Here is a 144,179-nt window from a genome sequence, read left to right as displayed (position 1 = left end):
CAAAACAGTAGTTTTAATGCTATGAGAGCCCAGGGTGCAAACTTTCATTGCTGTTTGACTTTGATCAAACATACTTAAGATAATTAAAGCACAGATGAATGATGAATGGTCACTTGTGCGTCATTAGGTCAACCATAGCAAAATAAGATCCCCGTCCTTTACGTGATTTCCTAGCTTTGTTAAGCTTCATTACATATTCTCAGAATAAGCCTGTAATCTCATGTGAGCAACAATGCATTTCCAGCTCTATCAGATCTATTTTTTGTTTTGTTTATCTTTCCCCATTTGCATCGTTATGAGGAGCAAAAATCTATAGTAGAGTTTGAATAGCTTAGTAATGAGGAGGAGGAATCAATCATCCCTTCAAAGTAGGCCCGCCGCAGCAATGAGAATATAAATTCACTGTCATAAATTCAACAGTTTTAGGTGCCCACATCTCTCTTAATGTCCCTAGCGTTTACAGCGGCCTTGTGTGCGATACTCCACTGTAGATGGCCCGGTTGATTTACGGACGGTTTTTCCCTTCCTGTTGGGAGGTAATGGTAGAGATGTCAAAGTTAGCCTTCCCTTTGTGTGCTATAAAAATGCAATAATTGCTGTGTTAATTTTGGGCCAAGCACAAAAGGATGTTCCGCCGATCTATCCAACTATCAATCTACCTATCATCTCAACATTTGGCGTATGTGGACTATTATTACATATGCCACATAATTGGGCATAATTAAAAGGAAGAGTAAGCACCACAATTAATGTCAGTTGTCAAGCACTAAAAGGCCATGCAGAGGATAATGGTTCCCTGTGGCTTGGGCAAGAAGACCTTTGGAATCAGGAGACTTTTGATTGTAATCACCTGACCTTTTTGTACACATAAATGATGCAGATAGTCACCAAATCATTCACAGTCAAAATCAGTTTCCCAACCAGTGGCAGATGAACACCCAAACTCCCAAGTCAAACATGCTTTATTCTTTAATTGTCTTGCACAGAAAGTAGGTAAAAGTGAAAAGATAATTGATAGGTTCAGAATGTGTCCTTTTATCCAATTATGACAAACAAAGCTGGCTGATTTGATATGTCCTCTCTGATTACAGTTTACCCAATGCTTCAATAAAACTGCACTGGCCACAACACACAAAACATGTTAAAGACAATGGCAGTGGAGTTTAGAAGTTACCCATGTCTATTCTGGGACAGTTTGTCAGGAAAGGTAATGGACTGTAGAGAGCAACATGAAAAGTAGCCAAAAGTCTGCCTACATACTTTCTATCGACCAATGATGGCTTGTTCAGAATACTTTATCGGTGCAAATACAAAGCTACAGAAACAAATCTGAAGCGGTGTGATGCCCGTTGTTCTTATTCCTGGCCATGAAATCCAGGAGGCCAAAGCAAATAGGAAAACTCAAAATGTCGACTCGCAATGCCGGGAACAAGTAGGGAACTAGCAGCAGGAAGTCTGGTTCATGAGGAACATATTTTCTTCGCTCTTTTAAAGGTACGAGACTCTAAAAGGTGGGAATGCTTATTATTTTTAGTCATTCAGCCAGCCGGTTGGTGAGTGACAACCGCATGTTTATTTAACTCCTCTTGACCCTGGCCATGTGAAATGCAAAATGGCACCAATGGTGTGCGGTTGATCAAAAGATTCAATATTTTCTTCAGTTGCAGCCATGATTGAGATAATATTATTGATGTACAATTTCCAACCAAAATCTGGTGCCATTAATGCAATATAGGGAATAATATTTAGATATTTCAGGCCAGTCAAGACGAAACCACATAAAGGGAATCCATGTACAATAGCCTGACTCTTGATTTTTGCCAGAATAAACTCAAGGTTCATTTGACTCTTGATAGGTGGCATTTCAATATATCCAGGTGCACAGAACTGGAAAAAGAACCACAAAGAATCGCTCCTTTTAAGTGTCCAGTTTCATGGCATAATATACAGTATGTAATGTATTGCTATTCCACTCTCTGAGGAACAAGAGACATACAAAGGAATTTTTGGAGCACACATCAAAATGAGACTTCCAGTGACCGCACCAGGTTTATTTCCCTAAGCCACCTGCTATGTCCAGTGTGGGACTACATTGCTGGATAATGCTTTTTTTTACTGTACATGAATCAGGCACAGTAGTAAATCAGTTGATGACCTAATACAGGATGAGAAGAGGCAACATCCTCGTTTTTTTTTTTTTTCCTCCACCGTACCACATGGGATCTATTTCCTCTCAGCATTAATAATACTCGGGAGCATTAAGGCATGTAGCAAAAGCAGATGTATTCCTCCCCAAGCTGATTCCACTTGTAAGCATTTCCTCTACCACCCCCCCCCCCACCCCACCCCCCAGTCCTGAGGCGAAGCATGATTACCCGATTTTAATGAGATTTTTAATGTGATTTTTTTTTTTCAATCCCTGCAAGACAATCCAGCTCTCTTATGTACACGCCATGGTTAATGTTTGCAGTCCGATGGTATGTAAAGAGAACACATGTTGAACTGCTCGCTTCCCACGCTCCTTTTTTTTTTTTTCTAAGTGTGTAGGGCAGACTCCTGCTCCTTACCTTTTGTGTTTGCTTCCAGTCAGGTGCTCACATCCTCTGGGAAGTGAAGTAGGAGTGGGGGCCGGTCTGTAGCACTTCATTGTTACTTCTGAAAGCCTCTTTTTTTTTTTTTTCGGCAGGGGTCTGATGCATGCAGACACGTGCACACTCAGGCTCGCATACTTTTGCATCATTAATATCTCTGTCAGCCCCCCTAAAATCATTCATAAAACGGTGCTGGCACTAGCAACTTTAAAGTTTAATAACTCAGCTTATTTTGATGCCAGAATCAAACAGTTTGTATCAGAACAACTAACTAAGAGTTAACTAAGAGCTTATTTATCTAGATTTACCATTAATGCATTTATGTATGATGAGGCTTGTGAAAAGGAAGGCTCTTTGCTTGGCCATGTTGATTAGAGTTCACAGCCAGTATCACAGCCATGCCATATTTCTATACACTAAACATGATAAATAATTGAGAATGGTATAACTTGAATTTGATCATTTCATTATTTATGCCTACTTAGAAATGCAGAGAAATTGTTGTCTTCACTAATTCAGCAAAAAAATAAAGTGCAAAACGACTACCATCCAGCACACGGGTGAACAAGCACAAGTTTTCCTAGAAACTGATGCCAACTTATAGTATGTCGATAAGCATTCCTCAGCCTTCATACAGTTATCCTAGAAATCGCTGTGGTTACCGTTGTGGATAACAATCCACATACTTTTCATTTCGTACCTTCCCCCCAACAATGTACCTCCATGTCACGATGTGCATTTTGGTGTTAATGTTTTCTTCTCAGGAATCTGTTCTGCAATCCTCAAGGGAAAGAGCGCAGCTAACGGAGAGACGCCTGCAGGTATTAACCATAATAAAAGGTACACACTCGGGGATAAACATCGCTCAGGTTTATCGATCAGATGAAATCCCTTGGACATCTGGCACCTAATGAAGTTGAAAATTGTGGGATTATGCTGGAAACTGTTTTTGCGGGGCTTCACGAAATCCTCTTTATTCTGGATGCTCTTTAAAAACTACTGAATGCTTTATTTCTGTCCAATCTATGAGGTGCAGCGATGCAGTTTGGCAAACAACAACATTCAAATTATAGCATTTTGCTCACAGTGAAATTTTATGTGTCTTTGTGTGCATGCATGTCCAAAATGTGTCTTGCAAAAATGAGGATCTGAAGGACCAATCTTCCAAACCAATTTTCTTCGGGTTCAAAGCAAGTGATTGAATGACAGTGTGAGTTCACACTCAGACTGAGTAACTGTTGTTAATGCGCTGGTCTTAAAACCGGAATACCATGTTTATGTGTAATAAGAAGCTCAGTACAGTAGTCTCACTGTTGGCCTGCCAAGGATTTGTTTGCTGGGAACTTAGCCTTTCAGCACTGTGCCTGCCCCCTCTCTCGCCCCGCTCCTTCTCCCAGTCTCCATTCCTCGACGGTGGGGTCATGCTGCGCTCCAAAGCACGCGTCGTCCCAAATAACGGTGAGAGATGACAGACCCTCGGCATCCTATCCACGCGTTAGCCTTACATTTGGACGAGACCATGACATCATAGGGCAAAATGCCTGGTTTCCGCAATGAAATTGGCCTCCCTTTTAGTTCACCTATACCGTTTCCCATTGCATAGACAGCAGCTGCTCCCAGGCTATTTTTGAATGAAACCCAGAATTTCCTGTATTTTTTTTAGATGATGGTGACCATATGGTTTGGCAACAACCGGAGCAATAAAAGTCTCAGGATTTTGAATTTATTTCCGTGAGATACCTCATCAATCAACTCAAGTGGTGAGATACAGAGAGTGCTAAAAATACGGCTAAATACAATACATCATGCAAACTGGAGGAGTCTACAGCAGGCCTGAATAAACAAGAGCCAAGTCCTGAAGTGGGGATTCAGTATCAACTCATTAGTGGGTCATTTAATATCAATCAAGAAAAAGGAGGCTGAGGGTGTAATATTGATATTATAGACTTACATTAGCTTTTCCATTTGGTATTTCACTGGAACCTCTCTGTCAACACAACATTTACACCATTTTGTCTGGTCCTTCTTTCAGCTATGCACTCATATGAATAATCCTTTGAGTCAGTGGCAGGTATGGGGATCAATAAAGATATAATAGATGTGCAACAAAATACAATTTCTGTATTTATGCACCACCAAATGACTGTGAAGAAAGTTCCTCTTAAATAGGGTAAACGTCCCTATTAAGCCCACCAAATCCGCTTTTCAGACATTTCTAATATATACTGCCCCAATTTAAGTGAGAACATTTTAGTTAAAATGAAAGTCTAATCTCTCATTTGAAGTGTCAATAATTCATTTATACCAATTTCTAATGTTTTTATTGTTTAATTTGTCAAAATATGTCAAAAGTCTGGCATGGGCTTAATGGGTACCTAACGTACCCTTTAAGCCCATGGGTGTCCCAAATAAGCCCACTTCATGATTTGTTGATAAATAAATAAATATCTAAAAAATCTTAACAATACAAACTTGTTCTATTCAAATCTGTAATCTCTTAGCTCTCAATAGCTATTTTCATTTTGTCTCCACTCTTATCCTATGGCCTGTAAATGGCATTTGAAATAGGCGTGACCAGCCTTTTTGCTGTGTTGTCAACACAGAAAAAGCTAAACTTACAACATGTCTTCTTTGGAATGTAGCCAAAAAACTATTTACGAACAAATTCAAAACTATAGTGGAAATTACTCTTCAATACTTCATCTTTCAATATGTGTTGTCATTTTGTCTGTATCTCTATCCTATGGAGTGCTGTTGGCATTTGAAATTGGCCAAAATTTCTGGTCCAGCCAGCTGGTTAAAAGTGCAGATATTTTTATGAAGATTTCTGAAGACCGACTGACTGAAAGAAAAACAGTTTGAAAAAATAAAAATATTGTTAATGTTAGGATAGAATATAGGCCTATCCAGAATGAATTAACCTATGCAATATCACTGATATTTAAATATGGGTATTAACTATGTGGATTATGGAGCTGATTCATCAGGTGAGGTCAAAATTAGGGAGGAAAATGGTTCAAAGGTCAAAAGGGAGAAAATCCCTATTGAAACACAGTCAAGTGGGCTTAATGGGAGCAGGTGGGCTTAAAGGGAACATCAGTGAATTTATGGTTAAAAGACAGAATATTTTATTATACGCACATGACATTAAAAAAACAACTATATGAAATAAATCTATATATGGTGCACTAACATAACATGAAAAGTATAAATTGATCATGCAGAGAAGTAATTTGCTATACTCATTTACATCCACCCCAGACAGTGTGATTTTTTTGCTAGTGTCCCCTTTAAGCCCACCAGATAAAAATGTTAATTAAAAAATAAATAAAGATAAACAAACATATTTATTGTCTATTTAACAGTATAATAATATAAACTGCATACAAAAATGTAAACTATACATGCTTATCATGCTTTATGTCAATGCAGTGAACCATACTATGCAGCTACTGTACTGATGCAGCATGTGGTCTGTTTGCTAGCATGCTAAAACTCATATTTTGATTTCAAAAGAAACAATATTTCTAATTCAAGTAATATTCTAACATATGTCTTATTCAAAACACTAATCACTTAAATTTTGATAACAAATGAGTATTTACCAAAAACAGGAGTAGAAATATGCAAAAAATGTAATGTTCTGAGGGTACCAAAATCACCAAAGTTTTTTTGCAACTTCTTCTGGGATCAGCAGGCGCATGTCACACATGTGCGTCGATAACTCAATATCGACAAATCTGATCGGCTTACAATAAAAAGTGTAATTTATATAACAAGCATCTTCATTGGAAGAAACATCACACAGCAAAAAATGATGATGTCGTTTTTTTTTATTTGACTCAGAAGTTGCAAGTGGGCTTATATGGTACGTGGGCTTAATAGGGACGTTTACCCTAAGTCTAAAATCAGAGTCCTAAAGATAAGTAATTGACAGATTATTGATGGGATACTGTTGCTGTTGTATGACAGTAACCTTTCCTGTAAATTAACATTATCCTCCTTCACTCAGGTCAGAATTTTCCACTATATAACCTCGTAATTGACAAGTTTCTTTTTTGTAATGATGTTTTGGTTCATGGTTCAGTCCATGGCACTCACACTTACATACGGTGCAATATGTTGACATGGCTGGTAAAACTGCATCCATCAATAGCTGGCTGCCCAACTGAATGTAGTCATTAGGGAACTGTGGTTATGTCTTCCACTGCTCTTTTTTTTCAGTATGGGGACTTGGGGAAAACAAATTGCTGCCAAGACAGCTGAGCAGCAGAGAAGAATACAGTGGGGAGGGGGAGGAGATGCAGGGAGGGATTGCAGAACGGTTTGAGTAGCTGAGGGAGTGACAAGGCTGCCCATTATGGACACTGGTGCATAGTAGAAGGTTGTGTGTGTGTGTGTGTGTGTGTGTGTGTGTGTGTGTGTGTGTGTGTGTATCCGTGTCGTCGTGTGTGTGTGTGTGTGTGTGATTATGACACAAAGTAAGCAACCCCTCCTTATACTGATCTGTTACTACACTCCTCGCATTGCAGGAGCTGATGCCAAAGACTCAACATAGATAGACAGATGTAGATTTCGAAAATAAACATCTCTCATAGAGATAGAATCGAAAAGAAAAGATAATAGATGTAAATAGAATAGAAAAACCCTCAGCGAAAAAATAAGACCAGGTAAGTTCTTGAGATATTTGGAAAGTTTCTGAAAGTCAGAAGGGAGGCAGCAATGTGACAAGGATCGTGATGGCTCCTGAGCACAGATTTGACATATTACATAGAGGATGATTTTCCCTCTCTGGAGCTGGGAGACACTGCAGCAAATGAAGTGAGAAGCCTCCATTTATTTTCTCTCCTCTAAGTCCCTCTCACTGTTTCTACTCCACTAACCTCCATTCCCCATTCATACAAAGGACATAGGCAGTCACATGCGAGTAACTGCAAGAATAATATCTATACGCTAAAGCCTTTTTTTTGTGACATTTAATTGTTGTGATTACATGAAATTACACTGGTACATCATTCTTAAATCTAGCTGAGGAATCTGCATGCAAAAGGCAGGTTTGGGTGCTTAGGGGTTTCTCAGCCCTATCCCACAGCTTGTGAGGAAAAAAAAAGACAAGTTTCTTTGCCACAGAGGATTTCCGGGAGCTGTCATTGTGGCTCTGAGACAGCTCTGAATTTATCTGCAGGCTGTCAGTGGAATTAATACAGATAAGGGAAAAATATGACAAAAGTTTGAAAGTCTGGAGTCGAAAGGAAGCTCTCTTACTGCCTCGTTATATTAAAGAGGAAGGCCAAAAGGGAGAAAATATATCTCTAGTGGTTTGAATTTGGAGGCTTACAGTTTGGACGACGCCCAAAGCCAATTGTATCTCCGCTCTGTCCAACTTAATCGGCACCCGGAGCACTTTTGGTTTTTACATTTAATAGTATAAAGCACTGGGAAAAAAGTGTTTGTCGTGATACATTGCCCTTTTCCCTTCTTCTCTTGTGATGGGCAACTAAATGTTGGGCTTCCCTGTCTTTGTCTCTGTCATGTTAACAACTTGAGGCTCTTCAGGGTTTAATGGCTGCAATAAAATGACTGTCAAGTTAAGGGGCGACAACCTTCCCCTTCAAATAGTGAAGCAATCTTTCATTCCCCAAAAATGATTACCTACGTATAATTTGCTGGCTAAAATTACACTACAATTCATATCCGTCGCAACAATCTGAGCCCTCTATATATTTTTTTTACTTCTGAGAAAAATGCCTTGAAATATTTATGTTCAGCTTTCGGCGGGAATCCTCCAAGTACCGCCTGATCACCCACTTAAATAATTAGTAGAATATTTGAACACGTAGCTCACAGCAAAGAGAGCAGACTGTCAACATTTTCTCCTGAGGGGAGTGTCGGGTGTGTTTTTCTAAGCAGATAATCCAAACATCCCCACTATGTTGCCTGGTAGTTCTAGATAAATGTGATTGCTGTGTCTGTCACCTACAGTTGCTCCTGTGCAGAAAGGCTGTTAAAAGTGACATTCCACTTGGCACTGAAGCTTTTGAAACTTTTGACATAATATTGCCTTGGTATTTATATGAAAATGCAATATAATTTCCTCTGTAGTCTTGAGGTTATCCCCAATAACTGCTGCTTTCTTTTTGGCAATATGGTTGTCTCATTAATTATTTTTTGCTGGATTTTTTTGTAATTTTTTCCTGCTGTACTATTAAAACAGATTACACGTTGTAAAACTTCTGTGCAAGTCTGTGCATGTGCATCAATATTAAACTGTGAATTTTTATGACATGCTGTACCCATGGGAGCCTTCTACGGGTATAGCCAACTATTTAGCACAAGTGTTATCTAATAGATGGCAAGACTTATGATCCGGTTTGTATGCTCCAAGAGTCCCATGGCGACTTAGTCAGCACATAGGTAATTGAATTAACTTTGATGTCACTACGACCTCCATCTTTACAGCTATCCTCCCATAAATATGCAGACAGACATGTTTTTGGCAGTACTTTAAAACGGCAGTGATGGGACCCTAGTCTATAGAAGGGCAGTTTTTTTTTTTTTTTAAATATAAAATAGTCACCCTAACTCTAAATCTGACAGGTGCCATTGGGTATTTGTACTGTTTGAACACCGCTCTACAAAGTGTGACTCTTGACACGGCTGCTATGCTGCTTCTCAGGATAGGCCTAGTTCTGGAAACCCTGAACTGGCTCATCTGTTCTGGGAGTAACATAATCCAATATCTGGGTGGAATTGCTACTGTAATCTTCACAGTGTTGAGCTAAAATGACATGACATCACTTTCAAGTTCTCATTGTCGGCAATAATTACTCCACTTCCTACAAGCCCATCTGATAGTCCTTTGTATTATACATCTGGGTCACGCAACATGCTAACATGAAGGCTGTTCTTTTTTTGGCCGAAAAAGGATTTTTATTTTTTATTTATTTTTATTTTTTTTACTTTAATATAACATCCACTTCTGAATACTTTAAAGGCAGGGTAATATCTTCCTGAAGCAAAGCAACAACCACATTTTTCTCAAAGAAGGCATTGCTTAATCCATATTATATATCTCACAGCTCTCAGATGGCATGTTCAGAGGAGGAGGAATTGCCAAAAAAATCTATAAAATCAAATCCTATTAAAGCGCAATAAACAAGAAGACACTAATCCATCCCACGCGTGGCTCTGCCAACTCCGAGATGGGCTCTCTCTTCCTAAGACACTGGCTACAGTTGTACTGAGTATTTACCAGTTGCTCGCCCACTCTGTCTCTCATCAGTGTAAATTAACTGTAATTTAGGTGTTTACCGACTGCAAAGTGGGCTTGATGCTTTCAGATAGAGCTGCAAGATTTTTAGCACATCACTCTGAGAGATTTTTTTGTTATCTGTCTTACGTACTAACCATATGAACTTTCGTATGCTCATGTAAGATTTTATACGACAATCTGTTCTGACCACAGATTGGGTATTTTTGTATTTATATTTGGTAAGACAGTGAAATTAGTCCTGTCCTGGTTTCAAATTATGCAAATAAAATCATAGCAGTGATGATGGATAAAAGAATCTCTGACTTGGAGTACAAACAGCTCATCCACAAGATTTTATCTAACCATTTTCTCTGCACACTGAGTGCCTTTGTGCTTGCGTCAATAATGTACTGTAACTTAGGGTTATATTCATGAGTCTCAATGGGGATTGTTGTCTATTCTTAGCAACTGGGTTGAGCTGGCATGAGGTGCAGAAGGACCCACAGAGGTCTTTACCTTGACAGCTGCACCTCTCAGTGAAATCACCAGGTGCCATAGTACTACGGCAGCATTTAACGCTGACCTCATCCTCAGGATCCAATGACTCAGCGATATTCTAAATGGCAAGGTGGTCCTCCAATAGAGTAATGCCGTAGTGGACATAAGCAAAGCTACCAAACCCATCTCCTATCGCATTAAGTTAATTGGCTTTATCGGGGAGAAACCCATTCTATGTTGAATGAGATCATACGTGATTTATGGCTAATAAGCACTAAGACGGTTTCTTTCAATTGGCCATTATGTGCGAGGTAGTGTCAAAAACACTTGCTGCAAAATGTGAATGACAATTAACAGTGAAAACTCCTCGAGGCTGAAATATGTCTTTTAATTGCTCAGTATGGTTATTTATGCAAAATATTAGCTCCTACATTGGTGAACTGGACTGGATAATCACAGAATGGTAATACAAACCATTGGTATTTACTGTAGGTAATTGATTCAGACAGTGTGCTGACTTGTTTCAGCTTTCCACATTTTCCTTACCACATGTGATCTGTACAAGCACAGATTATAAAGAATAATGCTGGTCAGGAGACGTAATGTCACATAATTACATCTGTCACTGTGTAACACATGGCTTCACACAATACCTCACTTTGGCACTTAAATTGCCCTTGCTGGGTGATGGCATTCACCCGCCTCATTCAATGTAAAGAGTCTGCCAAATGGAGTCCATTAAGAAGGCCCACAGAAATGTTACAGATGACAACTGTTCAAAACACTTGCTTAAACATCACTGTTGTGAGAGATTTCCCCCAGCGTGTCACTTTCTTTTGTGTCGCCAGGTTGGTATGTATGTTGTGCAGGAATTGGTTCTTATGATTTCCATAATGGTATGGAATGTAGCGCTTTTTCACAGCAAGGTAAATATTCCTGTAAATAAAATTACACAAGTGCAAGGGTGGAGTGGGAGGAATGCATGATTGTAGTTATTGAAACTTTGTTGACTTTATAATCTCTACCTAACACAAAAAGTGCTCTGCTAGCACAGTGTTGTAACTAAGATAATCGCTGAACAACATATTGTATTCGTGCGTTGACTACAGTCAGAAAATAACTGAGCTGCTTCATGTCTGCAGACTGCAGTAAAGACCCTGTCAAAGCCATAATGTCTAGTGTACAAGCGCACACTCCAGGCCTCTCTACCGTAATTCCCCTAAGCACTGTGCATGCATTACACACAAACTGCTGGTTTGCAGAGAAACTAACTTCCTTATTGTAATACCACTAAGTGATGCACCTTGGAAAGTGTCAGACACGATAGAACAAACAAACCCAAGCAATAAACGAACAAACAAACAAACACGGCTCTTATTAAGTGCTCGGCCCAAGCACTAATAATGCAAGCACTAATAATGCAAATTTTATACCTGTTATGGCCCTGTTCATTCAGTTCCCTTTGAAAGTGTTTAACAAAGTCAACCCAAATTGAGGGAAAGTGGGACGGAGTTCAAAGAAACATCTCTGGCCCTTAAGTTTGTTTTTCCACTAATTCAAATAAGGCAATTAATTCTTTGCTTTATGCTACTTTAAACAGAGCTACCAGCATCTCTGAGGGAGGCACTGCTGTGATGTTCACAGCTACCTGGGCCCTCCAACAGGAAAGCCACATTTTTTACTGCAAGGTTTACCTTTTGACTAGGTAGCAGCATAGGGGTTTACGATCATAATGAGAAGTAATTGGTGGCACTAACAGACTTTCCAACAAAAAAGTGTGCAAAGACTCTCGTTTTGGACCGGATTTAGTTGTTAAAATGGGAAATTGAAGGCTATATGTCCTGTGAAATTGGGTGTTGGTGCATGTTTGAAAAAGAGGAGAACCTCCGTTATGCTGTTCAGGGTGCAACTAACTCAATTTTTCCCCTGTAAAAGTCTTGTGAAAGCACTAATGCCTTCAGTACCAGCTCTACTGGAGATGGTGGGAGCATGGTGAGTGAGACCTGTTTAAGGTAGTCATTTTGGCTCCATGCCTTGACAGAGCAATAATAGCTCTTTGATAACAAAGTGTATACTTAGCAGGGGGAAATTGTACCGCTCCGTCAAGGCAGTGCGGCTTCAAGGCTGGTGGTTTGTATCGTTTTATTTCTCTCTCTTAGGTTCAGCGTTAATTCCCAGTTACCACCGTCACACTGTGACACATTTCAGTTACAATGACAAATATAGCCTCAAGTGGCGATTGCGGGGTCCAAGCACAATTTGATAAGACAGACAGATAGACAAAACGTTACAGAAGGTAGAAAGACGCACACAAAAACTGACATGTTGTGAAGATCGAACATATAGTCTAACACCGGCTTTTCTGTTGCCCCGTGACTTCTGTCAAGTTAATCTTTTTATTGCAACCACATTGCTGGCGTTGTTCACAACGGCCAAACTTTTTATTATTTGTCCTTGATGACTAATGACTTGGAAAGAACAAGTCTGGATTTGAACCCACGACCTTCCACATGAAAGACAGATGCTTTACCTACTGAGCTACTGGGAGGAGTTGCGGAAAAAGTGTTTCTTAAATAATTCAAAATGGCAGACAATGCAATATGGTGGACATTGAAAGTGATATATGGGTTGGGCATTCCAAAGAATCTAGGAACACAAGAATTTTCAGTCTACGACACACGGTTCAGAAGTTATTGGGCAAAACGTAAAGTTGCTTGTTATAGCGCCACCATCTGGCCAGTGTGCATGGGCTGCCTTGCCTGAGTAGCGGTGCGCCGTAGGAGCCCACCTGCCAAATATGGTTGCTGTAGGACTTACAGTTTCTGAGCTGCAGATACTTTTAGCGGAGAAAAAGAAAGAAAGAAAGAAAGAAAGAAGCAGAATAATTCCAGCAAATACAATAGGGTTCCAGCACTACGTGCTTGGACCCCTAATTACATTGGCAGAGAGTGAGAGAGGATTCTTATACTGTATTAATGCACAGTGCAAGATACTACATATAAAGGCTAAAGTATGTGTGTTCTTCAGTTTGTTCTTTAGTTTGCTCATAAATTCAATTAATCAAGACTACTGCTGTTTTTAATTGTGAATTGTTAATGTAATGGCCCAATGGTGGAAAGTAATTATATAGCCAGCAGCTTCCACCTTGCTGTCTAAGCATTATAAATATACTAGATGGTAGGTTTTACAATTAGCATCTCCACAGGGTAGGGTCCACACACACACACACACACACACACACCAACAAATGAGGCCTGCAATGATAGCCAAATTCCTCATCATCACCGAGATGAGTGAAGCTTCTGCTATACCCAGACATTAACCCGCATGCATCCACAATTTTCTCAGGCTGACACTTCAATTAGGCTAATCCCGCCTGCATACAAAATGCCCCTCTCCTCCTCTCTGAACCAACGTGTGGGAGACGTACCATATTCCTGCGCTCTGCTCCTGCTCTGCATCACAAGTGGAGGAGCAGCTTTTTCAGTGGTGAAAGAGAGCAACCAGAACGAACGGTTCCACTTCCGAGCAGAAACACAGAGGGGAGATGGAGGGAAGCGGGGGGAGAATGACAGAGGGAAAATGGTAGGTGGTAGAGGGAGGGCAAAAAAAAAAAAAAAAGACACAGTAGCCCTGCTGTGCATTTCCTCGTGGTGCTCAGCCTCATACAATATATTCCCCAGGCGGATATGAGACACAGGGGAAGCCGGGAAGCGATGCAAGCTGTTGGTATAATAAACAACTGTGGTGTTCCTAAGGAGGCGGCCGCTGTCCTGGTCGGGGGTCCCAATTGGTTCAGTTGTTGTAATGCACTCAAAAAAAGGACTGAGAGAACGATAAGGTGTCGAGGCAAACTTGAAAATCTGATCAGGCGGCCTCTCAGTATATGATGATGTGAGAGGCCATTGATTTACCTCTGTTCTTACTCCCACAGTTGCAATTGATTAGACTGAACCGCAATAATATTGATTGCTCTTGAAAATTTGCAGACAGCTTGTGAAATGGGTTGTTTTGAAAGGGACAAGATGGTTATGCAAGCGGTAATCTGTTAGCATTATACTGAGATGAGTGTCTGCAATTATGTTGCTGCTAAGCATGGCAAGATTGCCACTGAAAAATAACTCACCTTTTTTTATGTGTTTTTAAACGGCTTTTTGAACAACTTGATGCTGGGACAAAGCAATTGACTGTATTTCATTACCAAAATGTTGCTCATGAGGCACATGATAAATTTGATTCCCGGATGACTAAGGAGCAACCACAGTAATATTATTGTATCCAGTCACTCAGATGCATTATTCTTATTCATAACGTATTTAACTGTTTCAAGGGATAATCAGACCACACAGTGGAATGCGTTTAGAGTTTAATAGCTCAATAGGTATAAAACATATATAAATATAAATCTTCAGAATTGACTTGGAATCAACTGGTGTGAAGTTGGGGAGGGGGGATTTTTGTCATTTGATTGAATGAATGCTACATGCAGATAAGCACAACCCAGAAGCAGTAGACCCAACTCGGCAACTGGGTTGTCCTTGGCTGATTTATTTGAGTGATACATAAAGTATTTATAACATAAATGCCAGTGGATGTGGCTATGATGTTATGAATGCTAACAAGCAGTGGCCTGGGAAAATGTCAAAGACGGATCAGGAGCAATGGGAAGAAGTTACACAAGCGTGTCCATTTGAGTTTCAGTGACTGCTGCCATGTCTAGGTGAGGTACATTTCAAGACAGTGAGAAAATGAGAGACAGTTTTCAGGAGGGAATAAATTGACTGGCTCACACAGCTGCTGTGCCATCGTTTTGAATGCTGTAGTGTTTGCCAGGGAGGGGACAAAAATAAAAGTTCACTCAAGTTTGAGAGTTCAGTCACGGTATTCCATCATGTTTATTTTTTTTTATTGAGGGGGTGTTCAACACTATCAAAAATAAAATACAAACAAAATCATTTAATTCCATATCTGCAGTCATATTTCACTTTGGTTGGAGATTTTAATTGTTCAAAAGCCTCTTGAATTATTGCTTATTGAAAATTGAAAAGATGCAGAATCACTCCTTAAAAAATATGATACAGAATACAGTTATGGAAGTTGATTGGATTTGGTTGTCATTACAGCTGATACTCAGTGTAGCCAAAGTTGGTTTGCTGTTCACAACCTCATATAGTGCTGGTCACACTATAAAGAGAAGATGTTCTCCTCAAGTGAAACATTGCTTTCAGATCAGACCAAAATTAGATTTTTGATCTTGGCAAAATTCTTATTCTTGGCAGGAAATGTATCACATGCAATAACTCACTGATTTTTTTTATTTTTTATTAGTACAGGTGTGGAATATATTCAGTAATTGAACTATCACATGAGAGACAGGGCGCACACTGCCATTCTGAATGGCGATAATGTATATATGAAGTACTTTTAATTGTGTGAATATTCATTACAACATAACAGCCTATTGTCCGTAATACAGTAACATTTTCTTCTTTGATTCCAGTCTGACCTGAAATTCTGAGGGAAAAAGTGACACTTGCATGCTGATATATTGTAGACATGCTGTATTTTTTTTGTTTCCTATCACCTGTCACTCCATTCTCTCAAGTGACCACAGCTGCCAGCGCTACATGGACACTCCACCTCTCCCCCCCTCCCTCCCTCCTCCGCTCCCTCCCTCCCCTGGTATCTCTCCTCCCCTAGGCGGTACACTAGGACATCAAGGCCACCAGTGGGAATACAGTAGTTAATCTCTGCTAGTTAAATGCTCTTGTATGGCCCTGAGCAATAGCAGTCAACCATCCCCTCTTTTCTGCTTTACTTTCTCTCCTGGGAATCTGTTCAGCCCTATTTTAATGTGCTACACGGGATAAAAGAAAGCCTTACTTCAAAGGGAGCGTCTTTAAGCCTGTTTAGTATTACTAAACTGCACTAATTGTTGGATTGGAATTGTTTGTTGTCGGCCCGTGGCTTGTGCGGTTGTAGCTTTAATAGACTCAGTTCCCATTCTTTATATTACATATTCCATATTAAATAGTCACTTCACTGGCGTTAAAATATATCCAACTCCACACTGTACCATACATCTGGGAAAATAACTGAAACTAAACATGACACAGAAGAAGAAACAAAATGCTTAAAAATGCAGCTTTTAAAAAAAAATGCTGCTTTATTCTCAGACCACTTTATTTCTTTGTGTAACGCTTTTGTCCATCCCCCGCCATGTTTCATTCTAGCGCGCTGGATACCAAATTTCACGGCTCTCCTTGTCCCAAGCAGGATTCTACACACTCATTAGCATGCACTTAACGAGTTACCACTTTTTTATGTCACCATAAATTCATCACCCCGTAGATAAACCGTAGGCATGCAGGGGAAGGTGCCGCTAAATGTCTTTTAAATGACACAACAATTTCTGCGCTTCCCTTCCTTCAGGTGGGAACCCCCTGCCTGGCGGGGAAAATGGAATCTGCCACCAGCCGCGCTGAAGGCCGGCGACTCTTAGCCTCGGTCTTCAATAGCGGATAGCGCTTTAACAACCTCCCCGGTGCAGCGCAGGAGAAGTATCACAACTGTGATGGCAATTGCGAGAGATGAAAGGGTGGATTCACGGTCTCGCTGAAGCTGTAATTTCAAATAGAGTACATTCTGTCCGCTCAGAATTGATAATAAATTGTTTAGAAATAGACATAAGTGAGTAAATTAGTAAATCGATATTTGCTGTAGGTGATGGGATAGCAAAATCAGAGCTTTCTGAATGGAAGCTCATGAATGACTGACACTGTACACAGTATGATAACTTCATAGTAGTCCTGTTGTTGTTTTATGTCAAAAACAAAGCTGTATTGTGACAACACAGTAGGAAGATGGACAAAATGAAAGCCTGGCTAGTGTATGAGAAGCCTCCAAAAAGCACTCTCGCTGTGAGAAAAAAAAAAAAAAAATAGTGCCTTAGAGCAGAACTGTCTCCACTATCAGCTGAAATTATACACACCCTGACAGAGAAATGACTGTACCAGCCGGTGAAAAAAAAAAAACATTTAATTTCATGACAGCTCATTTTAATTATATCCCCCAACCCCCAACCCCTCCATGGATTGGTTAAGACCACATTAGGCTACAGCGTTGCATTAAAGTTTGAACTTACACTTCCTCCACGTTTTTCCCATTATATGGGGGAAGCTGAATTTTCCCATTACAGTGCGTTAGTCACAGCCACTTTCAGTTAGCGCAGCTGCCATACGAGGAAGAGTTTTATCATCACAATGTATTATGTAAGATTGACTGCAGGGCGGTGGGAAAAAGAAAAAAAAAACACACACACACACACACACACACACACTTTGGCTATCAGCTCCCGCGTCTAAAATGGAGGAATCCTGTGCAGGGGTGGTCACGGGGCTAGAGCCATTCAAATAGGCCAAAAGTGCTGATGCGTCCTATTTACCTTGTGGTAATGGATTTGTTTGCCGCCCAAACCCCCCTCCTGTCTCGACGGAATATTGGGGGCTTAGCTCCATTCACTTTCTGCTGCCCTGGCCATTTATTTTGATTAGGGGAATGAAGTCCTCCACAGAGCCATACCCAGAATAATTGACACTGTGTCCTCGGAGGTCACAAAAAATATACCCTGAGTACTTATCCCCCCGGTGAAGTGGCAGTGTATGAAAAGATTGGAGCTGAGCACTGAACTGAAGGTGCATTATTGCTTTAGGTTGCAACAAAAACCTGTCGGGGAACTCGTAAATTATATTTCCTGTTCCTTTTTTTTTTCCCAGGCTTGACAGGATAATTGATGTGTGCCGTGAACTTCAAATTGACTTCAGCTATATATCTTAGATTTTTCCTTTTGTTGTCAGTCAGTTCTAAAAGGGCACTGGTGACTCCAGCGGTGTAATTTTAGGTCATATTAGGAAATGACCGAACTCCCAGCTCACCACTTAAGGAACTTTGAAATCGCTTACTCTTTTCGCTGGAGCAAAACGTTGCATGCATAAAACACATTTCTGTAGAATCATAAGATATCAATTCAGAGACGACAAATTCATAATTTGTCTGTTTCTAACCACTTTCTTGTGGATCACTGTGAGTCATGTGAAATAAATCTGAGTAAAACACAGTAGGCTCAATCTGAGTAAATATTTTATCATACTCTCACTGGGACATGCAGAGTAATCTGCCTGTAGGGGAGCTGCTATTAATACGTTCAATAGTTTCCCTGTATTTATTTTCATTTTTGCACACACTGTTCAGCAGCAAACCTAAAAATATTCTCGCTGCCTCATCATTCTCATCTCAATAAAGTCTGTTGAAAAGTAGAACATAAGATTTGAAACTTGATAAGAGTTTCTTTTTGGAACAAGACTGACGCCAGTTTACATCAAAAAACTTAAACATTGCATTTTCTTTGTAACCCCCCCCACATACGCATTCAGGGATTAGTTTCTGAAAGTGCCCTGATGCGTGTCCACTCTCAGATGAAGGCGCCTAAGAATGAGGTAAGCAGAGGCAGAGAGAGAGGGGGAAGCAGATGGCTGGCCTACAGAGGTTGAGATCGGAGGGATATTGGCAAGATGCTGAGCTGGAGAAATTAACCTTCAGAGGTTTTCACACTGCGGCAACTGTTGGCTCATTCTGGATTCCTCTCTTCCCCATCTCTCTCTCTCTCTCTCTCTCTGTCTCTCGTTTCCCCACTCAACCCTTGCACTGAATTCGTCTGTACTCCATCCCTCTCCATGTTTATCAGTCATTAGCTGCGGTTACATGAGCCATATTTTTTCATTCTGAGTGAAATCATTCCGATTGAGGATTCACCCGCAAGTGTTTACATGAGCGCCACATAAAAGGATCGCATGGTGTACGCTTACATGCTCCACCATATGTAATCAGAATAAAAGTTTTTGACATGCGCAAAATACAGAATCCAGCACTCTAAGATGGGTTTACGTTTTTAATAGACAACGGGAATAACGGCACTTGGCACCGTTATGCTGTTCTTTCTAATGAGGTTTTACCAGAACATACAACTCCAAAAGTGTCAGAAAAAGATGATTTGTTTTGCTCTCAATGAGTGGGTTCACATGTAATTGCACCTGCGTACGCTGAATCTGGCCTGGGTAGGTGGAGTCAGCACATTAAAAAAAAAGGGCTATGCCACCCATGTCAAGCCAGAGCACCCCACCCCACCGGTAATAACAAGCCATTCAAATTCTCCCAGAAAAAAGCCATAATTTGACATCAAATGGGCGAGCGTGTGCAGAATAGAGTAGAGATATTCCAACCAAAGAAAGTGATCGGAATGTGCGTTTACATGAAAATTTTGTATCCCTCGAACGGATTATTTATACCACCCCTCTCAAACAGAATTAAATGTCATTCGGAATGAGCCGGTTTATCCTGATTGAGGTGGTTACATGAGGCATTTTTACTCTGATTGGGCTACTATTCTGATTACGGGTGGAATAAAAGCAGCTATTGTCTCACTATTTCTCTCCCTCCCTCTTGCCTAACTCTGGTCACTCATTTATACAGTATAGAAGCCCACTTTCGTAACCCAATCTCAGCTAAACAAATTAAGTTAAGGGGAATACAGTATATGATCATTAATGTAAAAGTGAGCGGGGTAATTGAGTATTCCTAGGTTTTTTGGGCAATTGAAAGACAGACAAAACTGAATCAGCAAATGAGTTCGCACACTCTTAAAAAGAGGCTTTTGTTACTTCCACTCTCTTCGCACTTGCAGTAGCTGAAGGTCAGAGCCGCCCTTGGCTTCTGAAGGAGCTGTAATGTGATGTGCAGGCAAACTCAATGTAGCGTCGGCAACGGTGTCAGCTCCTATCTGGGTTCATCATCTCCGCTGAACTGGGAGTCCACTCGATCGAGGATCCCCATATGGATCATCATCATCGGCCTCCTGCAGGGCATGGTGCCTGTCTCTCCGCTGCACCGCAGCCTTCACCATTCTGCCGGCTAAAGGCCCCTGGGTTCTGCTGCTCGCAGAGCCGTAGCTGTCCATTTAATTTGCCGCACACAGTCGCTCCACTTGTTCTGCATTGTGCCTTTAGTCCAGTCAAGCCCAGAATCCAGGAAGTGCAATGTCTGTTTACTCAGCTGTTTAGCTCTCAAGTTTAATATTAGCTTTGCCGGCGGCCAGCTGTGACAGTGAATTGGTGACAAGGGTGTGAGCTCAATGCTTAACAAGTAGAAGAAATGAGTACTGAGGTTTTGCGCTTGACGTTGTAAATTCTAACTGCCACGTCGACATTTAAGATGAAGCTAAACTGGCCTTAGTTTACTCAATAATTAGATTGAATGAACTTTACTGCACCGCACTTGAAAAATGTCCTTGTGGGGCAAATGTTTGAAATTCAATCCAAGTTGTAGCTCAGGGTGGCAGGCTGTGTTGCTTTTATGTGTAATGAGATCATGTTGTTAGTTATTCAGGGTTTTGGGAGAAGATATTTAAAAATACTGCACATAGCGCTAAGAAGATGGAATTAGGCCCTCTCCATGTTCTCCATAATAAGTTAGAAGGATGTTACATGAAAGACTTCATTCTTGGATGTGTAGGTATGTTTGAGGCTAAATTCTGTCTACAAAGAAGTTTTGGATGAAAGCGAACAATGCGACAAACTGAAACGCATTTCGAATATGAATACAGATGAGCTCTTCGTCTGAGTTTAAAGAGAAGGCGTCATGATTTAGAGATGGCTGAAGCAGGTATCTAAAGACATTTTAAAAACGACCCTTCTCTGATGAAAAGACCATTGTCTTTTGGCATAAAACTGTATGCATATCCAGTAATCCAGTAAATACATATTTGTCTCTTCATTCAAATTCCCTATATTGGATTTTTCTGAGATACAGATCTGGTGTGTTTTCCAGCCAGGATGGACAAACAACATGATCACAAAATTCATTTTGATTCTATGACAGTTGGTTCAATCATCATGAATCTTGGACCAAATAATCACTAGCCACCGACAACTATACATGTAAGACCATTTTCATTTAGAGTAATAGGAGTTGCGTAAAATGTACAGTTTGCCAATTGATGCATGTATGTGTTGTTTAGCACATAACGGCCTGGTAAAATCCAACCTAAGAGGGTTTTTTACCCATTCACATCAATATTAATATGGAGATAGATGCATATAGTACATAACTGTATATCTAGTTCTTTGGATGGATGAGCTTATCCCAGTGAAAATGTCAAAACCAAATCTTTGAACATACGGATCTTGACATAGAGTTTTTAACTGGACTGTGTGCTTGGGGCAATAACTTTTCATTGTGCTATTTCTCACCACCTGTATTTATAGATTTAGAAGTTGTATGTCAAAATCATTCAGTTAATAAATTAAATAGAATGGAAGGGGCTGATACATAAGTTAGTAACGTGGTAACGGATAATTGTGTGTCAACACAGGAAGGAGCTGACTATGGGCTGTGGAGGCTAAGAGCAAAGAGTAATATAATTTGTGTCAATAGAATTACATGCTTTGAATGTATACTTATATAATTATCCATTGCTTATTGCTTGATTTGAGTATTAATAGGTACATACGTGTTTTATATATATGTATATATATTTTTTATTTATTTATTTACTTTTTTTTTTTAGATATTTTAAATCAGAAGCTGCTACCCATAGAATATGCCTCCATTTTTATCCTACCCACAGCCCTTGACAACAAAGCGGCACTGCGCCCTAGCCTTTGTTTGGAAATGTTTCATCAAATTTAGAATGTGGAAAATAAAGCACCAGGGGAGTGAGGCAAGCTGTCGTCGTTTAAAAAAAAAAAAAGGATAAATGAGAAATGACTTGCGTGTGGTGTTGTGACTGGCTGGTTGGTTTCATCATTCTGCAGAAACTGCTGAGAGACGAGGATGGAACATCTGCTTAACACATCTGAAGTGCAGTCTTTGGTGAAAAATAAAAGATGATGACAGTAGGAGTTAGTTATTTTGTTGTATTCTCATCTATTCTGAAGCAGACATCTGCATTGGCATGATTGCTCAAGAAATTTAGAAATCCAATTTAGCCAATTTCCGTCTAATTGTGGGAAACAAGATGAAGCAATAATTGCTCTTGCCATACAGCGCCACATGAACGTTTTCCCTACATGTCATATGCAATTCTTTATGAGTGGTAATATGTCACTGCAGCTTTCACATGGGTCTGTCTGTTCCAGCATCGGTTTTGGTATGAGAGATCTTATTGGTCTCTCAGTATACTCTTTATAGGGAGTCAGGTCATAAACATTTAGGGGAAAAACATATTTATGTATCTTCACTCAATTTTGATACCTTTATGATGTGGCAAGGCCCTCTATCAAAGCATCAGTAAACAGCACATTGTTAGAGGTCCTGTATAAACATGCCCCCTTCTGATGTAAACAACAGTTTGACTTTGAGCTTGTTCTGGGAGATGCAATATTGGAGTTACATGTTCAATTTTAAGGGTGGATTTAGTACAACATCGGCCGCACCTCATTCACACACCGGTCCTACACAGATCTGCAATCTGTGCTGCACATCATCTCTGCAGTTCTTGTAGTATGTCATTGTTTTTGACACATAATCTATACAACTCTATTTTCTGTGTAAGACACAGAGGTACCTTGATATTTATTACATTTCAGCAGTGCTATGATCTGTTATTGTAGACTAACATTTTGTGAAGCCTGTGATGTACATCAGAGCTTTTCATTGTAAATTCCAGGATGATGCATCTCAGGCCCAATGTCATGTCTGACAGCCTCTATTATTTATAGTGTTGAATGACATTTTCTTATCAGGTGCATGGACAATTTTCTGAATCGCAACTTCTGCAGGCAAACGGTTATTGCCTTCCAAACAGTTGCTCTTTCAGAAAGTGCCAAGAAAACTTTAGGTGGTCAGAGTGTTTTTATGAGAGTGCAGATACACAAGGAAGAGGAGAGTGGGGAAAAAACACAAAACACACAGGAAGAAACAAGGTGGCAGCACAGACTGTTTTAACCAAATCAGATCATTTGTTAAACCAAAACAGTTTTGTATTTTATAGCCTTTTATAATTGCCAATAGTTGCCAATCTTTGCATATTTAGCTGTTAACCCAGCAAACATGAGGAGATGTTGATGTAACCACCAATGTTGAAAACACATGTAAATAAAGCACCAAAATGATGTGATGACATCTCTAGTCGTCCATAGCTGCTACTTGCATCGTTTTGTGAATCGGGACCTAAATATCTTGGTGATATCAGTTCAGAAAAAGCTGTTTTAATATTGATTATGAATTATTACTGTGCTATAATATCAAAGTGACAATTTTGTGCTTGAGTTGATGTTGAACATGGCCACCTCCTGCACATCTCTGTCCTTTACTGTAAAATTTAAAGAACAGATAACATGTAATATCACAATGAAAATAGAGAGATTGGTACCATTCATGAGTTAGGTGTATCTAGGGCTGAGTATCGTTTTTAAAATTTTTGGTACTGATAATGGTGCCTTGAATTCCATACTGGTACCACTATCGAATGTAATAATAGCTCAAATTGCAGTAGCATACATGTTTTGACTGCTATATAATTTTGACGTTAGTTTTTCAATCTAAAAGAAATAGCATTCGAACGAAGTGTGACATTTTTATGTATCTATTCTTCTTCTTAGCTTTAACAGTATGAAACAAAGGGCATATTTGTTCAAAATGCAATTTAACAAAATAAAATAAAATCACACTTTGGTTTAATCAAAACTATCAGATTCAAGACTTAAAACTATTTAATTGGTGAACAATACTTAAAATTTAGAACTATTTCCAGAATATCAAGTGTGAGTACATTTTCTGTGCATTTATGTTAAATGCGGTTCAGCATGGTCTGGAAAAAAAATCAGTTTTTCGTTGCTGTTGCCTCAGGTTAACGTTGTGAACTAGATTGTGCTTCATTAGGTTTGAGGTGTTGCCAGACATGTCAGTTATTTTCTTGTCACAAATATTGCACCCTGCACTGTCGCTGTCAATTTTTGTAAAAAGCCAGACCTTTTGCGACATTGTGTACTTACTTCAAGCAAACTGAGGCCTGGACAATTTTTTTTTTTTTCCCTGCCTGTGGTGAGTAGTTACCTAGCGAGCCAATCAGCAGTCACTTTAGCAGAAGAAGTGAACTTTGGCACCAAATGTAGCCAGTAATGTTTTGGTAGTCACTAGTGCCTGTGTGATTCACTGCCCAGTCCTAGGTGTACAACAATACAGGATCATTATAGTAACCAGCAGGAAATTTGCAGGTATTTTTGTGAAATGTGTAAAGATTACATTCTAGATATTTCCAGGTACGCTCACAGTTATACAGTTGCTACAGCTACATGCCTGTGAGGGAAGCATTCTGATAATGAATTGCCCTGTAACAGTGTGTCCAATGTGTCCTGCAAAGAGATGCAACTGTTGCTCGAAGTACAAAGATTGCGTTTCAGATGTTTATGAATTTAAAGCTAGTTTGTCAGCTTCCAGGAAATATCCGCCTCCAGAAGACATTTGCGTGGACATTTTGCGTCTTGTATTGCTGCCAGCCAGTGCATCATATTTTGCCCAAATGGCGTCTGATAATGAATATCCGCATTACATGAAAAACATAGTTTTATAATAGCATGATGATACATGCAAACTTAACAACCAAGCTACACATAAATTTCACAATTTACCTAATTAGCTCCGGCCCTCTGGGAGAGACAGTTAAGAGCGTCAAGTTGCATTTGGGTACAGTCTAGACACCAGAAACGCTGTAACAGGGAACAGCGGTGTTCTATAATAGTGAGCTGCTGGGACGTTCATTCAAGTACAGCTTTAAAGTTGTTACTTGTACCTAAGTATTTCAACATCAATATCATTATTCATCATACTGCATATGTATTTTGGAATTCTAAGTAACCAACTATCATTATCATTTCGAACAAAATCAATTATTGTGAAGATGACAGAAAAAAAACATTGATACAAAATCATACAAAAACAAACTTTGGCCTCTATGTGCTGCATTCAGCTAATGCTTACCATGTGGCATTTACCGTGAAATCTTTTTAACTCCTGAAGCACGTTTGGGAAGCGCCGCATAAACCAGGCAGAACAACACACCGCTCCCCTACAGCTACAGTCTAGTCTGACTGAGGATGGATCTGCTACTAGTTTGTATGCAAAGCAATGCACCAAGTCTATACTTTGCAACTCAAATTGCTATACACACCATTACTTTCATCTTTCAGATATAATGTTGGCCATTTCATGTAGTCTCATTTTAATGCTGATCTTTGGTTTAAGTGGTCTCATTTCTTTGTTGTTGAGTCAACAATTGAATAGACGAAGAAGGGGGAAAAAAACAAAGCGGTGACATTTTACAGTGGAAAAGTAGTTCAATGGGATTTAGTATAATGGGAGTTGTGGTCTTAATTCTAAGACACCACACCATTGCCAACACAATCTATAAAAGCATGAGCAATGTTTTAAAACATTGCACTTCATCTGTCAAAGGTCCTCCTGGTGATTCATTCAAACCTCTATGTTTTTCTTTTTGCAGCTGACGTCATTGACAGCGGTAACAGAGCAATGGAAATCTATTCAAATGTGGTGAGACTCAATTTTCCTTTTCACAAGAGAACTATGGATTATATTTTGGCCCAGGACCAGCAGGGGGTAAAATGGCTTCATCAGTCTTTTCAAGTCAGAGTGAGATGGAGGGAAACAAGTGAGACGGCGATGCATAACACTGACATTTTTTAATAGAATTCATTTATAACAAATGGAACTTGTGTCAGCAAAGAACTGATTTTCATACAGACTTCTTTCGCCACCAATGTAACCTAAGTAAGAAAATAAAAAGCACTCCTTTCATTCAGAAAAAAAAAACAGTTTACGCTTACAACTAATCAGAGGTAATTGTATGATTTCTTTTTAACAAGCCATTTTTTTTACAATTTCATTATTTAATTTTCAGTCTATGCATCCAGACGAGAGATAGATAGAGAGAGCAGAGAACACAACGTTTATTTCTGTTAATGACACTCCAAGCTTGAATGGCGAAGCCACGAGAACAGATGGTTGGGGGACAGATTTCTCTGAAGTTGTCTGCTGGAGTAACCATGGCATCAGAATGGATGCTCTTTTTCGCCACAAACTTTTTTTTTTGTCTTTTTCGAGAGTTGATACCTTTTTTGTGTTATTTACATACACACAAAGTGAACGTTTAAGGAGATTTTTATAGATGGGTTCAAGTAATATATTATTGGGTTTAGAATCAATAGGGCAGTGCATAGTACAAAGATATAGAAAGTGCAAATCTTCCTACTAGGCCAGCGTCGGCCATTCTGCAATGTTTCACCATGCATATGAAAAACTAAAAAAAAAAAAGGAAAGATTGAGATGAGAAAATAACGTTGATGTACGGAGACTTGAACTAAGTACATAATGTAGCGTTAGCCACCATGAGGTTAAATAATAGCACTTTTATATCTCAATGTTATGACAAAAGACTAAAAAAGTAATCGATTAAGCTGTTGACAAAAATAAAAGACATAGCTGCTTGAGTTAACAAGGGAAAGAAAGCACCTGGAATGCACATCCACAAAGCCATCAAAGAGGGTAAGGAGAAGTTAAAGATGCGGTTCAAAGTAAAGCCTGATGCATAATTGAACTAAACCCTCAATCACTAACTGTAATGTCAAAAAAAGGACATGACACACTATTTAGGATTGTCAGGATAACGGAACCAATATCCTCTTGTTGTTTGTATTTGTCTATATGTGCACTCTATGTCGTGACACATATTGAGTCAGCACTTTCAAACCTAAGGCATGAAGAAGAAACCCTTCAGCGATAACGACCTGTGCTCGGAGCATTCTGTTTGCCCAAATCCATGTTTATTTTTTAATATGATGACCCATTCTAAACATAGAATATGCTCTACTTTTTGTTGAAAAACTTGACCATAGTAACAGTCAGCAAAAAGTTTGTTGACTTCATATTGGGCCGTGATACATGCATTGATGGCCTGAGTGCTGCTTCGACCTCTTTTCTTCAAAATTTCAATATTCTGCAAACGCGTCTTGTCACCCATGGCTCTGTGTATGGAAATTTGAAATTGGCAGGAAAAGACAAAGGGGCGTACATGTATCGTGTCTAATTGACACCATTGTGTCTTATTGACTGTTTGTTTTCTATAGAGGTCAGTGAATTATGAGTTGTTTGATTCTAATTCACTCAGCCACAATAAGGCCACAGAAAATGAAAATTATGAGCTTTGAAATGTTCTTATTTGCATATATAATCTCATTATGTGACAAATGAATACTAAAAGGTAAATAAACTATACAGTTACATGTACACTAAATGCCTAGGTTACTTAAAGGATACATTAATATGTTAAATGAAACATTATAAAAACAGGCATAAATATAAGGCACTCTAAATGCAAAATGAAAACATGTTATTACCATTGAATGCTTTGAAGAACCACAAGAAAGTGACGTCTTTGTACCTTGCCCTATTGTATGGAGCGGTGAGCGCGGCTGTGTGACCCTCTGCTTCTAATTACAGACCGTACGAGTGCTTGCAAATGCACCGGTGATGCTTTGACTGACACCTGACATTCCCACTTCCACACCTCACTTGCGGGGGAACAACAATGTCATGACTGAATAACGTATCCACATAAAACCCTATCTATAATACACATATTTATTGCACAAGAAAAGATGCACTGAATCAGAATACGATTTTGTCCTACTGATGTGCATTCCAGTGAAAAATCTCTTCCGTTTCCCCCATAGCACAGAAATCTCATTTTGGAAGGTTTCGTAGACAATCCATATCTCATATATACCCATAAATTATTTACTTTATCCATATATTTATAATGTTATATGTATACTTTGTTTAATAGATAATTCACATATATTTGACAATCTATACCATAGATGTATATATAAATATATCTTATCCAATTCATCAGATTCTTTCTTATCGTCATTCTAACATGGAAGAACTAAGATAATCGGTAGCAGCAACTTCATACTTTGCTCATCCCTGTTGATTCCACAAAGCCCCAGTTTATCTCATGGGAGTAATTAAGTATCCGTGTATGTGATCATGGACAAAAACAAAACAAAAAAACACCAAAAGGAAAAAAAAAACAAAAACCCTGTAACAAAGTTAAATTTTGGTAGTGTGAATTCCAGACTGTGCACTAAGTGCAACAAAAATGAGCAACAAAAAAACTCATAGCAAAGACTTTCTCTGCAAGATAGCGCATACATCAGAACAGTTCTACAGCTTAAAAAAAAGAGAAAAAAAGTGAACAATTACGTAAATACTTGTTTATCACTTTTGTCAAGCGATAAATTTGTGTAAAAAATGAAATTCACACAGTTCAAAAAAAGCACATCAGCTGTATAATAAAGTACTAAAAAACTAAATCAATAATTTTTATTTGTTTCATAGGTCATTTTAACATTACCCTCTCCCAAAATTTAGATGATGAACATTGTGACAAGAAAAGGGGTATTTATTCATTATTACTTCAGGTCTGTCCTGCTTTCGTTGTGGACCAAGCATTGTTGTCTTCTTTTTCGATGGGTTGTCTGTGTGTACTTGATTGTGAAACAGAATTTTTTTTTTCTTTACAATGTGCATCGAGTTTTTTTTTAGCCATTCTGTGTGCCTCCAATGCCTCTCGTTATGGTTCGTAATCGTTGATGCATTATTTGTCGATGTCATTATTGTTCATCATTTACTTTTTTGTATTGGTTTCATTCAGTTTTATGAGCCCCAAAATGAATCCTTGAAGCAACAGAAAAAGTAATCCCATACGATGCTTCAACAGTCAGGATTCCCTCACCTTTGTGTCAAGGTGAGGTTTTATTGGGATTGGGAAATACTTGGTCCTCCTGGAATCATCTTTTTCATTTTTTGACATGTCATGTCGCACATCCAACACTTAAATGAGTTGTTAGCTAGGAGTTAAGAAGTACTTTCTCAAGCAGGAATTTATGGCTCAGAAGAGAGGCTCACTGGGTTTTCTTTCCAAAGGGCCCTCCGCTTTTCTCCTCCGATACTGGGTCTTTTACGTTGCATAGTGATCAAAGCTTCCCAGGTACTCCAAGCCAGCTCTGTAACAGAACTGGTATTGATCCTGAAAAGAAAGAAGACAAGACTTTAGCTCACACTGCCTCATAAGTTTCCTTATTACCCACTGTTCTGTATCACTTTTTGTCCATTTTGCTTTCACTATCCATGAGTATTGCCATCAGTTTCCCTTTTCCAGCCTCTCTCCTTTTGGCTATGCTATGCAATTGCCTCTGCTCACAAATTAGATAAATAGCTTAGAAAACTTACATGTGCACTGCGCCTAGCAGAAGATTGCTGCCTTCAGCATTTTCAAAGAGCCACTTGAAAGCTGTTACTTACCTTTTGTATTGATCCTAAAACAATTTTCAGCAACTTTTCCAAACATATTTTCAAAGGTGCCAAGTAGAATATCTTGTACACATTGATTTGAAGAAAACAAAAAAGTGTTTTAAAAGCTTAAAGATAATATGAGTAGGTGAGGTGGGAAAACAGTGTCCAGTAGTTGTGAAATTGAGACGGAACTGCAGTGGAGAACAGAGACCACTGCTCCAGATTAGTTCAGCTACTGAATTAATCAACAGTAGCTGAACTTCAACAGAGGCTTGCTTCAGTTAATCTGTTTGGCTCAAGAGGATACTTGGATTCACACCAGCCCTTTCATTGGATGACTATGCTATCAAATTGGCAGCACTGTGACTGAAACCATGTGTAGGCTACAGTGTCCCAAAACTTACAGTAGCTGCATGAGTATCTCAGTACAGTGTGCTAGAAATGAGGCTTTCTTTTGTAAGTGTGGTTGGAAAGTGCAAAGGGAAGGATGAAAACGCCTCACCTCTGTCTGCACCATAGCTGGTCTCTGTGTCCGTAGCATTTTCACCGTCTGAAAGATGTCTACTACGCCCTCGTATCTCATTCGTTCCAAGACAATGCTGAGAGTGATGAAAACTCCGGTTCTACCAACACCCGCACTGTGGGGAAGAGACCAAAGAGGCAAAAAGGTCAACTCTGAGTCCAGAGAAACTAAATATAAGATACAAAAAAGATACAATTTTCTTCTTAATCAAGATAATGTACCACTATGGCAGCGTAGGTTGCTATGGTATGTTAGTTCAGTGTTTCTCTTGGTAGCATCCATGTTTCTTTTGCATGTGAAACTGGATGTGTTAAACATTCAGAAATCAAAGGAGAGGTTAGATATCTTGTATACTGTTGAATCTGATACAAAACTCCACGTGATGGTTGGTGGACTCTTGTGGGTCAGATGAAGGGGGTTACTCTGCTTTCAAACCAAGGTCTTACCTACAGTGGACCGAGATAGGCCCATCTTGGCCAAACTGCTCTTTCGTTTTATGAACTTGGCCGATGAAATCAATGAAGCCCTCTCCCGATTTTGGCACTCCTTGCTCAGGCCAGTCTGTGAACTGAAACTGCCTTACTGTCCGTGACTGTCCGTCCTGGAAAAAGGGGAAAAGAGAGAAAGAATGTACAGAGCCTGCTCTCTCAAACTGAACATCGCACGGAAATATGGAAAAATGGCAATGAGAAGCTGATGAAGTGAAACAAGGAAGCCAATCTGAAGTGTTTCACAGACAGCCAGCCCATGACAGTTCATTCCATGACCATCTCCACCATAATGGCACAGGCGTTTGTGGGTTTTCCAGTTGAAGATAGGAGTGTTTAAAGAATCAGGGAGCATGGAGTCCCAGTTTAAAGCATCAAAAAAGGGGTCTGTTACTAAAGATACCTGTCATTTCACCTGTATGTATTAAACATGAACACTAAAGATGCTAATTCCTTTGATGTGCTACACTTGGCGGGGCGCTTGGAGAGTCGTCTTTGAGGGTGCGCATTACTTAAGTGATATTGTATCCCCTTGATAAGGAAAGCAATCCCATTGAGGAGCCAGTGTAACATACACTACAAAGGAGGAAGCCTGCACCATTTATCTGTGTAAGCCTTTGATGGAATTAAAAACTCTGGCAGCTCAGTGCTGCCGGCGCCGCATTTGTTTTTGCACACTGACACGTGTCGTCATTCCAATAAATATATATTTATACCTATAATAAACCCAAGACCGTAGTTTGGTAATAACAAACATTTGATGCCAACATTTTGGGTTGACAACACAAACTCTGGTCAGAGGGCGCTCGCCAACCAGCGCTTTCAACGCCGTCACTCAAAGCTGCTCTCTTAGCCATTAAAATCAAACGGTTGAGAAAGTACACTGCGGGATGCCAAAGATTCAAATAATCAGCTGGATGAACAGTAACTCAATCGCAACTTAAAAGGAAGACATATTTATCCACTTGACCAATGTCCAAACTGTAAACAATGGAACAGAAGTTTTTTGCAGTGTCAAATTTCAATGTGTCAACTTTGTGCAATAGAAGCGTGTTGTGTGCTTACTGCTTACCCTGGCATCAGTCACTTTGAACTCTCTCAAGATATACTGGGGCATGTTATACTCGGCCATGGGGTCCACCACAAAGTACTGGTATCTGGCCGACCTCTCTGCTGGCCAGTACTGGTGGCATTTTTCCTGCAGGGAGTGAAAAAAGAGTGCAAAGCAAAAATACCACAATGAGCCACAACATTCTCTTCATACACTAGCTTCATTGTGTTCATTCCCAGAAAGATTTCATCTATTCATACCGTTAGCGTTTACCGCTTGAAAACTTGAAGGATCATTGCTGATCGGCACTCTGTATTTCATGTACGGCTGTTTATTAACGTGCCTTTCCACTTCAGAACCCAGATAAAGGAGGTTAATGCGGCAAAACAAATGTGAAGAAGATAAGCCTAAGCGTACCCTGCCCATTTCTCTGAGCTTGGTGAGCATGACTACGATAGTAGAGTTGTGCTCCCAGAGCATCCTCCAGAAGTCCTCTGTGGTCTCTGCCAGTGGTCCCTGTGTGGCGATGTAGGCTTTCTGTTGCCTGTGGGGACGAAACAATCATAACATGAAAGGTTGTGATACCATCAGTATGGAAATGCATTTCAACTTTCACTCTGAGTGGTTTGAAGAGGAAATGAAGGTGATGTTGAAACAGCCACATTTGCGATGACTGACCAAAATATAGCAATAGCTGTTATCTAGTATAAATTTGCTGACTCTGCTCAGTTGGTATTGAATTCATCTTTAGAATATGGGTCTGTACAATATGGTGAGCTATTTGAAAGTCTGATGAGGTTGTGTAAGTCTGTTTTGTACCCATGTGCACCCAAGCAATGGGTGTCAGACTACTTGAGCACTTACCTGTATCCATCAATGAAACTAGCATTGATGTAGTCAGAGCCCTCTACTCCTCGAATAGGCTGAAGACACACTCGTGTGGACTCATATGGCATTATGTTCACAAGGCGGTTCTTGAACTTGTTGCAGGGGAGATTGGCACTGATGAATCGTGATGTATGGGCTTTAGTGTTGGCTAAACGCTGCAGGAGAGAGAGAGAGAGAGAGAGAGAGAGAGAGACCATTGAGCATATCGCTGTGAGGCAAGGATCACTGACATTCTGGTGTTGCTTTATTTCCCTTGTTCCTGGGTATGTGTGACACTACAGGTGGATTGTGCAAGATAAAGATGTGAGTACTATTAATAACCACATGCTATGAAAGTGGGGGAAGTCCTCCAGAGGATTATGAGCGTTTGCCTGCAAAACAATCTGTACATCGTAGGCGACAGAATCTATACTGTTTATGGCTCATACTGTACTATAGTTAGGTGGAAAAAAAATAGCATGTTGTGATGAAAAGAGGGCGAAATGGATGCCCAAACGAGCCTAGAGTGGACAGGAGTGCAGTGTAATCTAACCTGTTTATCATCTCTTAGTGGAATCAGCATCCATCACAGAGCAAGGGAGTAGGTGCGTGACAAGCAAGGCAATATCGTGCATGCAGCAGCAGTGCAGACTGCAAAGGGCTGGACGGGGCTGGTGCGCCTCTTATTGTAAATGCAGAGTATATTGCTTAAGCCCCTCTGGCAAATGTCCGGGTCGTGGGGAAAACCTGTTTGGCGTTTTGTTGTAAACTAAGACTCGTTTTTCCCAAGGAAGGGAGCTAGGGGAAGGGGGAACGGGGGCATTTATCCCATGTTGGGTTACAAAGGGAAGTCAACTAACTGCAATAGGGAGGAAACCACAGGCCCCATGCAGTCTCGCAGGCCTAATGGGAACTGGAAATGTGTCCAGAAGTGGTACTGAGATTGGCCAATCAATGACACTGGGGCCTGGACGTGACTCTCCCTGTAAATTTTGATACATATGATAAATTGCTGCTGTAAAGCTTCACATGCCAGTAGATGTAACTTGACATAAGACCGTTTTTTTTTTTTTTTTTCTGATTTGCTGTATTTTTTGTTTTTAATCACCATGCATCCCTTGACAGCTCTGAGTTTCATTTCATTTGGAACGGAGTGCTTCTTGAGAAGCAGTGAATGTCTTTTAATATTTCTTTATCTTTTCTACTGTGCCCACTCAGAAAGAATATTTGCAAAATTAAGAGTGCAGAATTTTAACTGTAAGTTGTTTGTTGTCTCTTTGGCTGCCCATTATTGCGCTATCATTGATGCAGGACTATTGGTCAGCTGCAAAATATTCACATCATATTCAGATTATGATGTGGGAGTGTGGTATTGCTTGTGGTCAATTACATTTCCCTCAAGAAACTAGAGCTAAACACTATTTCAAATTCAATTGAGTAACCCTTGACCACAACTACAGTATTTTCCCTAATATAGTTTTGCTTCATTGAGCAGTTTGTACCTTGAACTCCAGTTCCATGCCGGTGACGTTCTCCCCACCCTCTATCTGCGTCAGTTTCTGGATGTAGGCGTATAGGTTCCTGGCGGGCACTTCGGTGGTGCCGCAGTTGACCGCCTCCTGGAGCGCGTCGTGGATGAAGACGTACTGGTCCTCTGTCTGCACCATGTAGTTGCGCTGGGCGCGCATTAGCGTCACGTGGCCGTAGATGTCTACGGTCTTCTCGTGCTTGATACGTTCCAGCATGGCATCAATCACGATGAAGCAACCTGTGCGTCCCACCCCAGCACTGTGGTCAAAACAAAGATGGAGAAGGAAAAATATTATTAGATGGTATTCTGAGTTGTAGCTGCAGATGCAAGACCTATATTATGTCCGATATCCAACTCACAAATATTGTGGATAGACTATTTTGCTCTCAGTACCCCTTGCATATCTGCAAAAACGCAAATCTAATAGTCTGACACTAACATGAGGATCTCCACCCATGTTTTAGCTTTCATCCTGTATCCTAACCTTTGCTAACCTGGCCCTTTATGTCTGTGTCAACCATAGATCTCTAACAGGACTCAATCTCCATTGATAGGAGTGAGTGGCAGTCCAGTGGCAGGAGAGCTGTCCTCTTTCAGTATGTGCAGGGCCTGAGAAGCTCCCTCACTCCCGGGGAGGAGGCCAAGAGGTAAACCCTCTTTGCCAAGTTAGCCACTGTGGGGCTGACCATTTGGCTTTGAGTGTAATCAAATCTGAAGTGGCACTGTGCGGAGGAGAGGGCTTGGCGGTCGCGGTCCGCAGTGAGCTCACTGCTGGCTCTGCAATCCAATCTCCTCTCCTCTCTGCACCCCACCTGCGCTCTCCGACCCATCGGAGCTAATCACTTGCGCAACAGCAACATTTAGCCCTTATCTCCTAGCTTCAAAACGTGCCACTACAAGAAATGCACACACAAACGCGGATACACATACACAATTTTAAGAGTGTGATTTTTGAGGTCATCGATGAATGTGCCGGGCAACTTCTGAGAACAGCAGCTGACTTCAATTAACGCCATTAGATTAGCACCCAAATGGCATAAGGGCTTTAGAGGAGGCACTGAAAAGCAGGTCTCTTCATTAATATTCCCTTTGGCCCGTTTTTACATTAGTGCGTAAAAAATGTACAAGTGGAAAAAAAAGCACTCTGACAAAGAGAGAAAATGTTTCACTGTTTCTCTTTGACCTATCCTTGCAGGTCAGATTGAGACACATGCTACATAAATGTACCGCCCATGTGCAGACTGCTGACAATTTAAAAACGCTCGCCCCGGCACAATGCGTGTTTTAATATCGCACGCCTCGGCACGGAGGAGCCTTTCTGACGACAGTTTATTTACTGTCGGGCGACATGGTAGTGTTAAATCCCGTTCGTTAACTCTCCTCCCACCTCTCTCAAAGTAGAGCATTGACAAGACAAGTCCTTGCACTCGGCACTCTAAAGTAAATAGGTTATTCAATCCATTAAGCTGACATGCCTACGAGGTGTGAGCCACGCTCTTGTGCCTCCTCCTTCTGATGGAGCATTTGTTTTTCATTTGTTCTGAAGAAGGGGAAAAAAAAAAAAAAGGGTTGAGCAGGAAAACTCAAGAGGGAGTAAAGTTAGTCCCCGGGGGCCGAGTCTGGTTAATGTGCCATGTTGCAGTGGAAGTGTGCTGCGAATGGAATAAAGACACGTGCGGGAGTCATTGGCTTTAACAAATGATCTGATGATCACTTTCAAAATGGTTGACGTCTGCTGAATTATTCTCTCTTTTTTACAAAACTGTTTTTCACAGCTCTAGGGCAGTTACAAAATGTATGTGTGTGTGTGTGTGTGTGTGTGAGCGCATGTGAGTGAGAGAGAGAGAGAGAGAGAGAGAGAGAGAATCAGACTGCAAAATATGTGTGAAATCGTCTCAGGGATATTTGGAGAATGAATCACTTCCAGGTCTGAGAACACCTCAGCCCTTCGGGAGTGGGGTGTGGGTGGGTGGGGGGGGGGAATGCAGAAACTGGAAGAGATTTCTCCCTCAACCCCAGCTGTTTCCAATCCGAAACCGTTTTACAGTCCAGACCTGAATGCGGGAGAGTGATGACCTGCGAGAGAGTAAGTGACAGAGTGACAGCGCTGAGCTAGAGAGATGGAGGCGGAGGAAGACGTGGATGAGGGGGAGGAGGGGGAGAAAGAGGAGGACGGTGGGAGTTGTTGTTATGCAGGAGGTGGCGCTGCCAGTCGTCTCGAAGTTGTCTAGGTGTCTAGCCAGTTTTCTAAAGGACTAAGAAATGGTTAACCACTATTTTCTCTTAAACCCAAGATATGGATATGCCGTGTGTGTGTTTATCGACAAGTGGTGGTTGTGGTGATGGTTGGGGGTGGGGGGGGGGGTACATTTGGCAGTTGAAGGGGAGCTGGCGGACTGACTGCACTAATGACCTGACACTGGCTTTTCAGCGAGCCAAGGCCAGCTGCTTTGGACGTCGACAGACATAAGTGTCAGACTAACATGCTCTGTCGGAGTTTAGGGAATAGGGGTTTGGGAGAGAGAAGTGCAGTGTAAAATACAGCTGCAATGGGCCCAGAGAAGATAAAGCCCGAGCAGCAGTAAAAGCAATTACATATGTATTGTTACCAAATCTCTTTCTGTCAGCTAACCTGTCAAGTCACCATTTCCCTACATTGCCCATTAAACACACTCTCGCAAAACTTCCAAACTGTGTACGTAAAAATTGACCGGGGTCATTGCAGTAAATGTTAATGAAGTCTGTAGTCATTTTATTGAGTGTATGAATACTTTCCAGTATATGGATACAATAAATTTTTAAATAATCACATAATCCTTTTCAACTTGTGACTATGGACTTTTCCTAAAAGTGGAAGTGGTATGATAGTCGATCTATTTGTATTTGTATGTTTTCTGCTTTATTTTTGTTTGTACCCTTGCCATTACACAGCATGCTGGTAAAACCGCACTAATACATTGTACTACTGGAAGTTGAAACTCAAGAATCATAGCAAAAATGAGGTACAAGGAAGCAGTTAAAGTATAAACAAAAATCTGACTGGTTGCAGGCTTCCTCTAAATATTACAACCCCCCACATCATTACAAACCCCCTGTCTTGCCCAACATGTTTGAAATTTTAAAGAGTTCAATTCATTATCACCATATTAAGGCTTTAGGATTAAATGCAAAAAGAAAACAAAATAAAACTGAGGACGCAAATTGTACTAAATGGGAATCAGAATAAAAATCAGCACATGGTTTTTGCACAACTTTTTCACAGTTTTTTTTAGAGAAAAAAAAAGCAAACAAAAAAAACTATTGACTTGTGTCAGTTCAACCCCCTTTGAAGCTATGAGATCATGCTATCAAAAGTTTCCCTTTTGAGTCGCAGGGAGAGGCCAATGATCTCCATGACATTCAATCATGTCCTTTTCACTTCCTCTGTGCACTCATAACGCCTGGGTAGCCCTGCTTCCAAAAGGACAAAACAGTCCCTGACCTGTGGGTTAGTGAGAACAGCATGGAACTGGGGGAAGCAAGAAACGCGGTACACTTCTCCTGGGAGGCGGACTTTTCACGAGACGCACCGTGAAAAGATGACCTCACCTTGTGAAAAGCATTGGCTCTGCAGTGAGAGCACATGAATGCGTTTTTTATTAACGTCCCTCCTCGCTGCTCCGAGAAACGTGGCCACCCGCTGAAGCCATGTTTGGTAATGTTCTTTAAGCATGTGCAACATAAAATGATCTGTCTGTCGAAGCATGGGATGTTTATGCGTATCTAGTTCTGAGAGAATTCCTTTGCCCCGTTTTAAGTTCATTGTTAATTTTTTTGGCACTGTGTGAATGCAAGATTGCTCCCTGGATGATAATGAATCTTGTGTCTTTGAAGCAAATATTTGTTAGTCATTTGATAGGATGGGGAAAATGTACTCTTATACTTGTACTAGAAAAGTTCCATAGGGAACTTTTTGCATGAAATACAAAGCCTTCTGTGCTTCATGATGAAGGCTGTAGAGGTTAGATATTAGCATGAGGTGGCCATGTCACACTAGCTAATGTCTGTGTCCTTTCTGCTCTAAAAACAAGCACGAATTCGCAATAGCTGCGACCACGTACGCGCATGCATACACGCGTGGGGAAAGTTTTGTGGACCAACCAACCAACCAACCGACCGACAGAGTGAGCTATAGAGCTGCTGGTCGCAGCTAAAAATGATTTCCATGAGTAAGAAATGGTTAAACGCCTATTTCTCTTAAACGTCTTAAACGTAAGGCGTGCATATGCAATGTTGTGTAATAATCTACTGGATCGTTACAGTCCTCCACTGAGTGTGACAGAAACGCAAATAATGGAGAGAGATTATGCAAACAGGACCACTGTCGTGATTGCATAATCTCAGACAGAGGTGTCACATGTGGACGCCCCTCTGGTGTCCTGTTCTTAATGTGCACTCTCTGAACATCTATAAATTGGGGTCTCTGTCTTGTGGTGTGACAACAAAGCAGCTAGATCAATAGCACTCGAGACGGGGCCCACTTTTGTCCAACAACGCCAATTTAATTCTGCTCTCTTGACTCCGGGGGGCATTAGAGATAAAATGATTGTGTGGGTACATCTGAGGGTGCGAGTCCGCGTGTCTCACTTGAAGTCTGTCAAGAGATAATGACAGTGTTGATACGTGAGCATGTTTCTGAGTGAGTGTGAGCGGATTGCAGAGAACGGGCATTACTGTATGTATCTTTAAAAAAAAAAAAAAATGCAAGTTCTAACGCTCGCACCTCAAAAGCTACCAACCGCACTGGTATACAAACAAATCCCCTGATTGCTCATTTGGCCAGTTATGTCCTTTGCATAGATCCTTTCAACAATTACATGGTAAGCCGTTATGTTCACTGCACCTCCCGGTTTTCTGACGACAATAGCCTGACTGACTAATTAATCAACCGCTCAAGAGACTGTACCATGCAGTTAATTATGTGCGGCGAAAATCTTTTTTTTCCCTTTCGCTTTTATTTAGGCTTGTTTGTGTGTGCATAAACAACAGTCTCAGCAAAACAGAGATTGAGGAAATTTTCTGGGCTGGCTATTTAACAAATTCCTTTGCTGTAGAGAAAATATATATAATGAAAACCTTTCTTGCCACAAAACACTCCTAACAATTTCGCTCTCGGTACACAAGTATAAAAGCTGGCTCTATTTAAAATGGTGGTCAAACATGAAGTGTGGAGAGCGGGAGTGCCTCTGTAAGGATTTGAAGCTTGGCAGTGGCTCCATCTGATAGGGAGCCAGAGGAATTAAAAACTCCCATCTGCAGAGTGACATTAATTCCTGCATTCTGCTTCGTCGTAAAAAGTCAGGATTTTCAATTTGAACTGATTCGGCAACTAGCTCTAATTAACTTCAGCATGTGGTAATTCTAATTCTTCAGTAATCCCCCTTCCTTTTTTGTCAGTTTCTGACACAAGTTTGTATCTAGTACACTCGCTATCTCTGTTTCTTCATTTTCACTGTCTGCGTCTCTTTTCCTCTCTGTCGCTGGCTTTCTCTGTGCAGAGCCTCTGATGACTTCCCGACTTGAGAGGAGCCAGAAGTCTGTGTAGCGTCTATCTTTGTGCCTCTCTGCTGGGAGTCTGGCCGCTTATGTCGCCGAGGAAAGTGAAGTTGGCGCTTTATTTGTTTCAGACGCAATAACCCCAGGGATAAGCCAAGGACTTGTGGGCCGCTGATGTGCGACATGTTAGTGCTGTAGCGAGGGAGACGACAGGTCCGCGTGCGTTTGTGTGTCAGTGTGTGGGAGGAGATGTTTAAGTTTGCTGAGGGCAATGACACTGGTAATCTTTGTGCTCTGTTGTTGCAAACACCTTGCGATTGAAAGTACCGCCCTTGAAAGCTAGTAGGATGATTCCCTTTGGCTTACAGTGGGCTGCAGTCGGCTTGAGATATCAAATGCTCTCCTCCATCACACCTCTTTTCTCCGCATTCTCAAGTGTTTTCCTAAGTCTCCTTTTCTTCCTATTTGTGCCTGTTTTTTCCTCTTTTTTTGAAAGTTGCCCGCTAAAGCTCTATCAGCATTGTACAAATGTATTTATCTCAGATCTCCGTCCTGTGCCCTAACCATGACTGACAGTGTATTGTGTCTTATGTATTCATATATTCATAAATAAACAAATAAAATGGGGAGAAACAAATGATGCCTCAGGACGTTGTTGTTAGCTGCACCTTCATGGAGTGAGAAACCTTCTTGTTGCCTACCTGCAGTGTACCACCATGGGCCCTGCGTCTGGAGGATTGCAGGCTTTCACCCGCCTCAGGAAGGCTAGGAACGGAGTAGGGTGCTCAGGCACCCCGTGGTCCGGCCAGGCCGTGAACTGGAACTGCCTCACCTCTCTCTTCTCGCTGGAGCCATTCTGAATGTGGAGATGGAGAAAGGTTGGTGAGTGGAAATGCATCGCTCATACCATACACTTCAGATATCGGACAGTACTTGATAGGTCTGAGTAATTAGGAAAACAGCACCCAAAGTCCTCTTACTTTATAAAGTGCAAACGTCCTGACGCAGTATGTGGCCAGCTCTACTGTGTCCAGCAGTGTCACTTGGATGAGACCGTACGTCTCCGTCCCTCTTGTGGGCCAGTACTGGTCACATTTCACCTGCAATGGAGAGAAAAATCATATTAGACCAAGGTCAGGATTGGGAGATAAGAAAACTCTCTGTCCTCTAGTTACACAAAATTAGTCCTGATGCGTATTATTGGCACATTTAACACATTTCTGGTGAAGCAAGTACAAATACTGGGACAATAAATGAACACAATTTGCCCATTTCTGCTGACTAGGTGTGATTTCACAATCAAGGAAATGGCCTGAGATATTTGGATGGAGCAGACAGTGCTATTTATTGCTCTGACAGGCTCTATAATTACAAACGTAACCACAGTTTCCAATCATATTACAGGCTCAGGTTTATTATGATTATACAGCTTTGTTGCCCAGTGAACGGTCAATAAAACACTGTTCCATTACAGCATTATTGTTTAGCTGCCAAAGGGAAGCACTGTTAATGCTGGGGAGGAAACAACCGGGTTCCTATGCAGATGCTTTTCTTTGTATCGTCCATTTGTCGTGCGCTGGATGTTTGCGTGAGAGCCGATGTGGTTTCAGGAATATGTTCAACACATTCCAAATGTCAGCATGCTAATCAACGGCATCCTGTTGCGTGACGCTCTGCGACTGTCGAACAGTACGGCAACTGGACACCGGTCTGGAATACTCAAATATCCAACAAGTCTTCTATCCAATAATTTCATTTCCTGAGCAGCTGTTATAACATCGGCACCAGGAGCGATGAAGTGATTCGGAATAGCATTTACTTGCAGTCAGTAGTCAAGCTCTGGATATGCAAAACACATAAAGACAGCTTGAGTGCTTCCCAGTGAATGATATGAATGATCAATACGTAAGACAGGAGCTGTTAGTCGCAACAAAAGCACATTATGTACTCCAAATGTCAAACAACACAATTGTATTGTATTGGCGGGAGGGGGGGGGGACTCTCTGTTTCTCAGAGAGTCTTTGTGTGTAGCCACAGAGCCAAGAGCTACGTTCATGTCACCCGGCATCTATTCTATGGAACCCACACCTGACAGTAAAGACTGAAGCTAATCATCGAATCATGCACTTTACAGAGCCTAGCATATTGCGAAACAGTCCAAGCAGTTTGTTTACTTACTCTTCGGTTTGCAAGGACAGTGAGTGAAAACTATTGTCTGAATTGAATCAGCATTCCTCTTCGGACTGTAACAAGCTCTTAGAAAAGGCATACAATTGTGAAGGTAAGCAGCCTATGGAGACCATGCTTTCATGTGCTCAATCAAACATTGTAAGATGTGCCAGACAGATATTAAGTACCTTCTGACCGTGTCAAGCTTAAAGGAGTGGCAAGTACAGACAGTTGGTCAATAAGCCTGTTGAGTACTGTCTTGTGTCTTATGAGTGACTAATCCAGAGAACAACAACAACAACAAAATAATGTTGTAAAGAAAGGAGTGAGTGTATGACGTCTGTGGGCAACAGAATGCAACATGGCTTGCCTTGGAGAAGAAATAATAGGGCATCTGAAGAGACACAGTGGGAACACACAACACACAAATAAAACAGGGTCACTCACTGTCCTTGCAAACCGAAGAGATGAGGAGGACAAGAACATAAAACCTAATAATTGTGTCGCTGAAGTGGATGAAAAGAGCTGGAAGAATCTAAAAGGCAGGTTTCAATTATGGCTGAAGAGTGGGGATGTCATATAAAGCCACTGGTTCAATGGCTTTATTTTAGACTTCTCAAAACTGTGTGAATATTTATATCTTGTTAGAATTTGCTTGGACTATTAGATTTGTCTTTGTGCTCACAATACTAGAAAGTCATTGAAGATGCGGTAAAAAAAGATCATTGATAGAAGTTGAGATCTCCATGATGTATGTCATGATGTACTGTATGTCAGTGATGCATGTTGGGATTTAGGATGTAGACCGGACACTACAGTCCTAGGTTCAGCCGTTGAGACAAATTTACCTAACTGAACTATTTTTGAGGGTAAAAAGTTTGTCTAACCCCATGAGTTTAACCCTGTGATTTAATATAAATGCAACTCTTGAGGGAACTTGAGCGCAATAAAATGACTGTATTCACACTGCTGTCTCTTACCCTGGACCTCTCCTCCAGTTTGGTCATCATGACGATGTTGGCGCTCCTCTGCTCCCAGATCATCCTCCAGAAGTCGCCAAATGTCTCTGGCAGGGATCCCTGGGTGGCAATGTAGGCATTCTGCTTCCTGTAGCCATCAATGTAGTTGGCATTGATATAGTCACTTCCGGGGATGCCTGGGAAAGGAGACAAGGTGTGATGTGACTTGTTGAGCTGAGTCAGTATACAAAAAAATTACAAAAAACTAGGCTTGCTTTCCAACAGTCACTGATGTGTTGCAGAGGACAAAGAGACTGAGAAGGTGAGAGAGAGCGAGAGATAGAGAGATCTACAATAAAATGATTAACCTTGGTTGTTTAACACATGTAGAAAAGCCAATAAGTGGCACTGAAGCAGTGTCTTTTGCTGCTACTTAAATCAATGTAGTTTTCCATTCTACCCCACTGTTATTAGATGAGGTAAAGTCAGATTCTGCCCCATATAGGGTTCAGATTGGTTCAGGTTCAGGTCTTTCCTCAGTCTAGAATAGTCGGTGAAGCCAAGCTAGCCAGAAGCTTTCTTGCTTTTCTTGAACTTGTTTGTTGTTTTTTCTGTAGGTGCAAAAATGGCAGAAAACGTAAAAAAAAGTTGGGTCTGGTGTTCCATTCAAAAAGGCTTCGCATTTGCTATCAACAATACATTTAAATCCATAGTTTATTTGTGTTTTTGTTTTTTTTCCCCCTATCTACAACAGACTTAAAGTCATAGATATAGCTTGGTCTATAAAAGTCTATCACCTCACATGGAGAAAAACAAACCAACCAAAAAAAAAAAAAATGGCAAAACAATTTTCTCCCTCTACTTCGTGCTCCTCCTTCCCTTTGCTTATGTTAAATGAAAGGCACAGCAGCCTTTTCCAGTCCGGGGGAAAGAGACGGAGCTGACAGCTAGTCAATGCTTCAGGACTGGCAGTTTAGGGGCTCCGTGCACACATGGTCGACCAAGATAAGTCTCATCTGCATGGACGCCACGTCTCAGAGAATCCCCTCACTCCAACGGCTTCCTCTCTCCCCCTCCCCCAGACTCCCTTTAACTCCCAGGTAACTTATTCAACAGAAAAAAGAAAAGAAAATGGAATATGAACACATTCAAAACCCACCCACATTATTTTTTTTTCAACTGTCCCCCGCCCTTTTCTTTTTGCTGCTGAAGGCGTCCATGCAGCCAGGCGGCTGTACATTTCCATGATGGACAAGGGATAAATACAATTAAGCCCAGTCGCTTTTCAAATTGAAAGGCAAAAGCAAAAAAGAGACATTATTGTGGTTTAATGAGAACGAGGCGAGTTGTTTAATGCACATTTGCTAAATGGTTTTGCCTGCACACTTTCTGTCACTCAGGATTTGTATAAAATTCTACCATCTTTTCCCCCGTCAATATACTTATTAAGAAATAAACATTGCAACAATGTTATTCAGGACTCAATCCTCCTCACACAAAGCAGAGGAATCGTTCATAGGAATTGCAATTTTCTTGTCAGTGGGCATGCTTTCAGGGTGTGAGATTTAATGGTTTTTCAGTTTTAAGACAAAACATCTCGGGGACTTCAGTGGTCTGCATTTGCAAGAAGATGACCACATTTTTTCTTTGTCAGCCACTACATAGTCTGCCTTACTGCCTTAAGGATTTATGAACGCAGCATATCTTTCCAACAACTGGAAAATAATGAAACACTTGATTTAAAAGTCCCTCCCCTGACCCAAGCAGGGAAACAAAGCCATGTGCCCGGAAACTGAATAGATTGGATTTTGTTTTGATTTTCCTGAGCAGTGACCTCTTTGTGGCACAGCAGCCCAATGACTCAAGTTTGTCTGTTTCCAACAGGGTCTTGACTGAGTAAAAATAGGCTCATGACAGCTTCCACACTAAATATGGAACAACGGAAAACTGAGTGTGTTTTTTCTTTAATGTTCTGAAAATGTTCCGAAAATAAGGAGGGAATTTGGAGGGATCATGTTAACAGAAAGAAATGTGTATAGTACTAATTGAAATTAGAAACTGACACAATTTGGCCACATGAAGGATAGATAAAAAGTTTGGAATTAACTTTAGATACCAGCTTAATCCTATGAAGCATATGTTTTTGTATGGCAACCAAGAGGTGCTTTGTCAGTTGCCAAAAGCGGAGCTAATTCAATGATGTCATGATTATTAAAGTCTGCACATCTACTCAAGCATCAGGGATTCTACTGATCCATCCACACATCAATAAATTCTGAAAGTGCCGGTCTTCAAGTTCTGATGTCAAATCCCAAGTCCCTTTTTTTTTTTTTTCAAAGAACTCAATCAAAGTAAACAATAGAAGCATTGCTTGCCAACAGGCTTTGTTTAAGCTTTAGACGGGAAAGAAGAAGTCCCTCATGTCCCTCTGGCTGAGAACTGCTCACTTCCTACTGTACAAAGGCTCGAGTGTGGGCGTGCAGATCTGTTTATGTGCTTGGCTAATGGGGTCCATCAACACTCAGCTGTGTGCTGTTTCAGGGAGACTGCAAAGGGACTCAAAGTCTTTATCTGTCTGTTTTTGTCACATTAGCATCCATTTACTAGCCATAGTTTGTTTATTTTCCTGTGCCCTCCATGGGAGCAGCTCAATGGAAATGGTTAATTAATGCCTGCGTGTGTGCATTTGTGTGTAATGCAATAAACCGGTAAAGGAGCCAGCACGAACTGGCTGGTTCAAAATGGCTATGCATCCCTCAGGAGCCGCAATGTACAGTGTAACACTTGAACATGTCAATCCAAAATTCTTAAGTTACAGATGAATTATTGGACATCAAGAGAGAGATGCAGTTAAAAGTTAATATGTATGTATGTGTACTTTCTCCTGTATCTCTCAACTATTATGCATGATTGTTTAATCTTTGCCTCTCAGCATTTTGAGGGGAAAACTGACTATTTCTGAAGTCATCTTTTCCCTTGCAAGCACCTGGGGCATAACGAGATGTTACAGTTTGACAAGGAAAGCAAATAAGCAGTCTGACATGCTTGGCATTGACATTACAATTCAAAAGTACAGTACGGCTGTGCTCCTGAGGACTGGAAAACATGGCATGCCTCGCTCTCTGTAGAATCAATACAGCGCTTGGGGGTGTTGACGGTGGTGGGCGGCATACCGTCAATAGCAGAGAGCAGGACCCTGGAGTGGTCGTACGCAATCACGTTGGCATATCTGTTCTTTGGTTTGTTGACTTCCAGGTTGGAGTGCTCCCATGTGAACTGCTGTCCGGGATCAATGGACTGAAAAGAAAAAGAAAATGCATCATTATTACAATATTTTGCACTTTCGGAACATTTTGTAATAGCTCCTTGCCACAATTGTATTTCATTCTATGGCAGTTGCCTATGAGCTATTCATACATGATCAGTATCAGGAGGCTTAGTGAAAGGTGCCTTTCACTACTGAGCTTAAATTTAATGCAAAATTTGGATCTGTTATAGTTTGCTGATGTTTAAATGCAGCTCTCCAAGAATCTGTACTTGAAACTCAAGGCCACACTTGGCTGTTTGCCTTCACGTCTATTTCAGACTTTTTTCCAGCGGCTGCAGGTCTATTTTGGCCATGGCTGCAGGTCAGGCGGTTTATAAACGTGAAAAGCTCTGTTAACTTTAGACACCCAGGTGCATAATTCCATCAGTCTCTGATAATGTGTTCTTTCTGTCCCATAATACATTTTTGCATGTATGTACACTGATTGTACTTCTGCGAGTGGAGGGGCCAAGGGACACATCCATTTTATAAACATGTCATGCATGCTGTATCATAATATTGATACAGTGCTACCATTTGAGCCTCCTCACATTTGGAGAGCAGTAAAGAAAGGTTCCAAATTATTGCTAAAATATTGCTCAGCGTCTAGCCATCCAGCATGAAAGAGTTTGTCTAGCATGAAACTACAGTTTCCCCCAAGGCCAAATCATGTCAAATAACAGAGTAGCCATTTAAAGCAGACTATTTCCACCAAGTGAAGTGAATGAATACATATTATTTACAATAATTATGCTTCAAAGCTATTTCATAGCCAATTAAGGGCATGCATGCTCCTCTCTGACGAAATGCCGTCTTTAAAAGTTGGTTATCGTATTACAGTGCAAAGTAGCTCTTGAGCTATCAGCGTTTCAGAGGAAAAGGTTTTGCATGAATGTAGTTGAAATGCTTTGTTATTCCTCTCATTACAAATCAAGAAATTATGTATGACTACATTTCTATGCTTGGATACAGTAATAACCAGTGGGTGTACAACATTTTTTTTTACAAGAAATATGGATATTCTTGAAATAATTTTGAGTAATATTTTCAGACTTAAATTCAAGCTATGTTTTGTACTTGATAAAGAAGTAAGGTTATCACAAAAGTCAAGGTTAAAAAAAAAAGATTAGTCTCTGACTGAAAGCTGATTTATATTTGGTGAATTGACCAACTCAGAACTCAAATTTTTCTTCATTAATTTAAGTAAAATGTATTCTGGCCTCTCAGTATCTTTAGAAAATGGGATGTCGACAGGCGCTGGAATCCAGCTCAACTCTTTTGGTCTGCAAATCTTAAAGGTGGCAGGGGACATGCAACAGCAGAAAATCTGACTCATAAGCTGCATTGGGGGAGAAAAAAACAATTGTGAAAATAAAGTAAACTCTTCTCTATCTAAATGACTTTATGCCAGAGCAAGCATGCGTCGTTTGCTGGCTTTGGCTATAGACACATATCAGTGATAAGACATATACAATGAGAACATTTTAATTGTTCACAAAGGAAAAGCTTGTGTTTCATTGGTCATTTGAATAGTAGGAGTTTATGACACATACTAGACTAACACATTTGGGACCAATTCAACAGAATCAGCAATCAAAGTCCTCCTTCAGCTTTGTAAAGCAGGGATTGAGAATGGTCCCTGATCACAGATAAATGATCTATAAAACGTAATATCACAAGCGTGTAGAGGGAAAACACAAAGACATGAAAGATGGCATTCCATTTCACATTACAGTGAAAGTATTGTGCTCGTGCTTTTAATGGCTGGAGTCTACTTTTATGAGTTAAATTATGCTGTCCACTGGGGATATGACTAGTAGAAACCCAAGTGCAAAAGGACACACTGCAGAATTAATACCTACATTTGGACAATAAGGATTTCCCATGATACTTTTCTTACAAACTAATGACTTATTTATATGCTAGGTAGATAAAAATGTGAACACACTTTTATGATACTTCTAGGGGAATTGATATAATGGAACAATAAATATATAAAAAAAAGCTTTAATATTCCTCTATAGACCAAGGTAATGATGGAAAAAGATCATACTTCACTATGGCCATGGAGGGAAATACATTTACTGTGGACAAGAGCATATGAGCTCAATGTGAATGCAACGATACATCTCAGCACTGAGTTTTTTATCGGCAGAAATCACCCAAAAACCAAAGGTTAGATCATACTTCACTATGGCCATGGAGGGAAATACATTTACTGTGGACAAGAGCATATGAGCTTAATGTGAATGCAACGATACATCTCAGCACTGAGTTTTTTATCGGCAGAAATCACCCAGGCTAAGCCTGATATTTTATCAAAGTATGTTGAAACAGTGGGTTGCAACGCTGTTCATAATAAAAACCTTTGTTTCATTGTGCTCTCAAAATTGCTCTCCGCTGCTCACGAGGAAGCACTATGAAATTGAAATTCAATGTACTTAAGCTGCAATAATGATTGGGCAGCTTGGCAGGCGCCCATACGGTGACCTCATGGATTCTGGAGCAGTGGCAGGACCCGCAGAGAGAAATGGGCACAGAGAGGGTGACTGCTTCTATCCCACACAATGCCCCTGAAAGGACCTGCTGCTGGCTCAATTTTTCAGGCTTCGCTGATGCAAACACAAGTTCATCTACAGTGCACGGCCAAAATAAAAGAAACACATTGTCTGCCTGCTGTCAAGGGTTTTTGAGGATAGTTGTGCATTTCCCGGCATGTTTTGGTCCAACCATTCCTTAGCAGTTAGCAGTAGATCACTACACTGTCACTACTTAGCAGAAAATTGCTTAGGGATCACCTTCATCCCATGATGCATTTCTATTCTGAGAGTGAGAACATCATCAAATGGTTAGACAAGCATGGTGATGATGTTAGTCAATAAATTACCAGTGTCCAGTAGTGAACTGACCACACCCATCTACTAAGCATTACATCCTCAATTAGAAACTATTTTGAATCTCTCTATATATACTAGTGGACTGATGTCATGTCACTTATAAGCTCTTCTGGCGAGTCGCTGCAGCTCAACACCTGATTTGATGCTGCTGTGATTGCGAGATAACATATCAGATGCAATTTTAAAATCCTCTGCTGGTAGATTAATTTTGACATATAGTTCCATCTGTTGATAGGCAGAGGCCAGTTGTTCAAACTGTATCTTGTAGCTTGGTTTTTAGTGCATAGTCATCACAGATGCTGCTATTAGGAAAGATGGATGAAGATGATGATCATTTTAGAAATATTATGATATTCGTGATTGATGTGTCCTTTATTTTGACCAAACCCTGCATTTCTGTTTACTACCAGTTCTACACTGAATCCCCTCTGCTTTGGGAGAGCTATAGTTATGTAAGAGCAATTTATTACATTTGCCATGTATTTAATTCTGGGTTAAAGAGTGATTGTGATGAGCAACGAGTGAGAAGGAGGATAAAACAATAGTAACTTTTGTTTTGATTAGCGGAGGCCCAAGTAATCAATCAAGGCACTACAGGCTCTCATCACAATGCTCTCTTGATGAAATCATGGAAATGGGATTATGTTCTTCCTAATGTACCGCAGACTAGCCCATATCCACCTCATGTAGGAACAGAGACTTTGCCAACAAATCCCGGCTTGAGTGTTGCCTCGGCTAATAAGATTACAGCACATTGTTGAAATGGTGACCTTTTCCAAGCAGCCAAATTAAATAGTAAAATGATTGTCATTCAGATATGCTCTGTGCATGCAGGTTTTTCCGTTTGCCGTGGCTGTCAAAATGTTCCATTTTCACTTTGTTAAGTCAAATTGACTGATATGAGATCTGTGGGTAAGTCTGGTGAACAGATTCTCCATGAGAGTAGAGCATAACCCCCCTATCCCGCTCCCACCCACCAAAGCCAGCTGCCACATGACAGCGGCATGCTTGAGCTGCAGTGCGGTTAGCATGGGTGTGTAATGATAGGATTAATGCTTCCAGGAAAATATCATTAAATGGCGAGACTGTGGGCTTTGCCCACTACACCCAATAGTGACAGTGATTTGAGATGGCATCTCATGTCTCATGTCAGCATCTGGTACATGCTCCTATATTGGTGGAAGAGACATACAAAGAGTGGACTTCATATCGGATGAGAGTATTATAGTCTCTGGAACAATCTAAAATAAAAAAAAATAAAAAAATACTTTGATAATGTTCATGGTAAATGGCTGACGGAGGAAAGCCTGAAGCTCCGTCTCTCTATTTTGAGTCACACCACTATTATCCAAAATTGCTTAATCAATCAAACAGTGGGACTTTGTCGGCACTCATCATTACCTCATATTCCTGTGAAAACTTTAGGTTGTCGTTGGCTTTCAGGCGCTCCAGGTGATCTGCCAGGTCCATGATTGGGATCGGAGGGTGGCTAGCCATGCCTGTCAATCAGATGAACAGGAGGTCAGTCACCAGGGGGGTGAGAGGGCATCACCCGAGCACAAGCCAACAGTGAATCATTAGATAAGCAGCATGTGTGTGTAACAGGGGGATGGAAAAGTGGAACTTGTTAGGCTAGTTTGTTCACTCAAAGCAGCGGGCATGCTCATAAAGAGGATATGAACACAGAAGCCAATGAGAAGTCATCGAGCACACTTGCCCCACTGGGACTCTCCCTATTGTGAGAGAAGAATGTTATTCACACTGAAAGCTGCGGCGGATAGTTAGCGTGACACTAAGACACAAACAAACAAAGACACAAACAAACATACAAAAAAAACAAAAAAAACAATCAAAAAGTTAGGCCAGATGTTGACATCTGCTTTGAGTGATGACATATTATCAGGCTGTCATTTCAAACTCCGCCTCCTGTGATGACATAGCAGTAACACCGAGTGGATTAGATGGGGGTGGGAATACAAGGCTATGCAGAAAAAGGAAAAGAGGGAAATAAAAGCTAAAAAAAAAACAAAAAAAAAACAAAACGAAATCATGTCAAATGCGTAAACGAGACCAACTAACTTGACGAATGGAGGTTACTGGGGTAACCGGGCGCACCTGAACCTGTGGAGGAAACGGCGGTGTAAATAAATAGGTCGCAGAGGTCATAGCAATGTGATGGCTATATTTTCTTTCCAAACAGAGGGCAGAAATTGAAACGTGACAAGAACTAGTTATTGAATGACTACGTGTAAATGTGACATCAGTTAGTAACATACAAATCAACATGCTAGAAGCTTGTCTATGCCACCATGCTTATTTCATAGGAGAACAGAAAGCATACAGTCAGTTAAAAAAAACAACAACCCAGCAGCATAGAGTATTTTGAGACTCTACAGACCAAAGTTGAGCAACCATAGGATATTATTTGACATTCATTTCAGCTGAAAACGCTGACCAGATAATATACTGCTTGCAAAGTCTGCAGCACAAAGTTCCAGCCTGCATTTAAGTTTGCTTGACTTTGACGATGTAGAATTGACATTGTTGAATGTGGGGTGGTAGTCAACGTATATGTTGCATCAGCATATTTAGGGAGCTAAGGTGTAGGGCAAGATCACAAGCGCAGGGATGTGTGTGTGTAGGTTTGAGCAATGCTGAAGTACAGCTGCTGAGACGCTAACTGAGGACACCTCTTTGGCCACAGGGGGGTTTGTGACAACAGTACAAGTTCCAGGTAGCTGGGTTTTTGTGGCTGATGGATATGGGTGCCTTTTTGCCACACCGCTTGGGTGACATGTCTCTCTCCAACATGCATGTGATGTTTCATCTTGGTTGACGGCACAAGTGGGCATTAGCTAATGGAAAAAGCGGGGCCTCGTTTTCCCTCCCACTCTCATGTCTCACTGAAAGATGGCAAAGGGTCTTTCTATTGCGGCCCGCCACTCAAAATCCATTTCCACCACTGGGGACAATGAAAGTACCATTTGCCACACTGCGTCGCTCAAACATCAAGCATCCTTAAGATGAAAATGTCCATTGAGGGGCAAAGAGGTGAGAGGGAGGGTAGAGAGAGTGGGGGAAAGAGGCGGTCTAATGTAGCGCCGCTTCAGGGCTTGAGAGGATGCGGTCACGTGGGGGAGAAAAAAAAAATGTTTGGGCCTTTTCAGCAGCGAGAGAGCCAAGATACCGGCTCTCAGAAAGGCTGCTGGGGAAAAAAAAGATGGCTTGAGAGTCGACTGAAATAGTGGGAGGGTGGTTGAGATCACTCTGAATCGAAAGGAAAAATACCCCTCTGCCAGGATGAAACAGCCGGTAATGGTCCTAACGTCATTGAAGAGCTTTCATAAATATGCATAATCTTTTTCAAAAACGAGCCTGCAGGGATAATTCATCCTCCTTTCATACTAGCTGACCTGAAAAATATGGCTTTGATATTACAACATTATTGGCAGTCTCTGAACACCTGTCCCAAAGCAGTCGGTGCCAGAGGAACTCAAACGGCAGTTGAGTGTGTCTCTTTCGGTCAGGAGGAGGCAAAGATGCGTACCGCCTTTCCGGGAGATAAATGGACTGTGACTCCCATCTTTTTCCCCAGGCGAGAAAAGGCCACATGGAGACTGAGCCAAAGCGTGACCACCGCTCACCTCGCCACTAAAGGTCAGAGGGAGTAAACACTCGTGTTCGCGGCTTGTCACCGCTCTTTTGGCTCGCATACAAAATGTGCCGCCGAGTCATGACACCTTTCGTAGTTCCCTAGCCGCCACAATGCGGCGTCCCGTGACTTCCACACAACAGGATAGTGCTGCGCTATTCTGAATGAGCGTGACGCGTCTTGATGACCTGGACGACACAGGTGCACAGGATGATGACAGCTGCCATGAAATTGTCAAGCTTGCATTCCTGCCTCTCCACTCTCCACTAAGCAGTCTCTCCAGGGAGGACCCGGCCAGTTTTGACCCTCTGTGCCTTCTCTAAGCCACCTGTCCATTGTCTAGCTGCACACTGCTCACTTCTTTAGTGCCGGTCCTCAGTGCAATGGTAATGAGAACAGTTAGGGGAGTTACCGTATTGCACTTCAATGTCAGCAGAGAGCAAATGAACAGGCAATGGATGATATATAAAAAAACAACAACAAAAAAAGCTTTCAATGATCAATGAAGATAATTATGAGGGTACTGAGTATTCAACTGGTGTCACAGAAGATGTTTTTTTTCTGTAATCAGTGAGCAATCTATAGCATTGGCATACATTATCACAATGCATTTTGATCTGTGTATTCACAGTGAATGACATGGACCTCATTGGATTGATTTGGAGAACTTACCAGGTGTTTGGAAGTTGAGGCGTCGGAGCTCCACTGGGTCCGTGGGATGATGCAATGGCATTTCCTTGCTGTTGGGTAGACTTCCTTTCCTCGCTTCGGATTCTGCTCTTTTCCTGCAAAAGAAAAAAAAAAACAGTGAGGCCACCGTCAGCCCATCAACCGGCAATTGTCGATATCTTCACGCAGGTGTGTGTGCGGCGTGCGCAGGGGGCGGGGGAGACCCCCACTCCCCACACGCCATCTTCAGCGAACAATCATGGAAGAGCTCGTTGCCAAAAAGAATACAAAATCCCCTATTTCGGATTTTGACGGACGAAACTGGCAAGCCGAAGGACCTAAATGAAGTAATTTGCCATCTTTGCAAATGAGTAGTGCCGGCAAAAGATTGAACAGCTGTCTGACACTATTTGAAAAAGAGTCAGATGGCGTCAGATGAAGGACGCCTCCGCTTGCAGCCTCCAAATGAACAAACTGGCAGGGATAACATATTATGCTATTAAATGATCAAGGTGCACAACTGCACATACAGCTTTTGGTCTAGTTCTCAAATATGATTTATGAATTGATGTTGCTTTTCAGCACCAATCGATCTGACAGCAACCACTAAAGACGGCTTAATTGTCATTTAGTCACTCACTGCCCTGTTTTGTGTAAAAACCTGTCGGAAATCAGTGCAACAAGAACGTGCATAATATGGCCCAACTCCAACTGCCAGTTCCTATTCGTGCACGCGTTGAATTGCGCTTTACAGGTTAATTATTTACCATTAAATTAGCAAAATAAAATGACAAAAATCACCCAAAAAATCACCCAAAAAAATCAACCGGTGATGGGCTCAGCCAATCGCTGATAGCTGATATATTCGTCCTATCGCCCAACCCTAATGTTTAACACTCTCAGTTGGTTATTATTCTTTCAGACTGTAGGAAAAAGTCTCTACATTTGTCCTTCAGTTTCCACATAATGGCTTGCTGACATCCTTCATTGAAACAAAGTGGCATGGCTAGCTGCAAGCAACATGTGTTCAACATGTGTTCAGAATGTGCTCATGATGACATCGAGTGCATAGCATGCTCATGAAGTGCCGTATCCATGCCACATGATGTTGGAAATATGGTGGAGATCACACAAACCCTTCAAACATACAGTAGATGATAGTGTTTGGAGTAGCTGAATATTATCACACCAAAACTAGCACTAAAGCATAACTTTTGAATCAAAGCTAAATGGTGAATTTGACACTAATCTAATTGAATTTGAAAGGGGAAAAATGCAAAAATGCTTGTGAAAGTATCAATTATGTTGAGCAGAAATGCAATAAAAAGCTGGCAGTGGTTTTACCAGAAAGCTGAGTGAAGTGGGTGTTAAGTTACCCCAAATGTGTGTTGGGATGTAGTTGCAATTCTGTTGAAAATATATCTTGGTGATAGCTTGGCATGCAATGACCATGTGAAACAGCAGGTAGATGGTGTTAAGCATGCAGGTGATAAGAAATGGATGAGCTCAATACATGTCCTAACCATTACTATTGAAGTGTCTAGCAGGTTCTTGGTGGATATGAGTTGGTTACATTAAATCCAGTGGGTGAACATTTTTGCTTGCTCTGTCCAGTTACAGTGATCTCAGTAGTCTTAGTTGGTATAATGTATGTATGCTATGTGCTTGTATGCTGAATTTAGGGTGCTGTATGTACGATCCAGGGAGAAAAAGGGTTGGTGGGGAAGTTTTCTTCTATCTCTCTCGCTCACTCTTACCTGTCTGGTTTGCTGCTCCATTGGTTAGCAAGGAAAGAAATTTCGACACATTAGATGTTAGGACCCTTTGGCTTGCACACTGAATTCCAGCAGCTTAATATAAATTATTTGGAATAACTGAATGAATGGGAATACACATCTGACTGCATGAGAGACAAACGATACCAATCATATCTCAGTTTTGCTTTGCGTGCAAGATTAGTGATGCTTCACTTCAGAGATTATGCTCAATTATGCAGCCTTGGGGCTCTTGTGTTTCAAATACTACAGTTTTGTCCCAGGTGCATCCAAGATTTTTACATTGTATCTTTGCTATTTCAAGCAGTTTCAGCTGATTGCTTCTTGTTCAAGCATAAAAGTCATCTCTTGACTCCTAATTGGTGTGTCCGTCTTTTCCTCTCAAATAAAACTCGATCATTGTTACAGTTATTAAATTCAAGAATTATGTATTTGGTACTATAGCTCAGAAAAAAGACAACATTCGGGATATCAATTATAAATGTAAGTGTATAAATTAAGCTTTGGAAGCATTAAGAGGTATATTGCCAGACTTTTTTATTCAATCATGACCTGAATCTATTTTCAGGAGGGTCTAGTAGCAGACAAGACATTTTGACTTACAATTTAACATTAAAGTTGACTTAAATTATTCCCACTATGTGTAGGAGTAGAATGCACTGTGACTGATTTATGTACTTCACTGATGATGTTGCATGTGGCTATCCTCATGTCCTTTCCCAGGACTCAACATAACAATGGCTGCTGTCCTTTGTTCCACCCGAGAGGAGCGTTCTGTCACATAAAAATTGATCTTGACAAGAGAAATATCTCCTGGTTATGGACCGGAATGTTCCCCAACATGGCGGTGACATTGACTTGGCAATTGTTGTGTAAATCTGCTGGACACAAACAGAAATTGCGAAGCCCCTGCACAATCTTTGTTTTCGGGCGCGGCAGTTCACTTCTCGGCTCACCTTGGTCCGACCCGATCCAAAACTCGATATGAATGGAATCCGAGGACAATAAGATCAAAGAGAGATTCAGCATAAAGCTGTAGGCTTAAACCTCTTACTCTATGAAACACATTATGCTGATACTATTGATGAATATTATTTAAAATATTGGTACTGTTACTGATTATACCTTACGCTGACTCTTCACTTAATAATCTTACATTCCCAAAATTACTTCTCCAGGACTATTGTAAAATTCAGCTCAGGATTAGCTGAGGACAGAAAAATCTGTGTGTAAATGTGTCAGTGCATGTATATGTGTGTCATGGCAAAGCAGCAGCAGGCCGGTGAGAGGTCACGGTCGGGATCTAGAGCAGGGCTCTCCAGTGGGACGGGCAGTAGAGGGTGAGGGGGAGGGACGGGGGCGGTGTCTGCAGCCCGGGCCCCAGGGCCTCTCTAAAGCTGCACACACATGCAATGACACGCAGCAGATAGTCGGAGAGCTCCCCTCCTACGCTTGACTGATGAGCAGTGACAGCAAGCGGTCTAGCTTCCACTAGGGGGTTTCAGACAAAAGGCTGTTTTGATTCTGTGCGAGAGTACGGCACCGCAAGTGTTTGCTACAGCTTTACGTGTGTGTGTGTTTGTATATGTGTGTGTGTTTGTGTGTGCAGGGGGTAGATGGATGTGTCTGATTAACTTTCAGTCAACGCATGCGTCTGTGTGAAGGATTGTGGGCGTCTGCGTTTGATGGCTAGACGGTTTGTGTGGCAGTGTGCTTGGATGTGCTCGTCTGAGATTTAAAGAGTGTGTGCATGTGCGCGCGTGTGTGTGTGTGTGTGTGTGTGTATGTGTGCGCCTCAGAGTTAGGGTCAGGGAGAGTCTTAAGATGGATCTGCCACCGTAGTTTTAGTGCATTTGAATGTGCTGATCTAAGATTTTTGCATGCTATTGTGTTATGTGTATATGTATGTGAATGCTGAATGTATGTGCTTGTGTTAAGTTATCAAGACAATACATTTATTGTACTTGGTGGAATAAAAATGTTTCTGATTCTGATGTGTGCGTTATCATTTTATATCCTCACCTCTTGTAGAGGAGGATGGCAATGACGATACATATGATGAAGACGACAGCTAGCACAGGGCCCACCACCCAGATAAGCCCCTCCTCCTCATCGATGATTGGCTGGGGGTCGATGTCGGCTGACACAACCGGGTCGGAGTAGGGGCTGGTGGCATACATGGTCTGAGGGAGGGAAATGCAAATGAATGATCCATATTCCATTGTAAAATCTGTCATGCTTTCTTTCACCATCATATGCTAGAGATATAGCAGCACAGAATAATGCCTACAATTTCTTTTGAGGAATCTGTAATGCTTGGCTACTGACAACCATTAACTTGTCAGTAGTAGTATTACCGGTGTGACCTGAGTGACCGGTAATATAATATAGGAAATACGGTATGGACCTCCTCTTGCTCCTAACTGCATTATTAATCTGTCATAGCTTTTGCAGCGATTTAGGGAGACCGTTTTCTTGCTTGTGCATTAATTGGTCCTTTGGAAGCTGGCACATTGTAAAACTCAAAGCTCAAAGTTACATCAGCACTTACAACTGAATGCTGAAAGATAGATCCAGACTCTTGTGGGGACACTAAGATATTCAAAGCATTGCTACAAGATTTCAATTAATTTACCCCCGCGACAGAACATATCCAGCCAGACTCAGACAAAGACATTATCACCACCAATACAAAATAAATGCCAATTCAACGTTTTCCTATGTGTGTGTTCTTGCTAAGTTGCAATTTGAGCAACCAAAGTGATCTCAATATCTCTCATTTATGGGAGCTTGATTGAGCCATTTCACATTCTGAGGGGAGATTAAAAAATGGGCTTGGGGGAAGAGAAAAAGCAAATATATGCTTCGGTGGGCAAATTAGAGATTTCCCTCCGTCCATCATTATCGTTTTTGCTCTACCTGAACTCAGGGCTGCTGAGAGAGTGTGAGGCTGCGCTATAGTCCTCGCACCTCATCAAATCCATCATCTTGCCTGCAGCTGCCTAATCATGCAGCTTTCTGGTCTTCTGTCCAGACAGACACACACACACGCACGCACACATACACACTAGCTGCAGCAGTGGAGATAAGGTGGGCCGCACGTACGGCGCAATTAAAGAGAAGCCGTGTTATCGAGGTATTCTTGCAATCGGCTAAGGTCTTGAGGGGTTTCCCTCCCTACAGCAGTAGGGGTCAGCTTCTGGGGGCAGCTGCAGTTTTAGGTTTTTGAAACACAGCCTCAAATGGACTCAAAGTAGCACATCTAACCAGGAGACGAGCCCCCCTGCCGTGAAGCTGTGAATTTTCCCTCTCTGACTATTAACAAACTATTTTTAGCACAGAGAACATGAGATCGCTTGCAAGGGAATTGCCAGAGGCGAGCAAGTTCATGTTTGAGGCTGAACTGTGTTGTCAAGTCTAATAAGAGACAAATATGGATAAAACTGAGACACAGAGAGAGAGAGAGCGAGAGAGAGAGAGAGAGAGAGAGAGAGAGAGAGAGAAAGAGAGCAGGAGAGAAAGCTTTCCAAAAAATAAGGCAGACTTACGTTTTCAGACATCTCCAGGACGGCGAGCACAAAGAAGATGTACTCCTGGCCGTTCTGGAGCTGCTTGTTTTCAAAGTCGCCATAGATCTTGGCGTCTCCCAGGGTGAACTCTGTGGGCAGGTCTTTGAAGTAGGCAGCGATATAGGCTTTGGGTTCGGCTTGCCTCCGGAATCGAAGGCCTCTGCTTGTTCGGTTAATCTCTTTCAGCAGCTAAAGTGAAAAGAATATGATGTGGACAGTTGATAACGCAAAGGCACACATCGAACTCGCTCTCCAGCACGCACACACACACATCCATGCAAAGCAAATCTGTCTTAGATTTTTTTCTGATTACAGAAGCTCAAAATGCTGATTGCAGAAGGCAGAACATTACAGAAAAGATCACTGAGTTGTTTCATCTGTTTTGGACTACAAAAGATTACAAGATTATGAGATTGTGTGGATTTCCAACATATAAGACATTTGAGCATTATCCAACAGCTTCAAACAATAAAAAGAGACTAAATTAATTTCAAAACTTACACAACTCAATTCTTTTTTTTTTCTAGTAGATACAATCAGAAACATTTTTGCCTAAGATGGCCAAACGTGTAGATGAACAAAATTTAGGGAAGCAAATCACCATTTTCACTCTCTTTCCACTGGATCTGATTAACGATGTTCCATTGTTAAGTATTTCCCCATTAGTCATTTCCCAAATGTGAATGAGAGTGAAAGATATGAAAAGTAAGTGAGGATAAACTATGTATTATTTCTACAAATGGCTCAAAGCTATATCCTGCCAAGTATCACAAATTATATCCTAAAAATTGAAATATGCTACTGGCAGCGGTACCTAAATTAATTTGTGAGAGCATTGGTTGAACAAAAATACTAAGTAACAGGTTAAGGTTGGAAATAGTTGATAAATAACAAAAACTGAATGTAGTTTAGTATGTCATGTTTCTATTATAGAGCCATAAATGCAGGTGATGATATTCATTGCAAAAGTGCAAAAGGAAATCAGCACCATATCCCTACAAGTACAAGTGAAACAACAATACTGTACTTCGTCATCATGAGCTATTATCCGTACATTCATACACACATAAACTTTTGCATACACATGAACAGTCCCATCTTTTCCCACACCACTCCTATAAGTAAGTTCCTCATTGTAACAGTCATGATTAGTGTCATCAGCTCAGAAAAACAACTCTCTTCCCCCAACCTCCAATAATAATAATGATAAGCTGAAAGAAATACTTAAGACTGCTTCCTTCATCCAAGTCTGTATTGTCAGGATTTAAACTTCACATATCAACTGTGCATCATATAAACGCGCTAATCAAGACTGGCTATTTGGCGACTGACCTCATATCTCTCTCAGTCTGTCACTTGTGTGCACTAGTGTGTGTGGTGGTGCATGTGCATCCACGTGCGCGCCTGTCATTCAAGCTGGAGTGTGTGTGCCTTCTTGTGTGTGCTGTTTTGGCTGCGGGGCTGTTGGTGCTGCCCGATAATGTCTTCAATCATCTCTCCTGTCAACACGGCTAAATCTGGCTGCCCTTGGGAAAAGTTGTGAAAAGGTGAGTGCCAATATTGACAAACAAATAAATTCTGACAGAGGGGCAACTTTTGGGCAATCGGTCAAGGCTACAGACATGGGCCTGTAGGCATGAGCTATAAAGCCAATGCCAGATGAGACAGTGTGTGTGTTTTCTTTTAGCCATTCCCAGACATTTGATTTATTGTGATGTTTACACAAAAGTGAAAATTTTAAATCTCAAATATTCTCTAAATATTCTCAAATAAGCTATAAATTGTGAGGATTCAAATACAAATCCATTGCAGATTTCCAACTTGTATTAAGAAATTCAAGTAGACCTGAGGGAGAGTAACTTTTTTGGAAGTTTACACTTTCATATATTGCTCGGAGAGAGACTATGTGCTAAAAACAGAGTATGTAGGCAGAGAGCGGCCAGTTTTTGACAGTGTCTGCATCTGCAATAAGCCACATGTAAAATAAGCACTGCTAAATAATTATAAAAATAGTGATAAAAGCTTTCATTCGCTAACGCATTTAATCATGCACGCAATGCACAGAAGCTCCTGAATTATCTAGACTGGCTAAATATAAAAGTTGTCAAGTGCTTTGTACATAAGCAGTAGCCCAGCTTTCCCTGGAACGAGAAGAGACGCGAAGGCCTGATGCAGCTCTTCAGGTAATTACCACAGACACAGAGAGGAGGAGGAGGTGGGAATGGTGGTTGAGTTGCAGTGCACTTGATGGCTACTTCATGTTCTCATTTCCATATGAACAATGCTCTCTGCAGCTATTTGCGTCAATCAGCGAGCCTCGTCTCCTGTTTCCCCTGCCCTCTTAACTGCAGAGTAAGATTTCTGTCTCTTCAACTCCTTTCTTCCAGATTTGTGGAGAAAAAAAAAAGTATGGTATATGCACACCATTTATTGGACCCAGTTCAAGAGTAATCTGAATACAATAACGGGATAATAGACAAGTAAATGTAATTTTAGATTTCTTTTTTTTTTGCCATTTGTTTCCTGGCAACCTGAGTCATCATAACCAACTGTTCCCTTGAACATACCTCCTCCAAATTCATCTCATCAGGATTGTCCCAGGGTTTGAAAAACTTGCCAGTGCGCTGCTTCTTCAGAGGTACCACCACAATGTAGTATCCCCTGGGAAAAAAGAGAAAGGAAATGCATATTGACATTCTAGCCAAGGTCAAAGATCACTTGCAGTTTTCAAAACACACATCAAAGTCGGCCATTTCCCTTTGAAAGTCAATGGCCACTGTTGCCTGGATAAAAATAAACAAAACCTCATATCACAGCAATCACAGATTCAGCACTGCACAGTGCACACAGTGTCTGTCTGCATTAGAGAGGGTAGGCTGCTTACCACAAATGGCTGAAAAAGGACACATGATCATGCAATTAGCAAGTTATGCTATTCCTTATCACTCGATTTAGACTATTTTCCTCCATGTTTTCCATTTAATTGAGGCATGTTCAGAGAAGTCAGGCACCACGGTTACACCTCACTGAGGCCCCCCGTGGGCTAATTAGGAGCCCTCTGTGCACGCTGAAAAGATATGGAATTAGAGGGATTTTCATCCCTCCATCAGGGCGGCAAGAGAGATAATGGCCTCTGCCAGAGTTTTTTGGGCTTCCTGGCTGGGCACAGCGCTAGCTAGCGTTAGCCAGGAAGGCAGTGTGGCAGGCTAATGGGAAACTAATTAGCTTAAGCTCTGGCTTGGGAGAGAGTGGGCCAAGTGCATCCAGCAAGATCAAAAACCCAAGATGGGTTTGAAGCGCCAGTCTGCAATCGGATGTGCTCCTTGGCCTTCTGACAACCCCAGGCTTTGTTAAAAAGGCTATAAGAGACTTTATAGGGCTTAGAGGAGTGGGCTTAAATGAGTCGGGCTGCCTCCACTTGCAATGTCTGAGGTGAACTGGATATTATACTGAAACGTAAGAATGAATATAAATCAGCTATTAAGCTAATTTGTTTGTTGCCATTTACAATGCATCAATAAGAAATAGGAATAGAAAAATCACTAATATGGACGTGAGCAATGGCAAGAGAAAGCTTTAACTGCACCATGCAGATGTCATTACAAGTTTTATAGATCTGAATAGACCCACCAAAGAGCCATTTTAACTAAGTCAAATCATATTAGGCTCAACAGTTGATACAATTACAATCAAATAGAAATTAGCTGTTGCTTCATCCTCTCCACTCACCTGACTTTCTCAGATGTCTGCACCGACGGTAGCTCAACAGTCACCATACCGTCAGAGTTAGTCTTGCCAATCAGGTAGGGTTTGGTGCGGAGGATGTCTGGGGCTGTCATGGTGGACACGCGGTGCTGGAGACCTCCGGCGCTGTTCCCACGGTTGGTCAGGAGGAAGGAGTACTGCGTCTCAGGCTGAAGACCCGTAATCAGCTTCTGGGTGAGCTTTCCATCCACCTCCACACTCTGCCCATTATCGTAGAGGATCTGGACGGGAATGAGTCGATGTTAACATTTAGCGCACTCACAGTACACTACGAAAAAGTGTTTCATAGCATTGTCTGGAGTACTACGAGCATGGCAATCCGTTTGGTGATGAGTTACTTTGTGTAACTCTATACAGAATATGTGCCCACATATCTAGAGACTCACAGTGAAGGGTTGAGCTGCGTTGTAGTTGTCTGGGATTTCCCAGGTGAGCAACACCGATGTCTTCATGGCAGCTTTCACGTGAAAATTTTTTGCAAACACTGCTAAAAGAAAGGGGGAGCGGATGATTTAGACACAAAAAAACATCTTTATCAACCAGTAGTTCCACACCAGTGCTTACCTGGGTACGTTTCCCTTCAAAACAAGCCTGAAATCAGCACTACAGTGAGCTTAAAACACTCCCCTTCTTACCTTCTTACCAACACCGCCTCTTAAAATTAATGACTGACCTTTGCTTGACTGACAACACAAGGGACACGCATACTTACTCCTTTTACTGTTTTTTTAAAACTCATTCTTAGGTTAGGGAGGCTAAGGATAGGACAGATAGATGCTTAATACCAAGTTGTCTGGTTGATCCCATACTCTTTCAACTTCTGTCTTTTGAGGCTTGCAGAGGAAGCTGCTGTTGTTGGAAAGGGTTGTGGAGGGAGAAGGTGATTTTAAAAGAGGAGAGGAGGGCTAAGAGGGTTCAGGGAATGGTCCTACCTTGATCCAAAGGCTGTGTCCTGAATTGGACACTTGGGCTATAGGGGCCGGAGCCCTTGCTGGTGAAGGCGCACATTTTAATATCATAAGTGGTATCTGCTTTAAGGCCATCCAAGATGACAGTTGACTCTGGGGCGGTGATGAAAAGTTCCGAGGGACTGCGCGGGCTGTTGATGTCCTTGTACTGCAGAGCGTATTTCACGATGTGGCCGTTACGCTCTACCAGCAAAAGGGGTTTCCAGCTAACCTGAATGGTGGTGGTAGTGGCACCCTCTGCTATAATGTTCTGAGGGTAGCCGCTCGGGACATCCTCATTGGTGGTGACCTCTCTGACCGTCTCCTCGCCGAAGCCCACCTTGTTGCGGGCAGAGAGGCGGAAGGTGTACGAGGCCCCCTTATGGATCTCTTTGGTAGTGTAGTGTTTCTCATGCTCGGGGAACTCGATGACAGTCAGTGGATCCACGTCTTTGCGGCCAAAGCGGAGGCGATAGCCTTGCAGGGGCCCGTGGGTTAATGCCGGGGAACGCCACTGGAGGAGGGCTGTGCCCATGTTGGTAGTACTGACCATGAGCCAAGGTTTATCGGGAACTGACACAATGGAGAAAAGAACAAATCGTTGTAAATATCAAGAACCATGTTTCCATCCAAATGGAATGTTGTGGAATTAAAAATAGTAAGAATACATTCAGTTTCACGAATGCACAAGTAAAAGAACTCAATATTGAAAAAGGAAAGAATAACTGAATGCTTTAGTTGTGCAACATTTCAACGCAGAGTGGCTCTTCATTAGACAATAGGGATTGAAAGTATATACATAAACTTACTGAGTAAGTAGTGTTAAGAGATTCCTTCATTTTTAAGTATAATTCTTTAAAAACAATAAAATTTCATACCAAATGTCTGGGGAATATTACTATTATTACACCCAATGTAATCAATTTCTATAATATTTTCTAAGAACTAAGTCTGTCTCTCTATCTAATCTTTCTTTTCCATATCTATCTCTTCTTTTCTCTTCCATCTCACACACTGTATCTCAGGGCCTTGTAGACAGGTGCAGCATGAAAGACCTTTGAGACAAATTAGAAAATATCTCAATTACATGTCACACGCATACACTCAGAAGCACTTCTGAATTGCCGTTAGGCTCCTGTGGCATAGCTCTCTCAAAAGAAGCGAGTGACAGAGCTGAACAGGCCCCCCATTTCCCTTTATATCGTCAGTCTTTTTCTTTTCTTTTCCTTTCCCCACTTCACTTTCCATTATTTTTTTAACCCCAGTGAGCATTCCAATGTCATCGCAGTGGGTAAGAGGTATTGCAATAATTGAGGCAGCAATTAGCCACATTCACACTTTAATACCCGCCGGGAAGAATGTTTGCCTAGCGTTTCTCCACTGGGTACAATTTCACAGCTTTAGACAGCAGAAATGCATTTTTTGGATGATCACATAGCACATTAGCAGAGGGTCATGGGAGATTTGTCAGCGGTGACAGTTCCTTTACCTGCGCCAGTGGTGGTGATCAGTTTGGGCTTGCTACGAGCCCCGTCGCCTTTTGTCGTGTAGGCTGCCACAGCGACTGAATATGTGGTCTCAGCCTGCAGGTCTGTGATGATCATTTCCTGTAGAAGAGCAGGAATTTAGTCACAGAACACTCATTTGCAGCTATATAGGTAGGAGAATGGGTAGGAGTTGGATGTGATGTCAACATTAACATCGCAAAGGGCATAAAGGACACATGGTCTCAGCATGCACTAAGAACTGGGACACACACTGCAGTATAAGAGGATAGAGTTGATCAGGGTTGGTTATTAAATAACAATTAGCAAAGTAGTATGCTCCCTTGGCCTCAAACAAGATAGCTTACGGCAATTATCACCTTATCAATCATAACCTTTTTAAAGAGTAACTAAACCCCAAATCCAAATCTGTGTAAAGCCTGACATCTAAAGGTAAAAAGCATGCTACTGAAACGGCCATCTGCTATTGGCTGATCTTTGGTGCCAGGTGATGTCACCTTCTATAGAGTGCAACAGGTGGTGACATCACCTGGCACCAAAGATCAGCCAATAGCAGATGGCCATTTCAGTAGCATGCTTTGTACCTTTCAGATGTCAGGCTTTACACAGATTTGGGTTTGGGGTTTAGTTACTCTTTAAGGTTAACATCTATTCTGCCATTTGGTGGTTAGGATTAATTCCCTTTGAACAAAGTGTTAGTCAAGGCATTGTATCTGTAGTTTTAGGATAAACATCACAAGAAGGTGAAATGTTGCTCAGTCTGTTGTTCAAAGCTTGGTCATGAACTGGTAATGCAGAAAAGACACATGCAGTTCATGCAGAGGATGGGAGTTGGGGAAAACAGGATTGGAACTTGGTCAAGTTTCTTATCTACTCACATGTTCAGTTGAATCATCATATTCCCACTGATTACGATATAAGAATATGGAAAGAAAAGAAAAAAGCAAATAAGGCCAAGTACAGATACTAGTCACTAGTGAAAGACAATTCTGTCTTGGAATTAACCCATCCAGTCAATTTCTTTGGTGTCAGAAACAATTAAAATAACGGCAACAATAATCATATGTACATGGTGGTATGTGGACAAATGTACATCCTGCTGTATATGTGCACCCGGTTAAATTGTGATCGGTGGCAAAACAGTTAAATAGTCACTGCCATAATTGATGATTCATGTATTGGTTTTCACTTGCCTCTAACTTAACTGTAAGTGCATGCCTTTAACTATAAGCTTTTTGTCACAATAAATGTGAAACTTGCAATGGAGAGTGCGGAAGCTTATATCTTTGAACTATAAGTGCAGCAATTATGAAATAGCTGTCTTTTTCCCCACTCCCCAAGCGAACGACTCCGCTACGGAACGTATGCAGACTCTTGAAGGTGAGGAAGAGAAAAAGAGAGAGAGATAGTATGTGTGTGAGAGATGAGGTGGCTGGCTGAGGAGGGTGCTTTACCTGGGCATCATCGATCAGGATGTCCTTGATGACTGGCTGTCCCGTGGGCTCCCCATTAACCATCCTGACATAGTGCACCTGGTACCCTCGGATCTGACCGTGCTGCTTGGTGGGCATCGGCGAGCGCCAGATCACTTTAATTGATGAGGAGTTGACAGCCTCCACCTCAACTTTACGAGGTGGCCCGCTGGGAACTGGAGGAACACCATGGGATAAGAGAAAAAAGGTCAAAATTATAGAGAACCCCTTCACCCTCCTTTTAAATCCAGCCCAAAGCCGTAGCGCAAAATGCTGCGATGATCAAAAATTACAAAAGTGCAGCAAACTGCAACAAGCACTGTATGACATCAATATTTCAACAATGGCAAGGAAAAAAAAAAAAAAAAACAACGGCAAAAACAGGTCTGACAACTGACCTAATCTTGAAACATTAAAAATGGGTAGAGTGGATTTTAAAAACATGGAATAAAAATGTGTTTTGTCAAAATAGAAAAGTGGAGCCAAAGGGGGGGCTTCAAGCGCTTCAAATGCTTGAAGCACTACAAGAATTTTGGCTATGGAGCGAGGAAAAATGAATTAAAAATGATTAGATTGTATGAGGGGAAAAAATATCAAAAATGGCCTTCAACAAAATTCCTTCCACCTTGTGTTGTTCCCACTGTCCAGAACTTGTCCCTTTGTCAAGTTCCTCAAAAAGTGAAAGCTATTTATATATAAAAAAGTTGCTATTCAAAAAGTGAAAATTTCAAGCTCAAGCTCAAAAATGACAGTTGGGACTGGAAGTTGGAGGCCTGCAGCTCAAAATGCCATACCATGTGTTGAAATTGAGTTGGGAGAAAAAAAAAGCCAAAAAAAAAAGGGCTTTCACAAAGTGAGTCGCAGTTTGTTTGGGGAAAAAATTGCATAGTCCATGTTAGTAAAAGTGGGCTAAAAATATAAAGTGCCATCAGTTGTTATTAGAAGCAGGCAGAGGGGGTAGAAAAGAAGAGGGATTTGTAGAAAGAAGGCAAGGCTATTAGTATTTGAGGGGGTGGGTTAAGGGGGTAGACTTGATTTGCAGCCAGGGCAGTGTTATATCGAACACATACCATCCTCCTCTGTGCGGACGAGCTGTGGCAAGCTTTCCGGTCCTGCTCCCACATCTGTATGAGCAGTGACTGTCACGCGGTACTCCGTCCATTTTTCCAAGTTTTCCAAAAGGTACTGGGAGTTTTCCGGGGGGATGTCGGAGATTTGGCCAGCGGCGGTATCCTCTCCTTCGGCTGCGGCGTACTGTACGGTGTATTTTGTTATGATCCCATTTTGTAATTCCGTCGGGGGTGGCCGCCAACTTACCAGGATGTTGGTGGAGCTGGGGCTATAGCACTTGACATCCTGAGGCGGGCCTGAGGGCTCTGATTGGCGGGTTGGATTCGGAGTAGGAGTAGGGGTTTTCGTTTGGTCAGGCCGTTCATTGAGTTGGATTTTGTTTGGAGGGAGTTTCAGTTTTTGATTTGATTGGGGTGATGATGGTAGAAATGACCAAACAAAGAAAAGGAAGAGGGAAATAAAATAACACAAAATGAGGACAAAGCACAAGGACTTATGTGGGTAAATAAATGGTATTTTAAGTCAATGAAATATCACAAATGAAGAAAAAACAAATGGAAAAGACCAACACAAAATTATACACACTGATGATGTATGGAAGAGGTTGATTCGATAAAGGATAGCTTGACAATATTTAACCTACCTTAGTTAAAAAAAAAAGGAAATAAAAAAATCTTATATATCCTACCATATTGTTAGTCTAGAGCCTTTAATTCCTTAGATTTGACAAAGAAATAAATATAAAAATAGAAATATATTTGAATGTATTTCAGAAATAACTTATAAGATAAATCATTCCAAATTAAATTAGGTAATAACTATGACAACTATGAATTTGGCAAGCAGTTACCATCAATCCAAAAACACAAAGGTTGATGCTTTAACTAGTTCAAAGTAGAAAATGTTGTATTTGTCACCAACCTTTCCGAAGCCTGTTGGTTTGTGGTAAAAGCCTGATTGTACAACAGAGAACTTCCCAAGGAGACATGACTGATTTATTAGATTCTGATAACGTTGGCATGCACTGTTTTTTTATTTGTGTACTTCATCATTTACCTCTTACATCTGGGCAGAGTTTGAACTTTTGAACTTTTATACCTACCTTCTCTCTGCCCTTGTCTTTCAGAGACCTCAGATTTATTTCAGATGTGCAAAGGCAATAAAAGGTTACAATCTTTTTTCAATTAGGATTTAAGTGGAGTTCTCCTCTTAGTGGTGATCAAAACAAGATTAACTGTACTGCATGCTCTTTCATTTCTTAATCCACAACTCAATCCGATTTTGCAATTTCCATCTGCTTCATAAACCTGAGGTCTTTTGGTGGGAATGTCCCTAACTACAGAGACAATACTTGCTTTGAGCTTTCTACGATATCTTTATTCCACAACTTTCTTGATTTATGTTTGACTTGAGGATTAGCGTCAATGCCCATTCATCATGAAAATGGGAAAAACCCTTTGACCTCCAGATAGCTGGTTATTGTCGGTGTTTAGCGACATAGAAAGCTCAGTCTCAATATGCTATTCTCTTTTTTCGGCTAACATGCAATGTCAAGAGACAAGGTTTCCTATAGGCCAACCGTGCCCTTTTGCTAATATAAAGAGAGACGGATATGGACATTCATATGAATAATTCAAGGTTCTATTATTCACTTGAGTCAGGAATGTTTTTGCACAACAAAGGTGGAGAGGAGTAGATTCTGTAACCTTGCCTCCTGACTTCACAGGAAAGCCCGGGTGTACGCTGCCCATGCAACCTTTTCAAAGTGAATAGTGCATGGTCAGGTAGACTTCAAAATATGTATTTGCTACTTCAAATGTTGAAATCTGTTCTATTTTCAAATGCATCAACCCTTTAAAAAAATTTATTTGTGCCCAAGACCTTCCTGACGTGTTTTTCTTTTTGTTTGTTTTTTCATATTTGGATTGTGCAGCACACATAAAATTAGGAATGCATTTGAAAATGTGTTTTCTTCCCAAATGGTTTCAACTCTATTTGTCTACATCTATAGGTTAGATAAGGAAGAGGACCTACGTGTTTGCGGAGTTTCAGCAGAGATCTCGTTGGTGTAAGCTCCAACTCCATGTTTACTACGGGCGGCTAGCTGGAAAGTATAAGTAGTGAAGGGCTTCAAGTCCTTCAGTAGGTATGTGGTGGTTGGCTCGAAGCTGATGCGTTTCTGTGAAGAAAGTTTCACATTATCAATTTCTCTTCAATACCAGGGAGTTTCAAATAAAAACATGAATATAAGAATACGATCACATGAATACAATCCATAGAATTTGAGAGTTTAGACAAGCTTATACAAGAGTGAGAGTTTAAACAAGATGTGGAAGTGTATACAATCACATCACAACGTATTTGAAACTCAATTTAGAAGTGATTAACACATTTTAAATTACATCAATATGGGGCTCTTACTTTGCAATTACTGTTCAACCTAGGTCTGAAAGTTAATAAAAAACATAGCTTAATGTAAGGAAATAGCTACCTCCTCTTTGTCATCCCTCTTCTTGTACAAAAGCTCATATCCTGTGATTTGGTTGTCCTGTCCAGTCTGTGCTGGGGCAATCCATGAAAGTAATATGCTTGTTTCTGATTTGGCTTCTCCTTTGAAGTCAGTCGGTTGAGAAGGAACTGGAAGTGGAATACAGAGATTAATTCATTACTCATTGGTCATACTTCCACAGATGCCACTTTATGGGTCGAGCTATTGCTACTACAGCCACATTGTATTTCATTTGTGTCATTTCAACCAGCACAGTAAAGCTAAATGCAGACACAGATTACAGGGTTTCTTCATACTGAGGAAATGCCTGAATGCCCCACCACAAGAAGTAAACAACAATGTTGAATTTATTGTCTTTAATAAACCATACTAATGACAAACTAATAAAGTATTTCATGCCAGTTGAAAGCCTAGTGATATTACAAGTTTGTTTACAGCTGTGGTTTACAATTTTAACCGACTAATGAAGATGAGCGGTTGGAAAAGCCTTTCTTAAAAAAATGTGGCAACAAAAAATAGGTTTTTGACAGTCAAACTTTAATTGTGGAGTTTGTAAAACTGTGAACTTGTTCAACCCAAACAAGCTCTGTCGCTGTGACTCATTAACTGTCATTTTAATTTAAAAAAAAAAAATGTTCTCACCTCCCGTCTTAGCGATGATCTGAAGGTCTGGAGAGAGTGGTCCGTCACCCACGGAGGTGTAGGCCAGGACCTTGATGTAGTAAGTCTTATTGGGGATGAGGCCCTGGATGGTAAGGAAGTTAGACCCCCGAACAATCTGCTTCTCCCAGAGGTTGACGTGCTGGTTGGAATCCATGGTGTAGTAGACTCGGTAGCCCATGATTTGCCCGTTGGCCTCCTCTGGCTCATCCCAGTGGATGACCGCCGTGGTGGCGCTCAGCATGTGACCCCTGACCTGCCTCGGCGCCGTGCTGGGCGCCTGCTCGGCCGTCTTGGCCTCGATGCTCTCGCTGGGTGGCCCGCGCCCGATGTTGTTCACCGCCACCACCCGAAACTCATAGTCAGAGTACGGGCTGAGGCCGCCCACACTGTAGCGAGTGGTTGCGACGCCGTCGATCTCCTTGTACGAGTCCTCTGAAAACTTGGACTTGTGCTGAATGATGTAGTAGGACACCGGTTCGGGATTGCCGGAGTCCCACGTCAACGTTATGCTGGTGGCTGTGCGTTCTGTCACCACAGGGATGCCAGGAGGCTTGGGCAATGCTGCGATGACAAAGACGGAATAAGCATGAATAAATAATACGCAACGCATACACAAAACTTTACAAACTCATATTTCTGTACAGTTATCCATTTACTATTAAGGGTAATACAGATTAATTCATTTTAGTTTATTATAGCTGAATTACACTAATAACATTAACATACCAGACAATGACAATATATGGATTCATTAGACTCATAAATTGTAGGCTTATTCTTAGGTGGCTTTATTAAGTCTTGGTATTGTTTTACTTGCCTGCATTGTATTAGCGCAAAGCGGCCGCATATGAACTAATGTGTGAGATTAAAGGCTTGGATCCCCCCCAAGTAAAACAGCCGACAACGCTCTGCACTGTTGTTAATCTGGGGTTTTCCCAGTGTTTATCTCTTTAATAATTTAGCAGGTAAATTTATTGCTTTAATTCCCCCACATCAGTGGCACATGGCGAAAGATATCAGAGCAATAGATTGTCTTTATATGCCATCTGAAGTGCGCTTCTGGGGGAGCTTGCTGCCAGCCTCTGTTATATTGTGACTAATATCTCTATGTTATGTCTAGGAAAAACAAGGCTGAGCTTGTGCGTGCATGATTCTGTCTCTTGTGGGCACGTGCACACGGAGACACCAATCTGGGATATCTTTCTGGTATACTGCAGTGTAGATATGATTACACCCAGATAAGTACCATGCCTACAGAGGACACCAAACAATACTCGCTACGTTTCACACCCCCCTCACGCCCCCTCCCTCCACCTCTTGCTAACAGAAATGGTGAGCTGTGGCTCTGTAGCTCTCCAGCTGGGAGATAAGCACTTCACTATATTCTCAATCTGGCATCTAAAGCACTGAGGCTGGTGCCAGGGCTTGTCTAAAGCTTTAAGGAATCCTCTACAGATGACTTATCGTGGCAGGGAGAGGTAAATAACTTTCTTTAAAGCACTGCCAGCAGTCTCCTCTTGGATAGTTTTCTCTTAACATAGAGTGACTGTAAATTGAATATATATATATATATATATAGTTATTTATATATATATATATATATATATACTTTTTTTTTTTTTTTGCAGAGTACAACATGCAGAGTACTACATGCAGAGTTTGAAACATTTTTACTGCTATATGTGAACCGCTATGAAGTCTTTCAGCCAGCCTTAACATATGTACTGCATATGTGCATACTGCTGAAATTAAAACCTCATAACTATGAAACAGCCTTACCTTTCACTGTTATCTGTGCCACCGCCTCTATCACCCCCAGGGTTGACATGGCCACACAGGTGTAGTTGGCCGACTGGCGCACGTCCGTAAGCTCCAAGACGTTCCTTCCGATGGGCATGTCATCCTCAGGTGTGAGGTCCTCGGCACCCAGCATCCACTTCACATAGGGCATGGGAGAGCCCACTGCCACGCATGTGATATTGACACTGCCGCCTGGCATGATCTCATTGTCTGTGGGCGGGATGGAGAATCGCGGCGGCACCCGGCGTACTGCAAAAGACAGAGGATGGTGTGAAAACCCAGTGGAAAATCAAACTGGCCAGAATTTCCCTCAATTATTGCCAAAAAGAAAACCGACTGATGGTTTACCGCTCATACACAGTGTAACAAATACATTAACAGTGCTAAAAGTCTTAGCGTACCTAATAAAATCTGTTTGTACATAGATACTTTGTGATTGTTTGATGGAAGGGTAAACAAAAACACATTTAAACACATTTGGTCCAAGACTTACAGATTTCAGCGGTGAATGGGTTAACACCAACACAAGCACCATGCACAAAATACTGCATCACCATCGGTACAGATAAGTAGAACAGCACAAAGTACTGGAGAGTCGGCAGCACTCCAGAGTTGTATACGGAGAAACAACTTTGCTGCATACTTCCAGCTGATGTGAAATAATGTGCCGGATCACATTGTCACATCACACATACATAGATACCCCCGAGACAGTGTTTTTCTGCGCTTTATCAGGCTCAGTCCAAAAGTGGATACACATTCCAAAGTAATTATTTTCAAAGATGAAACTAAGAGGCAAAAAAAAAAAAAAAAAAGAAGTATACTTTCAAGTAAATCAAAATGTGTAACATCCATAATGCACATGAACAGATCCGAGGCCTATCGGTGGAGAGCGAGGGTCTCTGTCATGCACACAAGAACAATAGCTGACTTCGCGAGGCAACCATGTTGGGGAGTCAGAGGGAGGAGGGCTGCAGGGGCAAAATAAACAGTAACACAGGCACAAGAATATTGCACAGTGTAAATGGAAGGGTTACACAGTGTTGGGTTTCAATGAAAAGGTCCTGGGAGAGCACACAACTAAAACACACTTGGACAGATTTGGAAGAAAGCAACATATATTTTTTTTTTTACAAAGGGCCAATGAATGGGGATGATAAAAATCAAGGGCATATGTTTTTTTTTTCCTCAGGTTTGACCAATGAGGGTTTGAATACAACAATCTTTGTGTGTATATGGAGAGATGGTGCAGACAACTGAGGGGCTACGGCATAAGGAAAATTGAAAGAGATTATCAAGTATTGGTTTTATAGAATTTCTGGGAAAGGCTGAAATCAAAGAAATGAAGTCAGTGTTACTGCTTATGGTACTTGAAATGGATTCCTGTGGGTATCTGTTTGGTCACTCAAAGGCATACTGATGACTGAGGGGATTATTTGGGGAATGTTGTTTCCTGCTCTCTATGGCTTGGATGAAATTACTCATCCAGTTCTTCAGCGAACATCGATGATACTAATAAGGGATGTGAGACTTTGAAAAGTCTGAATATTCTTCCATTTACTGCTCCTTCATCGATTCCACTTTAAAGAGCCTCCGTGATTCATAGTTCCCGTGACCACTAACATTCACATATCGCATATAGATTTACATGTGATGTTGTGGTTGGACAATAGCTAAAAACCAGTTGTGTGTGCAGACATTTGCTGCTTTAGAAGACGACATACTGTAGCCTCGTGCCTCCCGCTGCCTGCCACTATTTCATGAAGCACATTCTGTTGAGCAGATTGCACCTCTCCGGAGAGGAAATCTAGGGGAACTGCTTGCATTATTAAATACAACTTTTCTCTCACTTAATATTTAATTAATATCCAATTGGATCACGCTCCCCATAGACATAATGTTATCCCGCTCATTTGAATATCATTACATTTGTCATATCTTGAGGATAATGCTCCAAATACATCACTCTTTCATGACTTCCTGACTTGAAACATCCTTGTCAGAGGAAGTATATAATCTCTGAGGACAAGGGTGTTTTCATGGCTTAGTGCTTGGCTTCAATGGACTTTGCTTTTAACATTTTTTTTCTGAGAAACTTCATTTGGAGAGAACAACATAAGTACATTTTGAGTGCAGTGTTGGTTAAATGGCTGTACAGAGAAGAGATTGACAACTCATTATGGAGTGGCCAGGCACCCGTGTCGCAAAGCAGCTTTTGGTTCCAGGAGCCCATAGTGATCAAGGACATCCTTCCTGCTCTGGTGCTGAATGTCACATTAAAGACATTTGTTTTTTTCCTTTTTCCCCATTGGCCTGCCGTTGTCTCGGCATTGGAAACCAAGCAGGAACACTGACAGGAGAAGGGTTGGGGCAAGGGGGCGGGGAAAGGGGATGACTAGCTCGAGCATTAACAGGTGACCATGCAAATAGACCCTCCCAAAGATGCAAATACCTTCCCTCCCTCCCACCCGACCTCAAGGATGCAAACATGCACCACTCTTTTGGACAGTCAAGCATTCTGGCAAGAACCAGGGCCATTCTCGATGGGAACATGAACACCGAATACGCAGCAACGGTGCATGGCTATCGACAATAAAAATAAGTTGAGGTAAAACATGAAAAAAAAAAAGCTAGAAAAAAGGCCATGGAAATGCAGCTACAGCCATTTCATTTGAATTCTTCAAGATGTGATGTTTTTTTCGTGGCAAACAAATTAACTTTCATTATTTCTGTTTTGTGACGTGGTTAAAAAGTAAAAACACACCAACCTTCTCGCAGCTCTGAGGGATGTAGGGGTTTTGATGCAGAACAAAATGAAATGAGGAAAGGAGAAAAAACAAGGGAAACACAGAGAGTAAAAAGGCCATGTTCAAGGTGTTCAAATGCTACTTGAAAATAATTCGAAGGACCTTCTGTCTCACAAGTGCCGGGAGCCCTTTGCATCCCCCCGGCACCAAGGTTACCGAAGCAAAAGTCTGACCTATCAGCACTTTAATCAGAGAGAATATTTATTGTTAACATACCAATCCCGTCCCAGCCATGTGGTTAGCTTACATTCATTTGAGCACTATGTTTTATATAGTTGCAGGTATTACAAATTTAACCAAGTTGTGGTTTTAATGATATTTTGTTTCAATGTATATTGTAGAAATTTCTTAGAAACTGGATGTTAATTTATGACTGGAAATGCTAACCATAAGACTGAACAGCATTGCAAAGTTTATATGAAAATATAATATCTATATATAGATATGTTTTTATTGACATTAAATAAAAAAAATATTACCAGTATATTACCAAGAGTACCAGTGAAAGAATAAAGATTGTTACCAAAAACAAGCCACCACTGCTATTCCACCAGCAAGATACTCTACACTATATTGTTTACACTGAATTCAAGAAGCTTTTTTATTTCGAACGCCTTATTACAAACATAAAATAAGTTAAAGTTAACTATTTTTTCAAACTATAGTTTTGCCTAGGGATAGGATAAAAAAAACACTTTTAGTTGAAATAAAATGTATGCTAATTTCAACACTTTTTAGATTTTGTTGGCAGAAACAGGTGATGATTAAAGATGTCCTTTCAATGTTGCTCAAAAGGAGGGAAAAAAAAGCAGAAAAAAACAAAGATCAGAAAGGATCTGCTCACTGCTGGGGAAAAAAGTTGGGACTGGTGGAGGAGGGCTGTCCACCCTTTTGCCCTCCGCCAGTCGGGTATGAAAAGGCAATTAGTAGGTAAACACAGCAAGCAGTCAAGTCATTGGAGTTAGACTTAGGATAATCAAAAGAAAGGACCAGAAACAGAGCACACAGGTTCAAATCAGTGCAGGTAAGTCAAGTGCAAAAAAAAGCATACTTACAATTGCTTCATGGCATATGGACACTCAAGACTTTATTGGCTTATAGGCTTTGCCCAGCATTATTTATAGTGATCAAATGATTTAAAGATTCCGCTTGATTTTTTAACAGAATGAGAGAGACAGCGTTGTTCATAATTGTTTCCTACCTCTGACGTATAGATTTGCCGGGGCGGAGTAGCGGGTTCCATCGTTGTTGGTTGCCACACACTCATACTTCCCCTGGTCAGATTCTTCGCTCTGCTCTATCTGGAGGGCTCCTGGTTGGGAATAACAAACGGGCAACGGAGTACGCTTGGTTAAAATTCTGTTGTACATGTCGAGTTCACAAGCAAAAAAGAAAAAAAAGGTCTTGCTCGACCTCAGAGAGGCCGACATCAGTCCCCTCATTCCTAGTTTTGCTTTGTCGATTCAAGCTTCAGTAGCTGGACAGTTTTAAGGAAGTTGCGTGGGTAATCAAACAACGTCCCATCAATTCAAAAATACTAAATTCTATCCGCTTTGTTATCTCAAGTATTTACCTATCTGCCATGATCATCTATTGTTTACAATGGCAAGTGCAACATGTTTGGAAAATCTCTCATTTAAAGTTTTTCCCCCATCATTATCACGGCCTGATCCATCGGCTGAGGCTAAATGAAGCCTCTGTTAACCTATTATAGGTTAGGGATAGCTGCAAATGATACTCATGCTATACAAGTATATTCTTCCTGTTGCCAGGTCTAAAGTAATAATAAGGGAAAAAAACATGTTGTCAACCAAGAGAAACTCTTAAGTTATTTTTTGTCTATTTTACCTTTACCTTGTAGATGACTTCTGGAGAGAAAAAAGCCTGAATACATATTGTAGGGTCTAAAAAGGCACTCATCTTAACGCCAATGTCAAAAAAATGTCATAATTTCACTTTGAGTAATAGGGGCAAGCCCTTCAATATACAACATGTCACTGGACTGGTCAATATGGGGATGAGTGATACTGCTTCAGGGAAGCATGGATCAAACAAAAGAGGTTTACAGTATAAGAAAGCAGCATAACAAGGGAGGACAATTGAAAAAAAGAAATTTAGGTATGAATTTTAGCATATTCAATCACAGATCAAGTATAATATTCATCTGGTAGAATAATTTGGGACTTCATCTAGATGAAGTTAGTTTGAAAAAAATGCAGCACATACAAAAAATAGAAAAATGCTGCTCACACATGTGGAAAAATATTAATTGACGTGTTGAATAAGGCAAAACCAACATATAACCCTCTGTAACAAAAGGTTTGACATGCAAATCTTCCCAAATAGCAAGAAATGTATGTCGGCACAACTTACAACCTTCTGACAACCCTTAGCTGAAAAATAAAATGCAATTGTATTAGAAGACAAAATTCAAAATATTGGCCTGAGCCGACAAGAAGGCAACCAACCACTGCTTTAGCTTGTGAAAGCTACAAAAGACACCCATAAAAATCCACCAATGGGATCAGCAGTGTGGTGTCACATGACCCGGGGAAAAATGGCTTTATGCATCAACAACTCTCCAACTCCATGTCACACGGCAAAAATGAGCCAATCAGGTCCTCGCCAGACTCTACTGTTTGCCTTCCCTCAAACCCTGAAGAAAAAAAAAGTCAAAAAGTAAAATTGTCTCCAAACCCAAGAAAAGTAAGAAAAATAGGTGAAAGAGAAAAAAAGCACCGTAGAAACTTTATCAAAAAAGTAGTTGTTTGGGCTTTTTTGTAGAAGGTACAGGAGAGGAAAGCAAATAGAAGAAATGAAAAAAATAGTTTGCAAAGATAGAAAGAATTCTTTGGGAGAAAAAAGCAGAGGAGAGGCAATGTTGTCTTCAGCATGCCTGCGTGATTCCACAGCATCTGTGCATATTTTTAGTGCTGAACAAGAACAGCTAAGGGGGAAAAATGCTTGGTTGTTTTAGTTGGACAAAAAGAGGGACACATGATTCGCTATGGCCAAAAAGAAAACAAAAATGAACGGAAAAAATAGAGTTTAAAAAATAATTGTCATTGGATATGCTTATTTGAGCCAGGGCAAGCATATCACAACTGAGTTAAAGAGGCTCTTGAAACCAGAATACAAAGGAGTAAATAAAGCATAGACATAAAAATGGAATACAAATTTAGTCAACGAAACAGGACAAATAAGAAGGAAGGTCCGTATGAACGAAATGGGATTTGGACTCGGTAAACAGGACAAAAATGGAGGCGATTCAAGTGAATGGATGGGTTGACAGCAAGAATGAATTTGTTTTATTTTCATTCTGTGAACGTCAGTTCAGCACTCTTACCTCTTATTGGTGTACCACCTGGGTGGATAATATGAATGCAAATAAGATTAGAAAGAAGAAGCATTAGTACGAGAAGATAGAGGCTGGGGGCTTTGGAAGAAGAATCAAATTAGATTTAACAGGGTACGTAAATAAAGGTACTAGAGGAAAGAGAAAGGAGAGAGAGAAAGAGAAGGAGAACTTTTCTGTACTCTATTGGCAAAAAAAGACAGGATTCATCATAGGAAAATCATAGGTCAGAGAGAAGAACTTGTACATTGATGTGCCACAGGGGAGGTGCCATTTTGGAAGTGGCAATGGCTTCTGAAGACCATCTACTGAAGGGAGAGACTTTCAGGACTTTGCATATGAGAGGGAGAGGAGACTTGTTTAAGAGACCTGGAACCCTTTTGCTTGACCTGAGCTATGCAGAAGCGGGTCACCTCCCTAAAACTCTCGACATTTCCATACCTACAGTGCTGGTGTTAAAAAATTGAGTAAGTGAGTAAGTGGGTCAGTGAGTGAGTAACAAACACGTGAGGACAGGTCAGAAGTTTCTATTACCCAGGTCAGGATATGACATTGACTAAGCTAAGGTTTGGTGAGACTATGCTCTGAATAAAGTGATGCTATAGCAGTGGTAAGACACTTAGACACCGTGGGGTGAGGGAAAAGTGTGTGTGTGTCCCTAGCAGTATCCCTACAACTAAACTATCTGTTAGTAAAATGCATGCCATGCATTTTAATAGTTGTTGGAAACATGGAAATTAGTGGGGGGTGATGTGTGCTTCAGAGCTAAGCACTTACCAAAGGATTCTGTAGATTTAAAAATACGGAGAGAAGAAAGACAGCATAAGAATATGATTATATTCCTTAGGTTTAGTTAACAAGGTTTTGATAAAGCTTTATCAACTCTACGTGAATCAAAGTCGCACATTAAAAATAAGGGTTAATTCTACACAGTTCTGTTGAAAACAAGGCAAAGGTATGGTTAACAAGACGGTTTAACAAAGGACAGCTGTGAAATCTGTGAAGACAGGTGGTCAAACATAGAAGACTTTAAATTTACCAGTAGTTGTGTGAATGTCAGCAGCTTGGTATTAGCTGGCAAATGAGGCTGCAAGCTATGATTTACGTAACGCTATTAGAAAATAGAATTATAATCTCTTGGTATGGAGATATTAAAATCAAACTTGGAATATTCAGGGGAATGGGTATATTAGGGTATGTCACAGGCAAATAAAAACAAAGCTGGAGTCTGCACAGAAAAGCAGGGGCAATAAATCCAAAGAATCAAGGGGTCAGGGAAAAGCTTTATGGAATTTTACACACTACTGTGGCTAGTTAGTGTCAGAAATGTTATTCCAATGAAAGGTTGCTTTGACCTAAAGATAGTTGTCATAGAATGCAAATATTATTTTAAAAGGAGGTTTAAGGATCCCTCTTGAAATCAAAATCTCCAAAAAAAATGCACCAAGAATGATGAATAATTTGAAGCTCTATTCACACTGTTCACTTTTTCTGCACGTTTTTTCCTATTTTAACCAAATTGTTGAAAATCATGGGAACTCCTTTGCAAATTCTGAATGAAGCCGAATGTTGAATATTAACTGTTATAAAAAAAAAAAGACACAAGAAATGAAGAGAATGGATCCAGAAAATAAAAAAAAAATAAAAAAAATCACTGCACCAACGCAGTGGAAAAGAAATGAACGTACGACAGCAAAATAACTCATTGTAAAAAGTCACAGCAGTGAGCAATGAGGAAGTTAGGACAGAAGCCGACAAACACAGAGGGGGAAGAAACCCCAACAGCCCATGACAACACTGGAAGACAAGGGGAGACAGACGTACGGACAACACACACCAGGGCATACAGAGAGTAGAGGACAGGTAGTAGTAGAAACAATGCCATTACCTACAAAATTAAAGCCAAACGAGAAGTTAAAGTATGGGAGGAAGAAGAGGACGAAAGAACGGAGGGGACTACAGGGGGAGTAGAAGATCAGAGAGAGGAAAACAAGAAGGAAAACTCCCGGCTTTATCGCTGAAGCGGCGGCAGAGAAACCCTACCTGATCTGAGCTGCTTAATGCGTCCATTGTTGTTGGTGGTGTTGACGGGGAGGAAGTCCTTGAACCAGGAGATGTCTGGGTCGGGGTTGCCGCTGGCGGCACAGAGCATGGTGGCGGTGCGCGTTCGCTCCACCACTTTCAACTGCGGGCCCATGTCTATGGTGGGGAAACCAGGGGGCAGCTGGTCCTCTGTAAATAAGAGGGGAGACACCATAGCAAGTTCAAATTGAGCAAGTCAGTGGGTCCTCCTCAAACCCAGCGCTGTGCAGAGGTGAGGAGGGAGAGAGCGACAGAATGAGTGAAAGATAAGAGCCAAATAGAGAGACAGAGTAAGAGCTGTTGGCAGGTATCGTACGCATAGGTGTGTGCGCAAAGGGGAAGATAGCAGAGTAGTAGGATGAGAGAAATATGGGCTTTCATGCTTTTATTACTTTAACTTTGTAGTTTGTCAATAGAGGAATAATTGCCTCTCTCGCCATGACATTAAAATATTGTTTTACCTCCCCAGGTTAGGTATTGACAAGGACATAAAAGAAAAAAAAAAACATGAAAATGGAAACGGAACACCTATCCTTCAAAACTACAAAAAAAATAGACAAGATTGATTTAAGGAGTAAACATCTAGCTTTATGCAATCTACAAAAAAAATGAAAAATGGAAAGAAAGGAACCACAGTGTCTTATGAATAAAAAGCTACACTGGCGGCACATGTATTCGGTTGAAGTGGAGCTTTGATGTTCTTTGATGATGGCAGGTGGCTTCGCCGTGTTGTATAAGCTGTCTTGTTCCTGCCTGTGCCTCAACTTACCAGCTGAATAAGGGCGGGCTACCTCTTGCTGCTGTTAGAGATGTGAGACAAGATAACTTGCATCGCTCCCTGCTCCAAACATGTTCTTTTAGCAAAACAAAGAAAATCAAAGGCCTACAACGGCTTTGTCTGGAGCTTGAGGCTCTGAACAGGACGTGTATTCGGCTCACACCAAGAGATGATCTTTGAGAGGGCGCCAAGTGGAATATTCCACAAACTATAAGATCCTCATATGCAAAATGTCTGCCTCTCCACAACGTTAGCTAAGTGCTAATCTGGAAAACAAGACCTGCTCATTCTGAATGCCAATGAGGTTTATGCGCACCTTTAAGTTTCCCATTCCCTGTTGTGATATGGCTAATTAGTGTCTTCCGTTGCTCTCGTAAACGGCACCTTTTTGGAAATGCTTTCTTCATTAAATTTTCATGAGGACACATCAGTCTGGAAACAGCTTTGAGATGCCATAGCCTGCGCACAGCCAAACGACAATCATGGCCGCCTTCCAACAATGCTTTTGGGTATCTGGCAGGAGAAAATACCTCAATGGATAAATCTTCTCAGAATTAGACTGTATTACAAATGAGTGACTTCAGATTGAACTGCAAAACTTTCCTCTACAACTTAGTGTCCCTGCCTGAACTGGCATATGTTTGGACAGTGATAGATGGGTATTGTTTTCTGTATGTTTGAAGTCACAGCGACATGCTACTTCTTTGCAAATAGGTTTAATGAATTCTAATCCCAAATAAAGGCATACTGTACCTGCAAAGGTGGTGATTTTCTTGCCAGTTGTGAGCTGTTAGTTATTCAAAACCTCCTGACCCATCCATCTGCATACTGAGTGTAGATTAAGTCCTCAACATGGTGTGCAATATATTAAGCATCTTTATGTCTTTCAGTGGCCATTAAGGTAATGAGGTGTACTTGGGGTGACTGTTGTTAAAAGTTTGCTGGCGTCTGGCACCATGTTTGCTTGTCTCATGCACAGCATTAATGTTCTGTTGCTCATTAAAAAAAAAAACAACATAATCCAACCATAAGTCAATTCCCTTTATTGGAACGATGGCCATATTTAATTTATGTCATGCTTGGGATGAGAAAAACTACCTATGTAGAAGAGTGTAAAGCAGATGGAAAAAGAATCAGTCAGACTGAACTGGTCTTTGGACAAAAAAAATAGAAAGATACACTGAAATTGTCCTTTGAGAGGTGAGCAGAACTAGAGGCCAAATTGCCCAAGAAAGGTCCAAATCAAAGTGCTATAGCAGCTGGATTGAGAGGTACAGAGTCAAAGGCCAATTTTATAGATATATATTTTTTTGACCAAAGACCAGTTGTGTCCACCACTACCACTGCTCACAACTGCTCCACAGTCTTCCCCGTAGTGTTTCCCACCTCAAACATCATGGAAATTAAACATGGCCACCATGTGAATAATGTGAATTCTACTCATTTTAGCTCCTCATGCTACAGGCTACTTGCACTCAACTAGCTTTTCAATTTACAATAATAACATCATAAAAATGCAGGTGAACAAGTTATAGTGTCATGAGGCAAATCTTCTTGGTTGACTGCCTAAACTCTACCAAATGGAAAGGTTTCTGATCACGCAGAAAGATAAAGAGCAGACAATAAGATATGAATAATAGCAAAGGATGGTAGTAAGGACTTGTCTTTCATAAAAGCACCGTAGTAAAGTACCATCAAGGAATAGTCTGATGAGAGAAAATGGACTTGCAAAGGTGTTCATTCAAATGGAGAAAGAGAGGGAGGAGGAGGAGGAAAGGAATTAATTGTGCAAGGTAGCTCCCTTCCAAGCTCCCTCCAGTCTGTTCAAGGTCGAACAGACAATTAGTCGATTCTACAGTGAGTCAAAAGTGTACCTGATCAAACACAATAGCCAGGAGCAAGCCTAGAAGCATCGGTGCGTGCTGAATACAATAATTGCATGTGACAATCCATGCGGCCTAAAAAGCAACTCCTACAATGTATTGTAAAACAAAGAGCTCAAGAGATCATAATTTAGCTGTCCTTTAAGAAGTCAAAAATGTTGCTGCTGAAGTATGTGATGCTGTATGGTTATTTGCTTCCAGTAGACAGATTTAGGATTGTAAAACCATAGTGTTCATCACTGATCAACACAAACTACAGTATGACTCACTAAAATAGTGAAAAAAAAATCATACAAGTGAGGCCGGGTCAAGTGTACAAAGGACACTTTCCACAACACTCATTTTTTCCCTTCTAGGGTGTGTGCGTTACATGATGTTAGCCTCGAACCCCAGTGTAGGCAGCTGATGTGGCTCGGGGCAGTGCTTTTAAAATTAATGGTCTGGTACAAAGGTTTCTGGCCTTTTGAACACATTCTTGCCTAGCCCAGAAATGTAATTTACAGCCCCTTTGTGCACTCGTGCTCCTCTGGAGTGGCCACAGAGTCATGACATCAGCTGTGCGGTATCTGCAGACCTTTCCAGCATAGAACTTGAGCTGAAGATACAAAAAGAGAATAATAAACATGGCCACTTTCACCTTCCCAAGCTCCATGCAACACTCAACTGCATTAATTTACTTCACAAAGCGAATTACCATTGTGATAATAAATAAAGGGAGGAAATTGAACACATTTGCTGGCTTGTGCTGTGATTAACAACTCAAATCAACAGAGCTGCCGCAGCGTTTTCCTTACAAGGCCAAGAGAACAAAATGAAATCAGATTAATCACTATTTAATTTGAGCCACGGACATGTTTGTTATACGTTTTTGGAGAAGTTGGGTTATTGACAAAGTGTTGAAAGTGAAGAATGAAATAATTAATCAAATGGGGGCCAGGCGGCTGGCAATTTTTCCCATGTGCTATGTTTGCAGTTCGGCTAACAGTCAGGGGCTTGGTTTTCGACTTGTGGTTACATAAATTATCAGCAAAGAGCTAATTCATTACTGCTCTAGGAACTCTGGACTGCATCCTGATAGGGCTGGAAATTGGAAAAGTTTGGTGTGTGTGTAGCGCATGTGTGAATACATTGTAAATGACTTGGACATGTACGGCCGTGCTATGCTGTACAATGTATGAAAGTCAAAGCTGAAAGGCAAAATTAAAAAGAAAAAGGTTTAACTTAGGTTTCCCCCCCCCTTCTTATTCCACCTTGCTGAAAACTGCAATCTCAAGGACAGTCTAAGACAAGGGCAGTTTCTGCTTTACAGACCCATACTGTATATTCAACAATGGATCTACACACTAAATGAGATGGAAGGGAGAGAAATGCTGAAGTCACCTTCCGCAGAAGTGCTGAGCACCGGTGCTTGATATAAAAAGACTCCCAATGACAATTTGCACACATTAACCACTGCCAGGCTATCAGGCCCTATGAGAATGTGGTGCCAAGCATGGGAGGAGTATAAAAAGGACATTGGCTCAAATAGTACCTCAGTGAGCAGATTTTTGCTGAAGACATAAAGCCACTGGACATAAACTCAACCCATTAGCAGATTATTTCTATCGATCACTCATAGACAAAATATGAGCGCAGCCAAAATCACACTTGCCTAGTGACCATTTCAGTGTCTCACAATTTACTTAGGTGCAACATTAATGTTGGCCCTTTTAGATGTTATCGTCACAGCCCCTCTGCTGACCCTAAAGTACACTCCTAATCCCACCCTGGCCAAACCACCCTTTAGCTCAGTGGTGTAATTACGAGTGACAAACTCAAGTAATATCCTCCTTGGGTGGACACTAATTAAATCAGCCTAATTGAGTCTCTGCAGACAGGGGTACCATTCAAATGTGATTAGTTACTGTTTACCCGACCAACTTAGCCCAGTTTGTTTAGTGGTACACTGTGGCAGGTGTGTGTATGTGTGTGTAACTCTGTGTCTGGGGTGCTGTTTACAGAGTATTGCAAGGCTAATGCAGTTATCTCTATGGAGCATGGTTGATTAGAGTGGTGAGGTGACCAAGCTGCAAAACCCAGGCCAGGATGCCAGCTTGAGTTTGAGTTTAAAAGCTTTGTTAAGCAAGTAAAAAAATGCCAGAAAACAGTCAAAATTCAAGAACATAAAGCCAAAAACAAGACTCCCTTCCTCTCTTGAATGCCCCTATAGAGCATCTTTAAGAAACAGAGTCAATGTAAGCATGAGTCAAAGTAGGCTCAACAGAAAAGTAAGCATGCCCCTGCTACAACAGCCTCTCCGATTGGGTGGATGATATTCATAAAGCACAGGTTTTTGAGAAAGTAATTACACAGCAAAGTGGCGTTGCCAGATATTGATACTCTGCGGATATTCTGTATACTTAAAGCTAACAACTTGGTTTGACAGTTTATCTGTAATGACTATGTTGAAGTTGGGGAAACTGAGGAGAAATGTTCTATGTGGCACTCTAAAATGAGTGATATTCTTCATAAGGAAGTAACACACAAAGGCGACATATTGGTCAGAAAATAAGTTTGTCTGGTACACAACACTAATTCAGTGAGGCCCGGGAGTTATTTTCTCTCATTCAAATCACATTTGACTCCAGAATTACCCAATAAGTACAAAGGCATTTGAGGGGAAAAAATAAGCCTTTGTTGCCGTGGACTTTCCAACTGAAGCCATAAAAACATAAACCTTTCCGGTCACATTCTGGCTTTAGCTCCGTGCCTGCCGCACAAGGATTGGACTCAGTCAGACCCTTTTCTTCCCAGGCGGAACAAGACTTTTCACCCCCGCGGTTGAGGTTATTCTTCAGGGAAAATCCCTGCTGGCCATAATAAGATATATTTGTTGGACGTATTTGAGCGGATACAATCTCCTCAAAGAGGCTGTCACAGGTCAGTTGCTGTAGCGGCATGCTGGAGAAAAGAGCATGTCAAGACGTATTGTTGTTTGGGAATCCCTCCTCAACTAAAGATGCTGGATTATGTTAAATGCTGGAATTTTGGTGCGGGTGTCTTCAAGTATGACACTCGTACGTCTTATATTTCTTTTTCTCTGCCCTTAAGATTATTTTTACAGCGTGCCCAGCTTAGGAATCAATCTGATACTTTGTAGTCCCTCTGCAGATAAGATTTTCAGCCAGCACAAAAATGGAGGCACAAAACATTACCCATGGAGTGTGACAGCAGTGCTTATTTTTCTCAGCAGCCTCAGCCAAAGCCTTTCTTCCCACCATACCATAGCATATAATTTGCAGTTGAGGGACAACTGATTAAAGCTCTTTCCATGCTCAAAGATCCAAAAAGAAGAGAGAAAGAGTAGAAGATAGCAGAATTTAGAAGGGTTAGGGTGTTAATCATGCTAATCATGTTAATCATGCAGCACTTTTGCTGCTCACAAGGACAATCATTTAAACTTGGCTTGCTCGCATGGCTGAGGCATTAACTGACCTAGTTTGAATCGCAACCTAGTGCTTCGTAAACTGGACAACGGTGACCTATGAGTGGAGGCGTTCCATGCACACAATGCAAGACACAGTATGAAAGACATAGGAGTGAAGTAACCTCAGAGAAAGTAGCTTAAAATTGTATCTTGGCATATGAGAAGCAGTTTACAAACATAGGATAAATCCTCTAGCCGACGGTCTCTCAGGAGACATGAGTGATGGAATCTGAGGATCAGAAGCAGCTAGGAAAAGGTTATTTGAGTGACTGGTGCTCTGATGCATTTTGGAACTGACTGTAAACCAGTCCTGCAGAGGTACAACAGTACACATATCTAAAAAACCTATAGGGAAAGCAGCAAACTATGCCTAACACACTACAGAAGGCTTCGGTTCCATTGCCACAATTTGAACTGTGTATCGCTGAGCAAATTTACATGACCATTCAAATGAAGTTGGGGTTACAGTCTAGTCAGAGGCCATTGTTTGTACAAGGAAGATAGTTTTTGTTTAGTTTGCTCATGGACTCAATTGCTTGAATTTGGTCTTTGTGGCACAAACTTTTTTCCCTCCAAGATGAGGTTGTGATTTGGAACACATCACATAAACATTGTTCATTCTAATTTGTTTACAGTTCTCTAAAAATTAGTTGCAAGCCTAGTTAATACATCCGTTCAGCGGCGACCTGAATCCTCTTCGACAAAATGTTCCTTTCGGCTCCTGTTCAACTGATGTATTCAATTTTTTTTTTTTCTTTGGCATAGGCGAGGGAACTGTTAATTATGCTTTTGTTTTCACACAAACAAAATTACTCAACCAAATGTAAGAGCTCTTGATTAACAAAGGCAGGCAGCAATTCCACTTTGTGCCAATTCTATGACGGCATCTGTTCTCATTTTTACTAACGTTCTGTTTATCCTCATACTTTCACGCAGCCCATTGTTGATTTCCTCGCTCTACTTACAAGGTACACTTTACACTGTGGTAAAAAAGGTCTTCTTTTACAATCTAGCGCATTGTGATTGACAGGTTCTAAATCTAAGCCCGCCCCTTGCTTTATCAGCTACCTGCAGCTTGGTTGAACTATCCCAAACTTGAGACTCAGAGTTGCTTTACTCAACACTCCATCCATCATTTTGCCCATAAACCTTTGCAGAGGTGAAACTTGTCCCAACATTCATTTTTGACCCTGGGCTTGATATTTTGCTTTTCTATCTTTTTTCCTATTTTTATTTAACAAACCACAAAGATATTTGATTCTGGTTTACTTTTCTTTCCCAACATGGGAATTTAAAGATCACTCTTTCTGATCTAATAACTATATTTGTACTTTGTAATCCTGGCCCCAGATAGCTGTACAAATAGTCTGCAGGGCTTTCCTTCAAATATTCTGTTTGCTACTGTTCAACTACACAGGTGCAGACAAAAAACAACAACAAAAAAAAACACTGATAGGGGTGCAGAGTGATGAGAGTGACAGGATATGAAACCTGCCTAATGACCTCAAACTGCTGATATGTTGGTTTCACAAATATGTCCCATTGCCTCGGTCATGGTACTGTGTTGGAGAAAGCAGAAGACCATGTCCCACAAATGAGCCGTTTAGCACATCACCAATGATAACAGGTGTGCTGACTCTTGATGTAAACCAGGGTTTTGTGTGTGTGTGTGTGTGTGTGTGTGTGTGGGATACAGATTAAGCCTGCAGAGCTGTTGAACGTAAATGTTTATTGACTGTCAGGAGATGGCTTTGCTGGTGCGCCAACTGACTTGCCTTTGCTGACAGTGCCTGGTGCGAGCAAATCTAACACTTTAAGACACGGCGACGCACACCGAGAGCTGGCTTAGAAGCAAGGGACTTTGAGAAAAAGAGAATCGCACACATGCCAATCATCCAGCCACTTGATCTCTCACTCTCTCCTTTTTTCTCTCTCCCTCTCTCTCTCTTTCCCTCTCTCGTGGAATTCCTTGTCAGATTATGGACGTCTTGGTCTAGTGTGTTGCCTTGGGTGGAATACTTGGAATACTTTGGATGCGAGTGAAAGTGATGACCCTTGACATTAAGGGATTCAAGTGTCTTTCACCAGTGGGCAGGTGTAGCCACCCATTTAGAGAGGAACGCAGGGTCTCAAGGTACACATGCAGCGTTGTTGTACAAAGAGATGAGAAAAGAGACATACTGAAATGTATAAATTGGCCCAAGATGTCCTCACAGAATTCAAAGCATCCATTTATCTCATTGAAACATCTCAGCACCGTTTGGCACATATGTTGTCCAGTCTAAACAAGATTATGTTTTTCCTCAGAGCTTCCGTCGAGCCAGATTCCCCAAATAAGCTTCCTGGCATCTACGGTAACTGCATTAGATAGATATTGCTTAACTAATCCAATGATGGAAAACACAATCCTCACCGCTCTCCTCTAATAAACCACACACTGGTGTGTGGTGGTGGGAAATTCCCAAATTCACCTTCCAGAGTTGTACTTTGAGGCTTCGCAGGCTATCAGCCTTCAAGTTGTTTTAAAACACAGCATGCAACAGGACTGATGTGGTTTTTATGATTCCCCAAACTGCAAAAGACTCCCGAGGAGATCAAATGTGAGAGCATGTCCCATTTTTTGGCCCGGGGAGCACAAGCGTTTATGTTCAAAAGCCTTAGATGAACTCTGATTTGAGAGTATGTTAAGTGGCAAGGCTTGACTGCTTCCCAACTGACATTTACAAATGCTTACATGCAGGACTTGCAGGTCACGACTAATCCTGTGGGATCTAGCAGAGGGATGAAGAGTTCAAAGTTGCAATGAAAACCCATGACCCATTTATCTCCACTGAGTATAAAAAATGTGTGTTTCAATCTTCATGCCAAAATAGGTGGAGCGGGTTACTTAGAGACAGGATTCTGTTAGTAATCCCCTAATTTTGTGTGTGTGAGCCCATAAGTACAGATGATATGTATGTGTTCAGGCCCTTTGTTCACTGAAGGAATTAAGATATTTCCAAATCATTTAGAGTATGACAGACTGACTCATTGGTGTTATGTGACATTAGGTAAACAATAACAAGCACTGGTCACAGTCGGCCAAGTACAGCAATGACTGACAATCACGTGGGCTGTTACATTCTAATGACTACTAAAGAACATCAGTGACATATGTTTGCAAATGTGGCCCTGTACGTCTTGTGCAATAAGGTGTATTCCACTGAACCAGAAATAAACATTAAAGGTGTAATACAGCTAGCTGGGCTGAGGACATTGTGCTTTAGCTTATTAGTTTATTCCACGGGTGTAGAGCGCATTAATGAACATTGCTGTGAATGTGCCAGAGTTGGCTAAAATGGCTAATGCTCTCCATTTACTGTAATAGAGTTTTAAGAGGGACTGGCCCTCTCAAACACAGAATGGCATTAAGTCAACTCACACTCGCCTCTAAAAGGGAGTCCAATAATTTGCCGAACAAATACACTACTTTGAGAAAACTGCTGAAACTCGACTGTACAAAATAAGGGGCCGTCTAGCGTCTGCTGAAATGTTGTTTCTCCCCCCTGCTCCCTAAAGGGGTCAAAAAGGAAAGGATTTGTGCAATTCTAACCCATGTGTTCATTAACACTCGCAATGTATCAGGCTAGACAAAAGCGCAGGTTATCTCAGCACAAACATGCATAGGAATTTCTCTGCTTGGTGGAGACGTGGAAGGGAGTGTGGAGAGAGAGAGGGGGGGGGGGGGGGGTATGACAAGCGTTGAAGCGAAAGAGAGAAGGAGGAAGGTGAAGGAGTGGAAAGCTCTCTTAACCCGAGGTCCACGGCACTCTGTCTCGGTGAAAAATAGCATCCTCTCCCCCTTTGCCCTGCGCTGATTGTTTCTTCCATAAATCCCCTTTGAGATTGTATAATTAATTGAATGCTGCTTATTTGCCATTAAAAACCCTCGCCTAATGCCTGAGATTATGAGAAAACCATTGTCGAGTCAATCAATTAATCATCGGGCCCTATTTTTTTTTTTTTTTTATAAAAAAACCTTCACAGATGAACACTCCCAGCCATTCCTCATTCTGCATGACATTGGAGAAGAAGTTTTAAAAACTCCAATTAAACATAGATGTGATGTCACTGTATGAAACTTTTTAAAATTGTTGTATAACATTACTTTTAAACACGGATTTATTTGCTCTCAAAACCAGCTAAGAATAAGGAGATGTATAAATAAATAAATTAATCAATGACTGTAATACTAAGAATCCACAATATGTATGGATCAACCTAATGCAAATAAGAATAACATGTGGATACCAAGATAGCACATGGGGAAAGTTCAAAAACGGATCTATTTTCAATGATTGAAATGTGTAATCTTCATTTTTAGTGAATAATACTACCTTCACACTACAGCATCAAGACTATATTACGTCAGTACGAAAGATGTGTTTATGTCTTTTACATTGTAGAGTTACATTTAATACCTTCAATTCAAGCACTAATTTGTTATCTGACCATGCAGCCTGGCAAGCGAGACAAACAGGAATTGATGAGATTTTGGTCAGAGTCGATTGGCTTGATGGAAGAAGATGAGAAAACAGGATCCAGGTCAAAAATGGCCGGAGTTATGCTTTAAAATGACCCTGCCTAGTGTTTCTCCAATCCTACAATTCCCCGTAGACGTTCTTTACGGCCATCAGTGCTGGGGGCAGATTGGATCAGCCAAGCAGAGGGCATGCAACAGAGATGTACGCCGCTGCTGGCGAGGCGCCCCAACTCTCCCTAGGCCCCGTGTCATTCATAAACATGACGGATTAGCTGTGATATTCCTCCGTTTACAACATCAGCGAAGGGAGTGGGGAGAAGAGAATGAAAGCGGGGAGAGAGAGAGAGAGAGAGAGAGAGCGAGTGTTAGTGTCATATGCCCCTTAGGGGTAGTGCTGAAATGGATGGGTAAAGAGGGAGATGAAAAGGAGAGATGAAGCAGGAAGGGCGGAGAGGGGGCCTTTCTCTGCAGGCCTGGCTGGGCAAGCAGCAAGGCAGGCAGGCAGGGAGCCAGGCACAAAGCTCCATTTACGCTCAGATGCCCCCTCCTTGCTTTACAGACTGCACGTCAGCTCCGCCAGATGTACCGTTCTGAGTAAAGATCACCTAGGGGGAAGGTAGAGAGAGAGAGACGACATCCTCCTTCTTCCTCTACCTACAGTATACGCGCGTCTTTCTTCCCGACTGCCGCCGTCTCTCCCGTCCGCCCTTACATCCACTGCATTTCAGAGATAGATTTCTCCCTCCGCCTCTCTATCCGTTTGCTTCTCATCCGTCCGACTTTAAAAGACGCCCGATGTTAAAGATTCTCCCTCGATTTGCCTTTTTTTTTTTCTCTCTGTCTCCCGCCTCCTTTGCCTTCTGTCCCTCTCCCTCCCTCTTCAGGATTTCGCTTTGCATATTCCATTTGCTGGTTGTTACCTTGAGCGATGATTCCATTTACTTCAGAAAACAGTGCCCCATTTATTTAGCGTGGGGGGGAGAAAAAAAAAAAAAAAAAAAAAAAAAAACTTCTGTTCTTGTCATCAGCATTTTTTTTTCTGTTATTATTAGTAATATTCAAAGGAAGAGGGAGAAAAGTACTTTGACAATGCTTTGAGCTATTTGCCAAACACAAAGCCGAGATGGATGTCTCTCTTACTCTCGCTCTCTCTCTCCTCCATGCAACGTACCTTCGGAAGCTTGTTTTTTTTCCCTTTAACAGTCCATCAACCCACATTTGATCCTCTTGAGTGCATTAAGCATTCACAAATAAAGAGGACGTGGTGGAGAATATGTAAACAACAACACACTGCCTTCTCCCTCTACGCAGAGACGCCTCCGTTCTCGCCGACGATCCTTTTCACTTTGAAGCGTACGCCCTCAGACGCCCGCTCTGTTTTTCATGTTTCAGTTCATTCATTGTATGTTTAACCTGTTCACTCCCACATGGGATGAGTGTGTGATGCGCAATTCAAAGTTCAATAAGGTATATGTGTGTGTGTGTGTGTGTGTGTGTGTGTACACGTCACCCTCTTTGAGATGTCCCCCTTTTGAACAAAAAATCATATCAAATTTAGATTCCATTGAAAGAAAAAATAATCCATCATTCATCTCCGAAGCTCAAGAGATGTAAAAGATCAGACTGTTGGCTTCACCCAACCGCCTACACACACACACACACACACACACAGACAGATTCCCTCTCTTCAGTTCCTTTTCTCTTTCTGACAATACAAGAAGGAAAGAGTCACCAACATTGAGTCAATGACTAAATAAAGGCTAAATAATAGAACTTTAAACCTGTGACTATAAACATTGAGCATCCAATATGAAGCTGTTTAGTTGGGTTTTTTTAGTTGGGTTGCTGACACAGACCAGGGCCAGAAGCTGGAGCCAGCGGGGGCTCAGGGGAGTGTCGGAGACCAGGTGAGTCTTCCTACCGGGCAGGAAAACAGACAGAAGGCAGAACTGTGAGACACTGAGTTGCTTCATTAACCTTCATGTACTGTACATTCGGAAGCAAGCGGGTCAGTTTGGTCAAACAGCCGTTTCTAATATCTCGGAGTGGAGCGGACTGTGCAGGTGGCTTATTATCTGTGTATTCGCAGGAGTGTGTGTGTGCTAAAAACCTTTGTTGTATGGGAAAAAAAGCAGCAGTTTGTGTGTGTGTGTGTGTGTGTGCCTGTGGAGGTGTGTAGAACTTTGAAAAAAATATTAACAAGAAAGCGTCCCATCAGCTGTCAGAATGCTTCCCAAATTCCTCTGAACTTTAACCACTTTTAGCGTTTCCAGCATGACAGTAACAGATATCTTTATGGGTCACAGCTCAGGACTCTTCCATTTGAGCGCGGTATCATCAGACGGATACTCCTGCAGTCGCACGTTATAAATGTCTGAGTAAACCGACTTCATACACGTTCGCTCCCTCCTGAGAACGGTGTTTCACTCCACAAGGTAAAAGAGGAAAAAGGAAAAACGTAGCCCCAGCCATTTCAATAATTTATATAGCTAAGAGCTACAGGAGGGGGGAGGGGGCCATGGAGATTACTCATACTTGCTAACACCCCTGCAGAGAAGACCTCTTGGCTCTCAAAGAGCCCTAATGGAAAAGGGGGCTGGATCAGGCTTTTCAATTTTAGCAGACAGGCATTCTCCCCAACAGTGACTGCAGGAGAAGACGGGGTGTCGCAGCAGGCAGTGGGTGGTATAACTGTATTATGGAAATTACTATATTGAGGCTACATGTTTTGAATTTTGACGGGTGAATTTAAAGCTCATGATGAAACTTCTGATGGAAATATGCAAGGTTTTGTCCCCCCTTTCCGCCATAAAACATCTAATGAGGCATTGTGGCTCATCAGTGCTAAACTGTATGTGAAATTATCTACAGACTAAACTAATCAAGCCCAAATTGCCACCAAAAGTCGGCTTTTGCCACATCACTTTTTCCCCTATCCGAAGTTGTTTGGCTGTAATTAGCGAGTACCCTTGCGAGGCTTGAAGAGTTTCTCAAGAGCATCATTAGATGCATTAGGGGTGACCCTGCAGTAACCGATTAATCTAGTAGAAAATGACTTTTGAGTGCAGCTAAGATCAAAGCAACTAACATTAGCACCCCCTGAGTACCTGGCTCAGGCTTACACACTCCGCATTTCATGACCCTGTGTCCTGTCTGCTCCAGCCAAAGGAATATTCCACAGTAAGAATGACCACTCACACCCACCAAAGGGCTACAGCATGCCATAAAGTCATCATGTAATGTGTAATGTGCACGAATATTCAGATTTAGCGCATTATAGTGAGTTAAAACATTCTAATTACATTTAGAATTAAAAGACTGATTTCCTGCTAAACGTAAATACTTAACACGGACAAGCTTCTTAAATAGTACAATGTATATGATGACAAATGCTTAGATATGTATAGATGTATATAAGGTCGCATCTAAAATTTCCAGTGGTAAAACATACATTATTTATCTAACGTTTTAGGTCATTTACTGTAAGAGTGTGTTGCCGTAAGAGGTGAGGAACAATCTGCATTTTCAAATCATTGAGCACCTAATTGCGCCACCAGCACTGAAACTTGAGGTCAGCATGTAGTGCAGTGATATCTAAGGCCAACGAGGAAGAAAACACACACCTCATTTTTCTGAATCAATAATGATTAATATAGGGAGCTGTGTTTGCTTTTAATAAAACAAATACACAGTTGTAACATGTGCGGCGTTATCTATCATGTTCAGAGTGTAATCCTATAGTTTTTTTGTGGCTCCAGCAGATGTTTTCTCACATGTTATGAGACAGTAAAGCCTAACATCCGTCTTGTTAGCAGGGTTTCTTTTTGCCTTAAATCATGCTGTGCACTGTACAAATACTGATTCACTCCCACGATTAATTAAGCGGCAAAATATAAGGCGGGTTGTATTTTTCTGTGGAGAGATCAATTTCTTTGAAGACAGTCGACTCAATCTTTTTAATTACAATAATGAATAACTTGTCATCATCTGTTTGGAACTGAGGGGAGAGAAGCTCAATATCTGCCATTTTCTTAGCTGGTGAATTTATTCATTCGGCATGGTCAAAGTTTGTTGATTTTGAAAAAAAACCTAAATGTCCAGCAAGAATTATATTTTTGGACATGTTAATAAAGATATAATCAAAATCAGAAAATATTAATGAAGAAAACTGGACTCAGTCGATAACCCTCTTGCGGTGAGAGAGAAAAGGAACTTGCTACATGCAGTTTTCTCTAGTAAGAACAAAAACATTTCCTACACATAACAACACTCGATAATTTTTCATTCACATGGGAATACACAACTGCTGCCAGAACACTTGCAGAGGAAAATGGCAGAGGAAAGTGACTTTAGAAAACTAAAAAGCCAAATCAAGGGCAGCGAATGTGGAGCGAGCCTCACAGTGAATCAAACCAGTCGGGTCGTAAAACGCCCTCTGAACTGAAAATGATGTTGCAGGCAGTTTATAATTCTTTCGTATTTTCAGTCTTCAAGAAAAAAAAAGAGTTCTACTCGATTGTACAATAAGTCAGCATGTTTCCAAAGCACCGTTCTTTGGAGGGAAAATGTCTTTTTCCAGTTAAATTGACTGTTCCATGTGGCTTGCCATCTATAGAGCTCTCCCCAGCAAACCAGAGAATTGTATGCTAGCTCCTGGCCCCCTACGCCGCCTTTTGCAATCCACTGGTCTCAAGCACGGTAATTTTACAATGGCCAACTGCTTCGTCCCCAGTGCATGCCTTGCTCTGACAGTCCGAGACAGCTGACACAGCAATTTTTTTCACAAGCAATTTGACCGTGCAGAAGAGCTTTTGTTTATCTGTCATTCTGTACTTGTTTGAAGGCTTTCTGCGTAGAGAAAACAGTTTGAGCGCACATGGGACTGAGCAACGTTGAGGAATAAGCATTAAGGCAAATTTCAAAGAATCATAATCATAATCATCAGTCTACGTAGAATGAAACAGGCAGGTCTAGACAGTTAATGTTTATAAGCATCTCCTTATTCAAACATGATTGGCTGACTCACCAGCTGATTTCAAACTTAGCTTAGTCAATAAAAAGATGTTCGGTATCTCGTTTAATAAATGTAGAAACCATTTTTCGAGTAACAATGGCAAAGCACGGAGAACATGCATTGTCTATGAATATTCACTGATCTTGCAGCAGGCTTTTCATGGTATGTGAAAAGATCTCTCTCAGCTCGAGTGCTTTGACCGTGCCATTGCGCCATTCCATACAAATGGAAATGATGCATTTTGTTTTTCCGTCACAGGAGAGCGGCTTCCCATTTTCCGCTCCCACTGTCAAGTTGTGCACATCTGCATAAGTTTGCACGCTTGTGTGTGTGTGGCACGGGAAATGGCTGCTGACAGCATAATGGGAGTATGAGGATGCAATATAAATCCTTAATCACGCCTGAATCATGAACTGCAGCACTCAAATGCACACATCATTCTGTTGCAGCTACTGCTAGCAGAGCCGAGAACCTGTGGGGTGTTTGGACTACAGTACTTCTTTTATTTACTCCTGGTTAAAAGTATATAGTAGATTTCCAAACTGTACCGACGCTATCTAGAGACTTGATTTATTCTGTGTTAAAGGATCTCCATGAATAAACATGAATAAACATATTATGGAGACATATTCATAAATGAGATCAAATGTACTTAATTCATTGAGATCATATTCCACCCATGGACACACAAAATGTCCAGTTGCTTCATTTCTCAATCCCCTCCTTTCATTTTCAATTGCAACGCAAATCAAGACGACCTTAATTCAAAGACATGATTCGCATATGAGTCGGGTCATCTCATAGTTAATCAAAGCGGAGGGAGTAAAAAAGTGCAATAAGGGAAACCAGTACCTCGCTCATTGGACAGGCAGATTTGACTCTGAACATCATTACGCTCCAGGGTTCGCCTTTCATGCAAATCGCTTCTCTAAGCCTGGAAGTTCATTACTAATGGCGCTTCCCATCAAGTTGGAGGCCCATCCGAATACTAATATCCCCCAGTACTTTGGATTTGTCACCTCCAGTCCCCTCTCCTCATAGCATGGCAATTACAACAATGTGCTTTTCCTTCATGGAATTAGGCATCGCCCCCTGTGGCGCGCTTCCCACAGCAGATGCTTTGCAATCGTTACCACAGACCATTGGAGCCCAAATGAACTAAATGAACAGTCACTTTATATGTATTAGGCCTGGTGTATTAGCACTTATCTTTGTCTGCTTATTTATTTATCTCTCTAATCATTTATTGCACTTGTGTGCGAGTTAAGTGTTTCTTTATTAAAAGGCCAAAGAAGAGTAAAAAAACACACAGATTGGACTTCAAGACAGTTCAGTTGCATCTTCCAAACAGCATTTTATGTCACGCAGTATGACTAGTAACAGACCGGCACTGCAGTGTTTATTGCACTATACTGTGTATTTTTGGAACAAGAGGTAGCTTTCTGGTCTGCTAAATAATATATGATGCCTGCTTGATGTAATCTTGTAAAAGTATGTTGCCCATGCATTGCCCTCGCAGTGCAGGAGGTTAGCTCACTCCCAGCTCCCTGAGATTCAAAGCCATCCTTGCATTGAAGTTGAATCAGCTGAATCCCAATGCAGCCAAGTTAATGAATAAGGCTCAAAGGGGTTGAGTTCAAAACAGTAAACGGGTGGAAATTATATAGCTACATTCTCCATCCTCTTCTTCTCCATATAGCTTGAAGTTTTAACTAACTGTAGATGAAAAAAACCCAGACTATATGGTCAGCTAAGGGTGAGCTTAAAGTAGTAATCCCCTATATCCTTGTTTATTAATTTATTTATTTTGGTGACATCTTTGGTAATAAGCCGTCTTTACTGTGGTACTTTTGCACTGCACTTTCCAGAGATCACTTGTCAATCAAACAGTGTGTCCCGTACTGTGACTATAGCTATTGCTGCTAAGCTCTTCTTCTATTTATTCCAAACAAACTTCCCTTGCTGCTGCCGGAAATGTAAAACGGATACATGGTTACATACACAAAACGCCACAGGGGTTTTTCCAGAAAGACCTACCGGACACTGGGTGTTTAGAACAGCAAAAAGCTTCATGCATTGGCTATAAGTTGAGTCACTATTGTGTTATATCAATTGGTAATAAAGAAGAAAATGTTGCAGATTATTACTTAATATTTACAGGGACTGACCATCTTTTGTGTTTGTGTGTGTGTGTGTGTGTGTGTGGGGGGGGGGGGGGGGGGGTGGCAGGGTTGAATGTGAGGACAGAGAGCACACCTTTTTATTTGCACCAAAGCTGAGACAGAAAGGCTTTTTTCCTGTTTCTTGTCCCTGATAGGCCTCCACTCACCTTCAACATGTTGATGGGAAAGGAGAGAGAGCAGGAGAGCAAAATGGAAATGGTAATAAACATGCTAATGCCGGGCCGTGGAGCTGAGAAGAGCAGCTTCAACTCTTCCCTCACCTATCTATTGGTACATTTGTGTATGTGTGTGTGTGTGTGTGGGTGTGTGTATACGCTCTCACATGCAATATTGTACACATTTCTTTTCTCCCCTTCTCTCTCTCACACGCACACACACACACACACATTTTGTGCTCCAGAGTAAACAGGAGGGAGCTGCATGTGAACGTGCCACCTTTCTCTTTCAATCGGCCTCTGGAGACGGTGCAAAAGGCCTTTTGTTGGCTCATTGGTGAGATAAGGAAGGGGGGTGGGGGGCTAGCTGCTTCAGAGACTCACACAGCCAGCTTTTTTTCTATAGGTGGGAAGCTCCCCACTCAATAGGAACTCATTTGCCATGTTGTGTAATTGTGGCGCATAATGGAGCACACCTCATTCAGGGAGCCCAAGGCTTTTTTTCTAAAGCCATTTTCTCCATTCACAGCCAAACAAGTCATGTTTTAGAGAGATATTATGCAGCCTTTTGAGCTCAAGGCCATCGCATATTTGCGTTTGAATGGAATGTTGTGTGTAATCAAGATAAAAATTTTGCTTTGTGTAAGAAGTGCTCATTATTTAAGAGGCGCTGTCGACCAACTTGATGTTTGTCATGTGACTTTTATTCTCCGCGCTCGCTGGAAGTAAACAAAGTGGCTGACCTTTTCTGACTGCATCGTTCCACATGTTTGTGTAGAGGAGTGCATGTTATTAACAGCCACTAGTCACTGTAAGAATATGGTATCGAGGAAACGTGTGACTGGGATTCCATTAAAAACAATACAAGCTAGTGTATCACATTCTGCATGGTCAAGCTGATATCAAAGCTGAAGTGTAGAGATGAAAAATGACTGATTTGAATATTATTGCTGAGTTTTTCCATTAAACCACCGCGGGCCAGGAACGGATGGCTATTTGCATAATTTAACCGGCATCTTAATTATTGTGTCAGGAATCTGTATGCAAATGACTTAAGTCACTTAGAAATGGAAACTTATTTGGCTAAATGGCTAATGGAGTAAATCTTATCAAGTTAGCATACACAACGTGAGCGCAACCAGTGTCTCTAATTGGGTCTGACTGTGCAGTACAAGAGTGAGAACAAAGAAAAGAGGAAAAGAGGACAGGACAGACATAGAACAAGTAAATGCTAGCTTACCTGGGTTAGCTGGAAGAGCATGAGGAAAGGGACATGTTAGTGGTTTGTTTTTTGTTTTCGGTTTGTTGGGAAGGACCTACCACGTAAAACAGTGAGTCTGGTGGAAGCGCTCGTCTCTCCAACACTGTTGGAGGCGACGCATTCGTATATGGCTTCGTCTCGGGGCGTGCGCAAGGGCTGAATTCTTAGCACCGAACCAGAGCCGTCGTCGAACTCAATCACCTGCAGGTGCGAGAGACAAGATATGTTAAAGGAGTTTTTTTGTTCACAATGGATGGCGGACCTTGCGCAGAGCAAAAACCCCACTCCCGAAGACATTTGGCTAACAACACTGATGGTGACTGACACAATGTGCTTCCCGTGACAGAAAACAAAGCTGCTGTCTATCTCACAGCAAGTCCTAGTGTTTTTGTGTTCATTTGTGAATGATGCAGTTTTATAAATGTATAAAGGGTAAATTCAGCATCAATATGGCATTGCATTGAACAAAGATAATATGTAGATATAGAGCATATTTGTGAATTTGGTTCATTGTGTTCTTTGTAAGTATGCTTTTGGATTGTTATCAGGCCCATATGTTGTCATGTGTTAAGTATACCAGCAAATGAACGGGACCTGAAGTGTGGTTTCACTTTGTGCATTACTTGGGAAAAGAACCAATACGGCTGACTAACTTTAAGAATGGGAAAGGATATCGTGGTCAGAATATTTTCGGTTGGATCTCGTAGCTTGTAGAATTAATTCAAATTTGAATTTGGCCCACTCTTAAAGTTAACATTCTATCCCTTGAAAAATGCATCACATTAAATTGTATCAATGGGACAGAAACAAGCACAAACAGTTAAATGTGGCTTGATAAACGGTAACGGACAACTGTTGTACCATGAGGTGAGATAGTGGTACAGAAGACAGGACCGACTGTATTGGACGGACGACACATAAAATGCTCACAAACAGGTGTTTGTTGTAGCTTATACAGCTATTTTTGCATGCTACATGTCGTATACTCACTGATTTTAGAAAGCCCTGTGTCATAACTCAATCTCTTTTAAGCATAGAGGTAGATTTCAATAAAGAAGGGCCTGAGACCTCTGCTTCACACTCATGCACACACACACGCAGACACACACACACACACACACACACACACACACACACACGTGCGTACACACACAAACCCACACGCACGCAGAGGCCTGCAGACATTTGACAGTACACAGTATATCTGAGCATGTGTTAGTTCACAATACACTTCAACATTTCAGTGGCCAAGCTACAAGAGTGTTTGGCATTCAAGCTGGCAGCAGGTGATGGCGAAATAATAGCTCCCTTCCTTAGTTAAATCCGAAAGCGAAAATGAAAAAGGAAGTTGTGGGACTTCTGGAAGGAAATGGGCTTTTGTTAGGGGATGAGGCGGCAGAGTGCATGAATGAACGGACATGGGATGGCGGCAGCCGGCAAGCGCTGTGAGGCAACATGGGAATGAAAAGTAATGTGTTAGCATTCAGCACGTCGGGTGATGCAAACGCGATGAACTCTGATAAGATTAGATTTCTTTGGGCATGAGACTCAAAGAAGAGGCGGGGAGAGGTCTCCGAGCTCTGTTAAGCCATTGCTGCTGTGCAGTGGCAAGCAAATATGGCAGATAGAGCAGAGGAAAAAAAAGTGACACTATGATGGTCCCAAGGACTGACACAGAAATTAATAGAAATCTTATCAGTGTTCTGCCATGATGTGTTATTTCTCATGGGTATTGAGCCCAGGCGCAGATTAAAGCTGACCAGAAATCAAAGCTTCAGCCAAAATAAGGAGGGTAGGACATGCATTTAGATAAAGATGCCACGAAGCAAAAGGATCTTTGGAAGTGAGAGAGCTACTTTCCCTTTCACTTTGCATAAGGCTGGCAAATGCGGCATGATGCTAATGTAGGTATCTGGGTCACACCACTGTTTTTTTTCTCCCATCCAATTGCTCTTTTCTTGTCTTTTCTTTAATTACAAATCTGTCCCTAGATCTTTGTATACTAGCTCATTAAAACTCATGCATGTTTAAAAGCCTGGCCAGCATGATTATTAGAGCCCGCTAATGCGTGGTGGCAAGTCAAGGCAGGAAGGCGAGTGAAGGGCGGGGGGGGGGGGGGCATGGTGCGATGGATTATGTGCGGGCACAGCCAAAAGCAGTGCTGAAGCATTCTCATTTTTGTCGAGCATTTTACATCAGAACAATAGACCTAATACCTCAAATCTCTGGTTGCTGACTTTCTTCCCCTTCTTGTTCCACACGATCTTCGGCCGTGGATCTCCGGTGGCTTGGCAGATGAAGGATGCCACACCTCCTTGCACTCCCGTTTGATCATTGGGGGTTCTTAAAAACTTTGGTGGTGCTGGAGAGGGAGAAAGAGAATAAAAAGATAACAAAAATAGTTAGTGGGCATGCTAAGCATTGCAGACAGAGCAATTAATCTCTCTTATCAAGTCCCGCACACCAGAAAGTAACAAAGTTGCAGATTTCAGCATGCGGCTGTTAAGAGGATTGCCTTTGGAGGTCAAGACAAGAGATCGCACTGCCTTTATGGTGCAAGTGGAAACAGATGATCACTGGCTGCAATCAGAAGTAAAAGGACATAGGTCTCGGGGCCAGCATTCACAAAGCATTTTATCTTACCTCTGAAACTAAATAACTCTAAAATCTCTACCTAGAATTTCCCTCTAAGACGCTACTCACATTACACTGACTGCGTTTCAGAAGGAATTTTTAGCTAAAAAGGACTAATTTGATGTTTAATTTGAATACTATGAAGAAGAAGAAGATTTGTAATTGTGTCACGGCAGCAAACTGCTGTATAAAAGATAACCTCTTCCCTCGGTGACAGCAAAGAGTATAATTGCGACCGCTATGTGTCACTGTCATATAATTCACTGGATGTAAATTGAGCTGTAGAAAGAATCGTGTTGTGTTGTTCAGTAGAATCACAACACATAATCTGGCTATAGAGGGAAGCACTTTTTTTTAACCCTTTGCTTAAAATATACAAATTGTTAGTGATAAACCAAGAAGTGATGTAACTAAATGAAAAAAAAAATAGAGCTAAAGAGAGAGAAAAAAAAAAAGCTAAGTTCAGACCAGTCATCAACCTGACATAAATTGGTCCAGAGTGGATGATTCACATCCTAAGCAAACAGTGAGCCGGTGCCCTCTATGTTTCATTCAGCAATCAAAGCCATCCATCTCTGCAAGCTGTTTCGCATCACATTGTCTACATGCTGTTCTAACTGGACATAAATCTCATGTCCCCTCAATTTGTCTAATAAGAGAGGCTACCATTTTCCAAAACCATTACAGAGAAACAGAATGCTCGTGCTTATTGATGCTCATGGGTAAAAAAAAAAACTTCTGCTCAAACTCCCTCTGTTTTTATTACGCTAGAATCTGTTAGTAATCATCTCAGCAACTATCACAGCTTACTTTGCAGGCTTGTCCAGCGGTCTGCGGACAACAATTCACTAGCGCACATCACTAATCGCTACAAAAACCACCTACATGGCGTCACGGCTGTGCCCCCACGCAAATGAGACACGCACCCGATAGAGTCCTCGCAATCCTCTGATTGACCATGCGAGCGCTCTGTAGGTCCTAATTGGTCCCTCGATTCAGCGTGACAAGTCAAGTGTAAAGGCAATGAGGGAAGAAATAATAAAAATGCAGGGGAGTGGAGGGAGAGAGAATAGAAAAGAGGAACAGTGTTTGCTTTGTCAGGACATGGCATGGATGTCCCCATCTCCTTTGGTAGTTTTACAGCACTATACAATAGCATTTATTCAGGCTCTGATCTACACAACCGTAAAATGAGTGGTAACCCAGTTACTGGAATATGATTTTTAGAATGGCAGTTACTCAAATGGAATACAAATTATTTGCCGATATAATCCAGACATTGCCTTTGTCAGCTATTACAACCATTGTCTATTTGCTTCCAGTTCCAACAATTGACTACTGCTTTGTTTAGCTTTTTTTTTTCTTCGGGAAAATCAATTCCTGCTCACGAGCTAATGTTTCTATTACTACCCAGAGAAATCAAAGCACATGAAAGTAATTAGTCATCAAAGTAGGCAATCTCTCCCAGATGAGCTTTTGATTGTAAGATTTAAATTCCAGCTTTATCATAATGATCAAGGCCCCTATCATTTCAATAGAAATAGTGCGGTGGTGGTAAGTCAGACCCCCTAATATTTCCCTCTGAAGCTTGAGTGCCAGGTTCAGTGGGAGGTGTAACTCCATCTGTCCCCCTGTGGAGCAACTGTTTGCCTTTTATCAATCACTTCAGCAGGCCATTAGGGGCCACGCAGCTGCAGTAATGCCATCTGAATCACCTCATCTGTGTGTGTGTGTGTGTGTGTGTGTGTGTGTGTGTGTGTGCGTGAGAGTGTGTGATTGTGCTTGTTTGCGTGCGGGCGTGTGGACTGATTTCCCCTCCCAGATTGCACTGCCCAGCAGCGCTGTGAGCGGGGGACAAATTAACCTGCAGGATTCGTGGAGAGGTGACATAAGATGTGTGGCCGGCAATCAAAAGGGCGGACAGATAAACAGGCAAGCAGCTGGGCAAATGAGTCTGGGAAATCACCTGTGCGCCTCATGACGGGCGCGTGTACACACTCACACACGCACACAAACAAACCCACACACGCACACACACACACACTTCTCTGGATCTCTCCCTTTCTCTCTTTCACTCACAGGCTGACAGATCCGACAGGTGCGCAGCAGAGTCGACACTGTGTAATTTGTTCGTGGCAAAAAAGCACCATTATATCTGCATTTGGACCTTATCTCATTGACTTGGCTGGGGAGTGGCGCACACTGGCATCCAGCCAAGAGGGGGCTGATGGGTAATTGATATGCTGTTGGGGCTGTTTTCGCTCCGGGGCCATCCATTACGGCTCGGTGCGTCTCCCTACGCCGGCTGTGATAGACTGCAACGACACGTACGGGAGATCAGCAATGGAGGTGAGTGGAGGAGGGGCGGGGGGGGGGAAGTCATCTCACAATGGGGAGTGATTGAGGCGTGACATGGCGGTAATGGTGTTTTCACAGACATGGCCGCTGATATCACCATCATACCCCCATTTTAGGTCCGGCGCTGACAAACATCCATTTTGGTCGACTCCTCATACAGTATGGCTTCAGGTAGACAGAGGCTGATTGAAACCTCACTTCCCTGTGAGCGATGCCTTGACTGAAAAAAAGCTTTGCCTCTGAATTTGAATGCACAGCGCCTTGACGGCAACCAAAAGGATTATGTTTATGGACAATTCTTGTGCAAACTTGTGTGCTATGCAGACACCTTTTTCATAGGCCCCTGTTTTAATAAAGGGATTGCATATTTGTAGTACTTTGTCTTTCATCATATGTGTATATTGATTGCTCTTACTAATCAACCTCTCTAACACAGTAAAGCAAAATGGCAATCTCAACCTCAAAGCTATTGACTATTAAAAACCTTATGGCTATTCAAAATCACAAGGGAGAAAAGTAAACTGCTTTTGAATGAGAAAACAGAAAATGCGTGATAGTGGAATGAAGGAACTGTCATAAATGCTGCTGTGTCCCTCTGCTGCATATTTGTGTCTCCTTTGAGAGGTAGCCATAATCTACCTGAATTAATACAGTGGCTAGGCGCCTGTTAATCCGGTGCTAAGCTGTCGCCAGCAAACAAATGAAAAGTGTAAAGCCTGTCACAAGCTAAAAAGGTTAGTGACGTGGACCTGTGCCTGCTTTCCCTCGGGTCATTATGTAACCTTGTCCGTATTCACTGCTGCTGAAAAGGAAGCAGCGCTCCATAGCATTCCCCTGCTCTGTTTTTCAATTTCAACATGGATAGATGCCATATTAATAATTTGGTGACTGACTGAAAGCCTCCGCCGCTCTTAAGAACACTCATGTCCACGGGGCTGTGGGGGCAGACGGTTTCATGACTGGAAGTAGATTTTTTTTTTTTTTTTTAAATGGATGAACTTAAATGGGAATTGGAAGCCTTTACCAAGGTGGGCGGTCCAAACATGGATTGTCAGAATCTTAAAAGGCAATTTATTGCTCACACCACTATATATACTATCATTATCTTTTTTTCCCCCTTCATACACTGCACACACACTGGCCTTTGTCTTTACTGCAATGCACTTTAATTATAGTTCCTATATTACAGTCTTTTGAACCCTCCATTTTAATGCAGTGGTCTGATCCATCAATCAGGTCATGTCAGGCTTCAAAGTTTGGATCAGGGTCTGATGTAGAGAATTATGGGAGATTAACCTAAAATACCACTACCACACTGGGGCAGACACTATGCAGAGCTTGTTACGGCAATAGAGAAAATCAGCTGCTGGCTCTCGAGAAGCCTATTATCTCAACATAAACCCCAAATGTGAGAGAGAATTGAGTGAAGTTGGCAAATATCCCATACCCTGGTTTGGTATTTTGTTGGGTTGAATTGGACCTGAATTAATCAGTGCTTCTGCTCTGTGGAGGGGGAGGTGAAATTCAAGTACCTGTTGCACGGCCAGAGTATCTCGCTGAGTGGCCTGTGCAACCTCATAATTTGACAGCTCCTCTCTCTGTTTTGGGAGCTGGGGCTAATGATATCATAATTTTCTTTAGTCAGATTGACTTCAAGGGAAACTTAGGTTCAGAGAATCTCACGCATCTGTATTCATTATAAGTTTGTTTGATATTGGCTTAACACACAGTCAAACATTGCCTTTAAATACTGTGCTCAAAAAGATCAGAGTCCAGTTTCATTCATAACGGCCAAAACATTTCAAGTCATCAGGGCTCCACTATAGACTAAAGTTTGATCTGCCAAGCCATTAAAGAGCATGAATCAAAGAGTGGAGAGAGGAACATTAATAAACCGAGTTTCAGTTGGAACCTCTATTCCGCACAGACACCAGTCCAAGACGGCTCGGTTTTCACAATTATACTGACTGACATATTCAATTTCATTTGCATGAAAGGGCCCATTTCCTCTCTGAATCTTTAACTTGCAGGGTGAGGTGGGGTTGTGGAGGGCGATAATTAATCCTAACACATTGGGTGGCAGCCTGACAAATACCCCGCTCCATTTTGGACATACGGGTGGAAGAAAGGAGCATTTAAAGATGCCATTAACCTCATTTGACATCTTTAAGCCACAGCATATCAGTTCTGTGATATTGATGAATTGTCACGGCGACAGCGAGTGACCCAAAATGGACTGGAAGGGGCGGTTAATAGTGAGAGGGGGTAAAAGTGATGCATGTAGCATGTGCCTAATCGCACATTTGACTTTACGTAATCCCTTCAGCATTGTGGAATTCAGCATCAACAATCATTATCATGGTATAAGAATACAGAAAGGTCATTGGCACAACAAGCCTGAGTTTGGTGACCATGAATGCGGTTGCATATGCCTGATTTATAAAGCTTGACCCTCTCTATGGTTTAATTAACAGGAACCATCTGACCCCTTGCCGTGGAAGAACAGGTTGTGGCAATGCAGATACACAAACACAGAGATAAACAAACACACACAAGAGAGAATGAAAGAAAAAGCACAACTACTATACAACAGAACACACACAACGTTAAATCATTTCCTCAGGGCACTAAACAGCTCTCTATCTGCAGCGTTGTGATAAAAAACTTGAATTTTGTAACGGCATGGAAACAAACTCCACATTGTATGTACTCACAAAGGCTCCGGACAGAGAGAAAGAAAAGGAATCGGAGCTTAATTAGAACTGCTGGTTGATTTGCATTGCATGCTCATCGGTAATCTTGCCTTAAATGGAAACTGAAATTCTTATTGCAATTAGTGATTACTTGAAAAGGGATATGGCCCCCGAATGATTGTTAATTACTGGATCAGGAATAGTACATTAATTCGCTGCGGAGGTTTTAATGCAGTGCAATGATGGGGACCCGCTCTTCCATCAATATTGCGCTGCTTGTCACACATAATGAAGTTCATAATACAAGCCTTCTCCCACACTACTCCCCCCCTCTCAACTGCTTAAATGTGCTCTCTAAGCAAAATTCATAACAGTCATTATGTAAAACTAATTCAATAGAATATACAAGAATGCAGCTTAATTGAACTTATAAATATTAAGGCTTCATATAGATACCGAGGCCGCATGTCCATTCTGTGCAAGGGTCAAGGTCTCGCACTTTGCTCATGAGCCACCCAAAGTCTCCCATGATTCAATGCGTGCGTGTCATCGCTTGCAACATGGCTTCAAAGGCGTGAACACTACAGTGCGCATAATCAGAATACGCAACCCACCAGCCGCTTTTTCCTTGCCAAATATTCAGCCCGAGATATATATAAAATATACACAGGTTGCAAAAAATCATGTTTCAATGGGACTTCCTCAACCCCAGTCAGTGTGTATTACTTATGCTCAGTGGCACTGCTATGCAAGGTCTGAGCTCCTGGCGATAGCGCTGCAGGAGCAAGGGCACTCTGCACAGACAACAGCAGCAGCTTCAAAAAGAATGGCTAATGCTCTTGTCCCACATTCAATGCACTGACAGATTCTCTGAAAAGATGGGGGATAGGGGGGGGAAAAGGCACCAAAGGTACACAGGCGCCATACACACAAACATTGTGCACACACGCACACACACACACACACACACATAGGTGTTCGAATATTCTGGCTTGGATGGAGGGAACACTGCAAAGGGGGAAAATGACATTAATAAATTGGGGGGCCTAGGCTTTTTAGAAGAGGACAATAGAAAACTCTGGAAGGTTCCATTAAATAAATATAAAGGACTATTTATGGAACAGTGCTGAGCTTCTTAGCGTGTGTCTCACAGGCAAAGATGGTAAATGAAAGGCTCTTTTATCCAATTATCTCTGTTGTTGATTCATAAAAGCAAAAACCTTTAAGTTATACAATGACAGCTACAATGGCAGTGTGGTCTCTTCCACGGCATATTACAATGTTTGCAGAGGCAAGCGTGTACCCTCTCTCCTCCTCTCTCTCTCTCTCAGTGCCTCGGTCTCTCTACCAGACACACACACACACACACACAAGCTACCGCCGTCTCCCACGAGACACATTAGCGAGGTAGAGGGATCCAGTTTGTCACTTAATAAAACGGCCCACTCAAACAGATGGCTTTGTTCAAACGGCCCCCAACGCTTTAAAAGGGGGAACCGAATCGCTGCTGTGGCAAATCAGACACATGAAAGCGCATCTCCCTTTGCGGTGGAAACCAAACAGAAGGAAGCGTATAAATATTGAATTGCGCCAGTGTCGGCGCGAGACCATCCGTCCTGAGAAAAGAGATTGAAGGGGAGGGGGAGCGGGGTGGAAAACACTAGACCTCCTGTCGGAAATTCCGAACATCTGGACTGGGGTTGTCAAACGCCGATGCAAAATAATACAGAGGCTTCGCTTCCAATGAGACTTCATTTTCATCTCCCTTCATTCATTACTTGTTCATTTGTGTATGAATACGCAAATTGGGGGCCAGTTGGTGTGTGACGGTTTTAAAAAAAAAACAAAAAAAAACAGTTGAGCAAGAAGTATGAAATTTGGATTTGTTTGTCTTGTTTGTTTTCCCTCCAATGTCTGGAAAAAGGAGAGAACACAGATAAGTAATTCTAATTGTGCAGGCTTACTCTGTTTGGTAGTCAGCGCAGTCTATTTGCAAAAAGTTAATTATCTGATAGGATAGGCAGTGGCAGCCACTAACACAGAAATGCATTCGTTCATTCTGTTATCCACAAGGCAATGGAACGATTCATTAAATGGCAGCGCTGCTGCAAAATGGCCAACAGTTATCATGCTGGGGCTGCACGGACTTGAAAAGATGTTATAAATGGCAAAAAGTGATAAACATTCTTCAGCCATGTCAGCTCACTGCCAATGTAATGACATGTGTAGATAGTGGGAGAACAAGATTGTGTATGATTCTGATGCTTCCACCTCACATGTAATTTTCATTTTACGACGTGAGATTGATAAGAAAATATCACGATGATAGGATGTACAGATGACAATCTGCAAGGCTGCTGCATGGCTTTCCACTACCTTTAGCAGAAATCAAAAGATATGGATGGAAAAAGGGGGACGGAAAATCAAATAGGAAGTATATTTGACTGGTTCTGTTCGAGAGGGAATTGCACTGTGCATAGGCCTGTCCTATTTCTTTATAGCATAAACTTCATATAATTGTCTTTGCCCTCAACCACGGAGCGGAAAAGCTTGCCTCATATTTGTTTCCGTAGGAGCACAGATGGATTATGTAGCAAATCGTTCCAGGGATTCGACATTGTATATATAAACAGACTCTAATTTTATGGCTAAGTAGTGCCAAGCCATTTCCGATGGATGCCAGTTGTCAGGCCATAAGAAGTGACACATTCCCTGCACTGTGTTTTCTCAGGCTGTTACAGGGGAACTAGCTCATGCTCCAGCAATCCTGCTAGATGACAACTGGCTTCATTTCAGCGGTTCAGACATCCTGTGAATGCTCCTCAGTTCACTAAGCAAGGCTCTACCTAAACAAAGCTTTTGGGATAAATTCACATTCCTGCATTAGACTACACTGCGCTCTAGCTCTGCCTTTTCCATATCTACATCTAACCCTTGTTAAATTCTAACCAAGATCTCATTTGTTTTTTTGTTTTTTATTAACCGATCTATCTCTTCTGGAAACATTACAATAATCCATTGGGCATGTGATGGACAGTCTATGGAAACGCGATTAAGAAGCAATTTCTGAGGAACTTGAATAAGAGCAATCAAGCTTCTCTACAAACCAACGTCTTACATAACTCGGTATGGAAGAACGAGTCATGGCTCTCTTCTAACCAAAACCCCATTATTAGGACAAAGCAAATGCAGGGGAGGGACCACAAACAGTCACTCAAGGACCAGAGTGACCTTTCACAGCCCATTAATCTTACGTAGGGGTGAAGGAGTAGTATTGAGCAAAGAGAGGAAAGAAGAAATGTTGCTGCTTGAAAACCTTTTTTGAGGAAAAACACCTTTTTCTGTTTGACGTTGACTACAGTATGTTCTGTCAGAATGCAGCAACAAGCGAACGGCATGGAAACCACCGTGCTTCAACCAAACGTTAGGATGACTTTGACAGTGGAGACTCTGTCAGAGGTTTGAGTATCCTCTATGCTCCAGCTTTCATCAGATACTGATAATATCATATGTTTAATGGCTGATACAGAACGTTGGCTTTATTGCTTAATCATTACCGGCAATGACCTTTGATAAGAGCATAAATAGAAAGCAAAGACATATGCTAATAATGCTGTCACTATTGATTCACTGAAAGATGCTGTGAAGTTTAGCATTACCTACTACTTTAGCATTACAGTTTAGGAAAGTGTGCTGCTCCCTTGCCAAATTGAATTCATCAAACCCTGCTAAGAGATGTCACATGTTTGAGATGAGCATTGATTGTCTAGATATCAAAAGAATATTTGTGGTCAGAGTTTGGCCTCTCAGCTGCTGGTTTTAAAGTAATAATTGATAAGATGCCACAGCTTCATAGAATACTACCAATTAATTGATCTATAAAGATTCCTACATTTAAAATAGCTTGTTGATTAGAAATGCAGACAGGATAGAGTATTAGCTATATACTAGTGGGTTGTTTTTCTCAACTGTGCATTATTAAAAATGTCTACAACTAAACCGCATGCGGTAAATCCAAGTTGAGTCCTTTAATTCTTAATTGCGTACCCCCAAACTGCACAGTTCAGTTTGTGCGTGTGGCTGTGTGTCTTTGAAGAGCTACAGATGGGAAACAAATGAAGGCGGGTGGGAACAGGGGCGTAATGGGGGATGGGGGTTTTGACTGGGAAGCAAACAGTGCAATGTCACCGCAGAAGCGAAAAACAACAGCCCTCGGGGGACATAATTAAAATAATCCAGTAAAATTAAGTGCTTTAGATCGCTTGTGAGAGGCTCCTTTTTGATGTGTGTGGATGTGGGAATGATTCAGCGAGAGATGAGGAAGTGTAGAGAGGATGACTGTGTGTGTGTCTGTGTCTGTGTGTATGTTTATGCGAGTGTGTGTAGGTGTTAACAGACTCTCTTCACGTAAGGACTTTTAAGGTGTGTTCTCTTCTATTCAACTATAAGCCTCGTCAAAATAAAACGTAGTATCACAAAGCTACTTGCAAAACTTACTTTCACTAAAATGGCCTTCACTTTCTACAACAATCCTGCCTTTGTATGGTGATTAGCCAATAATATGCATATGAATCACTTTGACGTGAGAGTCGCATCAGGGGTGACTGAAATAAACATGATTGTAGAAGTGAAATACGCCACTTTGCTTTTATATCAGACTGGCAGGCTGTCAAAACAAAACAAGTAAAAAGAAGTGCCACAGATGACGGGGAGGGGTTGATGCCTGATCCTCATTTCTAGCAGTGTGAGAAAAATGGCTATTTGAAAAGCGACTGACACATATCCAAGAAGTGAAACCAAACAAAATGGAACCAAATACTCAGAGGAACCGCTGATGGCTCAGTCTGTCGTTACGAGCGACTGTCTGAGTGTAGTTGTGATGAAATATTAAAAAAGATGCTTCTTGGAGTTCATCTATACTATATCTATCCAACTGTGGCTCGATGAGCGCTTTAATGGAACACTGTGAAGCGTTTCTCAGAGGCTGTGTGTGCAAGAGAGGGCCAATTTCTAAAGACGCGGGGCTTCCCTAGGGCAGAAGACTGCTGGGGACCGGAGATGTGGCCTTTGGACTGATAGAGTTGGTTACGCTTCTCTTCTTAGTCCTTTTCACCCCTCGCCAAACTGAGCCACAATTGACAGAGCAAGAGAGTACACAAAAGCGCCGGCCTCAAGTGCAAATGTTTGCCAGCATTAATGGGCTCTACTCCACTGGGCAAGCCAATGTGTGTGATTTTTTTGTATGTGTGTGTCGAGTATATGTGCATAAGCATGTGAAACGTGAATATGAATATAGGCATGCTATTTGCGTATATATATGCCGTGTCAGTCTGTGTCTGTGTGTGTGTGTTTGCATGACAGTGCTTTTGTGTATACATATATATATAATGGGAGTGCGCCATGAATCAATCAAACACTTTAATACTCACACATGAATTTGTGAGCTTGGAGACATGAGCTTGAGGCATTAAAAAATCATATAAAATGTAAAGACCTCTAATATATCTGCTATTCCTCCTTTTCATAATTATCTGTATTATTTTAAAAGTGCAACTGTGAGTAATGGCTTGAGCTGTTGGCTTTTAGTGGGGAGTGGAGAAAATTTCAGACAGATAGAGAGAGAGTAAAAAGCCAGTGACATTGTCACAAAATGCCACAGGGTACTCCGATGTGGTGCTCAGTAAGTAGCGACTGCAGCCCTTTCCTCTCATTGATTAAAGGTTAAATACTCGGCAGTCACATTGACTCAGCATTATTGTTTTGTTAACCTCATGAATATTCTGGAAAAACTAGTGCACTTAGCGTACAAAGCGAACACAAAGCGAGAGCGATTTTTCAACTTCAAGACTGTCGAACGGCCGGAGAGCTACTGCGCCAAGACTGTAACGTCAAATAAGTGTCCTTCACACTAGATAATGGCTTGAAAAGTCAATTATTTAAATGATCACAGCTGTAGGAGTCGACTACAGCACGTAAGGATATACAGCATCCTTTGCGTCTGTAGGCTGCCTTCAGGTTTCATGTAAATTAGTATCCCTCAACACTTTAAGAACACTGTATGTGTGTGTGTGTGTGGCATTTCAATGAAAATGCCCTGACATCCAGAGAGTATGGGCATCACTCCAACATACATCTTGTCGAATCACATGTTGGCATGGTCTGGAAGGTGGGGTGGCACCGGTCTGAACATGATGTCAACTTTAAACACTCACTCTGCTCATTATGAGAGGCTAGTTTCTCCTTTTCTCCTTCCATTGTTCTCCCTCTCCCTCTCTGCACTATTCACTGATACGTTACAATGCAGCTTGCATGAAGCCCGCACGATGGCGGTGACTTTGACAATAGAGAAGCTGGTACAGGACAGAAATGACAGTATTATAAAGTTAAGTGAAATAAAAGTAATTCATGTTGAATTTGGAGGGAATTTAAAACATATGCTGTGTAATGTAAACAGCACATGAAGTATGTCTGTAGCAGGACTTTCTCCTTGGTGTGTTTTTGGAGCCGACATTTTCACTCTGCAGCGCGCAAGGCGAGGCCGCTGTCATTAATCATTCCACAGGTGCAAGAGCATTGTCAGAACCCGTACGTCCCTTTTGCCTTTTCAACCTGGGAGGAAGACGGGGCGGGTGTGTGGTGTGTGGTGTGTGGTGTGTGATGGTGGGGGGTGGCGAGGTGGCGGAGGGAGGGGGGGGTGAACACGTCCCTAAAAAACAATTTCCCTTCCCCTTCTTCTTCTTCTGCACTGAATTTGTCAGGAGGGGGAACCGAGTCCAGACGAATTGGATTCCATTTTGTGGTCATCTTCGTTTTTTCCTCCTTCCATGACTCTTTCTTTTTCTTTGCCTTGCCTACAGTCCTTACAGCCATCCCAGCGCCATTTATCACATTGCCATCTCGACAGTGCCTGCCCCCTTCCTCGCTGGGAAGCCATTAGAGCATCTCTGCATCGCGGCAGCCAGATTGCATTCCGGTCCCCGCTCGCGACATTTATCATCTTTTGTCCTAACTTTTTATCTGCCCCTACCCTGTGTGAAGCCCTATCTGCGATGCCCGCTATAATGAAACACTGGGAGGTGAGGCTCAAGTAAATAACCTAATTAAACCTAGCGAACGGGGACAAAGGGGGAAAAAAATGCACAAAAGGCCTTTGTGAGAATGCCAGAGGAGGAACACTCACAGATGGCAGTGAGGAAGTTGAAGCAGTGATGTGGCACGATGCCCATGCCACCTTCTCATCCCAGTATTTATAGTACAGCGAGTAGTGGTGTTGTTTTGGCCAAAGATGTCCTCTTTAGTTGATTGGGACTAACGTGGTATGAGACCGTATCCTGTAATGAGAGCCGCACCTCTGATGTTCTGATGAAGCGCTGATTGCACATACATCAAGAGATGAGCAGAGGATGCGGCGAAAACAACTTTCCTGTGAGGCAAGGAAACATCTCCTTGATAAGGACCAAAGCTTTGAGTAATGGTCCTAAGAGAAAATCTATCCCTCCCTCTCACTCTCATTCTCTCCTTTCTCATTCTTAGGCAAAAGTCGAGCCAACTCTGATTGCTCTCATTAGGGACAAAATGAAGAATGCCAAGCGTCATAATTATCGGCGCACCGCTCCAAACAGTATCGAGTCGATACGGCAAAATGTCAGGAGGGCATTAGCGTCCAATTATTAATCCATATCAAGCTGGGGAGGACAATTTAATTATCACCTAATCGATATTTCCAGATCTTGTACAGATGTAGTGCAGTGACCGGGTGGATAGATTTGCCTTACGAGAAGCCCCATGCAGAAAGAAGGGCAGCTGGGCACAGTAGCGAGGCGCCAGTAAACAGGGATGTGCCTCTTTCAAGTAGTCAGAGAAAAACTACATAAGGTTAACATTAAAATCTTTCTGTTTTGCGATTATTTGCTTGGGGAGCGGGAGTGCCTTGGATGGCCTGCAGTGTTAGTGCCACTGTGTTTGCCCCATTTGTGCTGGCTAATTTGACTCGAACCCCAGTATCGTTTTCCTCTAACGGGAAGTAGTTCTCATCCTGTTACCAAGGCATGCCGCCTTGACCAATGATATGACTCTCTTTGTTTACCAAAGCTCAATAAGCCAGTGCATGGTGCAAGAGTAATGCAGGTTAATGGGTTATGAATCATAAAAAGACACACCGCCATTTGTATAGCTTTTATTAACAATTTAGTATTCTGTCATTGCCAGTAATATTGCTTACTTTCCGTAGGTAGACTCTCTGTTCTCAATGAAGCCTGCATAATTACTCTCATTGTACCTGAGACAAACTATCTCAAATAATGTCAGTCAAGCCTTTGTGCAAATGATGAAACAGAATGAATGCTGTGTAACAGGCCCTTGTGGATTTCAAAGACGCCACACAATGAGGCGAGGCAAAACAAAAGTGGCTGTCTTCCACGAGATAGCAGTCATCTTGAGATAAGAATACCCTCTCGTGGTTCTGTTTTGCTTTTTCGTTTGCTATTATTGTGACTTTTCTTTCCATCCCTGGATCGCTCCAGTCACTCCACAACCAATTGATTACCACTGCTGTGTTTTTGCAATGGGTTGCTGTTTTTAATTTAAGGCTACATTGTCACTTGACTTTTGGAAGGCCTTTTTTTTTTTTTTAAACACAGTAATCATTTTAAATTTGTTTTCCCTCCAATGCTTGTTTCCATTTGCTTTAATCACCTATTATTTTTGTTATTATTAGTGATGGTGTTGCTCTCTTGTGGCACCAGTGTGACCCCTTCTGAATTGCTTCTCTTTAACAAAGATGATGAGGCCACAAATCTTTGCGCACACCAATAAAAACTTGCTTATTCCATGTAGCCTAGTGATGTTGACTCGGCAGCTTTGATAGAAGTTGGGTGAAGTTCACTTTAATGACTAATGCTTTTTAGATAAAAGTTGACTTTTGTCATGTATCTGACAAGAGACTTGAAATGAGATCAAAATGTGACATTCAATCCAAAATGCAATATCTTTAATCTGTTTACCTTTGACTTTCATTACCAAATTTCAGAGCCTGAAAATAGGGTTGAGATCATTTCATAAGATGGCAGGAAACTAATCATATCTACAGGATTAAAGTTGTAGGCTTCAGGATTACTTTTTGGAAATTATCTTTGAGCTTTGCAAAAATGAATTGTGACATTCATGTGAGGCTAATAGCCTCACTACTATGCATCTAGGTTTAAAGGAACATGTCAAGGAAGCAGTTATGATCAGCAGTAGCAGTGAGTAACACTGAGCAGTCCAGAAACAAAAAAGGAATCCCTATAACCCAAATTAGCTTCCCCTTTCCTTCAGTCCTGTCGTCTCATCTGATTTGAACATTGTCCATTTCACCCACCTCATTCTTTCCTCTCTACTTATCTTCTGTTCTCCAACATAACTCTGCCTTTGAAAGTCAAGTCATCTTAAGTGCTCTTTCTCTTGCGTGTTTTTCTCTCTACAACGTCTTCTACCTACTTAATGTCTACCCCCCTCTCCCCAAACTTGCATACACTACTAACCACCCACAGTCCCTATTCTCAGTGCTTCAGTGTGGGTCACGGCGCCACTGGATTTTTCACACTGGCTGATCAATAGTGCTTTTAGGCGGGATCTGAGAATGGAAGCATATGATTACAGATGCTGCCCATCTCTCGGTCCCATCAGGGTTGCCTGAGTTGACATCTGCACATGTGGGTGTATAGATGGTGTATGTACGGGGAGAACACAGACACTATTTTTAGATCATGTCCATACTATGAATATGCATACATCTGTGCGTGGCTGTTAGTGCATATGTTAGCATACAAATGCCTGAGGAATGTGTGCATATCAGATGTGTGGGAGTATGTACAATAAAAATGGGTGTGATTACATATGTATGCGGGGGAGTGCACACAAGCGCATGTGCATGATTACGTATGTGTATACACAAGGCATCAAGGCAAGTGATTTTCTTGAGAATGAGGTCGGAGATAAATTTGAATCTCATGTAGAATGAAGGCAATTTGAGGTATGAACAGCAGTGTCCCGCACACTTGACACTGCTGATCAACCTAAAATCTAGGTGTCTATCCAGAATGAAGGGTAGCATGTTGCAACCTTAGTGTGGGAAATGTTGTGGCCGTGTTTAACCTGGCCCTTCGGCAGCGCTTCGCCACCTGGTAACTGAGTAATCGGTAACATCAGCTGGGCGTTCCCATTCTCCTCCTACTGGTGTAGGCATAATTCCACCAAAGGCACACAAATAAGGCCGTCGCTGCGGGACTTGATGGCAAAACTGCAGCCTATCCTTTTTGCGGACATCTCTGCCTGAATAATCGCGAGGGGGAAAAAGCACAGCCAATTAAATCGCGCCGTGTAATGAGAGGCAACAGATCATGCGGTGTGAAATTACTGTCTCTCCCGGGCAGTGGCAAGGAGGGTGAGGCAGTGAAAGGGGATCTCTGCGAGGCTCTCTGATTATGTGTTATTTTTCCTCTCTCCGAGGGGCACGAGGAGGAGAGGAAAGTGGGAAAATCTTATTTGGAATGTGTACTTAAAGAAATCCATGTAGGCATAAATCCTGACATTATCGACTCTGCTCAACAGCCGCCCTCCCATATGTACACTCTTGTACTAACGATCAGACTTAAGGAGAGACAGAAGTGGGGAGATGAGTGGATAAAGGGACGACTGTGTAAAGACTGATCAGACTTTAGCGGGGCTGAAAGTTTGTGATGAAATATGCTGGACTGCATCTTTTCCTCTACATAGGGACGTAAGGATTTGGGATTTTGGGGGGGTAGGGGGGTGAGGGAAGCTCAGCAAAACCAAAAAACAAAGCATCACCTTTCAAGGCAAATAATCTCTCTGGAATCGTCTGTCACCCTACCTCTGTTGTACATTAATTAGCTACACTTAACTTGAAATATCCTTAATCATGGCTCGAGTGATAGAAGGGATCACGGTAATTAATTAGTTGATGAGGGAATGATGAATGACACAAAAGACGGCATCATGGGAGTCGGAGTATTAAAGCTAAGGGGAAACAGACTGCTCATGGATGCTATGATGGATGCTGTATAAACACCTCATCAGTGTCCAGGGACACTCCTGGCATGGCGTGTGAATGTGTGCATGTGTGTCTGTCGATGTGAGCTAATGCGAGCATTGATATTCCATATTCCTGCAGCGATTGGATGGGCACTTAGCGCGCTGCACCATTAGAATCAAGGGCTTGGCTCAATTTCAACTGGAAAAGCCTGTGGGTCTGGCCGTGGCGTGAGAGCATTTTCACCTCTCAATGGAGGCTTTCACTCTCATTTGCCATAACTAATAAACCACACTAAAGCTGTGTGTCACAATAAATCTGAGCTCCCCAAATGGCATGACTCACTTGATGATGTAGAGAAGCCAGAGAGCGGGAGTGAGCGAGTGTGACTCAGTGAGTGCGCGAACGAGTGAGCGAGTGAGTTAATGAATGAGTGAGCAAACGAATGAGCGAGGGAGGGAGGGAGGGAGGGGTGCAGAAAAGAGTGACAGATGTGGTGTGTGAGGGAGTATTAGGTGAGGAAAGACAGCTCTCCAAAGACGGACTTTGAGCACTCACTCCATCACTGCGCGGAATGTAAATCAACTGTGACAAGAAGAGCTCCGGGCATAAAGATTCCCAATCGGCGTCAAGTGTTGGAGAGTGCTGTAGGTAAGAAGGTGGGGATGTAAGCTTTCTGTCGGGGACCAAGAGATCGCCCCGAGGCGCCGCGCAGAGATGAATGGTTTAGACCATTAACCCCACTGCAGCATCTCAACACCCCCCACAGGCACACAAATGTGCTGTGTTGAGATCAGTGCAATGTGCTACACTCTCGGGACCCCTGGAGTGAGACCAAAGCACAGGCCTAGGGCCAGGTGTTGCTTGCGCGCGCGCACACACACACACACACACACACACACACACACACACACACACACACACACACACACTAAGGCAGAGGGTTGAAAAACACTTTTCGGATTGCACAGTGACATATAACAAGCACACAAAAACACACACCCTCTCCCTCCAAAAAGATATACAGACTCACACACCAAGAATGTAGGGGGCTTTATGGTTTTTGCTCACTCAGACAAAGTCATACATTCAGCAATATGCAGGTGGCTTTGACATTTTTAAGAGGATAATTCATAGAGGGACTCAGGCGGACCAGGACCAGGCTCTCCCATTCGTCTTGACTCGTTCCAAGTTCACATACTTCACTTACTGTATACAAAATCCAGATTCATTCTTCATTCCTGTGGATGATAGTCATACCCCAGTGTATACCACGTGTTTTAGAAATATGTTTTATAACCACATATTATTAATGAGCACTAAGATTGTATTCATGAATCTGCTTTATTGGCCCAGAGTCGATTAATGAGCTGTTAATTTGGTATAATCCTGCTTCAGCCAAACCTGCATGAAACAACCATTTATTCTCCCATACCTGAATCCTGTGCTCCAGAAAATGCTGGATGAGTCAATCCAGACCCAACAGATAAATCAATATGCCATTGCAAGACTGCACTAATGCAAATTACATCAATGGACAATCTATTCTGTTGAGATTTTTGGTTTTAGGCATATTGGAACAGATCCATAAACACGGTGGCCACATTGAGTGATGCCAGTTCAAACTGGTAAATGTGAATTTTGATGTTGGAACACTTTGCTCAGTGAGATGAATAGGAAAACAAAGCACAATAAAATTAAATCAGACAGCCACAATATTTGAGCTCCTAATCCATATTTTAGTATGAATTCCCCAGCCTCAGATGTGTATGTGATGATGAGTAGTTTGAGTCCGGCTCCAGTAATCCCGGTGCTGCAGCCACAGCATCAATCTATTAATTGCACTGTCACTGTGGTGATGTCATGAAACACCCGCATTGTTATACAGTTCGCTGGCATACAGTATGAAGGGTGATCTGATTTAGCATATGCCAGCAAGGCCAGCATCATGCCAAGCGTAAGCCAGGCAGATGCAAAACAGCTGGCATTGTGCTCAGCTCACCGGCTGATCCCAGCATCAAAGGCATGCTACAGGGTACCCTTGTGTGTGTGTATAAGTGTGTGTGCACTTTTGCGTCTGTGTACATGCGTGCCTGTGTAAGTGTGAGAAACCTGGTCTGGTGCACCGCTTTAACAGGGTCATCTTCATGTTGTTTTGTTCTCCCCCTGGTGTACTGAAAGCCATGCCATTTCATAGTATGATTGACGAGGCCATTTTATGTTGAGGTATTCAAATATATGGAGTTGGAGAAAGGAATTCTGGCGCATTGCTGATTGCCACTCCAATAGATTTGCAATTTGTGTTGTGGTGCTTTTGCGCTGTCAATATTCCCACTCATACTTTAATGGTACACCGTGGCTAAATTGCCCCTCCATTTTCAAGTCAATGTGTCTTGAAGACACATTGACTTGCACTTAGATATAGCATTAGTGACTGGAGGCTAGCCTTTAATTACCTGCATCTGTGCCTGTACAAAGCCCCCGTATTATATGTGAACATCTACTTTTCTTGAGTGTAGGAGGGTCAGGAGTGTGGTGAAAATTGCTTGGCTTTTGTGTGATTCTGTGGTCTAAGTGAGAAGCAAAATGACTACAATCCATAGATGAGGCTAATGGCGTTAAATAACACACTTGGGCATAGTTGCTAGAGAAATCGGCATTCATGCAGTTAATAATGGACCTGATACAACATCTTTTAAACATAATTGCACAGTACATTGTTGACGAGGAGTTGGTACTTGCATTTTCAGCTGAAGAAAATTATAATGACTACTTATTCATTTAGTTCAACCTGCAAGCAAGCATCTTGCGTAGCCCTGATAACATTGTTTTATCTCAGATTCACAGTCTTGTCACGAAGTCTTCTTCCAAACAACTAGATGGTAATTAAGTACTGGCACTCTAAGCCGAAGGTGTTTTCACTGCATTTATTTGAAGTGTGAACATGATGCGTGCTCCCTGCTCTACAGAAGCTGATGCTGGTTTTAGGATGTACTGTACTAAGACACTTTTTGAACTGAGCGAGTGGAGCCAACAATGAGATTTCCACTTGAGCAGTGTCCGGCAGAATGATAAACGAGGGGGAGACCGGAGGAATTACAATGATTTAAAGCTGGATCAAAACCACTTCGAGTTCCGTTCTCTCCTCGCTTTAATGCCATTCTGCGTGGATACGCTAACATGCAAGCCGTGTGTGTGTGTGTGTGTGTGTGTGCATGTGTACGTGTGTCTAATTGGATGTGTGACAGGCAGTGTGTGTGGGTGAATGTAGGTTGATGCTCTTTTGAGTACACACGGTGCATTCGCACGTGTGTATGTGCCTCCATTTGTGTTCGCGTGTTTTGTGTCAGCATGTTAGCGCTGTGTGGGTATATGAGTGTAAAAGGGAATGGAATAGACTCAATTTAAATCGAATTAGCATGCAGGCAAATTAAGCAGAGGGATTTAATTTGAGCTGTTGTAAAAATGCTAATTTCAGTACAGCCCGGAAGCTCATATGCAAATACAACACTATTTTACAATAATTCATATTAGACCAGGCATGCATAAAACACACATATTACAGCCCAATGTCATCCGGGGAATACAGTATCATTAGCTCTCGGACTTGCTACAAGGTGATCCTGCTCAGGGGTGTGTGTGTGTGTGTGTGTGTGTGTGTGTGTAAGTGTGCGCACATGCATGTATTTGTCTTCCATTCATACATATATCAGTGTTGCAGTTGCACTGTTGCATTTCCCTACAAGGCTCTCTCTCTATTCAGGGTTTGTTTGTGTGTGTGTGTGTGTGTGTGTGTGTGTGTACATATTTGTCCATTCCTACATGCATCTCCCTGATTCTATCAATATGTACCATAACAGATTTATAAACACCACGTCACGCATCGTTATGACCATCCCCACTCCACGATGCATCTGCCCCCACACATCTGCACATCTGCCTTTTGGAAATGACTGTAACACTGGCAGATTCTGGGAGTAATGGATTGCTACTGCAGCGCTGCTGACCAAATAACTCCTTATAGAGCAGTAGAAGCTCTTTGATGGTAGCCGTGTAACTCTCTCCTTCATATCTAATAGTGAACATATGGGAAGCTTGTTCCACACACAATAAACAGTCATTTTATTGATGGAGATGTGTCTAATTTGACCTCAATGTCGGGACAAAAAAAAAAGTCTTCCCTCTCTTGCCTTCTGATTATTGTACAGCTGCCAGAATGTGTCCATCTCTTTATTTTGCTGGCTTTTGTGAGCAAAAATGTGGACAATTCTGCCCCCACCCCACCCCCAACCCCACCCCCTTTTTTTCCACACTGCATTCCTGCAATTGCTCAAAAGAAGTGGTGCATAAATCGACTATTTGCTGTTTTGTTCCCATGTGGTTCACCTTGGATTGTTGGCTCCAGAGATGTTGTTGGCGGTGAGTGTTGACAATGAGTGTGTGTGCGTGTGTGTGTGTGTGTGTGTGTGTGTGTGTTTGCATGCATGCTTGTGTGTAAACAAGTGTGAAAGAGTGAGATGAGGTTTGAGTGTTAATGTCTTAATGTGTAGAGAGGCTGGGGGGAGCCTGTCGATAGTCATTTGACGTGTTAGAGAGAAGCGCGCTGGCTCACTGGGACTCACCATGCCATCCACCAGCAATGAGAGGAATCAATTAAAACACTGTTAGGCCCACGGTTTGACTTGGTCCATCACAGCGTGGGATATGGAAGGCTAAAGAGTGTGTGTGTGTGTGTTTGTAAACCAACAAGACCCCACAGAGTTAAGTGACTAAATCTTTTCGACATCTGTTTATCAGGAAAAAAAAATCAGGCACTATCGGTGAGTTTCACAAAATGGGGCATGGGGGGAACTGTGATGTCACTGAGAGACAGGCTCTGACCTCTAACACTGGGTTTGTTTTTGCTCCATGTGGGCTGATGAGTCTGATGAAACAAACAGTCTATCGAATTAATGAACAGCCAAGTTGTTCAGTGCCTATGCCCACACCAAAGATTTTGGCCCATGTTTCATCCCTTCCCAGGTGGAGATGTGTAATGCCTCTAGTGCTCCTCTTATCCTCCTACTCTTCCTTTTCGCACTACTGTTTAGCAAAAGACACAGAGGAATTGTTGTTGCCTCCCCCCCTCTCCCTTTCTCTCTCTGTCCCCTTGGCTCACCAGGGACAATTATGCCCCTCTTTCAAGCTATTGCCAAGCCCAATTTGCCACACAAATTAAATGGGCCGCATTTGAAGAGCGAGGGGGAGAGGGTGAAGGAGAAAGTGAGAGAGAGAGAGAGGCAGAGAGAAGGCCAAAGACAAAACAATGACAGAGTGAAAACAACCAACGGACCAAACAGACAAACGCAATAACAGAATCCTCAAAGATTATTCTCGAAGTTCCTGCCAGCTACATACAGGCCTTATGTGTCTGCCGCCGACACATTTCCAAAAAGACTAATTTCCCTGGTAGCACTCCCATTACCAACATTAGCGGTGAGTCTAATAAATACGCGCGTGAGTGTTGGGGGGCCTGATTTGTCTTTTAGTTGCGAGGGGCTAAGGTGTCCACTGTGTGGGGTGGCACGTAGGACTGGCTCCGAGGACCGGGCCATCTGTTGAGCAGGCCGACTCAGCCATTTTCTGCTCTCACGTGTCTCATATCCTTCACCGCGTCCACACCCGGAGGCTAGCGCACACCAAATGGATTCAGAGCACCAACAGAGGGCAGCTTCCCCATCGGAAAGTCTGTTGGATTTCAGGGCGGGGGGGGGTGAGGGTGAGTCTGGAGCGGAGTAAATGGAGTGGAGGTCCTTTTTGGTCCTCGGTGCACACTGCAGATGGGGAGAGAGCCCCGGAGCGTCTGGGCTGTTTATGCAGATGCGGTGGCACAGCAGAGGAAATTGAGGAGCTTCCGAGTCGCTGGCAAGGGGCTATCGCGCTGGCTCCAAACCACAGGGAGGGAAAGGCGGGGAGAAGACAAAGAGGCAGGCAGAGAAAAGGCGAGAAGGAAAAAGAACAAATAAGAAACGGGGAGAAAATTAGCAAGAGAGACAGAGAGAGATTAGGAAGTGAGACAATAGAGATGAGGTGGGAAGGGGAGGAGCAAACGAGTGCAGGAGCGAGACCGGGAACAGAACAGAGCAAATACGAATCCCCAGGCTGATATGTAGCGCCTGAAGCGGTTCTGGCTCTTCATAGGCCCTTGTTCTCACACCTCGGTCACAGGCAGGACATGCGCCTCCTCCCCGTGACCTCCTTGACTCCCCAACACCCCCTCAGTCATTATTAGACAGCCGTTGTGACTACCTCACGGTAAGTTTGTTTTGGCTTTGAAATGATGACCCAGCACAGCTGTTTAAGTGGGGTATGGGGTAGCAGCAGCTGCTAACACACACACGGCCACAGGGAGGAAAATGATGGTGGGGTTTGGGGGGGGGGAGGATGGGAAGCACAGAGGCGTCAGGATTTCGGGGGCTGTTGACTGCACTTGTGGAGGTTTCTGTTACATCTGTGCTCAAATTCACCTCGGAATGTCTGGACGCTTAAGTGTGGAAGTGTCGTCAGGACAGTTGTCTGAGGGAAAGTTTTGGCAATAGTCAAACGCTGCCATGTAAATTCACACTCCTGTGCGGAACATGGGGCTTACTGAAGAGATAGCTAAAGAGCCACCTCAATGGTAACATTTATTGACCATTAATGCCGTTTTGGGAAGGTCCCATAATTAAATTGTGTCAATAAATCCCGGAAGCGCACATAAAGGGGGGGGATAAACGGAGAGTACATTTCTCCATTTGCCTCTCCCCCGCTGTGAGACATATGCGGCGGGAGGGGGAGACGAAAAAATAAAACACATTTGAACAGATTGCAGGGAACATTTCTCAAGCACAAAGCTGAAAGTCTTGCCCATCAATTCCACTTTGCGTGGCTCTCTGGTATATGACCTTGGGTGAATGATCCCTCCATTCAGAGATATTCAGCTGAACTGAGGGGATTTCAGTCGGTGCGAGGGGAGCAATAAAACTTTATTCATCCCACTGTGACTAGAGAAGCTAATGATTCATGGATCTTAGTGTAAAAAAAAAAAAGAGGGGGGGTGGGTGGGGGTGAGGGGGTGCTGTGGCGCAGGGACAGAGCTCAATGGGGTTTGAAAACTGTTGTCACACATCAATGGGCAGGTGTCTGATGTCAAGTAACTCAATTCCAATGACTTTGCATCACGAGATTCTAGATCGAGGCCTGTGCATTTCTAGTTAAAAAGATTTTTTGCTGGAGAAGAGAATAGTTGGAAAATAAAGGCTTGTACCTATACTCTAGATTTTTTGCCTCATTTTCATACCAAAAAAAAATCAATATTTCCTCCATAATTTTGTTCTAGGGGGGGTGGCCTTAAGACAGGGTGACCCATCGCTCCTATTCAACGGTAGGGGAAATTCTGGGATACCTTTTAAAGGGATAATTAATTTACTAAAACATAATTGAACAATTAAAGGAGCAAATAAAATGTGCAAGAAAAATGTAATTTCAGTGCAGGTTTACAGAATTTTTACGTAGCTGTGATCAGAGAGGAACCTGCATCATATCGGAGGTGGACAACATCACTGGCCCATATCCAATATTTAATAAAAGGCCAAATCTGTCCAATATATCAGCCATCCGATATATCGATCTAACCCTGGTGTGTCTATATGTGTTTTCATGTGCCACGCACATTTGCGTGTCTGATGTCCATCAATGAAAAAAGAAAAGACACAAAAACAATTCCACACTAGAAACCCCGCCCCGATCCCAACGGCACACGACACTTCAGGCCCGCGTGAAAGCCGAGGGTCCACTTACTTTCGGCGTCGGCGAGTGGAGGAGCAGACCCAGGACGAGCAGCAGCGGCAGCAGCAGCGTGGGTCTGGCTCTGTGCATGGTGGGACAGCTTGGCACCAGCATGCTTTGGCAGCCTCGGTGGCGCTGGCTCACAGAGCCCTGTGAGTCAGTCTGGTCTGATTTCTCAGATGCAGGGTATTCACAGCCTAAACAAGGGAAGGGAGGGGAGGGTAGGAACGGGGAGAGGGAGGGAGGGAGGGAGGGAGGAAGAGGGAGAAAGAGAGAGAGAGGAGAGAGAGAGGGACTGAATGAAACAAAGCTGTTTGGCTCCATGGGTTTTATCTATCCCTGCACATTTCTGACATACCCCCACACAGCCTCGGCTGGAGCTGACAGGGGATGGGAAGAGGCTGATGTGCTCGCGGGGTATGTTCTGACAGTTCTCTAAATGGAATAGTCACTTCACGCAACGTGTGTGCACGTGTGCATCAGAGAGAGAGAGAGAGAGAGAGGAGAGAGAGAGAGAGAGAGAGAGAGAGAGAGAGAGAGAGAGAGAGAGAGAGAGAGAGAGAGAGAGAGAGAGAGAGAGAGAGAGAGAGAGAGAGAGAGAGAGAGAGAGAGAGAGAGAGAGAACCCACGCAGATGAAAGCACTAATAAGATTTTGTCTTCACAGCTTTGGTCGCATGCGGCAGTTAAATACGCTGTATAATAAGAGTAGTTCATTTTAAGTCCTGTTCAGATTAATGTTGATGTACGCTTCAAGTAAGGAGCACTGCATAGGTTACTGTATCAATTTACATGTATGCACAGCATAATATAAACAGTAACATAAACAAGGGCAACACTGAATTTACCAGGGACATCATATAATAATAACAACAATGTTAATATTAATATAAATATTAATATTAATGTTAACAACAATAGCAATAACAATAATGGATTATAATAATACATATTGCAATCATTATTACAATATTTTTTTATTATTAATATCATTATTATCATTAGAAGTAGTAATAGTATTGTTGTTGTTATTGTTATTATGATTTGTTGCAAATAATAATTGTCATGAAATAGTCATAAAACTGAAGACAACTGAATATGCTTGGAAGTCTGGGTTGATTTGACCACTGCAGTAAGAGTCTGTTGAGAATTTCTTGATGAATAGCTGTATAAAATGCTTGACACAACGTTATCTACTAGCTACAGTGTGATATACTGCAGTGCCACCAGTACACCCATTCAACACCAGAACACATTTATGCTCCTTGCGCCACATTCAATCCGCAGCAGATGCTTTAATAGCTCTAAGTGCCTCTAAATGGATTAGAGGTAAAATAAAGTTTACTCTAAATCTATACAAAGTGATGGAGTAGCTTAGCTTCAATGTGCACTCTCTCTCTCTCTCACACACACACACACACACACAAATACACATGTGCCTCTTTTATCAAGCGCTGCTTAAACAACAAATAAAATCTATAAGACAGAGTGGGCAAGTGCTGCTGTTGTTTGCTACTGGAGCCTTTATCGAAGGGGCCACTACATGGCTGTAAAATCAATGTGACACAGTGAGCCAGTATTAGCTGCTGACCGGCTCTATCCCTTGTCATCCATTTGCTTAAGCCGTAGTGATCCTTAGTGATGGATGCTCTGCGGTAGTCTTTGGCTCTTAACACAGCTGGCAGCTAATCCAAGCGTGTGAGCTTTGATGACATACTGCTGGTTAGCATGCTAGCTAGCATGCTGGCTAGCCTGCTAGTATATGTCCCATGACATGGGCACAGCATTTCTGACCTCTCCAAGTTGGCATTTAGCAGCTAGCGTCACAGTCCGTCCAGCCGATAGGCCTACTGGACGCTAGCGACACCGCAGGCCCAGAAGGTGGCAATTCTGCACATAATCCTTCTATTAGAAAGGATATTTTGTTGGGCTGTTTATCTGTAGATTTGACCACCACCCACCAAAAAAAAAAGCCCTGAGCCCAATCAGTGGGCCAGACGATGACAAAGTACCTCATTTCCCTGTTACCAATCATCCGCTTTCTCGCTCCTCGCTCTCCCTCTTTTATTTCCGTGGGCTGCAAATGGCAGAAAAGACGGGAAGATAGCGCACCTGTCACACTCGATTTGTGTTGGGGGGAGATAGACACGACTACCTGTCTCCAAGCGCCGCGGGGCTAGCAGCGAGCGCGAGAGCGGGGGACGTGTGGCGAAGGGAATCAATTTAAGGCAATCTCAACCCCCACACACACACACACCGCACACACGCATACAAACACAAATGCATACACACACACACACACAAACATACACATACATTTGAGCACACTGGACAGAATTTTCACATGAGTAGTGTTTGTAGCTACTGTGGATTTGATTAGAATCAATTGGACTGAGAAACCGGGCTGGGCGCGAGGGATAAAGCCGCTATCTGATCCATGCGTAATGCAAGTGCGGCTGTCTGTCTTCGCCAGTTATTGTTTTACGCATCTGTCCCTCCAAATCCAAGTGATAGCCTTTGAGTTAATTAATGGAGTGTGAATTTCCATAATGACATGACATTAGGAGGCACGCAAAGAAACAGGACTCAGCAGCCCTCCCCCTTCCCTATCCACACCCTGCACACACACACAGAGTACACACACACACACGCTGATAGAGGCAAACAAAACCATCTGTATGTTGTGTAAGCACCAGTAAGACGACCAAGAGGCTGTGCCGTGTGTGTAAATACAAGTGGAGACTAATGTGAGCACAGCTAACTGACATACCACCCCCTCCCAAACCTTGAATTATACCAAAAATGAAAGGGAGAATATTAGGTGTTGATTTGTGATGTTCATTTATACAAGCAGAGTGCACTGTATGTCCTTTCCTAATGTGCTCAGGGGGACAAGGCACCTGCCAGACCTGGAATTAAGGTAGCAGTTCACCAATAGCATTGTAATCAGAATCACCATGTTTTTAGCCTAAATACTGCAGCTTTTCTACGTGAGACTGGCTGTGTGTGTGCTAAGTAGACATGTATGTGTATATGAGTTCAATTAATCCTAATTAATCCTCTGAATTGGACCATACAAAGAGATACGCCTACCTCAAAGGCACCACCTTTGCCCACTTTATCCTCGACATGGCCATTTTGCTTTGTGTCGCGCGCCTGTTCAATTTTATACATTTGGCGGCACCGATGCTTTCCGCTGAACATTTATTACAATAGAAAGAAAAAACAATCTTGTCTTTCTTCCTGAGCCCCCGGTGGTATTATTGTGTTCCCATTCAGTGGTGCTTCATTCAAAGGATTTTGCTGCTGATAGCAATCATGCATTATTAAACAAAGCCTGACAACATGCACAATGTTAATTAGAAAAAGGGGGGAGCGCGTGGCAAAGAAAAAGATGGGGCTGTTGAGCTGTCTTCTTTCTCTTCTTCCCCCTGATCCTTATCAGAAATGTGAAAGAGAAGGCGGGAGATGTTTATATTCTCCATAATGGCTGGTCTCTGTTTTCATTTGAGTGTGTGTGTTTGGTAATGAGACTGATCCTGTGACTGTTTGGAGCATTATTATTAGTGGAACAAAAAAAGAATAATTCCTATTTAGCATATATTCCAATCATACTGCAACAAAGTCAATGGGGAAGTATGCTGACAGGATAGGCATCTGTTTCCTCCTACCTCAACCAAAGCCTCAGGTTCACGCCATCCGCCTTTATAATGCCCAATCCTGTTTTCCCACGTTATCCCACATGCTGGAATACTCAAGCAGACCACGTTCCAACCAGTGGGAAATAAACGGCGACATGAGAATGCTACTGCTGGTGCCATCTTTAACAAATCCAATATGGGATTGAGCATAGCCTTTGCACCACATTGTGCTCATCATTCGTGCGAACGGGCTAATTTCACTTTGACCGGTCCCAGGGAATTTCTAAAGTTGTGTTTTTAATTTCAAGCTCATCCACCAACTGAATTGGACTTCAAGGGAACAGTGGAGTTATGCTATTCTAGCAGACCAAAGCACCCACAAAAATACCACACAAATCTATTAAGACTGATCCCTCTGTAATTGTCGCAACACATGCAAGGACAAAAGCGCAGCAAACCTACAAGGAATTTGATACATGCTGCGTTGTGTTGTAAAAGTTGCCCAGTATCGTGCCCAGCCAGGCACAGCAAATCAGAATTTTTTGCTTCGTTTTATGAGGCGGTACTTTCTATTTCCCTGTGGATGAGCAGAGTTAAATAATGCAGTAATTACCCCCCCACCCCCACCCCCGGAATACAACAATATACAGTGAGCAGGCACGGTAGGCTGCTGTATTAACGCTGCAACGGTCTCTGTGATCTCCTTTTTCGACTTTGGCCTGATGCAGAGAGAGACAAAGAGTCAAGCGCCCGAGGACTCAATATCGCTTAATTAAGGCAAAAGCGCTGTAGCGAGGCGGTGCACTCGCCCGGCAATTTCAGCCCCAAGGTCAAAGGGCAAAACCCAAACAGAGCACGGGGCGCTGTGCACCCATCCCTATGCGCCAGCTACACCCCCCACCCCTCTCGTTCAACAGCTGGGGCAACAGTGAAACATCGCAGGAACGGAGTGAGAAATGGTTGCTTCAGATAGGCGCCCCCAGGCTTTTTTGAATGTGTCATATTAACCGGAATTATGAAATGTTTCCTCATTGGAAAGCTCATCAAAGGCACAGCCTCCCCCCACCCTCCTTCCCCCAAGTCACGGTGTGTCTCAGATGCTTGTTGCGACACATGACATGAGCAGCCGTCTTATCTTCCTCTCCTGCTCTTTGTTTCTCTTTACACCGCGGCATCCTCCGCTCCTTTTCCTTAATCTCCATCCAAGCCTCTCGGTCTCTCTTTCGCTACCTTTTCTCACGTACGCTTCTGTTCCTCTCCTTATCCGCTCTGCCCTTCTCCTTTTCTCTTCTGTCTCTTTTTCTCCTCCTTTTTTCCTCCCCGACCGCTACTTCCTCCCGCCGTCCGGGACGGTGTGATTTAAGAGCGAGCGACGAGGCCATTTCTCACGCATCGCTCCCGATCAGCCGGCATGTGTAATAACATCCCTCAAGCTAAGCTAAGCTATGCCCTCGAGTGCAGCCTCCACATGAAAGACCCTGACAACCGCAGCTCAGAGGGGTTTATTTGCTATATTTATTTACTTTTTTTCACCCCCCTCCCTCCCCGTCTTCCCTGACCTCACTTAAAAAGGCCTCCCACGGTCATAAACTATCCTTTGGATGCTCATCCCACCCAAGCTAGTGCCTGGCTCTCTGTTTGTAAACGTCGGGGGTGTTTACTCTATGGCTCGCCTGACTAACTTTTGACAGACAAATGCTGCCAATGCTGTTGCTGATGTCTTTGGATATACTATGTCGTCTTATGAATGAAAGAAACCCCCACGATGGCACACACAGCAAGAAGCTAATTGGGGCTGATGACATTTGTCTGTCTTATAATTGGTTTAAAAGCACCTGCTGTGGAACAAGAAAGCTATCGCAATCCCATCACAACAGTGCGTTTGTTGCAAAAAAGGTACAGTGAGATGTCAAAGCTGTTCCCCCCTTTGTAGGAAAATAAATCTTGTAAGATCTGGACTTTGAGAAGTCGGATAACAAATAGCGTAAAGTAATTAATTATTTATTCAACTAGCCAACAAACACTGTTACAGCTCAAATGATCTTGTCGGTCCATTTCCAATGATTGTTTTTTCTGCCTTTTAACCAAATACTAGCCAAGCGAATAGTAAAGCATTTGAAGAGGTTGTGTGTCTTCATACAGCAAATGCTTCCTCACAAACATCTTTCAAAATAGAAAACGCGGGTCAAGGAGAGGTTACTGCTATTTGGAAACTGTTACCTTGTTTGGGTGCAGGGAGCAAGGTGGTGTCCTCATGTGAATTCAGCCCACCCAAACTGACCTTGAGCACACACTGACTGTATAGTCAATAAAATCACAAAAAACTCCTCCACCTATTTGTTCCATGTTTGCTCTTTTCATTTTCAATAGGCCTAATCTCTCTTTGACTTTCTCTCTCTAACTGGTCTACCTCTCCTCTCTCTCTCTCTCTCTCTCTCTCTCCCTCTTTACCCATCTTTCTCCCTCGCCTCATTCTTCCTGCCACGTCTCCCAGCAGCTGTTGGGTTCAGATGGATGGTCCCCACAGTGCAAGACCCTGACCTGCAGACTAGTGACTGATTATCCCAGTGCCCTGTTGTGCTGCTCTCTGAACGCATACAAACATACAGCGCACACACACACACACACACACACACACAAACACACAAACACACACACACACACGTATATATGCACACACAAGGTTACTGAGCTATTGGGTAAGCTTCAGGGACGCTGGGGAGTTGAGGGGGAAAAAAACAAAAAAACGCAACACACTGCATCTGGGTCTGCATGTTTGGATTTCCTCCTTTGACCTTGATGACACTGGTAAACACACTTTCTATTGAACTGTAATGGACACCCCTAATGCCTTTTCAATGGACAGCAGATAAAAGCGCGGCCCAGCATAATCAGCCTCTGGGTGAGCGCGTGAGCTGCGTAACCCATTCAACGATTGTCTCGGCGGCGGCTTGTTGGGAGGGTTTTCCTCGCTATGTGTTTGCTTGTCACGGTGCGGGTGGTTTCTATAGTACAAGCATGTGCCACTCGGGTCGTGCTTGACCTTGCACATCGGCATTTAGTATGGGGAAGGAACTTGTTATCATGCAAACAGGCTGAATCTTGAGGACTCTATTGTGTTGGGAGCAGGGAGTGTGGCAGGATGGGGGGAAAAAAGAGAAAAATGGTAGACGCAGCAGCAGCCAACCTGGAATGGCTGGGATTAAATTTACGCCGCATGAACAGGGGAGGGCTAAATCATGTTACATATTATGAACCAGAAAAAGAAGGGAGGGGGAGTGGGAGGAGGGGCGGCGAGGCGGGGTGGTGTGGAAATAAAATGGATAAGGGGAGCAACGAGGCAGAGAGGGAAGTGAGGTGGCGGGGGGGAAAGGAGGAGAGGACAGAGAAAGTAATGTGGAGGAGAGAGAGAGAGGAAGGAAGGAGGCGAGAAAGAGGGGAGGGAGAGAGAGCGCGGTAGGGTAGGGAGCAGGAGAGGTGGAGGCAGAGGGAGGAGAGTGAGGGAATGTGTCTCGCTGCCAGCTTTTCTCACGCTCCGTCTGTGCTCGTACGCCTAACAGAGGCAGAGGGGGAGAGGGATGGAGAGAGGAATGAGTGGAGGAAAGAGAGAGAGAGAGAGAGGTGGGGGAGAAAAAGCAGGCGCTGAACAGGGGATGATAGCCCTGGGGCTACTCTGGCAGTCTGAAGGTGTTGTTTCCTGAAGGGAAGGGACTGGAAAAATGAGCGATGGTGAAAAATTGAGGGGATAAGAAACGTGGGTTTAAGCATCAGGATCCTCTTTGCTCGCTCACACACATGATTACACACACACCTCTCTCTCAAAAACACAACCCCATGCTGATGCTCGCATGAATTCATATAGATGCACCCCCACCCCACCCCACCCCACCCATACACACACACACAAACTCTACATGCCCAGAAACACATGCTCACGAATGTAAACTCAGACATTCATGTGCACACACACACACACACACACACACACATATGTACGTACAGGCACGCATACCCTCTGCACCACATGCTCCTGGCACTTTGACATCTACCCCCAACACAGCCACGGTCTGTGGGAGGATGAATAATCTCACTTCCGTGAGGGAGAGAAACTGAGAGAGAGAGCGAGAGAGAGAGAGAAACAGAGGGATGGAGAGGAGGGCAGCAACCAGAGAGAGGAAGGAGGGTGAGAGGGAGGTCGTTCCCGGCCTGAGCTCATGTCGTTTTATGGAAAGCGCAGAGCCCTGAATAGACAAAACAGCATTCCGCTGCCACTCGCACACATGGCAGAAAGCAATGGAACAGAGCTCCCATTGAAAATTATTGAATAATACAAACACTGGGAATTCTGCTGCCCCTAATACATTATGGCATAAGTCAACAACAATATTGCCCCTTATCTTTTTGAAACAACTGAATACCAAGGTACATTGTGTTGCAGTGACATTTTAGTGGCTTTTGTACATACGCCAAGCCGTTTGGTATGGAAATGTGCTACTTAGGCATACATGAAGGATGTAAAGAGACGCTTGGGGCGTACACGCTACATTCAAAGGGCAGCACAATAATTAAAATGCCAAGTGTCTCCCATTATCTAAATGCTAATTTGCCGCGATATACCCTGAGCTAAAATGTAACGGCACATTATGGTTACTGTAGTGCGCTAAGGCAGCGCCGGGTGGATCTCCCTTCAATTAGCTTAGCATAATGTGTGCTATCATGTGGCGGTGCGGCGAATGTTTTCCACAACTGCACTCTTCATAAGGCCTGATTGTCAGTCATTGCTGATATCTTAAGTGGTGCGCAGCCCTCTGCTTCATAGGCAGTTGATCTTTTAGATGTCTGATATATAGGCTGTATAAACATGGTGGGAAATGTCACTGTGTTTATATGGATTTCATGTGTAATTATGTCAGGTTTATCAGAGGCCATGTGGCCCTTTCAGCCCTACATGGGCGGATGTCTCTGTAGGCCAATAATCTTGCAGAGCTTCAAATGTTGTATAAATGCTATGCTGGATCACTCTGTTCAGTGTATTTCTTGATTACAATAGATGGGAGTATGTGCAGAGAGAAAGTTGGCTGGACACAGATTGCAATTTTTTTTTTCAGAGCATTATGGGTACTGGTGTTTTTGCCATGACTCAGATTTGATAAGAAAGCCTGAGTCAACAACTGAGAGAACAGACAGGCAGCATTAGAACCAGCGGCTTATCAAAGCTTTTTGCATGAAAATACATCAGTGCCAAAGAGAGGGCAACGGGATACAAAATATTATCACAGATATGAGATGTTTTTGCTGAATACACAGATAGAGGTGAAATTGTGTTGTTCCTGCCTCTCCATCTATATCCCGATAAGACTGTCAGAGGACATGCTAGGTGGGGATGAACAGCATTTCGGAAAGCTGTTTCAATATTTCAGTGGTTCAAGCATCCTTACTGAAGTTTAGTGTGCACTTTGATGTAGGTCCTGCTGTTTAATGGAGTTGAGAAGCTAAACATTTTTTTTGAGGTTTTGGACGTCCTTGAAAGGTGCTTTAGCCAAGCTAAGCTATTGTTCTCATGAAAGCGAGTGCAGGCTGCTTGTGCAACTCCGTCAAGGGAAAGCTATGGTTCACCCCAAGGCAAGAGCAACAATTCCCCCTTTGTCGTTTCACTAAGACAAATTCTAGCCATTTCTACGTTAGCAACCAAACAAGAACAGTCCCCCGTCAATGATGGTATATTGTGGCACTTGTACAAGGCATTTTATTATGTTGCTGGAAACGAATGAATGAATTGGTCCTTTTCTTCAGCCACAGTTTGGAGATTGAAATTCAAATCAAATGCCGCCTTCAAACAAATACAGCAAATCAAAACATTTCTCTCTGTGCCTGGCATCAAGGAAAATGCACAGTTTGACATTTGGAAGTGATTATCTCTCCCTCTTTCCTTGTTTCATATAAAATGTACTCATAGTAATAGCCTGAAAAAAAAATGCATATAAACCCATATCACACAAAGAGTCTTTGCCTCTCTCACTCTCCGTCTCTCTCTAACACCACCTAACAAACCCACACACCAGCTTCCCTCAACCCAGTCCAATCCACCCCCGAACACTCACAAACATGATTAAGACACTGTCAAGCCTGACATTGCCATCTCCCCTGCTGTCAGTGGCCCTCACTGGGAGTCGCTGTTGACTGACTGCCTGGATGTGCCTTATCATTAACAGGGCCGCCTGTGCCACCACGGAGGGGCTTTGATGACAGAAACTGAGGCCCCGGTACCTGCCCCTCCCATTTCGCCTGCCCAAGTGTCATCTAAATGAGATAGGGCCCAGGAGCTGGGGGATTAGGCACTGCATAATTACCTATTTAAAGACCCTAATTGAGCATTTCATTAAGAGACTGGCACTGAGATTTTGCCAAGGAGGGCACTACAGGGAGAGGAGTGTATTTATGTGTGTGCGTACGTGCATGTGTGTGGGTGGGGGTGTGAATGCGGGGGAGGTGGGGGTGTGTGCACATACGCCTTTACATGTATTTTGGAACTGCAGCAGACTACAACCTTGGATTGAAGGGCCTTGCCTTGATAGCGTGGAGACAAACTGTCCTTGTTTTGTTTACATTGCACTTAGGCCTTTTGGAACATGCTCTTATCTCCAGAAAGTAACTGCAGCACTCATTGACCCCTAGAAATGGCTGTTTTTGACAGTCATGAGTAAACATAGTAACTTACTACAGTAGTGTACTGGATCACATGCATGACTTCTAACCATCCAAGTTAAGTTGCATCTTGAGATAAAGATGGTTGTTGGAGGAACTATTTATGCATGGAAATTGTTAGTTCAGCTGCCCTTGATCTTTCAATAATTGTGTTCCCATCTTTTGATACTGATGACATATTAGGTATTGAATAATACAAAACAGATGTCTCTTAATCTTTAATGTTGATACACTCACTGTGTTAGATGAGTGGACACACTTTCTTGCTGTCACACAGTGAGAAAATGCAGAATGAATGAGGTATTTATTCTGTATTCCCAATATTTCATCTTTTGATACATAGCCTTTCAGTGTCCTGCTTTTTGTCAATGGGAAAAGCTATTCTTATAGGCATTATATGTAAGCATTCACCCCCTGCTGCTCTAGCTAAGAGAAATTAGTTGGGGAAAGATGTACTTTGTGTTAATCCCATGCAAATTCTGCTCCAGTTGTGTGAAAGTAGCTCCAAACTCCTTCCAACTTCCATATTTGGTGAACTGTGCCAACACCAGACAAATAAAGCTGTACAATAAATGAGAACATTTGAGACTACTGGGCTCTGCTACACATGACAAAAGATAAGCAGGACAGAGCAATGTTTCTATGCTCAAAACATTTCCCTTCTCTGTGAAGCTAAATGATTCCAATAGCAGGGAAACGTGTGCGCACACATCACTGTTCTGTTTCACTGACAATTCCTTTAACTGCTGACAAAAGACAGCAAGTGAGCTAATGACACTAACGTTGTCAGTCGTCAAACTTATGCTTTCATTGTCGCCTCACAGTGTCAGCACCAAGGTTTCCAGTGCCACAACTTGAAGCAGATTTGTCAGACAAGGGACAAGATGACAAGAGATGAGACACACAGAGGATATGTATCTTTTTTTTATCTGCCTCACAGAAGCAAAGATAATACAATTATTGGATGTGATGTTTGCCACTGAAATTGAATGTCTGATGGGGGATGAGATTGTTAAAAAAAGCACTTTACATGTACTTCAAAAGCTGCTTTTATCTGTGCAGTCCTTATGATCTCCAAAGCTATCGTGACAGCACAAAAAATACCACCGGCCAAAACGCAAAGAGGATGCTATTAATTTCCCTTTCCCAATTTTTTAATTTTTGGTGGTCATTGATTCCTTTGCAGTTCCATGAAATAAATGGAAAGCTGATAAGGTAAATGTTGTCCTTGCTCATTTACTCACTCGCATATTACAGTTGGGACCTTGGTAAAAGATTCTCAGTTCATATCACAATGCAATTGCTCTGAGATCCTATAGCCTACATGGGCCTCTGACGGGGGAGAACTCAACACACAAAGGTGGGACAGAGGACATGAGGGCCCCCTGATCTTCTGCCGTTTTAAGCAATCATTAGAGCATACATGGCCCAGATAGTTTGCTGATGACCAATTTGACCTGATTTCCATGGCCTAGAGGGCCATGACTCTCCTCTGCCTCCAATACGCTATCTCTGTGAGCATTGGGACATTGGCAAGTCACTGGCAGTTGTCTTGCACATGATTGACTTGTTTGCTAAATGACTAGCAGCTGAAGTGGCAAAGCTAGCTGGGGGCTATTGGAGTCTTTTGGGGCAGACACCAGCTGCTAACTGCTACAGATAAACTGTCCCTCCCTCAGGGGATTCATAAGAGCGCTCTGATGGGGACTGGTGCTGAAGTCTGGCCAAAGATGCTCGGGGCTGTAATGACACTGCAATATCATGAGTCAGTCAGTGCTGTCCCAGCACCAAACTAGCGGGGGAACAATGAGACGGGAAATCGAAATTATTTTGTGTTGAACAAACCCACAAGTTCAAAATGGATTTGCGGGCCTTAGATGAGAAAACTGAACTTCTGCTGGATTCTGACATGGGAACTGTGCCTTTTGTTGGCCTGCCAAGCAAATCTCAGCACCTTTTATGCCATTTGAGGTTTAACAATGCACTTGTGTTGACATGAGAATAGCTAAATAGCAGAGTCAGCGGCCAAAACAGCCTTGCGGTATCATGAAATCTCAAAGTCCTCCTAAATATAAACAACTTTGCCTTTCACCACAATTTTCCACCTGTTATCTGTTTATGTCAGTGTTAATTCACTGGTGGACTGCTGCAAAGGCATCAGGTAATCATATCAGACTGAACATTGTGAGCTGTCTGGAATATCTGTCCATCTGAAGTGTGTCAAAAACAATGCAGCAACAAAGCCTCTCAACAAAGTCTTTTACCTTTGCAGCCTTTAATCTGCCTGGCATGGCGACTAAAACTCTGGCATGGAGAGTAGAAGACACGGCACCTAACATCAATGTAATCCCAAAATCGAGAAATGAACCATTTGGAGCAAATACAACCATGGTGCCTGCCCGTGACAAGATGTCTGGAACATGAACCAATGCAATTTCTTCATCTGATATTTATTTATTTTTTTTTAAGTTTGTGTCAGGTATGTGAGGAGCAGCTGCTGTTGCAAGTCGTTTCATGAAAGCATGGGTAGGTGGGTTGGTGACGGTGGAGCTGGGGTGTCTTATCCAAATCTCCCACTTGAAACTTCACTGCCTGACTGCCTCTCTCCCTTTGTTGTCTTACAATGAACTTGGCAAGTGGACAATGAGCGTCAAATGCTGAAATGTATTCGCATGCATAAATGGAAGATTGGCAAGGGGTGAACAAGAAAGCGATACGCCTAATCTCAGAGAGAAAACCTCTTTGTGCGAGATTGTGTGTTTGCCTTTGTTTCCATATGTGCCCTCCCTTCCAGCGAAGAATTTCAAAGGCCTTGCCACAGATGTGATAGTTGATTAGAATATATGCCTGTATCCTCTATGCTTTGACTGCCTGAGATGCTTTGGGATATGGCTAAAGTCCTTACCTTGTGACTGTTTGAAATTGGCTATGGACTTTGACATTTACTTTTGTCTGTAACAGGCTTGTAATTGGGTAAATTACTGGAGGAGGGATTTTTGGCCAGTATTCATTCACATATGCCACGTCTCTCTGGATTGTACAAAGCATTTTATCCATGAACACAACCACCACTTATGTTACCTACTGTACGTTACAAAGAAATGATGGATGCACATTCACACACACAACATACATAAGGCCACAGACCAAACACCCGAATAGATTTAGAAACCTGCATGCAAAACATGTTTCACCCTTCACGCAAGCATAAATACACGCTAGGCTGTTGTCTTCTCTCCAGGTTCTACAACATTAATGGATTACTAGGGCAAGGTTTGTATGACCCAAATAACCAATGCAGTGGAACATTATCTCTCCATGTGTGTCTGATCAGACAGAGAGAAAGAGAGAGAGAGAGAGAGAGAGAGAGAGAGAAAGCACAGAAGGCTGGAAAAAAAATGTGAATCTGTCCACAGTATCATGCACATTGCTAGTAGCACTGCCAAGTAATCGCATAATCTTACATTTGTGTGTGTTCAAACTACCTCACACAATAGTCACAATAGCGGAGCTTGTGAGTTCCCTAAAAATCTGCAAAACTCCTGATGGCCTTACTATGTTGACTAAGCCCACAGCAGAATATGATCTAAACCAGTTTCCATTCAAAATTCAAAGTTCCACAATAGTTCTGGCAGCCCCGGTGGCAGTAAAGCCAATCTAACCGGAGACCCGATGCGCGATTGGGCCCTATCTCGGTCTCCTGCATTCCCTATCTTCCCATCTCTGTTGGGGGAAACATCCATCTTGATTTCTGCTGAGTGCCAAAAAGAGAGTGAGCTGGAGAATGAGAGGGAGCGACGGAAAGGAGGATGGGAGAAGGGTGTTCACCTGATAAGGCGGCCGAGAATCTGAGGAGAGGATCTCAGGGAGCGTGGCCCCGACGTGCTGGGAAGAGGAACTTCATCTTTATCTAATTACCACGGGGCCGTTTTGTCAGGGAAAGATAGCGTGAGCATTTATGGCGGCTGGTCGGTATCACAGCACTCCCATGCTTTTACAAGCACACGCATTCTCGCACGCGCAAACGCATACAGATACGATTAACATTCATATACACTTACAGGGACAAACAGGCGCACGCACAGACACACACACATACACACATACACACACGCGCATCCATGAGGCCCAGGGCTGAGTGCCATAACAGCCCAATGAAATATATTCAGATTAGAAAGGTGTCGCATTACTCTCCAGCCGGATGATAAATACGCGGTTAGCACCGTCATTAATCTTGTACCCCACCCCACCTTCCGCCTCTAGACGCGGTGATGTAAGGGGAGGGGAGCCAGCGTACACTGGATGGAGCTAGCGCCTCGGCTAGGGCTGCAGCGGTGCGGCTGGCGCAGGCATGGAGCAGCGGCACTGCTGTGTCCCACTAGGTCTCGCTAACACAAGAGGTCATGACAGTGCGGCTCACTGGGGTAGCTTGTAATGTCACTGTGTTTGGAGAGGCAAGTTACGGGCTTGAACCGAGGTCTTGTTGATTCTGTGGAGTGCATTTGTGGAGGATTGGCTCAGTCATAACCCCCCTGCTTCTTACGCTCCCCTTGCCTTTTTTCTCCAACCTGCTCCTCTTTCTTTCCCACCCCTCTCCTTTGCTACCATTCCTCTTTCCCTCCCTTCTTTCATCCCAAGGGCTTGCTGACACATTAGCCCTGAATGGCATCTCGTCGTAAGTGCCCATTGTCTGGCTAATGAGCAGCATGCATAAAACACTGGAGGGCTGAGGGGGACAATGATAGACACACACACACACACGGACACAGAAACACATGCTGGGCACAAGGGGGCATTTTCCACCACTGGCTTAAGCTGCACATCTCTCCTGCAAATACTGCCGTATCCCTCTAGGGAGGCTTCAGGCAGACAGTTCAGACAGCGGTGTGCTGCCCTCAATACAAACACAGCCCAAGGGAGGGGTCAAAGGTCAAGAGCTGAGGAAATTACGTGTGATAAATTGGCACTGGTGCCGGTAGTGTTGTGTATATGCGAGTGGGGTCCTTCTACCCTTCCCTTTCACTGGTGTGTTTGATGGAGTGTAGCCGTGTGTCTTTGAAAGCACAGCCCGTATCTGGAATAAGTCGGACGGTTAGTGCCGGATCCTCCCACGCATCCCGATTCAAGTGGGCCTCTTGGGGAAAATGAGGGGGAGCACTTCAGTTGGTTTAGACCAAAAGAAGGACTACAACTTTTAGCATTTAATATGGACTGAGTCACTACCACAGAACGCTGGCTTTGTTATCATCAGTAGAAACATAAAAGATTTTATGTTTATTAAGGCCACAGAAATGTGTGTTTAGTATTAGTATAACGTAATTATCAACTTATCAAAATGTTGGCAAGACAACACAACTCTATAGAGAAAAACTGTACAGTGTGACAGTTTAATTTAAGCCTAACAAAACACATACAGACGTAGGCTACTGCATTAATCTGTGTCATAAGAATTGTCAACAGAACAACACAGAAACAACCCGACGGCACATTGCAAACTGTGTCTCTGCAAACCGAAGTGGTTATACATCATAAAAAAGTTTACGAGATGTTTTGCTGATTCAGAAGTCTTGCAGGAGGAAAATGGAGTTGATTGAAAATGCACGCCTGATCTCACATTCCAAGGACAATTTGTGGAGGGACTTTTTCTCATTGTGGTGACAAACTTCTGTCCATAGTCCACCCCTCCGCCGCAAATCCTTATCCATCGGAGCGGATCCAAGCAGTGTAATCAAAAAGACGCAATCTTGCTAAGTGATTGGCTTAAATTTTTGTTCGATTAGATTATGGCCTTGTATGTTTTTTTTTCCTTCCTGTCTGCATTCAGTAATCACCAAGATGGCAATAGGATGAGCGTCTCTCTTGCCAAGACCTTGGAGCTTAACAACGGTTGTATACAGGGACTATTGTGTGAGGAGGGCCAATATAAACTCTTGTGTTTCATTGCAAGATGGCTGATTAGCTCTTGGGGGGACTGTAAACATTTCGGTGCCTTCGTTTGGGGGCTTCATTCATGAGGCGCTTGTTAAATTCGGGTGATGAAAACTCTCTGAAATGCATGCGGACTTCATCACATTTACACTGACGCACATGCATCACACACACACACATAGAAAATGATAATCACACACAAATTCCACAAAGAAATTGTCACATACTCACAGTTTCCCTGTGAGCCAATCGTGTTACCACATTTTTATTGAATTTCTCAGTCGCCCCCCAATCACTCCATGCTCCATAAAATGCTGGCAAGTGGACTGGGGGCTGCTATAATGGTGGCTCAATGCAGAAATAAACTTGTTTTACTGCTGCAAACAAAGTGATGTGACCTGGAAAGGTTGTATTTTTCACTGGGATAATGACTGTATTTTAGAGTCAGGCCTCAATGTGAGCTCTAATTACTTGTCTGGGGCCACTGAGCAACGTTGGTCTCAAGCACTTACTAATGAAGTCCATATTGGTGCCATGTTTATTAACCACAACATGAATGTCTAGTGAAAATATCTTCCCACCCTACCCATACTTTGTCTTTCCTCTCCCACAAGGACTGGGACTGGCCTAGGTTTGATTTTTAAGGTAAATGAATCATCTCTATTAGCGCATACTGCCTTTCCCATGACTTCTGCCATCCAAAAGCACAGAAGTCTACTTGTGTATCGTAGGCATTTGTAGCCTCTTTAGACAATGCAAATTTTAGCAGTTGCTGTTACATGTTTTGACAGGAAATTGCCAAACATGAGTGTCCATTATCTTACTGAGGCCGTATTCCCACCAGAGTTCATCAACTCTGACATAAGGTCGAAAGAGATATTTTGGAAAAAATGTCCTTTGACTTTCACATTTTATATGATTTCATTATCCACACTCTGCAGAACTGGCTCCCAGTTAACTTAATAACTGTGACACCCATTTCTCATAAATATGCAAATACAATACAGACATCTTGAGTACTTTGGGAAAGAAAGGGACTTGGGCAAAGACTTGCCTGGAAGAGTCAAATCGCAAGTTAAGTCTTATGAGTGCCTCATGTGGGGCAAGTCCTTCAGATATTGTGTTGTTGCTTGGTTCCCACAGCAACATTTGTTGCCAAAAAGCAGCATGCTTGCTTGTCAGAGTGAATCTAATCATCCAAAATGAGAATACTCTGTGCTGCTCTCATCAGTGCCACTTCTTTGGAGTGGTTTTGTTTCCACTGTGGTAACAACTGTGGCAGATAGAGGGGAGGCCCAACAAAGACAGAAAACCATCCCTACCATCTTGCTGAAAATAATATCATAAAAACGGCACAATGGTTATATAGCCGGGGAATATCATTT

General features: G+C 42.2%; 1 protein-coding gene across 4 annotated transcripts; it reads right to left on the bottom strand.

Annotated features, from left to right (window-relative positions):
* Positions 1-26,121: 26,121 nt before the first annotated feature.
* On the bottom strand, positions 26,122-126,677 carry LOC139658373 (receptor-type tyrosine-protein phosphatase delta-like). Of its 4 annotated transcripts, XM_071536489.1 has the most exons (37): positions 126,535-126,677; positions 102,216-102,361; positions 100,059-100,200; positions 80,699-80,887; positions 79,433-79,441; positions 78,647-78,664; positions 76,502-76,612; positions 75,262-75,273; positions 72,473-72,742; positions 70,673-71,254; positions 70,013-70,158; positions 69,556-69,700; positions 67,521-67,826; positions 66,433-66,626; positions 65,857-65,883; positions 64,963-65,080; positions 63,459-64,046; positions 62,913-63,010; positions 62,491-62,747; positions 61,329-61,422; positions 58,741-58,950; positions 57,215-57,375; positions 55,175-55,186; positions 53,421-53,533; positions 51,176-51,217; positions 50,498-50,595; positions 46,066-46,189; positions 42,914-43,089; positions 40,745-40,864; positions 40,466-40,620; positions 34,201-34,486; positions 32,696-32,874; positions 32,249-32,375; positions 31,853-31,978; positions 30,739-30,893; positions 30,272-30,407; positions 26,122-29,503 (listed from the first exon to the last, which is right to left on the bottom strand). In XM_071536489.1, the coding sequence occupies exons 4-37, from the start codon at positions 80,850-80,852 to the stop codon at positions 29,435-29,437; spliced, it is 5,418 nt and encodes a 1,805-aa protein (XP_071392590.1). In that variant the 5' UTR covers positions 80,853-80,887; positions 100,059-100,200; positions 102,216-102,361; positions 126,535-126,677; the 3' UTR covers positions 26,122-29,434. The 4 variants fall into 4 exon arrangements, with proteins under 4 accessions (XP_071392590.1, XP_071392591.1, XP_071392593.1 ...); XM_071536490.1 differs by lacking the exon at positions 126,535-126,677 and having other exon boundaries at positions 55,175-55,189; positions 62,913-63,013; positions 102,216-102,350; XM_071536492.1 differs by lacking the exons at positions 51,176-51,217; positions 126,535-126,677 and having other exon boundaries at positions 55,175-55,189; positions 102,216-102,350.
* Positions 126,678-144,179: the final 17,502 nt, after the last annotated feature.

This window comes from Centroberyx affinis, unplaced genomic scaffold, assembly GCF_046629955.1.
Source record: "Centroberyx affinis isolate AG114_WGS23_722 - 3 ecotype Tasmania unplaced genomic scaffold, CSIRO-AGI_Caff_v1 ptg002880l_1, whole genome shotgun sequence".
In the NCBI taxonomy this organism is placed as follows: domain Eukaryota; kingdom Metazoa; phylum Chordata; class Actinopteri; order Beryciformes; family Berycidae; genus Centroberyx; species Centroberyx affinis.
Note: the sequence above shows the minus strand (reverse complement) of the source record. Positions and strands in the feature narration are given on the sequence as shown.

Coding starts and splice junctions, on each gene's coding strand:
- LOC139658373 (XM_071536490.1), bottom strand. CDS start 80,852: ATGGGCCCGCAGTTGAAAGTGGTGGAGCGAACGCGCACCGCCACCATG. Junction 70,159..70,672: donor GATCATCGCTAAGACGGGAG/GTGAGAACATTT, acceptor TTCCACTTCCAG/TTCCTTCTCAACCGACTGAC. Junction 57,376..58,740: donor TCCTGGAGATGTCTGAAAAC/GTAAGTCTGCCT, acceptor TCCCTCCCTCAG/ACCATGTATGCCACCAGCCC.